The sequence below is a fragment of the Ovis canadensis genome, chromosome 5, assembly GCF_042477335.2.
Source record: "Ovis canadensis isolate MfBH-ARS-UI-01 breed Bighorn chromosome 5, ARS-UI_OviCan_v2, whole genome shotgun sequence".
Taxonomy (NCBI): domain Eukaryota; kingdom Metazoa; phylum Chordata; class Mammalia; order Artiodactyla; family Bovidae; genus Ovis; species Ovis canadensis.
This window is the reverse complement of record NC_091249.1, coordinates 75,780,906-75,925,084: the sequence shown is the minus strand read 5'-3', so window position 1 is coordinate 75,925,084 and position 144,179 is coordinate 75,780,906. Positions and strand designations below refer to the sequence as shown.

Sequence of the window (144,179 nt, the reverse complement as noted above, 5' to 3'; positions counted from 1 at the left end):
GCAAGTCAGAAGGTTGGAGTGGGCCAAGTCACATCCCCTGCAGAGAAAACCAATCAATCTCATGTCGACCCACCTGTTCTCCACAAGAGCAGCTGATCAGCCACAGCTGATAAGAAGGAGGTAATTTAAAGGTCAAATGAAGGCTGGATGTCTGTCTGCCTTCTTTCATGACAAATGTGTCTGAGACATGAGTACAGAGAGATGGTGATATTTTAAGATGAGTAGCTTATCAGGAACACTGAATTCACCCAGGCCGTGGCAGTCCCATTTTATCAAATGCAGTGTCCAGGGGTTTCAAAAGGCAGAGCAATGAAATGAAAGCAGTGGAGCCCCAGAGGGCAGGGGAAACCCAGGACACAAAATCCTGGCATCAGCTGCTGGTCTTTGGACCTTGTTGCTTGGGCTCTTTGAATCTCAATTTGCTCGTCTTTTTTTTCTTGGTCATTTCCCTTTTTTTATTGAAGTCTAGTTGATTTACAATGCTGTGCTAGTTTCAGGTGTACAGCAAACTGTCATTTACATATATATGTATATATATTTATTCTCCTATATATATTCATATATATTGTTTTTCAGATTATTTTCCCTTATAGGTTATTATAAAGTTTTGAGTACAGTTCCCTGTGCTGTACAGTAGGTCCTTGTTGGCTCACTGTTTTTTATAGAGTAGTTTGTGCATGTTAATCCCAAACTCCCAATTTATCCTTCCCCCCTTCCCCTCACCTTACTCATCTTTAAAATGAGGTCACTGTTTGAGCTATCATCATAATAATACTATGACAAGAACACATAACTGCCCCCCTGGATTTCTAATCCCATGCTGTAAAGTGCTGGAGTTGCAAGAACCCTTAGAAAGCAACTAGGAGAGAGGGTTACTGGTGGACCCCACTCTCAAAAGGACTCTTGTGTGGAACTCCAAAACACAAAACTGATCAAATCCCTACTTCTGCTCTGGTCGTCACAGCATTGAGGGGCACAGAACGATCACCAGCACCTCTTTGAAACCTGAGTGCACCAAGAAACAGTCCAAAGACCATCCATTTAGGAGCCCATTTTACGAATAAGGAAACTGAAGCCCAGAGGAGTGAAGAAACTCAAAGTGAGTTTAGGGCAGAATCCAGACTAGAGTTCAGGACTCACAGGTTCTAGTTGAGGGCATCTACTACTACACAGTAGAATGCTCAGTCTGTGCCTCTGTGTAACTATTCATGCCTGACATAAAATAGACAGTGCCCTAGAAAGTAGCATCTCTTACCTTGGTTTCTACCAAAGCCAGTCTTCACACCCGTTAATAGCAGCAGCTAACATTTACTGAGCACTTACTCTCTATCAGGCACGATGCTAAGCATTTTCCTGCGCATCATGATCTCATTTAATACTCCCAATGAGCCTGTAAGGCAACTATTATTTTATTCCCATTTTAGACATGAGGAAACTGGCAGTTGGTTGAGTAACTTACTCAAAGCCATACAGCCAGCAAGGAGGCGAGCCAGAGTCAGACCCTCAGGGCCTATACCTAGGGGCATATACGCAGTCACTGGGGTCCTCAGCAAGCTTGAGTTGAGGAAGACCTTTAAGCTGGAGTGTACTGACTAGACTGCTTCTGAACTAGAACCCCAATGTCTTGGCATTTATAGATAGCCTTGGCCTTCCCACCTCAGTGCAATTCTTTTTGAAGAAAGGGACCCTCAGCCACCTGTTTTTTTGTTGTTGTTGTTTTGTTTTTTCTTTTTTTTTTTCTGTTTCTTTCTTTTCAGTTTGAAAGGCCCCTGCTCTAAAATGGAAAATCGGCCCCTTGGCTTCTTTTCTCCCCAGGCTCCTCACCTTGTGTCTGAGATGGGTGAGCCAGTGAAAGGGCCCACCTTCACCCAGAAATGAAGTGGACAGCCTTTTATGTGGCCACCAGGTGAGGCTCTCGGCAAACTCGTGTCCTCCGCTGACCTGACAGGTCTCCCACGATCCCTGAGGTCACCAGCAAGTTCAGTCAGGGCTCCTCAGAGCCAAAGGCCACAGTGGTTACCGCAGCTTCCCTCCCCTCCCCCGTTCCACCTGTGGCACTCTCGTCTGCAGTTCGGACAAGGTAGATGAGACAGCTGCACCCTTGGAGTGCACACAACATCTCTGGAGTCTCCCTAGGTCATCATCAAGCCCAAACCCCAACCTCAGCTTTGAAAGAAACTACTTTCCACCAACCAATTTCTGCAACTTTCATTTGTCCCTGATCTTTTCTGCCTTGACCCCCAAAATGCCAGCTCTGTACAAGGCTGCTGAGACAAAGGCTATATATAAATGCCAGGGCCTTGGCGTTCCTATTTCAGAAGCAGTCGATACACTCCTGCTTAAAGGTCTCCCTCAATTCCTTAAGCTGGCTGGGGACCTGAGTGACTGGCTCTGACTAGAAAGGGCCATAAAGGAAATGAGAGTTAGATACCCTCTTCCCTGAAACACAAGTTAGGAGGAATAACTGGGATGGCAGAGCCCACTGCCAGCTCAGTCAGTACTTCCCCAACCCCAAAGGAACCCAGGTGTCAGCTGAATCATTCTACAACCACATAACAAAATACAGTTCCAAGAAGGATAGTACAGGGTGATACTAAATGGCAGGGGAAAATGTTCATGACTGTCAAATGGAAAATCCTCTTCCGAGAAAATAGAACATTTTATTTTTATGCTTTCAAAACATATATATTTGTTCATGTACAGATAGAATATATACTTAAAATTAAAATAAAATGTTATTGTATGAACTGTTTTCTATCATGGTCTTTTATTTTTTTTTTCTTTCTTTCTTTCTTTTTTTTTTTTTTAGTTTTTTTATTTTTTAAATTTTAAAATCTTTAATTCTTACATGCATTCCCAAACATGAACCCCCCTCCCACCTCCCTCCCCATAACATCTTTCTGGGTCATACTTAAAGTAGAATAAACATCTTTCTGTACATATGTGTGCATAAACAGCATTAGAGTACTAGCGATTTTGTTTTTTCTTATGCCCATACTTTTGGCAAACAGTTATTGATTTTGCAGTCATATTTGACTTCTCCTTTGGGGAACATCTATCCCGCCCACCCTATTGTGGCAGAACAATCATAGTATTCCCATTCCTGCCTCCATCACTGCCACTCACCCCAGAGACTGGCACATGACTCAGGCTACCAAACAAAGTTGTCTATCCCTCTGCACAGAGTGGATGGTTCCAGGAGTGCCCTGGCCCAGTCTGAGCCTCTAAGACTTAATATCTGAATGTTGTCAGAGAGAGAGCCTTGCTCTTTTGCTGGAATTTTGAGCTTAAAACATCATAATAAGCTGAGAATTGTTGGGAAATTTATTATGCTGCTTCCATTACATAGAGGAAATCATGCCTTAGAATGAAGGCAAGACAGTGTGGAAAACAGAGCCAAAAAAAAAAAAAAATGGAGAAAAAGCCCAAATGATTGAGATTCTGGATCCAGTCACACCTGAAGCTGAAGTGATTCTGAAATTTTCATGCGATCCAACAGATCTCCCCTTTAAACTCATTGAATTGGATTTCTACAACAGACCTAACACATGCGTTTTCTAAACAACTTCATGCATGTGTGTATTACTTTTTGTGAACAATGGTAAACAACCTCATTCTTGAAGCTATCAGTGTGTTCCTCAAAGCTCATTTCTCTCACTTTATAGCACCAATTTTCTACTCCATATTCCCACATATTTTTAATCAGTTCATTTTTCATATGTCAATTCAATTTAAAAATAGAGAACTAAATAAACGTATCTCCAAAGAAGACATCCAAATGTCCAACAAGTACATGAAAAGTTTTTCAACATCGCTAATCATCAGAGAAATACAAATTAAAACCACAATGAGATAGCACCTCAGATCTGTTACAGTGGCTATCATCAAGAAGATAAAAGATAAGTTTGGGCAAGGATGTGGAAAAAAGTGAATTCTCGTGAGTTGTTACAGGGAATATAAGTTGATGCAGCACTATGGAAAGCAATATGGAGGTGCCTCAAAATATTAAAAATAAATCTACCATGTAATCTAGCAATTCCACTTCTGGATACATACCCAAAGGAAATGACAACAGAATATTAAGAGATCTTAAGCTTTCCCACATCTACTGCAGCTTTATTACAACAGCCAAGACATGGAAACAAGCTATGTGTCTGTCAAAGGTTGCATGAGTAACGAAGATGTGGGGTGTGCACATGTCAATATGCGGCTTATTATGATATTTTTAGCTTGAAGTTTCAGAGGAAGGGCAAGGTTCTCTCTCTCTGACAACATTCAGATATTAAGTCTTAGAGGCTCAGACTGGGCCAGGGCTCTGCTGGAACCACACACATATTTATATGTATATACACACACCCACACACACTGGGATATTATTCAGTCAGAAGAAAGGCAGACGTCTGTCATTTGCAACAACATGGATGAGCCTTGCAGACGTTATGTTCATTGAGGTAAGTCAGACAAAAAGACAAATACTGTATGATATCATATACATGTGAAATTTTTTAAAGCCAAACTCATAAAAACAGAGAGTGAAATGGTGAATACCATTGGCTGGAGGGTGGGGGAGTTGGGGAGATGCTGTTTAAGGGTATAAACTTGCAAATAGTCATTTAAAAGTTCTAGAGATTTAATGCACAGTATAGCAAACATATCCAGCAATACTATATTATAATCAAACTTGCTAAAAGACTAGATCCTAATTATTCCAGCCACTAAAAGCAAATGATCATTAAGTGATGAGATAAAGGTACAAACTATCACTGCAATGGCAATCATATTACAACATATAAATGTCCCAAGTCAAAGTCTTGTACACCTTACATTTTCACAATTTTATATGTCTAATGTGTTTCAATTTTTAAAAGCTTCCCAAATAGAAGGTGAACTTCCTTGAAAAAAAGAGCTATGTCTTCCTGACCCCATGAGGCCTAGTACCCCAAACATTTTTCAGAGTAGGAACTCAGAAAACTCTGCCTTGCTACTCTCCATCAGCAGCTGTAGACATGCATTAAGTTTAGATTTCAACTTGGGGGATAAACTGCCTTACAGCCTCCTCATTCTCATTATGTTCATAAGAGCCCTGCATGGGATTTAAGTCCATGGTCGTATATTAACATAGAAGAATCAAACCCAGAATCACTGAATGTTAGAATGCAAAGAAACTTTAGCCATCAGAGGTTTTCAAACCACCTCTACAAAGGCCTAGGACTGTGTATGGATGTAAACGGGCAGGAGTTTCAAAGTCTGATGAGAGAAGCAGGTAGTTAGGTTGAATGTGCTAACCCCACATCCCTGTTTCTACTAGAAAAACCCCCATTTAATCTATTTAAAAACTGAGAGTGCAAAAACACTCTTGTCCTTTAAAAACAATTAGATTGCAGATCCAATCGATGCTCTTATTCTACACAAGGGCAAGGGAGGAGAAGAGCTTGCCCAGGATCCCTCGGGGATCACTGACAGAACTGGGTTAGAACTTGGTCTCCCAATATCCAGGTCAGTATGTGCTCCACACTACTGTCTGCTTCTCCAGATCCCTTTGAGTCTCCCATCACCCAAGGCTTTTGAGAGCCCATGACAGGGACTCTCCAAGGTCCATGACCCTCATACACCAAAATCACCTATGTGTGTGTACACACATGGGCACACACACCCAGTCGCTCAGTCATGTCCAACTCTTTGAACCCCATGGACTTTTGCCCACCAGGCTCCTCCTTCTGTGGAATTTTCCAGGCAAGAATACTGGAGTGGGTTGTCATTTCCTACTTCAGGCGATTCTTCCAACCCAGGGATCAAACCCATGTCTCCTGCATTCTTTGCAGGTGGATTCTTTACTACTGTGCCACCTAGGAAGTCCCCAAAATCATCTCAGAGTTTATTAAAAACCCTAAAGGCTGACTACTTAAATGTACGGTCAGGTGCGGGGTTCCAGGATGGGGTTTTTAACAAGCATGCACTAAGTTCAGGTAGCACAACTCTAGAGTCCATCCAGAAATGGAGGCTCCTGCCAATCTTCTCTGGAAATCCTATCCATCCCTACCAGTTCCCTGCCTGGCTAACCCCCGCCTCCTGGGGAGTGGTAATTGAAGATCACGTGTTGAGAATAATCCTAGAAAATCCTCTGTCATCATGTTCAAGTCCCAACAGCTCAGAGTAATTAGATCTAGACAGGGGAGAGGCAGAAAGGAATAGTATATTAATGCAATTGGAAGTTTCTGAGGCTCATGCAATGAGGGGGACCAGGATCAGCAAAGGAAAGCACAGCCATAAATCCCAAGTGAAGGGCAGCATGAGGGAGCCACAGTAAACCTGGAATATTCCAAGCTCATTTCAGCCTCTGTCACCCTTGCTGTCTGTCCCCAGTCTGGTGTCCCATCAAACAAGGACATGCATACATGGTGGCAAACATGGTCCTTCGCAATGTTAAGCAGTGATGGATTTAAGAGCTCCCCTCTCCTCAACTGGCTACGTTTCAGCAACCTGGTTTCTAATAAGAACTAAGAACACTTCTTCCTTCTCCAGATCTATTAACTCAGAAACCCCAGAGTGGAACCCTCAGTTCAGTTCAGTCACTCAGTCATGACTGACTCTTTGTGACCCCACAGACTGCAGCACACCAGGCTTCCCTGTCCATCACCAACTCCCGGAGCTTACCCAAACTCATGTCCATTGCGTCAGTGATGCCATCCAACTATTTCATTCTCTGTCATCCCCTTCTCCTCCTCCCTTCAATCTTTCCCAGCATCGGGGTCTTTTCCAGTGAATCAGTTCTTTTTATCAGGTGGCCAAAGTATTGGAGTTTCAGCTTCAACATCAGTTCTTCCAATGAATATTCAGGACTGATTTCCTTTAGGATAGACTGGTTGGATCTCCTTGCAGTCCAAGAGACTCTCAAGAGTCTTCTCTAACACCACAGTTCAAAAGCATCAGTTCTTTGGTGCTCAGCTTTCTTTATAGTCCAACTCTCATATCCATACATGACTACTAGAAAAACCATAGCTTGGACTAGATGGACCCTAAGATCTGTGTTTTTATAAAGATCCCCAGTGATTTTTATGTAGCCAGCCCAACTCCAAACTGCTGGGAACCCCCATACAGGTCCACATTTGAAAGCTGCTGGATACTATTTTAAAAAAAATAGGGTAGAAAATGTATTAAAATACAGGGTCTGAAAGGATGAAAGAATTAGAAAGTTGCCATCTTTTAACTACTAATGAGAAGATGATCTAGACAAGATCATCAGTATATGAAACCTACTAGGTGAAAAGTTGTCATGGTGGGAACCAAGCTGACATCATGGAGCTTAGGACAACTTGACATTACATGCCTGGGATGTGGTAGAAAAGAAAGAACCCATTCACCATACCTGCCTATAAGGTCATCTAGCCTAAAATATTGAGTCTGAATATAATCACATTCTAGACCTAATACCACTTTATAAGAAATACTAGGGCTAAAAGAACAACTTAAATAACACTTGGAAGAAGCAATCAACTAAGTTTTTTATACATGATCATCAACAAAAGAACCCAGTTTCTCAAACAGGCCAAGGTGATATCAACAATCAACTATTCAAGGGCAGCTATGAAACAGTCTGGGAAATTTAAATGTGACTGGCTATAGGTGATATTAAGGGGTTATTATAATTATTACTAACCATAACATTTTAAGTCATTATCAGTTAAGCTAGTTGGAAGAATTTATAGCTAAAATGACATGATTCTGGCATTTACTTTATTTATTTATTTATTTATTTTTGGCATTTACTTTAAAATGCTCCAGCTTTTCAAAAAAGTAGAGTGATAGTCCGAACAAGATTAGCAAAATGTCAATAACTGCTAAAACTGGGTGTTAAGTTTGTCTATCATCCTTTACTACATGTACTTTTAAACATCTCCAATTAAATATATATATATATTAATTCTAGGCACAGTTACTCATCTCTAGTAGGAAATGAGTCCTAGTAGGAAAAGGTAAGCGGGTAGATAAGAATGAAAAAATAAACAGGCAAATAAAAATATAATTTAATAAAGCATGAGGGGCTGCTCACTATTGCCTCATATAAATAATGAAAACGACTCTTTAGACACTCATTCATTTTTGCTTCGAACCTTATTTCAGGCCTGATATTTAGATTCTGTAAGGTGAAAAGTAACTTGGAGTTGGGGCGGGGGCAGAGAAGGGGTGAAGTTAGCATCTAGCATAGCGACCAAATTCCGAAATTAAGGCAAAATATAAAGTACAGAATAATAATTAAGAAAAGTTAACTACGGGTTTCCTTCATGATCTAGTGGATAAGAACCTGTCTGCCAATGCAGGGGACACGGGTTTGATCCATGGTCCAGGAAGATCCCACAAGCCCTGGAACAACTAAGCCTGTGCACCACAACTACTGAAGTCCACGAGCCCTAGAGTCCTTTATTGCTCTGCAACAAGAGAAGCTACTACAATGAGAAACCCAATACACCGCAACCAGAGAGCAGCCCCTGCACAACTAGAGAAAGCCCACACACAGCAACGAAGATCCAGCATGGTCAAAATAAATAAATCTTTAAAAAAATAGTTAGTTAGATTGAGCTGTTACTCTAGGAACTTAGTATTATCTTATTAAATCTCAAAACACCTTTAAAGGTAGCTACCATCACCCCAATTTATAAAGAAATGGAATCTCAATAAAGTCAGGTAATTCACCTGAAGTCATGCAGGATATGGGGTTGTGGTGGGGGGAAGCTGGGCCATCACAGGGCAAAGGGAGAAAACATGCTTGGGAAGATGGAATCAATTCTTGCCTGTTCCTCACAAAAACAAGTTTAATGATGGAGAAGTCAATGTTCTTGCTCTGAACAATGGGGCAGCCTGAAGGCCCAAGGGGCAAATAGAGGGTTTTATTAGTACTACCAGTTTTCTTTCTTCTCTGGAAGAGGAAGGAAGCCTGACACATTTAGGAAAGTGGCAACTTCTGCAGAGGCTCAACCCCTGAGACTATTTCCTCTGTGATTTGCCTGCCCCTCAAAATCTTTTCCCACCAGAAGAGTCATGACTTTGGGGATTGAGACCTTGGAATCAAAGAGACATGGGGCTTGACCTTAGCCCCCTCACTTAGCAGCTGGTGACCCAGGAGGGAGTATGGTTCTTTCTAGGTCCATGAGTGAAGTGGGATGACAATTGTCCCTCACTCACAGGGTGATAACAAGGTTTTCACATCATATGTTTGACTCCATGCAGGTGATGAATGAGTATCAGTTGGGATGATGAAATTTCACATTCCACTGACATTTTTCCTTCTTCCAGACCTCTTGAGCTCACTGGCCAGTGAACTAAAACCATAAGACACCAACACCTGGCATACAGCAGGCAGTCAAAAAACATTCATGTCTCTCCCACAGACTTATAACATTATTGACTTGTGAACATGCTCCTCAACCAGCACACAAGTACGGAAGGTCAGACTGGTCTTTCAATTCTGTATCCCCCATTGCATGCAGCAGAGCTTTAGGGATTCAACAAATGCTTCCTGAAAAACCTAAATGAACAGCAAAGGGTTGGCTGTGTCTATAGGACAGAGTCACCAGGGCCCTGGGCACTTCTATAGCACAACCTCCAGTCGAGTCCATTCCTACAAGAAATACTGCAAAACCTCACCAGTCCAGTGGGGGTGGTTCAAGCCCCAGGTGACCAGAAGCAATTTCTCCCGACTCTGCAACACCCACCTCCTCTCTCCGCTCTGCCAGGTCAGGGGGTGGACACGTCCCTTCCGGTGATTTGCGATGCCTCTGCTGGGATGGAGGGAACGCAGCAGCGGTGACAGTGCCTAGCGGGGACGCATGCAGCAGGCTGTCCTGCTGGAGAGATGCAGCCTGGCCACAGAGCCGAGCACAAGCTCCCCCAGGCAGGGTGTGCTGCCGCGCTGACCACAGCAATTCATCATGCTTAAAAACCTGCCCACAGGAGGGGCCCTGCACAGAGGCTGGGGAGTTGAAGCCAAAGGTTCTCAGGGAAATTCAGGGCTGGGATCATTTTTTGGTTTTTTGTTTTTCTCTTTTTCACCAAGCCTAAAAGGGTGGTGAGAAGCATCCAATCTGCAGGATCCTGGGAGGAGCGCTCATTGCGGACTAAACAATCAAAACAATGTATGAAAACTCGACCTCACCCATGAGACAAATTCCCTTTTTCCTGTAAAGAATTTCTTCCTGTCCTTCTGCTTTAGACACCATTTTCTGTGCCAAAAAGAGAGCTCAGTTTCGAGACCCAGGAGGTCTAGCCCAGCAACTGTGTGACCTTGAGCAAATCACTTCTGCCCTCTTGACCTCAGCTTCCTCATCTCTCAGAAGAAAGGGACAAGCCAGATCAGGGTTTACGAAGTTAAATGATTAAGCAGAAACAGTTTACATCTATATCTGTGTCTATATCTATACCTGTGTCTACTGTTGTTTAGTTGCTTAGTCCTGTCCAAATCTTTGTGACCTCATGGACTATGGCCCACCAAGGCCCTCTGTCCATGGAATTCTCCGGGCAAGAATACTGGAGTGGGCTGTCATTTCCTTCTCCAGGGGATCTTCCCAACCCAGGGATCGAACCTGCATCTACTACATTAACAGGCAGATTCTTTACTGCTGAGCCACCAGAGAAGCCTACACACACACACACACACACACACACACACACACACACACACACACAAATATATTTATTTAATGAGTGGGCAGATGGCAATGGTACGAAGCTGTTTACATTGCCACTTGACTAAAACCCTGGAAAGGTATAACAAAATAACGCAACAAAACAAAACTATCACAAGCACATTAATTAAGGAGCTACTGAGGACTACTTCACTTCTGTGGCATTCTCCTTCACTTTCTTTCAATGGTATCTACCCGCAAGAGCTTCCTTCTCCCAAAGAGTGAGTGGAGAGAGGTGAGAAGGAGGGGTGGGGACAGGAGGGAGAGGCGTGGGGGGATGGAGAGGGAGAAAAAGGAATCTCCTCCTTTCAATCATTTCTCAATATCCCCACAAGTGAGAAAACTGAAACTCAAGGGGTTACATAATTTAGCCTTAAGGATCTCTGTGCAGAGCAGAGACAGGATTTAAACCCGGGCCTGACTAAATGAGAAGACCCTGCGCTCTTCTTTCTCCCCCTTACCCCCAAAATGGGGTCAGTGAGAGCCTGGTTCTGACTGAGCCAAGCAAAAAAGCACCCACCACACACACATGTGGGATTCAGGGGAGAGAAAAGAAAATACATTCAGCAACTAAGCATTTCAGAGGTAGATGTCTTTCTAATGTACCTTACTCTCTCCAGTACCATTGGTTTCTAGCACTTGCCTGCATTCTTCCCTTTGCCTAGAAATTCCCTGCCTCTGACCAGGCTCTAAGGACCAGTTAAAGATTTCCTCCTCCAGGAAGTCTTGCTGATTCATCCCTCTCTGCCAGCCCTTGAAGTTTTCCCTCTACACAGTTGACAGCCCACATTACTGGTAATAAAAATATGAATATAAGGCACAGCAGTAGTAGTTTTTATTGAATTCTAACTCTATGTCAAGCTCTGTTCTCAGTGAGTAATAGACGTACAGTTTAATCCTTACAACAACCCTGTGAGGTGAGTACTTTCACCCTCTTCCTCCAGCAGTAAAGTTAGGTAATTTGTCACAGGTCACAAGTTCAGAAGCCACATGGACCACATGGACAGGATTCAGACCCAGGCAAGTCCAGCCGTGGGTCATCCCTTACCATCCCCTTGCACTGCCTCATGGTCCCAAGCTTCTTTACAAACAGCCTCCTCATTTTTTCATCTCATGTCAGGCTCATAGCAAACTTCAATTATAAAAAGAGAGGAATCTTAAAAGAAAGCAAAAAACAAACCTGTTCAGCTAGGAAACTTGCCAAAGGAACATACTGGGTACATGATCATTCTGAGAATCCAGGTCCCATGGACCCCCACCCTCACGACTGGACTTGTAATTAAGTCTTGCAACCAACACTGAAATGCCTCCCAGAGGTGGCATGGCTGGGACCAAAGATCCAGAGTTATGAGACACTATCAGGGACCACGGTTGTGTGACCATGAAATCATGGACAATTTTCAAGATCCTGGGAAGAGGAGGCCACAGGTCCTGGGCAGCAAATGCTGAAATTCTGTGCCCTCTGGTAGAAGGCGTGAGGCTGCTGTGCTTAACCCAAGCCTGCATACTCCATGTATCCAATGGAGGATGGAGATTCAGTATGTGTGAGTTTCTCTTTTTCAGGAACTCTATGATCTGTGAAAGTCAGTAGTGTCATCCCCTTCTTAGAGAAAATGAAACTAAGGCTCAGAGAGAGGAAGGTCTGGACCAAGACTGCAGAATCAATCAGCACAAAGAATGAAACCCAGGGTTTTTCTCCCTTTATTCTCTCTCGACCAGATATGACCCCAGCAGCACCCAGCAGGCCCAGAAAGGGGACCATCACTCACTGGAGAGGCGGCAGGGAAAACCCAGCTATCTGGCTTCTGCCTGGGCATGTCTTCAGCCTCTGTAGTCAACCACACCACATGCAAGAAGGGTAGGGTGCTACCATCTGCACAGAGCCTTAATGAGAGGTCTGGGGTGTCTTGATCGAGCTGTTAGCTGGTTCCAGCAAATGAGCACCTTTAGCCTAATTTAATACAGGCCTTTAGCCCCCGCACAGACTAAAGAAATCACCCAGAACTCCTCTCATCTGCTCTGTAACAAACAGCTTCCTTGGCCAGGGAAATATTTTTTTTAAATCCTGGCAGCAGGAAAAGAATGGAATAAATCCTGTAGGGTTTATGGGTTTGAAAGGAAAACAATCCTGTTTTGGTCTGTCTCCATATAAAACAAGATTTCTTAATGCTCAATCTCCTGGGGTCTCCTTGCTGTGGAAGCAAGGGATGGTAACCCGACTGCAAGGGTCTGGGTTGAGATGTCCATGGGCAATAAGGAAGTCACTGAGGAAAGCAGAGGAGAAAGACAATTCTTAAGTCAGTTAAAGCCCACTAACAATTAATGTCCTTTGTCAACGGAATGGGTGAGCTCCACAGGACAAGGAGTCAAAGGGGATGCTGAATGAATCTGTTGGGGACCCTGTAGCAGATCCTTTGGGGTAGAAGTAAGTAGAGGCCTTCAAGGCCCTTCCAAATCTTGGGTTCCATTCCCATGATTCTTGGAGGGCATCAGTTCAAATCGCATAGATTTCAGAATCAGGACAACGCAGTTCAGTACTCGCTCTGTTATTTAGAGGCTGTATGAACTTGGGGCAAGTGTTCCTGACCTGTGAATCATGGCTGACCTTCCTCTACCTCTTTGGGTTATCAGTGGGGTTGACAATGGCAGGGAGTGGGGGGCTGTACCCTGCGAGTACACAGGTCCTCAGCAAATATTAATTCCCTCCTTGCCTCTAAGGGAGTGCAAGGAATTCCAAGATCCCCTGATCCTAAGACTCATAACATTTCTTAAAGTCTGATTACAAACAAAATAGGACAAGCAAAACACTGATATGGAAACCTTCTTTCCTCTCTCTCAAGAGCACAAAGGCAATCTCCTCAACCTTTGAGATGATGCCCATGTTGATTTTTATTTCCAAACTTGCAATTTGGCACCCTTCTCTAAGCTTTTTTTTCCCCCTTTTCCTTCAAGTGACAGGCTGAGCTGTTACATTAGCCAAAAAAAAAAAAACAGGCTGAAGTCTGCACCCTTCCTTCCAGAAGATAAATTATGTTGGTTTTTGCAGTGAGTGAATTGGGGCAGGAGAGAGATTTCACTAGAATAAAATGTTCTGGCTGAAGAGGTGACTTGAAGTGGATCTGCTTTGTTTGCAGAGGTTTCCAGGCCCCTTGATGCCCAGGGTTGCCACTCACTTCCAGGCCATCCAGTGTGGGGCCGGGGCGGGGGGCGGGGGGTGGGTTCGGTGCCAGAAGACGTGGAGCACAGATGGCCCTGGGTGGAAGGGTCCCAGCCATTGCTAAGCTTGCCTTTCTCCTCTCCCTTCTCTTGGGGACAAAGCTATAAATGGAGATAGGAAGGAATAAACCATCCTGTTTCTTCTCAGAAGAGAAACAGCTTTTAGCAGGATTGTCTGAGATATCACACCCGAGAAGAGAGAAGGTTTCCTTTCACTGACTCAGCATTTTCCAATCAGTGCAACACCCGCTTCGTGCGGTACAGGAGATGATTTTGGGTAAGACGCGGACACAACATTAAATCACATTGAGTCACTTCATGAAAAAGTTATTTCCTTTCCAACTCTCCTTAAAACCTTCTCATTACAGAGAAGAAAAGTCTCCGTTTGGTACCAGTGTGTCTTTCTAACACTCTATTGCCACTTCTTAATCATCCTTTTCAGCAAAAAAGCAGGCCCTGGCCGAGGTCCCTTAGGCAACAATATCTGCAAGAATGTAATTACTTTTTCTATTTTTGTTATATTTACTTTCACATCGCCTACTTCTTAAAGCGAGTGGTAATGGCTTCCCATTTATCGTAGTATATAAAGATCCTTTTAAAATAAATAAACGTATGCTTTTCAAAGGGAACTGATTTTTTTTAAACATTAAGTAAATAATATAGCTGGTTCCCCGATATGGCAGCAATCATAAAGCTATGGTACAAAACACTAAAACTGAAGAAATACTGGATTGGTGGGAAAGAAATACATGATATGCAACTTTTTTCCTCATTTCTTAAATTAAATAATATATCTTGTTGCCTTGTTATTTCCAGCTGAAATGAAAACTGAGGCTCTTTAACTTCCTTTTTCCTTTGTTTTCCCAAGGCTTCCCTAGCAACAGAGGAATCTGCAGCTGAAAAGAAATATGACTGCATCATCTTCCTTTCCCTTAGATTCTAGGTGAATGCTTTGAGCAACATAAATGCTCACTATACTCATTTACTTATTCATCTATTTGATTAACATTTGCAGATGCCCACTCCTTTGAGTCCTTCGCCTGATACAGCAAAGAAGAAAGCCAGGTCCCTGCCTTCCTCAGGCTTCTAGGCTTGTTGGGGAGGTTGACTCTAACAACACAGGCAATTGCGATGCGATGTTACAAGGACTGGAGTGGGCGAAGCGCATGATGCTTGGAGCACCAAGAGGGGCTCGGAAGGAGCTTGCTGGGCAAGGGTAGCTGCACAGTTGACCTTGAATTGCATGGGTCCATTAATATGCAGATTTTTTTAATAGTAAATACTACCTGTCTGTTTGTGTGCTCAGTCATGTCTGACTCTTTCAAGACCCCACAGACTGACCTCCAGGCTCCTCTGTCCATGGATTTCTCTGGGCAAGAATACTAGGGTGGGTTGCCATTTCCTTCTCCTGGGGATCTTCTAGACCCAGAGATCAAACCCATGTCTCCTGTACTGCAGGCAGATTCTTTACCACTGAGAAGCCCAGGGAGCAAAGTAGAGGGAGAATATTTCCATATCCTTTTAATTCATTCAATAAAGAAATACTGATAGAGATTTTATTATGTGACTTCCAGGCACACTGGAAGATAGTGGATTAGACTTTGTTCTCCAAGGACTACAACACTACACAATCCAGGACTGGTTGAATCCACCAGTATGGAAAAGTATGGAACAGAGGAAACTGGTAGATGATGAGCTGTATATAATTTACACAGATTTTCAAACTGTGCAGAGTCAGCTCCCCTAACCTTCATGTTCAAGGATTAAATGTATATTGTTACTGTTAAGCCTATCAGCTCTAGAGTAATCAGACACAGCTCCCAGTACCATCTCTCTCTTGCTAAGAGACAGTGGGCAAGTAACTTCAACCTCAGTCCCAGTCTATTAAGTAGGGATAATCATGTTATCTTTTCTTAATAATATGGAGAGTATTAAATGAGACAATGACTATAAAATCCTTTAGCATGCACCCAGCACATAGTAAATGCTCAATAAAGGCCAAATAATTTCTTACAGCATCTTTCATCCAAATACTATCTCTTACATACATACACACACACACACACACACACACACACACACATACACACACAATTTCATGCAAATATCCCTGCCTGAGCAAATTTTATGTGAAAAGGCAAAGAGAAGTTAAGAATGTTCTCAATGAACAATGTGGAGATTCTTTAAAAAAATTGCAAATAGAACTGCCTTATGACCCAACAATCCCAGTGCTGAGCATACACACCGAGGAAACCAGAATTGAAAGAGACACATGTACCCCAATGTTCATCGCAGCACTGTTTATAATAGCCAGGACATGGAAACAACCTAGATGTCCATCAGCAGATGAATGGATAAGAAAGCTGTGGTACATATACACAATGGAGTATTACTCAGCCATTAAAAAGAATACTTTTGAATCCATTTTAATGAGGTGGATGAAACTGGAGCCAATTATACAGAGTGAAGTAAGCCAGAAAGAAAAACACCAATATAGTATACTAACACATATATATGGAATTTAGAAAGATGGTAATGATAACCCTGTATGCGAGACAGCAAAAGAGATACAGGTGTATAGAACAGTCTTTTGGACTCTGTGGGAGAAGGAGAGGGTGGGAAGATTTGGGAGAATGGCATTTAAACATGTATGCTATCATGTAAGAAACGAATCGCCAGTCTAGGTTCAATACAGGATACAGGATGCTTGGGGCTGGTGCACTGGGATGACCCAGAGAGATGATATGGGAAGAGAAGTGGGAGGGGGGTTCAGGATTGGAAACTCATGTACACCCGTGGCAGATTTATGTCAATGTATGGCAAAACCAATACAGTATTATAAAGTAAAATAAAAATAAATAAATAAATAATGAAGAAGGAAAAAAAAAAAAGAATGTTCTCAATGACTTCCCTGGCAGTGGCGTGGATCTGACCCCTGGTTGGAGAACTAAGATCCTGCCTGCTACATGGCATAGTTGGGGAAAAAAAGAAAGTGTTATTAGAGCACACGGCAGATCTAGGACAATACTAAGGAAAAATATTTTCTTGCTTCAGATCTGATAATATTTCCTTAGGCACAATTTGGTCTGGAGGAAGAATCCTGAGTTTGTAGTAGAGTTGATTACCAAGGTCAAGATGAAGAAATTCAAAAGAAAGAGGAAAGAGAGTACTTCTCAGTTACCAGTGAGAGAGGGGTGGAAAAAAAAGCACCTGAAATCATGGTAAATAACCAGATAATAAATGTTAGAAGCAGAAAAATAAGATCGAATACTCCCTCCTTAGCTTAGAAAGACTTCCAGATTCCATTCGAAAGCATGAGGAACTGGAATGGGTATTGATGAATGCACAATGTCTGTGATGAAAGCTAGAACTATTGAGGGAAATCAAAATATCTCATTTTTATAATGCTTTCATGCTTATGAAGCAGATTCACATGCTTCCAGTCCTCACAATGGTCCTAAGAGGTAGGTAGTATCATTAGCTCCATTCGTAATAAATGGAGACCTGAAGGGAGGAGAATGGGCTTGGTGTGCCCAAGGTCACCTGGGGGCTAAGTAAAAGTGCCAGGGGCCCACGCCAGGCCTCCTGAGTCTAGGGGTTTGTGAACTTTTTCTACAAAGGGCCAGACAGTAAACACTTCAGGCATGTGGGCTGTGCCATCTTTGTCACAAATTCTCAACTCTGCCCTTGTGGCATGAAAGCAGCCATCAGTTCAGTTCAGTTCAGTTGCTCAGTCATGTCCCACTCTATGCGACCCCATGCATCGCAGCACGCCAGGCCTCCCTGTCCATCACCAACTCCCGGAGTTCACTCAAACTCATGTCCATCAAGTCAGTGATGCCATCCAGCCTCTGTCGTCCCCTTCTCCTCCTGCCCTCAAACCCTCCCAGCATCAGGGTTTTTTCCAATGAGTCAACTATTCACATGAAACTCAGAGTATTAGAGTTTCAGCTTCAGCATCAGTCCTTCCAATGAACACCCAGGGCTGATCTCCTTTAGGATGGACTGGTTGGATCTAAGCAGCCATAGACCTACATAAATAAATGGAAGTAGCTGTATTTACAAAAGAACTTATATTTGAATTTCATATAATTTTCATGTGTCACAAAATATTATTCTTTCAACTGTTTTCAACCTTGTTAAAAAATGTAAGAGTTGTTCCCAGCCGGCAGGCCACACAAAACCAGGCAGTGGAGCAGATCTGACTTACAGAAGGCATCTTGCCAGCTCCTACCTAGGAGACCTCAGAGATGAATGAGACATAACCTCTGCCCTCCAGACCTGAGAGAAGAGGATGCATAATCAATTATCCTCCTACAGAATTCATTTCAGTTAAATTTTGGTCACTGTGTATAACTTCCACAACACTTGCCTCAGCTGCAGAAAATTTCTATTATTTAATCCTTTTTGTTCATCAACTCATTTTCCTTACTTCCATAAGCTTATTTTTTAATATTATAACATTTTTATAAACAGAAAACCCATATTACTAGCCAAAATCAGAAGATGAACCGAAATAAAAACCATGTAATTAAATGAGTGCTATTAAATTCTAGCTACCTACAACCACTCTGGGCCTGAGGCCTGCTCTGTCCCCTGCTGTTATTTCAAAATGAGAAACTGGTGAGTGGCAAAAAAGGATAAAGTCGTAGCAGCACCAACAGGAGACCTTCTCAGAAATACTGAGGTGGAAACAATTGCCTTACCACATACTTCATTTCCACATCTTTGTCCATGTAAAACCATATTCCCAGACACCAGGCCCACGAAGCCCAAAGTCTGGAAACTGCTCTAACACAAGCCAAGTGCCCTAGGTTCATACAAGCAAGAGAGAACCATGCAGACGGAGTGCAGGAGAAACTATAGCGAGGACGTGGTCTTTTTCAGCAGGACTTTGAATGATGTCTAACATTTCATTAGCCATCAAATTCAGAAAGAATACTTTTGACCCACTGAAAAAAAAAGAGTAAAGAAAGATGGAACAAAAGAGATATGACTTCTAAGCTATGAAGGGCCTGGAATAGCATGCCTCAGGCTGTGGATACCAGCCTTCTTGTTATCTCTGTGTTCCCCAAATCAATGGATACTCGAGGCTGTATGTTTAGGCTCTTCTCTGAGAGGGAGATAAGGAGATTGGACCAGGGTTTCTAGAGAAGACCCATAGGATCAGAGAGAAAATGAGGACTGATGGCTCTTGACTTTTGTACCACTGAAGACCCATTTCTCATTTACCTTTGTGCATTCCTGGCTTCAAAATGTTTCAATGACTTAAGTCCTGAATGATTTAAGTCTCAGTGATTGTCCTTCTGTTTGCTTAACCAATGACATACATTCTTGCTAGTTACCATGACAGATCAGTATTGACCATACTGAGTTGCTCTAGTTCCAGCCAAAGTGAAGGGAAGTAACTGGGGTGGTCTCATTTGGGTAACTCTGTCTGGCTTCAAATTAAGTGCTCTCAATGCTCAATCCTGCTGCCCTGTACTGAGACCACACATACCAATGGAGGGCCGGTTCTCCAAGGCCACCAAATGTATTATACTGCACAGAACTGGCCCAGGACTGGAATAGCACTGATGGTAATTTTTAAAGAGGAAGAAAGAAGAGGGTATCATATGCTCAATTGCTTGCTCTCACTTCCATTTGGAAACCCACACATAAATATGGGAACTGTTCTCCTTTACAGACTGCAATGTAATCACAGAGAAGCAAATGCAGTTTGTGGGAGCTGTCTCCCACCTGCAGTGCTCCCAGAGTGTTCGATAACTCGATAACCTCACAATTGGTTGGTGGAATAACACTGTAAGGTGGTGTGGCTGCAATGCAGCTGCAGAAAACACCCAGCGAGGCCTCTCCTGGGAGCCCCATGGAAGCAGCAGGACTGGCCCTCAGCAGAATCATCAGAGAGACCTGGCCCATCCTTTGCCCCCTTAGTTATCATCACCATGCAGTGCATACGGGGCTTTGAGGCTTGCAGACAGTTCACTTTATCTCACTGCATGCGCACATTCCCCAGCGCGAGAAGGGGGACAAGACAGCTGAGACCCTGTGTCTTACATGAGATGACTCCAAACTTCTACTCCCTAAAATGACCTCTCCTGACCCAGCCCACATACCTGACATTCACAGCTTCCTTTCCAGCATGGAAGATGGTCTCCAAAAAATAAAAAATGGTTCAAATTCATTGTGGCCTTCCCACGCTCTAGCAGATACTTTCTGTGTGCAAGCGCCCACATTTTCAAGTCTGTGTTAATTTCTAACTCAACTTGGCCCAGCTTGCCTTAGCCCTCATTAAGCTGCTCTTGAACATTTGTGCAGTTTGGCCTTCACTTTACTCTTACCCTTTATTCCTCACTGCTCTCCTCCATTCCCTCTGCGGAGACCCACAGGCCATCTCCCAAGGGAGTTCTGCCCCTACTCCTGGCCCCAGGTAAGCTTACTCTCTCGCACACCCTCTTCTCGTTGGTCTACCATTCACCTATCTCCAAAGTCTGAATTCCACCTCCTCCAGGAGCTCAGACAGGAAAGAATCTGCCTGCATTGAGGGAGACTCAGGTTTGATCCCTGGATTGGGACGATTTCCCTGGAGAAGGAAATAGCAACCCACTCCAGTATTCTTGCCTGGAGAATTCCACGGACAGAGAAGCCTGACAGGCTACAGTCCACAGGGTTGCAAAGAGTCGGACACAACTATCAGTGGCTATCACTTTCACTTTCCAGAAGCCAACAAGTCCCTCTGGAGTGTGCTCACAGCTGTGGTGCTGCCCTCTTCATGGACCTTATCCTCCCTTCCCATGTTCCTGGAGTCTACCTCCCAACTGATGAATCCTTTGGGGGAGGGACTGTGCCATCTTAGCCACTACATTCCCAGGACAAGCTCCAGCACCTCTCCCAGGAGAAATGCTGTGTGACTGAAGAATTCGCTCCTCAGATTAGAGGGTGAACACAGGTTTGGGAGGCACAGACCACCTTGACTCTAGTAGTGTGTCATCTTTAGGTGTCATCTTTAGATTACACTTGACCATGAATGATGAACTCTCCAAACTTTAGCTGTAAGAGGCCCAGAATACACTCCTCAGGGGTTGTTGGAGGATTAATTGACATAAGGCACACCAAACTCTTAGCATATTCCTGGAGCAAGAAAAGCATTTAGTAGGTGATACCCATTGATATCATGGGCCTCCCTGGTGGCTCAGTGGTAAAGAACACACCTACCAATGCAGGAGACAGGAGTTCGATTCAGGAGCTGGTTCAGGAAGATCCCCTGGAGAAGGAAATGGCAACCTACCCCAGTATTCTCACCGGGAAATCCAATGGAAAAAGGAGCCTGGCAGGCAACAGTCCATGGAATTACAGAGTCAGACACAACTGAGCAATTGAACACACATGAATGAACCCACAGACGTAGACCTAGAACCTCAACTTTATGCCAGGTCCTGAAACAGGCACTGGAGATTCTGCAGTTGTTCAAATAGTGTCTGCTTCATATCTGAATTATTTTATGTAAGTCTTATCTACCCAGTTAATGGTGCTACCATTTATTTACCATTTACTATAGCAATAAAATAACACATGCCTTGTGCTGAACAGTTTATATTAGTTATCTCCTATAATCTTCACAAGGTTACCCTATAAACTGGACACATTTACTAGACTGGGAAACAAGGCTAGAAAGATTTAACTAACTTGCCTAAGGTCACACAGCTAGTAAGGGACCACACATGATCACACATTATCTGACTCTAAGGACTGATCTTATAACCTCAACATCAAGCTCTCTCCTCATCTGTAAGAACTTGTTGTTGACTTTTTCCCATTCTCACAGTGACCTCTGTTACACAGGGGTTAACACTTTAGGTTACCATCAACTTAAATGTGTATCTATAAAACCCTTAGGGGTAGGACAGATCAGATCAGATCAGTCGCTCAGTCGTGTCCGACTCTTTGCGACCCCATGAATTGCAGCACACCAGGCCTCCCTGTCCATCACCAGCTCCTGGAGTTCACTCAGACTCACATCCATCGAGTCAGTGATGCCATCCAGCCATCTCATCCTCTGTTGTCTCCTTCTCCTCCTGCCCCCAATCCCTCCCAGCATCAGAGTCTTTTCCAATGAGTCAACTCTGCGCATGAGGTGGCCAAAGTATTGGAGTTTCAGCTTCAGCATCATTCCTTCCAAAGAAATCCCAGGGCTGATCTCCTTTAGAGTGGACTGGTTGGATCTCCTTGCAGTCCAAGGGACTCTCAAGAGTCTTCTCCAACACCACAGTTCAAAAGCATCAGGTACCAGTAAATAGGTTTCAGAGAGAGAAAAGGAGTGGGGGAGTGAGGGGTAGGCAGGAGAACTTGTTTTCAGGTCAACTCTTCTTCACCAACCATCTGGCATTCAATGTGTGGACCGAATGAGTGACTAGAAAGAGGAAGCCCAAGGAAGCACTGGATTGGAGACCCTGAGTGGTTAAAAGAAACCTAACAACTCAAGGGATGGGGAAAGTGGGCAAAACAAAAAATGGAGCAGAGGAGAACCAGAGCAGAGCCTCACATAAGTGAGAACAGCTGCTTTGAACCTTTCTTGCCCAATCACCCTCTTGTTTTACAAAAGGCAAACCTCCTGGCCTCAGGTCTGTCATTACTAAAACAGGGTATTGAGAGTCCACCCTGCCAGGCTTGGTGGATCATAGGGAGACCCCACGAAGATTCCTCAAAGTGCTTTGAAAAAAGTTAAAGAAGGTATATTTTGAGGGTGATTTTTAAAAATTTCTTTTTTGGAGGGCTATAACTGTGATGTGATGTGTTATGATGAAAAATGCACCACCTAGATGGTTTAGGTGGTGCATTTTGATAGCTCTGTTGGTAAAGAGTCTGACTGCATTGCAGGAGACCCCAGTTCAATTCCTGGGTTGGGAAGATCCGCCTAGAGAAGGATTAGGCTACCCACTCCAGTATTCTTGGGCTTCCCTTGTGGCTCAGTGGGTAAATAATCCACCTGCAATGTGGGAGACCTGGGTTCAATCCCTAGGTTGGGAAGATCCCCTGGAGAAGGGAAAGGCTACCCACTCCAGTATTCTGGCCTGGAGAATTCCATGGACTGTATAGTCCATGGGGTTGCAAAGAGTCAGACACAACTGAGCGACTTTCACTTTCAAATGGTTTAGGAAGCGGTGTTTGCATCCTGTTTTGCTTCTTGGGGCTGTTTCACTAGTTTGAGTAAACTCCTTCACTTCCTGGAGTCTATTTGTTCCTGCTTATAAACCAAGGATAAGAACTTCGATGTCTTGGGTTGGCCTGAGTGATAAACATGAAGATGTACACATTAGCCCATTGTACGGATGGGTCATCATATGAGTCTGGGGTTTCTACAACTGTGTTCTGTTCATTTGTTAAATTCAGTATATAAATAATAAATCCTCCCTTATAGCCCTCCTAATAGAAGACAGCATGATTCACCTTAAATGATCCAAGTTTTGGGGGTACTAGCTGCAGGGGCTGAGCTACTGTGACCTTTTTCCTGTATATTTAAAACAGAAACTAAAGCTCTACTTCATTCCTCTCCTTTAAAATGGAGATATCATGTAGATAAAACATTTACTAAGCACCTATGTATGTAATCATTTCTTATCAAAGAGCTTATATTAAAAAAATTATATAAGAGAGTCTTTGAGTCAATTTTTTCCACATTTGTTAAATCTCAAGAGGGCTTCCCTGGTGGCTTAGACAGTAAAGAATCTGCCTATAATGCAGGAGATCCAGGTTCGAGCCCTGAGTCGGGAAGATGCCCTAGAGAAGGAAATGGCAACCGATTTCAGTATTCTTGCCTGGAGAATCCCATGGACAGAGGAACCTGTCAGGCTACAGTCCATGGGATTGAAAAGAGTTGGACATGACTTAGCAACTAAATTATTAAATCTCAAATCTCTCAGGACAGAGAATGAGTCTGGGAGCAACCTTGCTCTCAACCAAAGGATTGGCTGGAAACTGGAGACCTCCTCTTGCCCTGTTCTAAATGGCCAAAGGACAAGAACGGATTTTCTGATCCCAGAGTACATGTTTTGTTGATGCACTAATAACCCAAGCACTGGAAATTCAGGTCAGGGATTTGGGGGAAAACTGAAGAAACTGCCAACAGCCTTTTGGGAATCCAATGTTAGACATGAAGCTTTTAAAACAAAAAAACGACCCCTTGCTTCTGAAAATCAGAAGAAAACTGCCTTTAATGAGCGGCAGCAACCAGGATCCCAGGAGAGTAGAGAAATGATATTGTGTTTTTATCTGGCACTGTTGGCTTTGGAAAATGGCTGGAGGCCTCAAAGGCTCATATCTCCAATCTCAAAGTCAGCTGTCAGCTAACTGCTCAAAGGCAAACACTCCAGGGTCTCTGAGAGCCCTGCCTGGGCCTGTGAGATGTTACCAAGAGGAAGGATGGACACAGCCCCCAGGAAGCGCAGATCACACTCACAGGCTAGGCATCATGGTGGAAGGGGAAGAGTGGTGGTAATAGCAATTATAATAATAATCCAGCGCATTCTCTGTGCCAGGATATGTTTCTTTTTTCTGTGCATGACTACACAATCTCCCAATGCGGTGGGTATTGTTACCATCACCATTTTACAGATCAGGAAACCAAGGTTCAGAGATATTAAGTAGCTTTGCCAAGGTCACACATTAGCAAGTAGCAAAGCCAGGATTTAGACGCTGAAGCCCACTTTCTTAGTCATTGTGACCACCATCTATGTGGGTATCAACTGAGTAAGATTTACCTTTTGAGTACGAGTTTTTCTCCCTAGAGCATTCCACGACCAGCCACACTGAAAATCTCTTGAACCTAGAAGCCTAACCCCTCCTAAGATGCTAGAATGTCCTCTGCACTCATCATCACCCCAAATCTGCTGTCATGCCTTCAATTACACATATTAACTACCTTCAAGGCAGATCCACCACCTTTTAAGAGCTTTGGTTACAGCAAATCCTACATTGAGTTGAAACATGTTCCCCTGAAATGTCTACCCACTGGGCTAATTTCTGCCTTTTTGGGTGGCAAGAACAAGTTCAACACTTCTTCCACCTAACAGTCCTCTAGGTACTGAGGAAACAATTCTGGTCCCTTGGAATACACCTTACAGGAGTGGTCGCCTCCTGCCACGCCTTTAAAAAATTAAGCATTTATTTACTTGTTCACACTCTTAGTAAACATTCCCTGAATACCCAGCATAGATCAAACACTCTGCTATCTATGTGCTGAGGGAACAAGGGAGCTTAAATTCTCAGAAAGAAGATAAAACTATACATAGATCATTATGTACAAGGTAGAAAATGATGAAAGCATAGGAATACCTGGAGGGGTGCCACACAGGTTCCGACAAGAGATCTTTTCCAGCTAGGTCGTGTGTGAAGACAGCCTAGAAGAAAACCATCAGAGCCTGGTCTGGAAGAATAAGAAATATTACTGACCATCTGCTGTTCCAAAGACCTGGGTGGTCAGAGGGTCCTGGTGTGGTAAGGAAAGGAGAGTACTGGTCTTGGAATGGATCTGCTGTCCTGAAGTGCGCTCTCTCTCTCTCTCTCTCTCTCTCTCTCTCTCTCTCTCTCTCTCTCTGAACCTTATTTTCCTCTTCTGTAAATTGGAAGTTGTAACACTTAACCCTGACTATCCCCACATTGCCATAAGGATCAGGTGTCAGGGTTTTGAAATAAGATGATAACAAGGGTAAAGTGCCCTGGGTGTGCAAGGAACTGATAAACCCTATTTTCCTGTTTGAGGATTCCTCTGACTCTTCTACAGTTTGGTGAGAGCTGGAGGAATCGGAAGTTACGTGCTTTGGTGAGAATGCCACTGAAGGGAGCAAAAGAAGAAGGAAGAAAACTGAAAGGATGGAGTTGGCCTAAGCATGACATGACAACCAAATCACGGCCTCACTTCCTCGGCACCATCTCATTACAGAGTAATCCTATAAGGCGCGATCAAAGAAAGGATCAGCAGCTCAAACATATTATCAGCCACCTAAGCCTTCAGAGGAGAAGGCCTACGGAGAGATTAAGACACTTAGGACCTGTCTGAGAGGTTTCCCTGCAGTTAGAGTTTCACTAATTGACATCCAAGCATCAGCAGCCATTCCATCTGACGCATTATTACCACCACATGAGAAAGAAGTGCCCACCCTCACACAGAGTCATGGTCCGAAAGCAGAGAGCAGAGGGAGGTACATGAGATTTTCTTCAAGGCACACAAGACATGCTTCTGCCTCTAGTCAGGCTACAAGGATGCACCCTTGGGTTAGGTGCAAGTTGCATGTCCACATGGCCAATCAACCATCAACAGGCATTTATGGAGAACTACATGAATCAGGGCTCTTTCCAGCGTAGAGGGAAGAGAAATGCAGCTGAAACTGGCTTAAGCACAAAATAAATGGATTGGTCCATTTAACTAAAGGGGACAGAGGAGATCACGGTTTGAGGCTAGCTCAATGCAGGTGCTCAAACAGTATTATCAGGAATCCAGCTTCTCTCCAACTCTCTGTTCTGATTGCCTCAGTATTGGCTTCACCTTTTTTGTTTCCTTTGAATAGGAGTGGCGGGGGTGGGAAGGGGAGTGGGCTCTCCAATTTACATCCTCAAGGCATTAGGTCTAACGCATTATGATTGGATAGATTTGAATCATATGTTTATTCCTGAGCAAGTCACTGTTCAGGGACTGGAGTAGATTGATTATACAATCCTGTATCAGGCTCTCCCACTCTTGGATCTTGGGATAACTCCACCCAAACCACCTGGAGTGACAGTGGGTGAAGTGACGGGGTATTCCTCAAGCAAAATTCAGGTACTGATACCAGAAAAGTGAATAGATACTGCGGGGCAAAAACAACGGACACCTATTATCAAAACTCCTCCTGGCACAAATCCACACAACACAGCCACGTTTTTGTTATCAAGGAAACTATTATCTAGTTGAGGGGAAGTTGTCACATGTAAAATTAATAGAAAACCTAATTGATTATAACAAATAACCTGAAGTGTACAATACAGAGCATCAGTCTAAAAAGTGATGGTGGGAGTTTAAAGTGCAGGCTTGGAACCAAACCCCAGTACGACCAATTACCTGCTGTAACTGAACACTTGATCTCTCTGTGCCTTAAACACTATCCCTCTGTAACATGGGGGCAATAATAGAGTATCCTCCACAATGTTATTGTGATAACTTTATGAGAGAGTTTATCAGGAGGACGAGCAGAGCGCATGTTATATAGTAAAGAAATCTTGTAGGATTTCATTCATTCATTTAATGCTTACGATGTGCCAACAGCTACCTATAGGCACTGGCAATATAGGAGAGAAGAAAGTTCCTATTATTGTGGTGCTTACATTCTAACATGAAAAGGTAAATATGTAAATAAGCAAAAAAAAATTAGATGAGGCTAAGTACTAGGAAGAAACAAAAGAGTGATAATGATGGGGGAGAGGGACTTCAGAAAGGATGGTCAAGGAAGGCTTTAGTGAGAAGGTAACATTTTAACTAAGATATGAATGAGGGAAAAACAAAGCATAGGAAGATCTGAGTTCAAAGACTAGTGGAAAAACATCCATAGCTTGGTGAGATAAGGGGAGAGTGGCGGGAAACGTGGTCAGAGAGGGAGATCGGGCTGACCATGGTAAGTCCGTGGTGAAGAATTGTATTTTATTCTAAGAGCAAATGGAATTCAGTGTGAAGATTTAATATTTTAAAGATTACTCCACTGCTGTGTAAAGAATGAACTATGAGTTGGATGTAAAAGTAGAAATAGGAGCTAGAAAAGAAAAACTGCTTGAGGGAAGAGAAGAGGCAGAAAAGTAACAAAGGCTAATCCCTGAGGAAAGCATTAGGTGAGACAGACAGAAAGATGGGCCCAAAAGTGAGCGCGTTAAAGAAGCCAGACACGTAATGCAGAGTGGCTGTGGGACACTGTCAGGGGCTCCCTATTGCCTCCTGGCTATGAAGAAGTAATTTGTATCTGACAAACCCTCCTACTGAGAACAACTATGAAAACTGGATCAAAAATAAAATCAGGAGTTGGAAGGCATTGGGAAACCAGGCAACTGTGCCTTGAAGGGCCAGAGGAAAGGAAACATATTGAAGTGGGTCCTAAATTAGTACTTTCTCCACTCATTGTATTTTCTGATACTCGCTGCAGGACAAAAGAGGCAAAACAAAACAGGGGCCTAGCAGTTCCACAGGGCTGAAGGGACAAACAAAAAAATTAGTTACAGGCAGCCAGAAACTACAGTTACAGAAGAGCCAATATCCTAGAAAAAGGAACCCAGAAAAGGGAGCTGCATGTTTTGCAAGCAGTTTCTGTTGTGGTTTTCCAGTCGCTGAGTCATGTCCAATCCTATGCAACCCCCCGGACTGCAGCACACCAGGCTCCCCTGTCCTTCACCATCTCCCGGAGTTCACTCAAACTCATGTCCATTGGGTCGGTGATGCCATCCAACTATCTCATCCTCTGTCACCCTCTTCTCCTCCTAACATCAATCTTTCCCTGCATCAGGGTCTTTTCCAATGAGTTGCCTCTTTGCATCAGGTAGCCAAAGTACTGGAGCTTCAGTTTCAGCCTCAGTCCTTCCAATGAGTATATAGGGTTGATTTCCTTTAGGATTGGGTTTCTCCATACATTTGCCAAGTTCTCAGATGCACATGTATATGTTGAGAGTCTGAGGAACCAAGCAAATCTAACTGATAACCTCCTCTAGGAGGTGAAGCTCATTTTCCAGTCCTTGAGTAAGAGCTGGACTTAAGGACAGAGTTACTTCCAAAGAACAGAAGATAAGAACAGACAAATAGTGACTGCAGTGCAAGAACCTGCTAGACACTACCTTACCCAAATGATCAAGGTTGATATCCACAGTGATAAATCATGGTGATATCATGTACCTGGTGATATCACATGACAAGAAGGGCACTTCACCACTCTGATATTCTTCCAAAAACTCATTACTTCAGTCTAATCATGAGAATAAACTAAAATCATTCAAACTCAAATTGAGTGACATTCTCCAAAATACCTGACCAGGACTCTTCAAAACTGCTAAGGTCATGAAACACAAAGGCTGAGAATCTGTCACAATTCTGAAGAGATTAAAGAGATGTGATGACTAAATATGATGTGGTATCCTGCACTGGACCCTAAGACAGTAAACAGACGATCAGGGAAAAAAATGAACTGGAAAAATCTGAATAAATGCTATAGTTTAGTTATTAATAATGTACCAATATTTATTCCTTAGTCCTGACAAATGTACCGTGATATGTAAAGTATTAACATTAGGGAAAACTGAGTGAAGGGCATATGGGAATTTTCCATAAATTGAAACATAAAACAAAAAGAATGATAGTGATGGGAGATACCATAGGGAAGATGGTCAGGGAAAGCTTCATTACAAAATAAAATTAAAAGACTGGTTTTGAAGAAGCACCTGCAAAGAGGTTTAAGAAAAGTGAAGCAATGATTTTTAGCAGTCCCATAGATCTGGGGAAACAAAAGTTGGAATTTAGGGCCCATCAAAGGGAAGGTACTGGTTTTCAGCTGAGACCCTGTAGGCTATACCCAAGGATAAAGGGAATCAGAACAGATGCCCCTCACAAAGCCTGAAACACAGCTTCAGATCACCTCAACCCACAGCTGGATCAAGGTGAGCTGTCCAAACTCTGTCAGCCACAAGGAAATTCAATCCTTTCTAGAAGACAACATGATTCAAAGCCACTATAATTTTTCATAGACAATTTAAGGTGTTCACTTCAAAAATACCAGACATGGCAGTATACAGGCCCAAATGACCTAAATTCAATTTTAAAAATACCAGGCAACAGAAATAAAGTAATAGATAACCCAGATTTCAGAATTATCAGACAGGAACTGTAAAATAATTATGATTAATATCTTCCAGAAAATAGGTGAAAAGATGGAGAATTTCTTCAGAGAAGTGGAATCTATTTTTTGAAAAGAAAAAAGAAGTAAGTGTAAATGCCAACCTAAATATTAAAACAATTGAAATTAATTCAATAAATAAGTGCAAAACAAGATTAAACACAGCAATGAGAAGATTAATCAAGAGAGTAGAAAACATCCAGACTGATGTAGAGAGAGGAGAAAGAAGAATATAAAAATGTGGAAATAAGCATGAGCAACATAAGGCATATAATGAAAAGATCTAACATGTGAAACTGGGATTCTAGATGGACAAGAGAAAGTAAAGAAGCAATAATTAGAGAAATACTGACTATTGATGAAATACATCAAGACACAAATATAAAAGACTTTGAGCTTCAAGCAGTATACTCAAAAAGAAAATCTAAAGAGATGGGGGAGGAAAGGGAAGCCTCCTACACTCTTGGTGGGAATGTAAATTGGTACAGCCACTGTGGAGAATAGTAAGGATATTCTTTAAAAAACTAAAAATAGAGTTTCCATATGATTTCACAATTGCAATCCAGGGCATATATCCAGAGAAAACTGTAATTCGAAAAGATCCATGCACCGCAGTGTTCACTGCAGCACTGTTTACAATAGCCAGGACATGGAAGCAGCCTAGACGTCCGCTGACTGATGAATGGATAAAGATGTGGTACACACATACAATGGAATATAACTCAGCCATAAAAAAGGAATGCAATAATGCTATTTATAGCAACATGGATGGACCTAGAGATTATCATCCTAAGTGAAGAAAGTCAGAAAAAGAAAGACAAACCCATACAATATCACTAATATGTGGACTTTAAAATATGACATATATGAACTTATTTATGAGTCAGAAACAGACTTACAGACACAGAAAACAAGCTTATGGTCATCAAGGGGGTAAGAGGAGAAAGGAATAAATTAGGAGTTTGGAATTAACAGACACAAACTGCTATATATAAAACAGATAACAAGGTCCTATGGTATAGCTCAGGGAACTATAGTCACTAGCTCATAATAAACTGTAATGGAAAAGAATAGATATAATATGTCTAAATCACTTTGCTGTACACCAAAAACTAACCCAATATTCTAAATCAACTACACTTAAATTTAAAAAAGAAAGAAAGAAACCAATTGTAGGGAGCCACTGTGATGCAAGGCAGAAAGAATGAAATGATACCATTGAACAACACACTTCCAAATACCTTAAGGATTGAATATTTTAACTAGAAAATATTTTGAACTGAATAATATTGAAAATATAACAATTTGTGGGAAGCATCTAAAGTAGAAATCAGGAGAGAGTGCAAAGTTATGTATATGTATGTATATTAAATACATTGCATACATATATTATTAGAAAATAAGAAAAGTTAAAACTCAATTATATAAGCATCCATTTCAAGAAGCCAGAAAAACAAGCAAATTAACCCCCTACCAAAAAAATGAATAAGTTGAGAGGGAGAAAAAAAGAACAGAAAACAAATTTATAATATAGAAAAAAATTAAAGTTGGCTATTTGAAGGGGCTAATAAAATTGCTAATACCCTAGAAAGAGGAATCAAGAAAAAAGAAAGTACAAACTACCAATATAACAAAGACATCACTACAAACTCTATAGACTAAAAAGATAAGAAGATGACAGAATTTTATTCAATTAAATGTGAAATTTTACCTAAAATGGACAAATGCCCAAGGAAAAACACAACTTATTAAAACAGATACAAGGATAAATATCAGTCTTAACAGTCCTACACCTATCAAATAAATTGAATCCGTAAATTAAAACTTTCTACTAAGAAACCACAAGAAGTGTTTAGAAAACACTTCTAAACATTCAAAAAAGAAATAACACCAATCTTACGCAGACATTCTAAAGAAAAGAGGAAACATTCACAACTTGTTGATGAAGCCACCACCATCTATACCAAAACATGAAGAAGACATTTTTAAAAAGGAAAGTTTCAGGTCAGTTTCACTTATGAACAAAGATGATTTTAATTAGACAAAAACAAGCAAATTAGAAGCAATAGAAATTAGAATAATATTAATATATTCCCTTTGGTAGATAATGCCTGGGAGGGGATATTAGGCAGGCAGGTTATGTTCTCTGTCATGATATGGATAGCTTACTTTTTTTCCTCAATATCTTTTTTTTTAATTTATTTTTAATTTGGAGGATAACTGCTTTACAATTTTGTATTGGTTTCTGCATTATATCAGCATAAATTAGCCATAGGTATCCATATATCCCAGAGAAGGCAATGGCACCCCACCCCATTACTCTTGCCTGGAAAATCCCATGGACAGAGGAGCCTAGTAGGCTGCAGTCCATGGGGTCGCTAAGAGTCGGACACGACTGAGTGGCTTCACTTTCACTTTTCACTTTCATGCATTGGAGAAGGAAATGGCAACCCACTCCAGTGTTCTTGCCTGGACAATCCCAGGCTGCTCTCTCAACTCGTCCCACCCTCTCCCTCCCCCACTGGGTCCACAAGTCTGTTCTCTATGTCTGTGTCTCTGCTGCTGCCCTGCACACAGGCTCAACTGTGCCATTTTTCTAGATTCCATATATATGCATTAATATAGGATATTTGCTTTTCTCTTGATAGCTTCCATTTTGTTAATTGTTTGTGCACCACACACACACACACATGTATATATCTGTTTTCCCCATTTTAAACAGTTTTTAAAGATGCAGTACACTAGTCTCTTTTCATCTCCTCCTCCCTTCAGGCAACACTGTGTAGGCTCTTCTTGTTTTACTGTTTGCCATAGTTTCTAGCACTGAGAAGGTACTTAAATACTTGTTGAAAACTGAAAGAACAAACCTTTGGTGAAACACGTGAAACCACAGCACTGTGTCACATGTGCAGCCAGTGTTCAAACTGTATGTCCTTTTAAAATGAATGAATGAATCACTGGGCAACAACTCAGAAAAAAAGGTGTCTCCTCTGCTGAACCTTGTGGACGCCAAAAGTCCTTGTGGAGGCAGTAGAAAATGAGAGACCCAGTAAGAGGAACAGCCTGAATAAACATGAAATCAGAGTCAAGGGCAGACTGAGAAGAACGTAGAGGAAAAAGAGACAGAGATGGCTTGAGGGACAGAAGAAAATGAAGCACGAGGGGTAATAAAAAAGTATCACATGGGTGTCAAGCTGCTAGAGCCCAGGGTGGAAGTACAGACCTGGCCATGAAAGACAATCCAAGAGTCTCCAGGCAGAAAGTCAGGTCTGATCAACATGATATGAAGCTTTTGTCCTCTCTCACCCAACCTTCTCTGAGGGAAGGCATTGGGAGCCATGACTTGAGAGGCAGGAGTTTTGAGGTCTAGATTCAACTTTGTGGTGGAACATTAAGCCAGTCACACCACTTTCCTGACCCTGGGTGACCAGGCTATAAAGTGGAAGGAAAGCTCGCTCAGTATTTTATGCATCTGCCTCCTGTGAGACCTGTATGCAGGTCAAGAAGCAATAGTTAGAACCAGACATGGAACAATGGACTGGTTCCAAAGTTAGGAAAGGAGTATGTCAAGGTTGTATGTTGTCACCTTGCTCATTTAACTTGTATGAAGAATACATCTTGCAAAATGCTGGGCTGGATGAAGCGCAAACTGGAATCAAGATTGCCGGGAGAAATATCAATAACCTCAGATATGCAGATGACACCACCCTTATGGCAAAAAGTAAAGAGGAGCTAAAGAGCCTCTTATGAAGGTGAAAGAGGAGAGTGAAAAAGCTGACTTAAAACTCAACATTCAAAAAACTAAGATCATGGCATCTGGTCCCATCAATTCGTACCAATAGACAGGAAAACAATGGAAAGTAATAAGACTTTATTTTCTTAGGCTCCAAAATCACTGTCAATGGTGACTGAAGCCATGAAATTAAAAGACACTTGCTTCTTAGAAGAAAAGCTATGACTGACCTAGACAGCATATTAAAAAGCAGAGACATTACTTTGCTGACAAAGGTCTGTATAGTCAAAGATATAGTTTTTCCATTAGTCATGTATGGATGTGAGAATTGAACCACAAAGAAGGCTGAGCATCAAAGAATTGATGCTTTTGAACTGTGGTGTTGGAGAAGACTCTTGAGAGTCCCTTGGACAGCAAGGAGATCAAACCAGTTAATCCTATAGGAAATCAACCCTGAATATTCATTGGAAGAACTGATGGCTGAAGCTGAAGCTCCAACACTTTGGCCACCTGATGTGAAGAGCCAACTCATTAGAAAAGACCCTGATGCTGGGAAAGATTGAAGGCAGGAGGAGAAAGGAACAACAGAGCATGAGATGGTTGGATGGCATCGTTGACTCAATGGACATGAGTTTGAGCAAGCTCTGGGAGGTGGTGAAGGACAGGGAAGCCTGGCATGGGGTCACAAAGATTTGGACACAACTGAGCAACCACAACCACTGAGACTTCCTAAGTAGCTCTGAGTTCCCTTCTTTAAAGCACAAAGAACATAGGACTTTCCTGGTGGTCCAGTTGCTAAGACTCCACACTCCCAATTCAGGGGGTCCAGGTTTGATCCCTGGTCAGGGAACTAGATCCTATCTGCTGCAGCTAAGACCAGGCACAGCCAAATAAATAAAAGATCTTTTAAACCACAAAGAACAGACCATTGCTTTGTTACTAAAAATGTTTAAAAGTAGCAAGTGTATTCTCTAGGTTGGGTTAGGAAATGCTGGCAGCAAGCTGGAAGCTCCTTGGAGGAAAGATTCTCCCATAGTCCCATTTTCAGACCCAAATTCATCGTAACACTTCACCACAATTAGGCAAGCTGTTTAGTTGCTCCAAATATCCATCTCTCTTTACAAAGTATCACCAGAGCCTGTCAAAGCAGCACTGAAGTCTCCAGCACTCTCCTCTGTGAATGTCATTCTGGACAGAGGATTGCCATTGTGTTAATTACATTAGCTGGCTCAGGACAACATAATCTCACCTGATTAACACTGTTCCTTCCTCTTCTTTTCCTCCCTTCGGGTCCTCTGCCTGAACCTTTTTGTTCTTCTTTCATTCACTCCCTCATTTATCCTTGGAAGAAATAGTTACTGAGCATTTCCTATATGCCAGGCACTGTGCCAAGTGCTAGGTATATATCAGTAACAAGCCTGGTAAAGCTCTTCCCTTATAGATTTCCTTAATCTTCATCTTAGTTGGAATTAAAAAAAAAAAAAAACCAATGGAAAGATCCTTTAGCCAAAATTAGGGTACCTGTATTCTTATCCCAACTCTGCTAATTTTCCTCTTCAATATATAAAAGAGTGGAATAGGAACAGTTTCTAAGAATCTCACATAGATTTTTTTTCAGTAGCTCCTAACTAGGGTGCAGCTTTCATTTTGCCTCTCTCCTCCCTGCACATTTATTCTAAACACAGCAGCCAAACTAACCTTGTTAAAATGTTGTCAGATATTGTTACTGCTTTGCTCAAAACCTTCCAGTGGGTCTCACTCAAAATACAACTCAAAGTTCTTACTATGCCTTGGAGGTAGAATACAATCTAGTCCCTAACTACTTTCTAAACTCTTTTCAGGCACCCTCTCCTTCACTCACTCCACCCAGGCACACTGGCCTCCTTGGTGTTTCTTGCACACTCTAAGCATACTCCCCACTCCGGGCCTTTGAATTTGCCTTTCTGATGCCTGGAAAGCTCTTTCTCCCCTCCCTGGAGTTCACAGGGCTCATTTCCTCACGTTCTTCAGTCAGTTTTTCAAAGCTCTCCTTTTCAGAAGGCATTCCCTGGTCTGCCATGCCACAGTTTCCGTCCTCCAATGCTGCTGCTTAGTCGCTCAAGCTGTGTTCAGCTTTCTGCAGCCACGTTTACTGTAGCCAGCCAGGCTTCTCTGTCCATGGAATTTCCAAGGCAAGAATATTGGAGTGGGTTGCCATTTCCTTCTCCAGAGGATCTTGGTGATCCAGGGATCGAATCCACGTCTCCTACATTGCAGGCAGCTTCTTTACCTCTATTGCCACCTGGGAAACCTGATCTACCCACCCTATGTAAAAGACCATCTCAGCATCGGTCTCTGACCCTTTACCCTGCTTTTTTCTTTTTAATCCTTATTATTGCCTAATACATCATATTTACTTGTTTATCTGCTGTCTCCATCTGCTAGAAGATATTCTCCAATGGAAGAGGGATATCTACCTGTTTTATTCTCTGCCGCACACCCAGTGCCTAGAGCAGTGCCTGACATGAAGTAAATGTTCAGTAAGTGTTTGTTGAGTTAATGAAAGAATGTGTCTCCTCTAGTAATAAAATAAGGTCTCAGCGCATGTCATAATTTAGTATTTAGAAGGGTTCAAATCTGGCTACTGGGGCCTATAAGGGGTCAATCAAGTACTGGACTTAGGCTACAAAGGATGTTCACCAATAGCAAAAGACCATCAACTGAAGCCAATCCATCATTCCATTAAGGGTTCTGTTTCAGAGTATGGAGTCTAATCACCCTAAGATTAGACTTGAATGCCATTGCTTCTATGCAGCTTCTTGTGGGGAGAAGAGTGGGCATGACTGTCTTTGTTTGACTTAGGCCAGAGAGGTTTGGTCATTTATCCAATGTCATCCAGGCTTTTTAAAGCTGAGAGAAAATAAGAACAAAAATCCCTGACCATGGAGGTCACGGTTTTTATTTTCAAAAGTGACATACACAAGACAGGAAGATCTGGCTATACTCTTTAAGGCATAAGAAATATGTGAGGTATGAAGTAAAAATGAGAAACTTTTACCACTGTAAATCTGAAATGACCATGTGTCCCAGAGGTACAAAGTACTAGTTATCTTATGTATTATTACATCCCCAATGCTTGGCACATACTCAGGTTATGTGTGCTAGTTAAATCAAAGTAGAAGCCTCACATTAAACAGAAGCCTACTAGAAAATGGGCAATAATTACTCTCATCTCCTGCAGAGGCCACAGTCTTAGAGCCATTCACACCCATAAACAGCAACACCACATACACACACACACACACACACACACACACACACACAGAGTATCTCTTAAAGGAAAAGAAAAACTAGCTGTACACACGGCATCCCTACCTGCCTATAGCTTCCTAGCCAGGTCAGGAGCAAAAACAAAGTTGCCAGCTCACAGTTTACTTCAGTACCTCCACGGGCACAGCAATGACACAGATAGATGCAAACATATATGCCTATGTGGACAGAAACCTATTCACAAACCCAAATGTACAAATACACATATACATTTCACATTCACTTCAGAATTAGGCAGGTGTGATAGACCAGTTTATATTCACAGAAATATGTGTGCTTGTCTTTTCCAAGCAAACTCAAGGTGGGCACATAAAGAAGTATAGAAACACATTTACCAAGATAATATTTATTTCAAGGTATGACTGTAAGAAGTAAATGAGATTATGTGAAGTGCACAACAGTGCCTGGTGCATTGAAGGCATACTAATCAAGGTTACTGATAGATAGATAGATAGGAGTAGATAGACAACAGACTGACAATATAAATTTGTATCAGACTCATGTGAATATTCATCTTCAAAGCAAAATTTCCTACTCAGTCACTAGTCAGAATTTCATGGAAGTTCTAAACAACTCATCACTGTTCTGGTGTGGGGGAGCCAAAAGAAAAGGAAGTAATGAGGGGTGTGTGTAACAGCATGAAAAGTAGGGGGCATATTCCTGCTGATAGGAGACCAGTGGACAAAGTTTTCCAGACTTCTTTGCTCAGAGAAAGCCTGAGCTTGGAGAGAAATAAGCTGTTAAGAACTATTCCTGGGAGAATTTTGGAGGCAGCCTCCAAAAACTCAAAAGAAGGAATTCCTAAAGCTACTAGGTAAGAGGGAGGGGTTACCTCCTTTCAGTAGGCTGGGAGAGAGAGAGACCCCAGTGTCCCAACCAGTTCAAATCAGCCAGAAAATCCTGCAGAGGCTATTAATCCACTAAAGTCCGATAGCTTGGAGAAAATCTGATTAACTCCACCTCCCCAGCTGGGCTCTAGAGTGAAATGTATAGCTGGTTTCTGAGATTCAAATAAGCTGGGAAAACAGAGAAGCAGGAGGAAGAAAAAAACAGAGAATGGGAGCAGTAAGTACTGGATACCTGTATGTACAACTTGGCACTGCTGCTATTTTGTAGCAAGCCACAGCTCTCTGAGGCTCTGTTTCCCAAGCTTATGAATGTAAATAAAACAGTCTCCTGCCCAGTAGAAAGAGGACATATCTTGCAGTGAGGCCAGGACTGCTCCCTCTCGACTGTGTAAACCGCTCAAGGAATTTCTTCTGTCTTTTCCTGCTGCAGTGGTCCTGGGGAGAGAGGGGGTGGGGAATCTTCCTTTATGGATCAGACTTCTTTCTGAAACCTCTCCTCCCTTCTTTTTTTTTTTTTTTTCTAGAGCCAAACCATACTACTTCAGAGCTCTAAAGAAACTCAGAGATCAAGTTCAATTCTTCCCTTTCAAGATGATAAACTGAGCCCGAAGTCACGTCTGAACTGGGACCCGTGGTGTTTGCTTCACTAACGTACAACTACATTCTTTAAAAATAAAGGCAATATTTTGAAAGACCTCGAGAGGTTAACTCCATAACCTCCCCCTCTCCACCACCAACCTGCAATGGAGAGGGGAGACACGGATCTCATTCAGCACTCTAAGCGTTAAACTCAACCCAGAATCTAACACACGATTGGCCAAACACTGGGAAAGGATCTGGTTTTCGCAGCCACGGGCCAATGAGCGCTTCGAGTGGGAGGGTTTGAAGATACTAAGGAGTTTTTCCCCCCTTTTTTTCTCTCCACCCCCTCCCGTCAGCCATCGCCCGCCACCCCCCTACCACCAATCCCCCACGCCGCCAGTTTGTTAAATTAATGCAGTAAGAAAGTCTGAAGACCTGAAGGAGTCCTGGCCTGAGGAAGATGAGCGAGCTCAGAAAGCCGAGATGCATCTGAAGCCTTGGGCTCCTGAGCCCCGCGGGGTCGCCATGGACCCCGGCAGCCCCTGAAACTTGCCCTGAGCTCTCTCACGTCTGCAGCCCCAAGCAATGGGACACCTCTTCTGCAGCGATCATAACTTATTCGGCGGGGACCAGAGAACAGGGATCGCAAGGCGACAGCGGACGGGTACGCAGGCAGGGTAACGAGATTCCGGGACTCGGTGGTGATGCACCAGCCTGGCACATTCTCCGGGATTTAACTGAAGGCAACACCGTCAATCGCTTCCCCTCGCCCCTAACCCCCTCAGGACAGCCCAGGGGCATAAAGCCCTGACCTCCCTACCCAGGATGCTAACCCAATCTAACGGTCCGAGGCCAGCGCTCTGATCTCCACAGATTTTTTTTTCCTTTCACGGGCTGGCCGCTTAAACAGAAAAACAGGGGTAAAAAAGAAAATATACCCACCCCAAACGTGCCTCCCCAGCGCCGCAGGGAGCCAACAGACACGCTGGAGTTTAACAAACAGCAATACTCTTCGCGCTCCTGAAAAGCAGGGCTGGACGCTCTCCGTGGTGCTGAAACGCTTAAAGGCTGCCTCTGTCCGTGGTACCTAGATCCCCGTTGCTCCGATTTCCCCTGGGGCTCTCCCTCCGCGTCCCTGTTCCCCACCTCCCCTTAGGATTTGGATTATTTTTTTCAGCAGCGCTCGCAGGTTTTGTAAGTGCCAATTTGAAACATTTTTGCCCCCATAACTCGTGGACTACAAAGCACAAGGACCTGAAAAATGTACAGCTTCAATACTCTTCGACTCTACCTTTGGGAGACCATTGTATTCTTCAGGTATGCAATTTTTTACTGACCACATCGCTCTGATGGAAATGGGGGAAAGGAGCATGGAGGCTGACTCTGTCCGTGATCCCCTCATTCGGGGGGAGGAGGGTGCTGTATACCGCTGCAATCGGGTCCTTCCATCCCCCGCTCCCTCACCCCCCCCCCCACCCCCCCACCGCCCGCAGGGTGTCTGGCTTGTGCGTGGAGGTCTGAGACAGTGTCCGCCCTGGCAGCTGTTTGCCTGTTTCTTGCGATTTGTTTGTCCTTCTGCCTTCTACACTCCCTGCCCCATCACTCTCCCCCAAACCCCCTGCATATTGACTCTCACACGGCTGAGGACTTTAAGGGGAAGCTTTAGGAGTTTCTCAGTTTAATTAGGACTGCATTCTCTCTAACCGCAGTGCCGAAAACCTCAGCTCTCCCGTCTGGGAGCCAAGTGACAACTAGCGGTGACGGGGAAGGTTGCACTCGAACCCACTGGACACAGAACATATTATTTTCTCTCCTTTTTTGTTGTTGTTTTCTTTTTCTGCGGTGTGGGGGTGGGGGTTGTTGCTGAGGCTCAGTGATTGGAAACAATAGCGTTATGACCTCAGGTTGTAAAGCGCTGAACATGGGTGCAGAGGGGAATCTACTCAGGAACAGACTCCGGAACACATTTCTCTTTTGAAACTTTGACTCCCTCCTATCTCCCATTCATCTTTCCAAACTCTGCTTGCTAGCTGCAGATCCTGAACTGATGGACAAGTCTCATTTGTTTTGTTTTTTTTAATTTCTGTCTATCTCCAACTCAGAAATGAGTTCTCCCAGCCACCATCTCCTAGGTTAAAATTTTCTGCCCATAGGCTTAGCATTCTTATATTAGCACAAGTGAAAAGTGAAAAATCACCTCTTCAGGAAGCATTGAAATGTACAGTCTTTTCGTAAGTGGGTGAATCATGCCATCTTCAGAGATGGTTATGATAAATTCCATTTACATGAATTGAAAAAAATTAGTCTTCTCCCATGACCTGCAGGGATCATTAATCTTCTTCATTTTAGATGTCTGCCTCTCATGTTTTACCATCACATTGGATTAACAGTCACTTGAAAAATCCACTCTAGGTTATTTTTAAAAATAAGTAAACCAACACATATTAGTCTCTCCCATCATAAATCTTCAGCAAATATTTCTTGTTGGATTTTTTTCATTTTTACATTATAGTGAACTCTGCATATGAATTGTTGGTTTGATTAATCCAGTGTTTGGTTTATTAAATGAATGACACCTCTCTCCAGATTGTAAGGGTCTACACGTGAGCCTCTCTCCATGTATTTCTCTTGGGATGAAGAAAAGACCTCTCTCTTTCTCTGAGATAACCAACGCTAAAGCTTCTAATCTCCAGTTCAAATAATTACTTGATAGGCCATGGTCCTGCCCATAGCTCAGAATACAAATACTCAAGGAATCAAATTTTAAAAGTGCAACAATCCAGGGCCTTGCGAAATGTAGCTACTTTATGGGCTAAAGGGCAGGAAGTATGCTCTGAACAATACCAAATTCTTTCTCTTCTACATACGTAGTAGAAGTGGAAAATGCTGTGGAGGTGGAATACTTGGTAACATTTGTATGCAAATTGATTCTGTTTGGCTTTCTGAGACTGAACTGAACCAGAGAGATTAAAGAGCAAATTAATAGGACCAAGCACATCCTCCCTTCCAACTCCTTTTTTTCTTGCTGAACAGTATGTAATGCTTGATTTTTCTTCTCCCAGACATTGTCTTTCACAATAGGGAGACAGTCTGAAAGGTTGGCACTGTAATCATTTAGATAAGGTTAGGAATCCACTGTGTTAATTTTTAAAATTATGGGTGGTGGCTTATTAGGACGCATAACTCCACATCTCCATCCCCTACCTGCGACAAGGCAGACATGAGCTACAATGAATATGGGATATAATGCCATGTGTTTATAAGGAAAGAAGAGTCATGACTATGGAGAGCTGGGAAGGGAACAGTGCTGTTGCACTTTCAAAATACAGAAATGGCTACATTATTTGGGGAATAAAGGTTGTTTTAGAACATGAAACATAAAATAGGAAATATAAGAATTGAACTAGGGAAATACCCTCAGCAATTTTTCAGAGAGATGAGAAAAATAAAAGGGTCACAAGGAGAGAAAGTACTGGCTATGTCTAACTGGCATTTTCATTACTAACTCTCTCATTGTTTAAAGTTTAGGTGAAAATACAGAAGCACTAAAATCTAGGGGCTCAAGAGAATGTATGTAGAGGTAATTGGAGACTTGTTCCCTAGCAGATTCCATGTGAATAACCCTTTCTGCCCCAGGGGACAGGTACCATGTTGCAATGAGCCAATCCAATCATCTCAGGCACCCAGGTAGTCCTTAGATTAAATGAAGGCCAGCTGCTCACCTTGGTGGGGAAATCTGGGGTCTAGGAAAGGAAAGACTCTTGATGACAGAAGTGCTGCTGCAACCACACATAACCAGCAAAATGACAACAGTGACAGCAAAATAAACAAAGCAACACTCAGAGTGAGTGAGGGAGAAGTCTCACAGTGCCGACAAAGGGAATGAATGGAGGCCTTAGGAAAAACTGAGCGGAAAGAGATAAGAGGGTACAGGGGGACACACAGCACTGCAGTCCTTAACAACTGTGTCCCTGTAAGTAAAATAAAGGGAGTTGCCTGAAGTTCTTGTCCTGATATTTCAAAAAACCCTGCAGTTCTAAAATTCTATGAGTGATATTCAAGTATTCAATAAACTAAATGCTGTCTCTTTGTTTTTAGTTGGGGATGGGGCTTTATATCCAAACTGGTCAAAAGCAATAAGCAAAGATATGTTTTTGTTTTTGTTTTTAATGGGAGCATATTCCTTTCAAACCTCTTTTTAAGTAGAAGGAAGCTTGATTTGATTCCCAGAGCCCTTACACTGGCTTATGGCTGGGAAAGGGCCCAGAGTGAGCCCCATATTTTCTCACCTTCTGAGTAACTCAAATAGATCCATCGTATATAATCATGTTTCTCGATCTTGGCACTACTGACATTTTGAACATTTTGGAAAATTCTGTGATGTGAGGGCTGAACTATGCATTATAAGATATTTAAAAGTATCTTTGGCATCAATAACCTTCTCTCCCTTAGTCATGACAATCAAAAATGTCTCCAGAAGTCTGGGATGGGAGGAGGGCACAAAATTGCCCACAGTTGGGAACCACTGGTATAGAATGACCAAATATTTAACCTAAGACTCTGATGAACCAATTGTAATGAGGAGGAAAGTCTTTTCTTTAAGAAAATGCCCCCTGGAACACAAAAGGCACAAGAGTGAAGCAAACAAAGACCTAGTTTGTGCTTGAGACCGGAATAAAGGCAGAGGAGATAAACCAAGTCTAACCCACGGGTGGTTTTCCCAAAAGATGATCAGCTTTCCTTTATTATCACTTCTGTCTGCCAACCCGTAGGTGTTTCCTTGCACAGGGTTTTGTACTGAATATGGTACTCACTAGCTAAGAAAGGTCATCGAAACCTTGAAGGAAAGCTGTCTCTACCTCACTAGGGTCAAAAGGAGCATGGAAAACAGATTGCTTCATATCTCAGTCCTGAAAAACCACCCAGCTGGAAGGTAAATGAGCTTTCTTCTGAGGTAGTTCTTCAGGCTTCCCATTTTCCAAGCTTGCCAAGAGGAGCAAATGACAACCTGGATCTTTTCCTCCTAAGAGCATAGCTGTATTCCTCCTCAAATCTTACCTGCTGCATTTTGGGCACTGCGGAAAGTGTCGAGGAGCTACTGGAGTGGGCCAAGGACTTTTTCCCAAGGAAAGATGCCCCTTGGGCCACTTTGCATTAGGGCCAATCAAAATGTCAGTCTACCTTCTTTGGGGGCTCAGGAAGCTTGAGAAAGAGAAAATGTCATGTTTTTCCTTCCTGAGGGACGTTTTGGACAAGAACGCCAACCTGGTACATGGAGTCATGAATCAGCACATAACTTCTGCATACTTACTGGGAATGACCTATCAGGGGACATGGAGGGAATTTATTTTTGAGACCAACTTGTGAAAGAGGCTGCAACCATGCAGTGCCGTGGAAAGAGCAGTTAGGCTACGATTTGAGAGCCTTCCTTGGAGAGTTTGGCTCTTCTCTTATCCTGATGAATCTCTTTCCTTCATAGGGACTCAGTTCTCTTACCAATCCACTCAAACAATTAACTCCGACACCTCTAATATCCCTCCCAACTCACATAAGGTCTTCATAAAAGACAGAGGTCCATTCCCACAAAGGCTCGAGCTGAATTTACCTCAGTGACAATACTGCCTTCTTTCCTACACCAGGCATTTATTTATCTTGTGTTGACGTGCCCAGTCCAAAACTAGGCACTCTGCAGGGGAGACAGAGCTAATAGATGCCACAGTCCCTGTCCTTGCAGAAAGGGGAGACACTGCTCCTTTTAAAGCTCCATTAAATACCTTTTTCCTTCGTCAGAGGGCCCGCAGAGCTCCCCTCCAGACAGTCTGTGCACGCGGCCTGCGACAGCATCACATTTATGTGGGCGTCATTAACTTTATTTCCTTCATCAGCTGGCAGAAGCCAGAATGATTTTTAAGATGGATGGCACTGTCTCCTGCCTGGCCATCTTGACACTATTCTGCAGGTTCTCTGCTCCTTTAGGCAAAGTGGCCTTGGCCTCAAGGGTAGAAGACCCAGGACCCAGAATTTAGCTAGTGGCATGCCCTTGAGAGGGTTTCCTCACCTTTCCAGCCTCACTTTCCCCAGCTATAAAATAAAGAGAATTGACAAATCACTGTCTCTAAAATTAATTTTCCCTGTGCCAGTCAAGGATTATCACCTCCCAATCTCCTTCACAATAGAACAGTTTTGGTCGCAGGGTATTTCAATTATTATAAGAATTATATTCACATTCAAAGATCTAAGAGAATTAAGGACCATAATAAATAATCTCACTCCCTGGAAATTATCCCAATCTGGACATGATCATTGACAGATTCCATAAATATGTCAGTTTCCCCAGAAAATGCTTTGGATGATGAGAAAATACGATGTCTGATCACTATCCTCAGAGATCTGCAGAGAGGCCTGAGAAAGAGACCAAAGGTGTCTATACTTTCGTCAGTGATTCTGTTTAGGTTTTTCTCTCCCCTATAAAGCTAAGTTTTTAAAAATTTGTTTACCAAACCCCATCCATTATTAATTTGTTTCCCCCATCTTTATTAACCAAAGATAAACTGCCAGAAATACTGAACATCATGTGATAAGCAATGCCACCACAATGAGTTAACCTAAGAAAATACAAAAGAAAAGGTGTGATGCTTTCTTGTTAGTCTATAGAGCCTTGTCAGAAGTAAATATGCAATTTGATAATCTCTGAAACGTTTAAAATGGATTCTGAGTCCTCATTACTATTTCATAAACCCTCTAGGTACTCAGGGACTCCATTTGGGAAATATTAGATTTGAATTATTCTATATGGCTCCAAGAAAAGAACTGGAATTAATAGATAAATATATTTTTAATGCACACACACAAATTCTGTTTTAACGTAATTCAGAACCTTCTGACAGATCGTTCAACTGTGTACTGGCTGCCTCAGTTGTAGTGAGGGTCCCTGTCAGTGGAGGTATGCAAGCAGAGACTGGAAATCCACCTCCCAGGAGGGATGCGGAAGGAATTCGAGCTACTTTTGTGAATTGGGATTTGTAATTTGCTGCAGAAAAGTAAATGAAATACAGGTCAGAGACAAATCTTTCCCCCGCTCCTGATCTCCAAATTATGATCTGATCTCTGTAAATTTTCCGAGTCATGCCATGAATACACATCCACTCATGCCTTTTCCTTCTCTGAAATGGCTTGGATAATAAATTGAGCGATGAATACACACATATACACACAAACTCATATGCGACCAAGGAAATCACCTTGATTATGTAAGATTCTGGCTTTAAGAAACGAGAAGGACCTCAGAAATAAGACAGTGTCAGAGCCAGAAAGACCACCAGAAAATTCACTGGTTCACGGACCAGTCCTCGGGCACAGATGGTGTTCACAGGACTGAATGGATGAAGGCCTCGCAGCCCTGAACTCCAGCTGTCTCTCCTGAACCAACTCCCTGTTCAGCCTCACACAACTGAAAACACCATCAGGCCAGCCAGGAAATTCATTCAGAAAGCACATTAGAGGGGAACAATGCCCTGAGATGCTGGGGAGAGGGGCTGATATGCACAGTGCCTATGCTTTGTAGTGCAAGCCCTTATGAGGGGTGCTAAGGCCCTGATGCTTTTGAAACTCCTTATAAAGGATCCCTTTGTGGTTTTCTGAAGTTGATATTGTCCGAATCCCCCGAGGCTAATTCAGTGCAATTAGATTACCACTCTCTGCTTTTGAATTCGGCTGTTTTTCAGTGTCTGTTGCTAAATGAGTTTACCGTCTTAACGAGGAGCTGCTGACAGTCATTATCCCAGCCATGAAATGGGCAGCGTTCTCTCTTGCCTCGTATACTGGGCAACCCCAGGCCCCTAGAGAATAAGCCTCTGCTCCCTGGCTCTCGAGGTCCAGTCTCCATCTCCCACCCATTCACGCCGAGAGAATCATATTTTGCTAGAATCATGGGGACTTGGGGCAGTTCTGTAATTCAACAGCTCTCACATCTAGCTATGAGGGGCTTGTCAGGCTTACAGCTTCCCACCATCATACTAGACTCACTAAAACAGCATCTCTGAGGATGGGGACCCAGAAACCTCTAAAGGTAACAGGAGTCACTAAGTCAGAGCTTCTCAAACTTCAATGTGTGTGGATCCCCTGAGGATCTCATTAAGATGCTGATTCAGACTCAGGAGATCTGGGGTGAAGCCTGAGAGTCTGCATTTCTAGCAGCCCCCAGATGATGCTTCTGCTTCTGTGGACCACAGGTTTGAATAACAAGGCTCTAAACCATTCTGACCAGGGACTCGACATAGACCAATCCGTTTATCTTGCAGATCGGGAGAGAACAAATGACTTCCTCAAGAGTGAATGTCAGCCCACCCAAGGCCCTACACAAATGTGCTCATCCCCCAAACTTATTCCTCAACTACCCGTTGTGCCCTGGACTCTGCTCCTGTGCTTTCCTTCCTTTGACCCTTTCACATGCTGTGATCCCTCATAAACATAAACATGCCCCTTAAGAAGGGTTCCTCAAGAAACTATTTGCATCTCCAAACTAGGGGGATAATCCTAGTACACCAAAAATTCTCATTCACACAGCTGGGAAGTACAATTGTGTGATGGGTGGATGAAGAGAAGGGGCACCTGAGGAACTGGCTTTGAATGCTGGCACCAAGGGGCCCTGGACCACAGCAGTGAGTCTATAGGGATTGATGGGAGAGGCAGATCAAAGGTGATCAGGAGGAGGGAATCTGTGCTTTCTTTCTCCAAGGATGATCGCACTGACAAGTCTTCCTGTGGACATTGTACTATTAACTCTGCATAACTGGAGGCTTCTTTAGGACTCCCCAGATGTTCAGAGACTGCAGTCCCTTCTGTCATCTGTCTGATCTCAGAGCAATGTCCTTCCTTTCTTCCCATCTAGCCCTTTAACCTGTCATCCTTTCCAAAAAGCATATTAGTATCTTACACATCTAATAGAGTGACTGTCAAGATCTTCAGCCTTTGAGAGCTGCGTGTTTACTGCTCTGCGCTCAGTTCTGCTACACTCCCCAGCTCCAGAGGAATGCGGCAAGGCTGCTGCAACCCTGGCTGCCAGAAGACTTGCGGGGTTCTCTTACAAGAGCACTTCACAGCCTATAGAGTGTTTCACACCTGCATTCCCATATGAGCTTTCCAACCACCTTAAAAAAATAGATATAAGGCAGTGGCTACTATCCCCATTTTAGAGTCAAGAAAACCGAGACTTGGAAAAGTGACTTCCCTAAGACACACAGTTAATCTCAGGGCTACGTCAGATTCAAATACAAACTTCCTTCCTCCTAGCTCACCACACTGCCTCTTTCTTCTTAAAGTTGGTGTGTATATATATATATATATATATATATATATATATATATATATATATATATATATATATATATCCCTAACCTACAGCTGGAATATCTGCATCCTTAACATGTAGGTACGCTGCCCTCCCTAATAGGTACCCCTCTTTATATATTCCTCTCAAGGTTGCAGCCCCCGTGAACTGATATGGCTATCAGACTAATAGCCTCCACCCTCTACCAGAGGGCCATAGGGGTTATGAGCTGGGAATTTCCCATCAGGGTTTTGATTTGACAGAGTTATTGTCTTCAGATTCTCAGCCAGATAGGTATTTCTTTCTCTCTTCTTAACCTTTTTAAATTGTATGATATATATATGTTCTCTTTTTTAAAAATGCTAATACTAGACTTAAACCTAAAATCCCCTTTGATGATGATCTCCAGGTCCCTCCCAGCTTTTATTTCTTCAAGAGGTAACCTACTTGATAACTTTTATTCATATATGTATATATATACACACATATATATAAATATACACACACAAAGGGATAGTATATATAGTTCAATAGTTATACATACATATGTTTAAATATATATTGAAATCTATTGAACTATATATACTATCTATTGAACTGTATATACCATTCATTGAAATATATATGCTATCATTTCATGGAATCAAATTGCCCATATGATTCTGCAACTTACTCTGTTCACATATCAGCATGTCTTGGAAAGCTTTATCTGTTGAGGCAAACATCTCCACCTCATTCTTTTAGCTACTGCAGGACATATGTTATGGATATCCCACTGTTTTCCAGCCACTTCCGTGTTGATGTACATTTCTACTTTTTTCCAGTTTTTCCACTGAAATCAGTGCTGCAATAATCACAGTGAACCTACATCTTTGTGAATGAACACAGGCCATTTTTCCAGGCAGATAACAAGAACAGAAACGGAATTGCTGAGGCACAGAGCTAGCACATCGTTTACGTTAACAGATACTGCAGGCGGGCATCCCTTCCTTCCTTCCCTTACGATGCTCCATCTCAGCCTTGACTGCAACCACTCAATACCAATCGTTACTATTTATCAAGTGTTTATTGAATACTAGATGCTGTGCTAACAACATCATGAGCCTCATGTCACAAATCCTTAGACACAAGTATTATTATATTCCCGTATTACAGGTGACAAAACTGAGGCATAAATAGGTTATATAGTTTACCCAAGGTAAGGCAACTCATAAGAAGCAGAGCTAGGATTCAAAGATAAGTCTGACTGCAGAAAACACTCTCTTAACCATTATACTGCTACTGTTATTCCAAGAATGAACCTGGGAGGAAAAGTGGGGAGGAGACTGAACTGGAAGAGGAAGATGGAGGCAAAACAGAGATGAGTTTGCTTCTTCAAATAATCAAAAGCTCACCTCCTGCAGGTGGTTCTAGATATAAAGTTAACATACATCCATAAATGGATGTGAGTGCTTAATCTCCACCCTTCACAGGGGAGGAATATTACACTACCTTCCACCCTGGGCAGAAAGCATGTGGTTAGAGCTCTGTCTTAGGGTAGAGATGGATCCCTGCAGTACAGCCATTCTTTGTCCCCTAATCACTCCACTGAAAGAGCTATCAGGGATGATAGGAGAGAACGACTGAGCAGGGAGGCAAGGAAAAAAGGCAGCATAATCTCAGGCTCATCTTTTTCTTTTTTAATTGCCGGTCCCTGGAATTCAGACCAAAGACCTTTTCAAGCCTCATGCTCTAACCTCCAAACACACAGGATTGGGGATACCCAGTTTCCCCTCACCTTCTGTATAAAAGGTTGGAGAGGCAGCCCAGTCTCCAGCATCGGAGACCTCACCACAAACTCGGGACCTGCTGCTCCCAAAGCAGACCCCAAGGGCTTCTCACAACACCTCTAGGCCAGGAAAACATACCCAGATGAGGGCAGGGAGCAGAACGGGGAGAGGCAGCAAGGGCCGGGCCAGCTCTCCTTTACAAGCAGGAGCATCACTCTAGACAAGGCCCGTGGGAAACCCAAACATTGTGTCTCAGACACCTATTCCCAGCAGCCATCTGAGTGACGCCAGAGACAATTCTGAATGTGTCACTAGCAGGCATGTTGCCAGCAGGAGAAAAAAACACAATAGAAATAAAGTCTTCTCATGTCAACCTCCTAATGTTAACTTTTGAAATAAACTTGCTGTTTCATCTGTTTACATTCTAAACATTATACATGTTTGCCATAAAATATTTAAACCACAAAGGGAGATATATTTAAAGCTAAAAGACACAGAAGTCCTACTCCCTAAGGTAAATCACTTAACAATTCAATATTCATCTTTCCAGATAATCTTAATAACATGATAATGACAAGAAGCCTTTCTAAAATTTGAATATGTATTAACTCATGCAATCTTCAGAACAATCCTGTAAGGATATACTATTATTCATCCCATTGTATAGATGAAGTTACAGATGAGGAAACAGAGAAGTTTAGTAATTTTCCTAGGGCTGCCCAGCTTAGAAATGGCAGTGCCAGACTGAAATCCAAGCACTGCGACTTCAGAGTCTTTAACTGCTGTGCTACAATCCTGAGCTGTTTCTGTTTTACAAAAATAGGGTTATACTAAATGCTATGCACTGCAGCTTCCCTTTTCTCACCCAGCAATACCTTGTCAGTACACATACAGATGGATCTCATTCATCTGTGCGTTTATGCTGCCCTTTGCTGAGAACACCAGGCTCTAGTAGGACCCCACTCTCAGCTTGCCACAAAACAGCCACCACTTCCATTTCCAGCTCCTTCACTTCACATGAACCAAATTCTACTTCAACCGAATTTCTCGGTCTGTTACATGGCCATTGTTCTCATCTCTGTAGTTTTCTCCCATTGGTCCCTAATATACCTTAAATCTAGAAAGATCCCTCCCTCATTTTTGCCCTGAAAGGCACACCCACCAATTCTGGATTCAAGTTCATTTGATTTTTGAAACCTGTCTCTGTCACTTCCTAGCTGTATTATCTTGGCAGTTTGCTCAACCCTTCTGAGCCTCAAGTTCCTCATCATAAAAAATGGAGAAAACTTTGCCAATAGACAAATGCAGTCACCTTTAAGCACTTTTTCTGAGCAGAGCACAAGCCCTTAGTGAATCCCCTCTCCACTTGTCTCAGATCCTATCCACACCTCACGAGCCACCACTAACAACACCTCCTCCATGAAGCAACCCCAGACTGCCACCATCCCTACCCAGAACTGGGCATGGATTCTCCTTCCTAAATCTCCTCGGAAATGTAGGCATTATCTTCAGCATTCAGTTTGCACACTGTAGCCTTACAAACATTTGGGTGCCCTTCTACTTGTTCAGTTGGACTATAAGCCCTTCAAAGACTAGGGACTTAATGGGTTTCTTGGTTCATGTGAAAGGCCAACATGAAGAAAAGGTGCTCACCAGAGTTTTCAGCTTGCTCCATTCCCCTCATCGATAGTATTAACCCAGTGACTCATGTATGTCAGATATTCAGGTCTTGTTGAATTGAATTGTTTTGTCCCCATATACCTGCTCCCTTCCTTCTCTTATTGGCTCTGCTGAAGCCCAGGACCAGGAGGCTTCCAACCAGTCAATGCAATGCACTGCTATGTCTCACAGTGACACATTTTTTGCTCCAAGAAATGAGTCACAGTGAGAGTGAGCTAGACATACAGCTCAACCCTGGCTCAAGAGCTGTTGCAGAGAGTTGTTTAGCCTTATCCTTGCTGTCTAGGATGTCCAAACTCTGGGCCTCTCAACACATCTGTACCATTGCACATATGGCTGCTTCCCACAGTGGCCTGGGTCCGCAGAGAGACCCCTTTCCATAAGACAAGGCAAACTTTTGAAAATGGCCTTCAGTTGTGCAGGAAACACAGACCTCACTGGAGCCAGTTTTTGTGATGTGACCTAAAACATCTAGTAGAAGAGGAAAACTCTTGACAGAAGCCAAGAAAAGATTGCATCATGCCCAAAGAGAAGGGTCTTGGAGGAGTTCACTGAAAATGCCCTGGAATATGAAAAGCTACACCTCCTGACAAAGAGGGTGACAAGGTTCAGTAAAAGAGTCAACCTCCACACCACCTCGATTGGACAGCCTAGAGATTAGAGCAAAATTTTCCTCCCTCTGAAAGCCCTGCTGTGACTTTGTAACTGAGTCTCAGTTTCTCTATCCCTAAAATAAGATTGGACTTCATAAACATCCCAGGTCTTTCCATCTGTCATTGCATAATTCTTAAGTTAAGTTGACTCCCGCCATTAAAAACTCTGGCTTGGCATCAGTCAAACATGTTTTGGAATCCTTGTTAAACCACTTATGATGGTATGAAAAAAAAGAAAGTGAAGTCGCTCAGTCATGACTGACTCTTTGCAACCCAATGGACTGTAGCCTACCAGGCTCCTCCATCCATGGGATTTTCCAGGCAAGAATACTGGGGTGGGTTGCCATTTCCTCCTCCAGGGGATCTTCCCGACACAGGGATTGAACCCAGGTCTCCCGCATTGTAGGCAGACGCTTTACTATCTGAGCCACCAGGAAAGTCCAAATGTGATGGTATACCACTCTATGACTTGGAGCAAGATTGTTTTTAAGATGTCTAAGCCTCAGTTTTCCTCATCTGTAAAATGGCAATGATAATTATCCTTCCCTGCCAAATCACCCTAAGAATTCAACAGGAAAAGACATGTAGAGTGGTAGCAATGCAGGTGCAAAGCATTGTGGGATCATAAAGAAGAATCTGACTAACTGCCTGGGGGCTTCCTTGGTGGTTTACTTGGTAAAGAATCTGCCTGCAATGCAGGAGACCCAGGTTCAATCCCTGGGTCAGGGATTGAAGCTCCCCTGGAGAAGGAAATGGCAACCCACTCCAGTATTCTTGCCTGGAAAATCCCGTGGACAAGGAGCCTGGCAGGCTATGGTCCATGGGATCACAAAGAGCTGGACATGACTGAGCAACTAATACACACACAACTCTGGCTAGGGCTGGGAGGGGGGCAGGCGTGGTGCCGTACAAAGTTGAAGACAATTTAAATAGGAATCAAGGCACTTAAACTGGGCCATAAAGAATGACTAATTCACCAGGTGACAAAGAGGGCCAAGAGAGGATGATACAGGCAGAGGAGAAGGGCTTATAGAAAGGGGAAACTGGAAGATGGGGAGTTCAGGAACACTGGATGGGCCAGCTATCTCCCACGACCTAAGACTCAGCCCAGTCCTGCTCTGCCCTGTTCTCTCCCTATGGGTCTTCCATCATTCAGAAGCAAGGCTGAGCAGGGATTTCTTCATCATCTAAAAAATATTTATTGACTTCCTACCATAAACCAGTAATCTTTCTACATTTGGGGGACAGATACGGTGATGAGCAGAAGAGATGTGGTCTTTGCTCTCACACAGCTTAACTTCTAGAGGTGAGACAAACAAAGAAACAACCCAGGAAATCAAAGAATTTCAGGTCATGATCAGTGCTCCAAACCCAGTCAAACAGGAGAATGGGACAGAGGAGGGTTCACTGGAGTCCACCAGAGGGCACCTACACTTTCACATGCTCTCTCCCTTAAAGCTTACATCACAGGGAAGTGGGAAAGGGCTGTTTCCTTTTACCGATGAGGAAACTGAAACCCTGAGAGGAGGAGTGATTCATCTACAGTCTCAGTCAGTAAATGCCAAAGGCAGATGACCTCACTTCATGCAAAAAAGTCAAAAATACTGAGAAAAAATAATTAAATCGGGGGGAAAGCAAGAAGCAAAACAGTATGTATAGTAGGATCCCATTTTTATTTTTTTTAATGTTTCATTGTTCTCACATGGGAAAAAAGTCTAGAGAAATGGACCCAAAACTGTTTATAGTTGTTATTATCTATTGAGAATGAGACTATTGGGTGCTTTTATTTCTTACATTAAATATTTTAGTAATGCTTGGATGTTTTACAACAATATTTATTACTTTTGAAAGCTGGAAAGTATTAAAAAAAAGAAAGAAAGAAAGAGGATATCAGAAAGCATGGACAGAAAAATAAACCTGGAGCTCACCTTAATAAACAGACAGCCTCTACCAGGTGGGGGAAAAAGACATTTGGAGAAAGGTGAACATGGGCCCAGTTGCTTGGTATCTTCCAAGTAAAATCGAGCCTAGGGGCTGAGACAGTTTGGGGTTTCTGAAGGAATTTTTTCAAGCAAATGGAAGATTTTCCTACTGAAGTCATTGTGCTGGAAGCAAAATGTCATTGGAAAATGGAAGCCAGAGTTACATTAGAGATTTGGGTTTTTACAACAAGTGATGGTTGGAATATATTTTCATCAGAGTGACTAGAGCCCTGCACAATTCTGTATGTAATATCATAGCATCCTCTAGGTCATTAAAAAAAACCACCACTTAGGGAAAGAATTTTCTGACCCCATTCCTTCAATTCCCAGGGGGAAACTGAGGCCAGAGGGAAAAGTCAACCCTGAATCAATGTCCAGCCCAGACAAAGACCAAGACCTCTAACTGTCTTCACATTGGGATGATTTTCCCTAAAATTTCATGATTGTCCCACTGATAGTATGTAACATAGATTTCAGTGGTTCAGGATAATTTTGTTATACTTATCATGAATTTTATTTTCCTAGGTACTAGAATTATCAATTTCATTATCATCAGTCAGTCAGTTCAGTCGCTCAGTCGTGTCCGACTCTTTGCGACCCCACGAATCACAGCACACCAGGCCTCCCTGTCCATCACATCTCCCAGAGTTCACTCAAACTCACTGCCATCGAGTCAGTGATGCCATCCAGCCATCTCATCCTCTGTCGTCCCCTTCTCCTCCTGCCCCCAATCCCTCTCAGCATAAGAATCTTTTCCAATGAGTCAATTCTTCGCATTATAATACTGAGAGTTTATTTTAAACAACAAAAAAAATCAAATTAAAAAGCAATTAAATCACAGTATATGAATTGGACAAAACCTGTCAGATGATATGCAACTGATTTGGGCTTGGGGAGTACTGTACCCTATCATTCTATCTTGGACAGTGCTATTGTTTTAACTGGAAATTGCCAGTAAGACTTGTGAGATTGGGTAGGTTCTGAGCAAGGCTTAACTTGAAGTCCCAAACAGCTTCTCAGAGTGAATCATAGACATGAGCTGCTATCTGAATTCAAATGGTTGGGGAAAGATGGCACATTTGGGTAAAAAGCAAGCAATTTGGCCTGGCAGAACACAGCGGGGATGAGATCACCAACGAGTGTCTATTGAAGCTACTTTCATAGGTTTCCATCCCCTTCTTATGTAAGAATGACATCTGTGACTCCCAACCCTGTGTCTGACAGACAGGAATTCCTCTAAATAATACCTATAGTTAATAATTTTATACAAAGCATGCATTAAGAACCTACAATATGCCAGGAACTGCTCTAAACATTCCACATACATTAACTAATATTTACAGCAGTCCTCTGAAGTAAGTACTAGTTTCATACCCCTTTTGTGGATGAGGAAACTGAGACAGGGAATCTTCCCAATCTGGATGCCTGTAGGCCAGCCACCTTGCCAATCCAATACAAAGTCTTCATAAGACATCTTACAAACCTCTCCAAAAATGTGGTGGGGCAGGGGGGAAGAAACAGAGCCTCTGAGGCAGAAAACTGAGAGGCCTTCTCCAAACTCTGCCTTTGCCAGTGAGGAAAGGAGGTGAGGAGGAGCTGACAACACCCTTCCCCTCAGATCTGCTGCTCTGATTTCCCTTCCATCTATCACCATGGGGTTTATGAAGAGATGGGAAAAAAAAAAGTAAGGAATAGTACTGGGCAAGGAATAAAAGGGGGGGACAAGAAGGGAGAGAAAAAGAGAGAGAAAAGAAAGAAGAAAGAGCACTTATCTTGGGTCCACTCTGGGTGGGTTTGGCCAAGAACTCACATGGGAGTCTCTTTCCCTCCCTGGACCACAGTATTCTAAACTGTAAAATGGATGGAGGGACTGTACTAGATGACTTTTAATGTCTCTCTCAGCTCTATCATTCTAGGATTTAGAAACAAATGAAGGGAGAGGAAAACCTAGAAGCCCAGGAGGGGAGAGGAATGTTGGTGGGAAGAAGCAAATGCTAAGGAGGAATAATGAAAGGAGGAGGAAACAAGAGGAGGAGAAAGGAAGGCATTTCCCAAAGCAGGTGACATCTGCTTATTTCACTGAAAAAGGAGAAGGAAGAACTTTCACATCAAGAATTACAATAAAAGCTTTATTCTCAGGCAGCCAAGTCATGTCTCCCACCAGTGAGTCATGGCTGATGTTGTTGGGAGCCATAGCTGATGTTGGTGAGAGGCATGGCTGGTGTTAGTGAGGGGCATGGCTGATACTGGTGAGGGCCATGGCTGATGTTGTTGGGGGCCATAGCTGATGTGGGTGAGAGGCACAGCTGATGTTGGTGAAATGTATGGTTGATGTTGGTGAGAGGTATGGCTGGTGTTAGTGAGGGGCATGGCCGGTGTTGGTGAGGGGCATGGCCGGTGTTGGTGAGGGGCATGGTTGGTGTTGGGGACCATGGCTGATGTGGGTAGGGGGCATGGCTGATGTTGGTGAGAGGCATGGACAAGGCTGGTGAAGGGCATCACTGATGTCTGAAAAACAGGGGCCTAAAAGGAGCCCTGAAAGGAGGGAGGATTGGCTTGCTCTCTGTGTCTAAGAAGGACAGCCCTTCCTTGGCAATGAGCAACAATGATCAGTATACTCCCAGGTTCTAGAAGTCTTAGGGAAATGACTAGAGAATACGTCCAAGGGAGCCACAGCTGCAACATTACCACACAGTGCCTATGAGGATGCAATCCTGAGAACCACTGAACAGAGAAAATCCCAGGCCAGAAAGAAATCTTCTTAGATCATTTTTTCCAATCTCCTGCCTCTAAGCATCTCTTCCCTAACTGCCCTGTGCCAAAGGACTCAGCACCGAATGACATTCAGTCCTATTCTTTCATCTTTTCATAGCTGTCTGAGCCAACCCACGCACTGAGGTCCTTGAAGACAAAGAGAGTGCCTCCAACTGATTGGATATATGCTTAATCTACATGGCACATGCTGGGCACACAGTGGGCCCTTCACACCCATCTGATAATTGATCAACAGGGTAAATGGTTCTAGTCTCTCTCTCAATAACATCTATATTGTTGCTTAAGATTACAATCTAAACATACTTCGTTTCATTCAGTCCACTATCTACCCCTGTTCCAAAGTCCAATCTGTCATTTGCTTGAGGGGACACCTAGGTACCTGCCTCTGCAGAAGTGAGCTAGAGTACCTACTCTGCAGGTGACATCTCCAAATCTGGAAATGACCTCCAGGAAGAAACGAACAGATAGGCTCACTCTATAAAAAGAGAAGCACAGGTGCAGATAAATTTTTTAAAAACCATAGATAATTGTTCACATTCACATATAATGAACAGATTCCTGGCTAAGCAATTTATCTGAATGTTTTACTCTTCCAACAAACCTTAAATTAGAATTAAGTTTTCCTAGTTTCCAGATGAAGAAACTGAGGGTCAGAGAAGATAAGCAACTTTCAAGGCCATACAATAAGTAGTAAACTCATGACTCTGGCCTATTCCCTGACTGATTTATCCTTACAGTATGAAACTAAGAGTTCAGCCTGTGTGTGAACACTTCCAGAGGCAAGAAACTCACCATCTCCTTGGGTAGTCTCTTCCATTACCTGATAGCTCAAATGGTTAAAATATTCTTTCCTCACATTGGGCAGCCACTTCCCACTCTGAAAGTCCCATCTGCCTTCCCTAGTCACTTGGAACAAGTCAGTAGCCTACAGAAGGTACCTAAACTGTGGAACCAGAAGGATCAGGTTCTATTCCTACCCTACCACCTACTAGCCATGTAACTTTCAACCAAGTCACTTCTGCCATCTGTGCCTTGGTTGCTTTATCTGGGTGACAGGAACACAAATATAACCTCATGTAGTGCTTCAGAGAAGAAGGCATAAACAATGTCTGCAGAGGGCTTGGTTCAGTGCCTGGCAAACAGTAAATATCCAAGAATATTATTTTACTAAGTTGAGTCTCTCTTTCCCATGACAGCCCTTCAGAGATTTGTTAAAAAATGATCTCTCTGTCTAAGTTTTCTCTGAGCCAAACACCCACAGAGTCTTTAATTATTCCTTACAGGTCAATTCCAAGTTTGTTTACCAGCCCAGTTGTTCCTTTCTGGACCTGCTCCAACCTGTTAATGTCCCTCTTAAGATGCAGGACCTGTGATGGAAAATAATAAATTAGCCAAGATGTGAAGTATGGTCCACATCCAGTATTTCTTGCCATATCAGCTTCTTTTAGCCTTTAGGTTTTTCTGAAGTTCTTCAGAATTGTCAGGTGTAATCTAGACTAGCATAAGATTTTAATGAAGAATATTTGAGTCTTACCAACGAAGATTTTTATTTTTATTTGTAGTAATGGCTAAGATACTAAGCAGTTTTTATCTAGCACGACATCAACACCTGATTTTCTCCTTTAATTACAACCACCCTAGGAGCACTATTATTAACGCTATTGTACTGGCAAAAAATTTAAAAAACAGATTTGAAGAGGTTAAGTAACTTGCCCAAGATCACACAGCTACATGGTAGAACCAGATTTGAGTTCGCCATGATATCCTACTTCCCATTGCAAGTGTTTATGGTATACTCAGAAAACGAAGATCATGGCATCTGGTCCCATCACGTCATGGCATATAGATGGGGAAACAGTGGAAATAGTGTCAGACTTCATTTTGGGGGGGCTCCAAAATCACTGCAGATGGTGACTGTAACCATGAAATTAAAAAACGCTTACTCCTTGGAAGAAAAGTTATGACCAACCTAGATAGCATATTCAAAAGCAGGGACATTACTTTGCCAACAAAGGTCCATCTAGTCAAGGCTATGGTTTTTCCACTGGTCATGTATGGATGTGAGAGTTGGACTGTGAAGAAGACTGAGCGCCAAAGAATTGATGCTTTTGAACTGTGGTGTTGGAGAAGACTCTTGAGAGTCCCTTGGACTGCAAGGAGATCCAACCAGTCCACTCTGAAGGAGATCAGCCCTGGGATTTCTTTGGAAGGAATGATGCTGAAGCTGAAACTCCAATACTTTGGCCACCTCATGCGCAGAGTTGACTCATTGGAAAAGACTCTGATGCTGGGAGGGATTGGGGGCAGGAGGAGAAGGAGACAACAGAGGATGAGATGGCTGGATGGCATCACTGACTCGATGGACGTGAGTCTGAGTGAACTCTGGGAGCTGGTGATGGACAGGGAGGCCTGGCGTGCTGCGATTCATGGAGTCGCAAAGAGTCGGACACAACTGAACAACTGAACTGATTATATACAAATATTTTCAGGGATAAAAATGGAATGTGACATAGGCAAAAGACATAAGCAGGGCAGTTTAATAGCAAATGAAATGTATTGCACCAAACTATGCTGAACTGCCAAACCACACTGTCACAGAGATCTCTCCTTCTCCCCTCCAGCACATCCCAGTGCCTAGGGCTTCTTGGGTAATATGCATTAAAACAGAAAAAGGAAAAAGAAGTGGTCACCTCTCTTCTTCAGCTTCCACTTACTCACCATTGCCTTCAGCGCTGGCCACTAGCAGACTTCCCCTTATGAGGAATTCATCTTCAGTGAGGAGCCAAGCTGCTGATCCTGAAGGAGGGAGGGGTCCCTTGACACTGCTAGAGCCTTTCTGCCTTAGAAACATTCATACCCTTTGACTCAGCAATTTTGTTTCCAGGCCATGAACACAGGTTTGTGAGCAGGGGGGCTTTTCACAGCATAAATTATAATAGTTCAAAATTGGAAATAATATAAATGGCCATCAGAGAGGGACAGCTAAATGAATGCTGATATAGTCACACACTGGCTCATGCAGTCACTCACAATTATCTTTCTAAAGGTTTAATAACAAGAAGAAATTAAATTCTCATTTAGAACCTTCAGTAAAAAAGCAGGAAACAAAACTGATTATAATCTGTAGAGGAAAAAAAAAAACCTAGAGGAAATTTACTAATATGTTAACAGTACGTATCTAGATAATAGGATTTCCAGGTCGTTTTTTTTTTTTTTTCCTTTAAACCCTGTTGTATTTTTCTAATATGCATGCATTGCTTTTATCATCAGAGGAGAATGTTATTTTTTAAAGGATGGAAAGAATCTGGTCTGAGGGCTGCCAGCCAGCTTGCGAAGAACAGTTTTTGCCACTGGACAGTTTCCATCTGTGCAGCAGCAATTACTACTCCGTTACCATCAGATCATCTTAATCCTATTGATTGAAATGCCAAAGTAATTCTATTAATTTACTACTTAAGAGATAAATTACTAAGAACAGAGCAGAAGAATTACCAGAGACTGCTGCAGTATTCCTCTAGGTGTGAATGTGGGTGGTCCTTGTAGATTCAAGTGTAAAATGCACAGAAGCCTCTAGAAGTTCATATATTCATTCCTTATCGTACAGCCTAGAGCAACCAATGAAAATTGAAATCAATAAAAACTGTCTTGAACATTTACGATGTTCCGGGTACCAAAGTAAGCACTGAAGAAGAACTATTTGCTCTTTGTCACAACTCTGTGAGTGGCAACGATACCCATTTTACAGATGCAGAAACAAAAACGATAAGTAACTTGTCCGAGGCCGCACAGCTGGTAAACAGAAGAGCATGAATTTGACAGCAGAATTTGTGTGCTTAATCCTGGACCAGCTTCTGTTTCAATCCAGAAATGAATGAGCTCTTGTTAGTGCAGTATCTTACTTCACCCAGAAAGATTTCTTTTTTTTTTTTTTTTTTTTTTGGCCACACTGTGCAGCATGAGGGATCTCAGTTCTCTGCCCAGGGATCAAACCCAAGCCCCCTGCAGTGGAAGCCTGGATTCTTAGCTACTGGACCACTAGCAGTGATTTATAAGTTATGACAGGAAGGATCTATACTCTATGGATGAGGAAAGTGATGCTTCAGTATAACAAAGGATGCATTCATGATCACAGAAGAAAGAACAGAAGTGAGTAGTAGTCAAACTTAGGACTTCTGACCCTACACCCAGTTTGTTCCATTTGCCTCAGAGCCATGCAACAAGAAGCAAAGAACAGTGGAATTTGGATCCCTATTTGGTCCTCCTATGGAGCAGAGGGAGGTGACCCTGCCAGAGGACCCTGAAGGTATAGGGTGAAAAGGGAGGAAACCCTCAAAAAGAAAAGACAGTCTCAGCAATGACCCTTGCCACCCTTTCCCCACTAGCCCTTCTTCCTCCTAAAACCAGGAAGGGACACTAGCCATCTAGCATCATTGTCCATCAACCTTGCTTTCAGCTCATTGAGTCCCTTAGGCTTCACTGACACGTCTTCTGAATACTCCTCAGTAAATATTACTTGCAGAAGCTGGTACTAATCTGCAGAGGAGCAGGAACTTAAAACAATGCATATTCAAGTTGAGTGAGCTATATTAGCACATTTGAACAGCTGCTCCAAAACATATGGCAAAATTCCACCTCAATTAGAGTCACATATCAACTCAGCCACCAAATTACCTTGATTACGTCATTTAACCTTTCCAAGTCTCCATTTCCTCAAGTGAAAACTAGAGAAGAAAATGGTACCCACTTCACCGAGTGGTTGAGTGGATTAAAAAGCATGTATGGGAAACTTCTTAACAAGGTGGGTAGCAATTAGAAAATGTTTGATCATTGGTAGCCATTGCGATTCTTGTTAGTTAATCTCTTAGTCAATTTCCTTGCCTATAAATGGAGATGACATTCCTTCTGACATTGCAGTCACAATATACAATCATTCATTTATATAAGGTGCTCAAAAAATGTCTTTTTTTTTTTTTTAACACACAAGATGTCCCAGTTCCGTAATTCTATGACTCTTCTACCCACTTCTTCCCCAAGACGTTAGAACCTGTTAAGTAAGACAAAGAAGTTCCACTCCACTAAGCATAGCTGCAGCTCTCTGTCTTAGAGGATTCAGGGGAATCAAGGAGGGCTATTTAGAGCCTTATTAGAGATTGGGAGCATCAATAAAACTCCGTATTTACATACAAATACCCACTTCAACTAAATCCTCTCAACTCAGTTAAGCATGCTCTTTCTGAAGACCATTCACTCGGTTTGTTACTGGCAGATGCAGATTTGAATCCAAGTTGCTTTTTCTACAGTTTAAGGTCATTTCTTCCCCAGTGCCCACTGAAGACTGTTTACTATTTTCTCAACACCCTCCTTTGAATCATAGTCTCTTGGATGCCTGAAGACCACACACGTCTAAGATTCACTCTTAGGTAAACCTCTGTTTTCTCTGGAACAAACAGATCCATTTTGCCAATACATTTCCTAGGGGTTCATTGCAACTTGGCTTATTTTCCACACTCGGTCTGAACCAGCACAGATCTTGGAGGGGAAAGTAATGTGGTTTTCTAATAGGGTCAGACATCCAAGCGCTAATTTGTCTTCACACAGGTTTCCCTCGATTAATTTGGGAGTTCTTTGAATACAAGAGCTATGGCATACCTATTATTAAGATATTTAAAAGAGAAGTCTCTGGATTTTGTTGTTCAGTAGCTCAGTCATGTCCAACTATTTGGGACCCCATGGACTGCAGCATGCCAGGCCTCCCTGTCCTTCACCAACTCCCAGAGATTGCTCAAATTCATGTCCATTGAGTCAGTGATGCCATCCAATCATCTCAGCCTCTGTCATTCCCCTCTCCTCCTGCCTTCTATCTTTCCCAGCATCAGGGTCTTTGTCAGTGAGTTAGCTCTTTGCATCAGGTGGCCAAAGCATTGGAGCTTCAGCATCAGTCCTTCCAATGAATATTCAGGACTGATTTCCTTTAGGCTGGATCTCCTTGCTGTCCAAGGGACTCACACTAGCTTTCTCCAACACTAATTCAAAAGCACCAATTCTTCAGTGCTCAGCCTTCTTTACGGTCCAACTCTCACATCCATACATGACTACTGGAAAAACCATAGATTTGACTGGACAGATCTTTGTTGGCAAAGTAATGTCTCTGCTTTTTAATATACTGTCTAGATTTGTCATAGCTTTTCTTCCAAGGAGCAAGTGTCTTTTAATTTCATGACTGAAGTTACTATCCGCAGTGATTTTGGAGCCCAAGAAAATAAATTTTGTCATGATTTCCACTGTTTCCCCATCCATATGCCATGAAGTAATGGGACTGGATGCCATGATCTTAGTTTTTTGAAAGTTGAGTTTTAAGCCAACTTTTTCACTCTCCTCTTTCACTTTCTTCAAGAGGCTCTTTACTTCCTCTTCACTTTCTGCCAATAAGGGTGGTATTATCTGCATATCTGAGGTTATTGGTATTTCTTCCAGTAATCTTGATTCCAGCTTGTGATTCATCTAGCTCAGCATTTCTCATGATATACTCTGCATATAAGTTAAATAAACAGGGTGACAACATACAGCCTTGACGTACTCCTTTCCCAATTTGGAACCAGTCTGTTTCATGTTTGGCTCTAACTGTTGCTTCTTGACCTGCATAGAGGTTTCTCAGGAGGAAGGTCAGGTGGTCTGGTATTCCCATCTCTTTAAGACACAACAAACTCTGGGGTTAGGTGTACCTAAATAGGGCTTCCCAGGTGCTGCTAGTGGTAAAAAAAAAAAAAAAAAAACCTGTCTGCCAATGCAGGAGACAAGAGATAAGGATTAGATCTCTAGGTTGGAAAGATCCTTTGGAGGAGGGCATGTCAACCCCCGCCAGTATTCTTGCCTGGAGAATCCCATGGACAGAAGAGCCTGGCAGGCTGTGGTCCAAAGTATGGCAAAGAATCAAACCCGACTGCAATGACTTAGCACAAATAACTTATTTAACCTCTATAAATCTCAGTTTCCTCATAAGTAAAGTGGGGGTAATTAATCCAACCCAAAGGATTATTACTGAACTGACTGACTGAAAGGATAAGATTCAGGATTCACTACTATAAATAAAGCTCTTTGTGTAAGGCCTGGTCCTTTATAACCACTCAATAAGGGCTGTTATATTTTTATTATTTATATTCTGCTCAGTCACCCAGTACAACCTTGGACATACAGTAGGCACTTCATAATTATTTTAGATAAATAAGAAAATAAGTGAAGTAATAAACTAATGCCATCTCAAATGAGATGATAATGATCTCAAAGCACTTAGAGAATGCAAAAAGTTGACTAAGAAAGGAATTTATTCCTACAGCATCTTTAAGCATCATGACCTTTTACCACTCAAACCTAAAGTTGATAAAGGAAGGTGGTATTTCAAAGATGGGTGAACTGAGACAGAGAAAAATAAAATGAAAGACAAGTTGACTACAGAGAAATTCTGAGTAACAATTTAATAAATAGTCAAGAAGGATTTATTCACTCCCTTCCTGTCTGTTGGGTCTGGCCAAATAGTCAAGCAGAAGATGCCCCAGACCCTGGTCACGTTAGGGCTCTGCCATCTGAGATGCTGAGAGGAGATCTTAACCTTTCAGTTGATCCTCAGTGTCATCAGCTGTACATGGAGATGCTGTCATGCAGGTGGCAGGAAGATCAAATGAACTGGAAGTGCCAAGTCTACCGAAAGTGTTATTTGTGTGAAAGTGATCATCATATTCTTCTCAACCCATAATTTCCAATTCTCAGAGCTCCATGAATTCTCACTCACAGTTCCAAAGAGTCATACAAACATTTCTGTTATAAACCAGAGCAGCACCTCAGAGGGACTCTGGAAATCTCTATCCCTTGGGATAGTCAGGAAAATAGTGTGGGCTTCAGAGACCAACTGAGTACTGACTGTAAGTGGGGTCTGCCACTTATAAGCTATATGACCTCTGCTAAATTTCAGAAAGTGCAAGCATCAGTTTCCCCATCTAAAAAATGGAGGTAATGCTGTCATCATCATAGGATTGAAAGTACCCAGCACATAGTAAGTACTCAGTGAATGGTAGCTATTACTATCATTAGCTAATAACACATCTTTCTGTTTTTATCATATTACTATTTCTCAATATTCATACTCCCAGACCTTTGCCACATCAAATGACCATTCCCTGCTGATCAATGCAGTCTTTTTTTCCCGAAACTTTTTGTCTAGAATCCCTGAGCTGCATTCTCTACAAAGACATACTTTTCCAGTGGGATTTATCTGATTAAAAAGAAAACTGCATTGAAGGTAATGAGAGCCATTTGCTCTCCTGTCCAACTCGTGGGATGCATGCTAATTACACAGGGCCTGCTAAGAGCTTTGACTCAAGGAGAGTAACCCCCATAGGCCTGTTCAGCAATCAAGCCTCTGAAGAATAGCCCCTCACCCGAATTCCTAACATTGTGACTCATCTAGGGGGTTACTTGAAGCTAACAGGCTTAAGCCAAGAATTCTCTGTGGAACCAGACCACTGAATGACACTAAAGATCAGAGGCACAGGAAAACTTCCTTAAGTGAGATACACAGGGACAGTCAGGGTAAAGTGAGACAGTGGTTGTGGAATTATAGTCAATGACCTAGGAGGGGGAAATGAAAGGCATAGGTTTGACCTAGGACATTGATCTCAGTCATTCTATAGGATGGCTATACATACTCCTGAAAGAAAAAGGGATGGCTTCTCCTTTTATTTTCCTGCCTTGGATTTTCCCAGAGGACATCAGATATTTTCCCCCAGAGACCGACTAAAGATATCAGGGCCAGAATTCAGGGCTTTTTGACTCCAGTCAAATCACATCATTGATGCTAAGTACCTGCACAGCTACATTCTGCTTCCTCTGAAGTACCAGGTGTATACAAGCCATTTAACAAATACCTCTTGAGCCCTGACCAGGTGCCAGGCTTTGTACTTCATGAAAACCATATGGAAGAAGTTTGTCAAAGTCATGTTTTTGGGGTCTTGTCTACATAACAACTGTCCCAATTTGGGGAAAAGGAAGGTTGGAGACATGGTGTTGAGCTTGAGCCAGAAAACACCAAGGACTGCCATGATTCTGGTCCTGAAACAAGCACATGAGGTAAGAAGAAGGGGGGTGAGAAGAAAGAAAACATTGGCACGGTTTAAGCAAATGCAGTGTGGTATGCCAGAGTTAGACAATCAAGCCACAAGCTCCTTAAGCCTTAATTTTCTTACTTTAAAATGGGGGCAGACATCCCTGCCTCTCAGGTTGTTTAAAGGATAAATTGTGACAAAATATTTAATGTTAGGGGATTTTTTGCCACCAAACAAGAAAAACTAAAATGAAGCTTTCTGAAAATGAAATGAGATGCTGTGAGAAGCAGACATCCGTCTTTAGGTGACCACGCTTGATTATCTACAGGAAACGCTACCTTTGATCAACTGGGTTTGAGGACCTAGGATGCTCTAGGAGGACGAGGACTGGGGTAAAGCAAGTGAGGGCACAAACTTTAAGGAGGCGCTAACTTTCAGGGCTCTGCACGTGCAGGGTTGGTACCTACACAGCCCTCAGAGTAAGCGCCTCTTTGAATTTTGCCAGGCGCCTCATTCTTCTCACCCTACGTCATGAGGATACTTAAATAAAAGCAACAGAAGAATTAGTGGAGGGAAAGCTATCTCGAAGAACAGACTGGAAACAATGATAAGGAATGTGAGACATCTCGAGAGAATCAGACTTCCCTAAGGGCAGGGGAAGAACCAGATGGAATCTCAAGGTTCTGTTCAGCTCCAAGGATCCAAGGTTTTTCTCTCTTTTTTTTTTTAAATCTTTGGCTGCACCCCTGAAGCACATGAGACCTTAGTTTCCTGACCAGTGATAGAACCCCCATCCCTTGCATTGGAAGGCAGAGTCTCAACCACTGGACCACTGGGCACGCCCCCAAGATTTCATCTCACTGCAGACAAGAACCCTGTTCAAACACTTGCGCTTCTTATCCAGATAATGGTTCCTTATAAGAGGCAGATCTAACTGTAGAAGGTAAGACAGGAAAGGGAAGGGATTCTTGCTCCATAAGACCTGGAGAAGCGGGCTCAGGGCATGCCAGCTGCGCCATTCTGCTCCCTAAGGGGTGCTTAGCAAATCATGAAGTGAAACTAATAAAATGTCAGGCACTCCAGGCCAACCTAAGCCCCTTACTGCAATCAAATAAAATTGGAATTGCACAGCTGGCCAAAGCAAGCCAGCTGTTGACCTGAGGGTGCAACCCAGGCAAAGCTGACAGTGACCCGCAAGGCTCATACTGTGCAACAACCCGCAGCCCCTGGTGTCAGAGTCACAGACAGGAAACCGGCTCAGCCCGCAAGGTCAGAGAGTGCCAGCCTTACTCAGCCTCATCCCTTCCTAGGACCTAGGATACCTACCCCTCACACCATCCCTCCATTCCTTTCTAAGGACAGCCCCACAGGCAGAAGAAAGCTTTCTCCCCAAAACTATACAACACGGACATCGACAAATGTCAGGTCTTCCCAAAGGTGTACAGAGGCAAAAGTTCACAAAATTCAGAAAAATTCTGATTTCTGTTCCCATCTGCCTCCAAATACTGCCTTCCTCCTCTGAACCACCAGAGCACTCCAATTATGCTCCTTAGGCTGAGGGCAACCTCTTATAGTTGCTTATGTGTACCTACTCTAGTCTATCTGCTGAACTGTAAACAATAAGAGGGCAAAAGCTATTCATCGACGAATGATCATTGGAAATTCCCTGGCAGTCCAGTAGTTAGGGCTCTGTGCTTTCATGGCTGAGGGCTGGGTTCAATCCCTGGTCAGGGAACTAAAATCCCACAAGCTGTGCGGTGTGGACAAGAGAAAAAAAGAAAAGATCATTGATTGCTACTACCTGTCAGACACTGTAGACAAACACAAACTCAGTCCACACAAAAGGCTTCTTCTGTAGACAGCAATACATTTATCCTCCTCTCCTCCACAGTACCTTATTCATGTAGTAGGTGCTTAATAAATTAGAAGGATCAGAGGACTGTAGGGCAAGAGGACAAGCCCCCACTCAGCAATCTAGTCCCTTGACAGAGACTGATAATCCACCCTGTTCCCCTTTCCTGCTGGGTCAGGATCCAGACCCATCTTCCAAGCAGCTACTCCAAGTAAAGTGTTTACCATGCCTGATCTAATCCAAAACTTCCATTTCCCAGATGAAGAAACTGGGGACCATCTAAGAAAAAGAATTAGACCAAGAGAAATTTAGACACAGAGCCAAAACTATATCTCAGTTTCCCAGCCCCACCTTCATATTTCTCCCTCTATTCCACAATGATTTTTATAATTGTGTACGAAGGAAAGGGAAAAAGTAGAAACAGTGTCAGATTTCATTTTCTTGGGCTCCAAAATCAATGCAGGTGGTGACTGCAGCCACAAAATAAAAAGATGCTTACTCCTTGGAAGAACAGCTATGACAAACCTAGACAGTGTATTGAAAAGTGGAGACATCACTTTGTTGACAAAGGTCCATATAGTCAAAACTACAGTTTTTCCAGTAGTCATGTATGGATGTGAGAGTTGGACCATAAAGAAGGTTGAGTGCCGAAGAATTGATGCTTTTGAACTGTGGAGATGGAGAAGACTCTTGAGAGTCCCTTGGACAGCAAGGAGATCAAACTAGTCAATCCTAAAGGAAATCAACCCTGAATATCCATTGGAAGGATGAAGTTGACGCTCCAATACTTTGGACACCTGATGTGAAGAGCTGACTCATTGGAAAAGACCCTGATGCTGGGAAAGATTGAGAGGGCAAGAGGAGAAGGGGACGACAGAGAATGAGATGGTTGGATGGTATCACTGACTCAATGGACATGAGTTTGAGCAAACTCTGGGAGACAGTGAAAAACAGGAAGTCTGGCGTGCTGCAATTCATGGGGTTGCGAAAAGTCGGACATGACTTAGTGACTGAACAAAAGCAACAACATGAATTAAATGCTTGTGGAAACATGGACAGACCTTCCGTCAACACCTGACTAGTTGACTTGGCACTTTCTACAAGGAATAAACACCAGTTCATTAGATTACCTCCCTGCCAAGGCAAAGGGGATGTCCTGCCCCAAGTCAGAGGACACATCTGCCTGGAAACCAAGTTGGACACCCACCATTTGGAGGGGTCTTTTGGAGAGTGCATTTCCCAAGCTTGGCCAGGCTACAATTCAACTTAACCAGCCAATAGCTGAGAAATCAAGATAGATTATTTGTACTAATAAGGCACTGAGGAGGGACAATCTTCCTTAACTTCCAGACCCACCACAAGGACACAGAACAGGGGGTACAAGCCTGGCTACTTCCAACCTTGAAGACTCAGTGCTCCATTCTCAATTCTTCATCCTTTCTCTTTTTCTCCCACTCTCTCTCTCTCCCCGCTTCATTTCCCTCCTTCACTCCCGCACGTGCTCACTAAACTTCTCTTTAATTCTCCAAGTGCTCTCTCACCTCTATACTTTACACATACTGTTCCTTCGACCCAAAACACTCTCCTGCTCTGTTTCTTCCAGGTCAATTCCATACTCAACCTTCATGTTTTACTGTACAAAACACTATCTCCACAAAGCCTCTTGGAAGCCACCTCCTCCCACCAGGTGCAGTTGGGTACACATCCTCTGTGCTCACTGACTTCCTTGTTTATAGCACTGGCCACGCCTCAGACACCTCCACTTTCCTCTTCCTCTCTCTCCCACCCCCACTTCTCTTCTCACTCTGCGTCTCCAGCTTCCTCCTCCGGCTCCCTGCATCCCTCCCTTGGCTGTCCTCAGCCTCTGAATCATTCTTCTTCCCCTCAATTTGCCCTTCCTCCCTTTTCCCCCAATCCCTGACCTCCTGATTTTCCTGCCCATGATGAACTCAGGACATGGACTCTGTTGGCGTCAAGATGGAGGGACCCTCCCACTGCTACCCCCACCCACCGTGGTCCTTGCGCATGTGGTACCCTGAAGGGTCTAATTGAAACAGTTTCTCCCCAGGCTAACTGCCAAGCCCAACTCATTTGAAATTCAGACTGACAACTGCACATTGATTCCCTATTTCCAATTGATGCTGCAACTAGGGAATGAGAATCTGAGCATTGATCTGGCCAGGCTTCCAACAAATCCCGGAGAAATGAGCTGTTCCACTGAAGAAAAATGAGGGGACTGAATGGGAAGGCAGCAAGACAAACACACTCATACTCCCCTGAGGGGTCCAGATAAATTCAGGTCCCAAGACCAGATGTGTAAAGAAGAAAAGTTTAAAAAGAGGGAATATTATAGATTACTAAAATGATGGTTTAGAACCAGAAGGACTCTTAGAGATTATTCTAATCCCCTCATTTTATAGCTTGGGAAACTGAAAGCTCACAAGGGAAGAGATTCGTCAAAGGTCAGAAAGCCCCCTCTTTACTCCGTCACCCTCCCTCCAATGCCGCTGTAGAACAGACTCCTGGACTTTTGCTTAATCTCTGTCATTAGGAGTCATAACTGAGGTTCTTTAAGTACCAAAGCCTCCTAATGCAACAAATGCCCTGAGAGGCACTCGACAGTTCAAGGCTCGGTCCAGTTACTGCAGCCATCGCCATAAGCCTTCGCAACGAGGGACAGAACCCTTGGTCCCAGGAGACCTTACGGACATTCTGAAAATGACTATTAATCAAATCTGTCTAAATCAAGCCTGATTCACCACATTACATCTCAATAATCCCTGAAACAATTTGCATCATTTACAAATACTTTCATAGGGTCAGCAAATCCTAACAATCAAGTATTTCATTTCTCGGACTCACTCTCAGCCTCTGCGTCCAGTCCCTCACTGTCTATAAGCAAAGGCTTAAGCTCACCAGAGGCAGTGGCTGCAAACGTGCATGAAGGGCCCCTGGATACCTATTTTCTCCGCACAGAGGCGCAAAGCACAGATCTACTTAAGGGGGCCCTAGAAATAATTCTGCGCAAAATATGCTGTCTAAATGTAGCCAGAAATGTACAATGATCATCAAGTGAAAAGGCATGGCTATTTGACATTCAAATGGAAGGTTTATCAGAAAAAGAATTAGAGAAATTTTGGACGAGGGCAGTAAGGAATGGGAGACGATTTTAGGCGGTTCAAAACATAATAATAATGTACAGTCATCATTTCAGTCATTTGCATTATCCCAGGAAGAAAGTCTCCATTGGGTGTTACCGTGTCTCTAACAGCTTTCCAGCACTTGCTGATCTTCTTTTGGAACTGAAGTCAGGCCTCGGGTTTGGGATGTCAGCCAGCAACAGAATTTAACTAGGAGTTTAAACTCTTCTCTTTCTGTTTCCATTGTATTCACTGCTATGGTTGTCCTCTGTTACGGCAAGTAATACTGGTTTTTCATTTGTGAAGAGTGAAATATAAAGTTACTTTTCTTTTTAAAGAAGTAAGATAATTCCAGGAGAACTTTTTTCCCTAAATAACAAATATTTAAAACATTTTTAAATAAGTAGAAATATTTCAACATCTGACATTACTGTGACAAAACTACGAATTTTCAAGATGATTAAAAATATACACAGAAAACAAGATAAGACCTTTAAAACGTACATGTCAATGCAATGAAAACTTTAAAGTGACTAATAGTAGAAATGATTTAAAAAAAAAAAAAACTCGGAAAAAATTGGCAATGTTCCAAGAAACCATGATACATGGGAGGGACTAAAGAATCTCAAAATTTCCAAGAATTCTACTGTGAGTCACCTGACAAAACAGAGAATCATTTGCTAAGTCACACTACTTCTTCCCCAGTTTCAAGTGTGGTAAATTCAGAGTATGTACAGGGATTGCCAGGGGTCAGACACAGGTTTGGATTTTCTTGGCTGTAACAATACAACAGAGCTTCAAAACAAGTAGTAAAACTACCTACTATCATGATTTATATTCTTCGTAGTTTACAAAAGTTTTTCCTATACATCGTAGCATTTGGAAGAAGCAGGGCTTGAAAATGTGAGTTCTAATCTTTTCCCTTATTCAAGTACTGTGTGTTGTGAGGCCAGTTAATTTCTCAGAGTCTCGATTCCCACCAGTTCAGTTCACCATACAAGGATTGTTGGCAAGTCAATGGCCAGGTGACCAGACTAAGCGCCTTGCTGCAGACATGTGAGCTAGGATAATCAGAAGATGCTTCAACTTGGGGAGGATTCAGATATTAAATGGCATATTTTGCTAACAGCAAATGGTAGGGAATATTTGGGGGCAAATTCATTTTCTCACTGTACTGCCTAATAGGAAGAGAAGTCTTATGCTATAGTAACTGCTAGGAGAGAGGCCCACGTTCCCAAACCTTATTATCTGAGGGGGGGGCGGGGGCTGAGAGAGAATAGGAGCTTATGAAAGCTTCATAACTGCCACTCCTGGAGCGGTTCCAGAAGTGAATCATAGCAGCGATGAAGTCATAAATCACTGGTTACATGCCCGTGGTCCCCTTTGCCACACCAGAGTCACACAGAAGCCATGGGTCTGGTGCTGAATGGAGAAAAGGCTGGGACTGTGGTAAAGTATGGCCACGGAAGGTGTTTGGCAGGACTTCCAAGTCATGCAGGGGCTACAGTACAGCTGAAGGCAGCAGAGAGACCAGGAGAAACTCCAGACTGACTGTCAGCTTCCACATGCACAGACACACAGACACACAGACACAGACACACAGACACACACACAGACACACACACAGACACACACAGACACACACAGAGACACACACAGAGACACACACACACAGACACACATACACACAGACACACACACACACACACACACGGTAATGGAAAAGCAAGACCGTAGATGGAGTGCCGGCTATGAACCAAGAACCACCTTTGACGTTTCTTACCTGGGCTACCTCAGTGACTCCTTGTGCAGCACTTCTTTTGATGTATCAGGCAACTGCAGTTCAGAGAAGTTAGGTCATGTTCCCATGGTCACACAGCCAGTAAATGACTGAGACAGGATTGATTCCAAATCATCTGTTCTTTTCACTCTTTATGAACCATTCTCTATTACATGTGACAGTACATTTCAGTAACACACACATATAATATATATACCACACACGTATAGCCACAAAGGCATTTGACATTTTCACACCCTGTACCCCATGTCTACATACATGCCATGAAAGTGAAAGTTAAGTCACTCAGTCGTGTCCGACTCTGCGACCCCGTGGACTATAGCCCACCAGGCTCCTCTATCCATGGGATTCTCCAGGCAAGAATACTGGAGTGGGTTGCTATATGTACACACAAAAACACCCATACTAAATATCACTCTTAACAACACATTTTGACAGGAACACAGGTCTTCATGTTTTTGCATATCCAAATCTATGTAACACAGTTCAGTTCAGTTGCTCAGTCGTGTCTGACTCTTTGCGACTCCATAGACTGCAGCATGCCAGGCCTCCCTGTCCATCACCAACTCCCAGAATTTACTCAAACTTGTGTCCATTGAGTCAGTGATGCCATCCAACCATCTCACCCTCTGTCGTTCCCTTCTCCTCCCTCCTTCAATCTTTCCCAGCATCAGGGTCTTTCCCAGAGAGTCGGTTCTTCACACCAGGTGGCCAAAGTATTGGAGTTTCAGCTTCAACATCAGTCCTTCCAATGAATATACAGGACTGATCTCCTTTAGGGTGGACTGGTTTGATCTCCTTGCAGTTCAAGGGACTCTCAAGAGTCTTCTCCAACACTACAGTTCAAAAGCATCAATTCTTCGGTGCTCAGCCTTCTTCACAGTCCAACTCTCACATCCATACATGACCATTGGAAAACCATAGCCTTGACTAGATGGACTTTGTTGGCAAAGTAATGTCTCTGCTTTTCAATGTGCTATCTAGGTTGATCATAACTTTCCTTCCAAGGAGTAAGCATCTTTTAATTTCATGGCTACAGTCACTATCTGCAGTGATTTTGGAGCCCGAAAAGATAAAGTCTGACACTGTTTCCACTGTTTCCCCATCTATTTCCCATGAAGTGATGGGACCAGATGCCATGATCTTCGTTTTCTAAAAGTTGAGCTTTAAGCCAACTTTTTCACTCTCCTCTTTCACTTTCATCAAGAGGCTTTTGAGTTCCTCTTCACTTTCTGCCATAAGGGTGGTGTCATCTGTATATCTGAGGTTATTCATATTTCTCCTGGCAATCTTGATCCCATCTTGTGCTTCTTCCAGCCCAGCGTTTCTCATGATGTACTCTGCATATAAGTTAAATAAGCAGGGTGACAATATACAGCTTTGACATACTCCTTTTCCTATTTGGAACCAGTCTGTTGTTCCATGTCCAGTTCTAACTGTTGCTTCCTGACCTGCATATAGGTTTCTCAAGAGGCAGGTCAAGTGGTCTGGTATTCCCATCTCTTGAAGAATTTTCCACAGTTTATTGTGATCCACATAGTCAAAGGCTTTGGCATAGTCAATAAGGCAGAAATAGATGTTTTTCTGGAACTCTCTTGCTTTTTCCATGATCCAGCGGATGTTGGCAATTTGATCTCTGGTTCCTCTGCCTTTTCTAAAACCAGCTTGAACATCAGGGAGTTCATGGTTCACGTATTATTGAAGCCTGGCTTGGAGAATTTTGAGCATTGCTTTAGTAGCATGTCAGATGAGTGCAATTGTGCGGTAGTTTGAACATTCTTTGGCATTGCCTTTCTTTGGGATTGGAATGAAAACTGACCTTTTCCAGTCCTGTGGCCACTGCTGGGTTTTCCAAATTTGCTGACATATTGAGTACAGCACTTTCACAGCATCATCTTTCAGGATTTGAAATAGCTCAACTGGAATTCCATCACCTCTGTTAGCTTTGTTCATAGCGATGCTTTCTAAGGCCCACTTAATTTCACATTACAGGCTGTCTGTCTCTAGGTGAGTGATCACACTATTGTGGTTATCTGGGTCATGAAGATCTTTTTTGTATAGTTCTTCTGTGTATTCTTGCCACCTCTTCTTAATATTTTTTCTTCTGTTAGGTCCATAGCATTTCTATCCTTTATTGAGCCCATCTATGCATGAAAAGTTCCCTTGGTATCTCTAATTTTCTTGAAGAGATCTCCAGTCTTTCCTGTTCTATTGTTTTCCTCTATTTCTTTGCATTGATCACTGAGGAAGGCTTTCTCATCTCTCCTTGCTATTCTTTGGAACTCTGCATTCAAATGGATATATCTTTCCTTTTCTCCTTTGCTTTTCGCCTCTCTTCTTTTCACAGCTATTTGTAAGTCCTCCCCAGACAGCCATTTTGCTTTTTTGCATTTCTTTTCCATGGGGATGGTTGATCCCTGTCTCCTGTACAGTGTCACGAACCTCTGTCCATAGTTCATCAGGCACTCTGTCTATCAGATCTAGTCCCTTAAATCTATTTCTCACTTCCACTGTATAATCATAAGGGATTTGACTTAGAACATACTTGAATGGTCTAGTGGTTTTCCCTACTTTCTTCAATTTAAATCTGAATTTGGTAATAAGGAGTTCATGATCTGAGCCACAGTCAGCTCCTGGTCTTGTTTTTGCCGATTGTATAGAGCTTCTCCATCTTTGGCTGCAAAGAATATAATCAATCTGATTTCAGTGTTGACCATCTGGTGATGTCCATGTGTAGAGTCTTCTCTTGTGTTGTTGGAAGAGAGTGTTTGTTATGACCAGTGCATTTTCTTGCCAAAACTCTATTAGTCTTTGCCCTGCTTCATTCCGTATTCCAAGGCCAAATTTGCCTGTTACTCCAGGTGTTTCTCAACTTCCTACTTTTGCATTCCAGTCCCCTATAATGAACAGGACATCTTTTGGGGGTGTTAGTTCTAAAAGGTCTTGTACATCTTCATAGAAATGTTCAAGTTCAGCTTCTTCAGTGTTACTGGTTGGGGCATTGACTTGGATTACTGTGACATTGAATGGTTTGTCTTGGAAACGAACAGGGATCATTCTGTCATTTTTGAGACTGCATCCAAGTACTGCATTTCGAACTCTTTTGTTGACCATGATGGCTACTCCATTGCTTCTAAGGGATTCCTGCCCGCAGTAGTAAATATAATGGTCATCTGAGTTAAATTGACCCATTCCAGTCCATTTTAGTTCGCTGATTCCTAGAATGTCGACATTCACTCATGCCATCTCCTGCCATCTTGCATCTCCTACTCAGCCATAAAAAGGAAAGCATCTGAATCTGTTCTAATGAGGTAGAAGAAGCTAGAGCCTATTAAATGGAAAGAAGTAAGTCAGAAAGAGAAATGTAAATATCGTATACTGACCCATATATATGGAATCTAAAGAGATGGCACTGATGAATTTATTTTCAGGGCAGCAATGGAGAATCAGACATAGAGAACAGACTTATGTACATGGCAGGGGGAGAGGAAGGAGAAGGGGAGATGTATGGAGAGAGTAACATGGAAATTTACAATACTATATATAAAATAGATAGACAATGGGAATTTGCTGTGTAATTCAGGGAACTCAAACAGGGGCTCTGTGACAGGCTGAATAGTGGGATGGGGAGGGAGATGGGAGGGAAGTCCGGGAGGGAGGGCACATGGGTGTACCTATGGCTGATTCTTGCTGATGTATGACAGAAAACCACAAAATTCTGTAAAACAATTATTTCTTCAATTAAGAAATTTTTTAAAAAGAGCCCTTTAGGATATGAATAAGGAATCTTCAGATTACTAAGCATGAGTGCAACCATCCTAGAAAATTTTCTGAAACTTCAAAGGAATACCTGATTATTTTCACTAGTTTTCATTAGTGAGTATAATAGTCTACTTATTTTAAAATTGCTAATCCATACATGAATATTTCTGAATACTTCCTACTAACCAAGATATGTGACTAATTAATTAAAATATTATTTCATGCATTCAGCAATTATTGAGCACCAAGTATGTGTGAGACACACCATGGTAGACACAGTAGAAGATTAAATAAGCAAACAATCAAGGCAACCCACCACAACTGCTAGTCTCGGAACACAAACACAAGTAACTCCCAACAAGACAGCACCGTCATGACACCTGCATGACTGGAAAGGCCCCAGTGAGTGAGGGGACGTGGCAGGAGAAGGGACACAGAGACAAGACAGTCCTGAAGCATCTGGTCCTAGAGAACGGGAAGACGTTGGTGCCACCAGGGCAACTTTGGGAAGGAAGCTGCAGCATCTGGTTTGGAATGAACTTGAGGCATGGCTTGGCAGGCCATCCAGATGGACATGCGCCCAGGTGTCTGCAAATGAAGAAAGGGGGCCTGTGGGAAAAGACAGGGTGGAGACAGGGCTATGGGGGCCGTCCATTAGAGGGGGTCACTTAGACAGCGACAACTCTGACACCAGAAAAGGACAGAAGAGGCAGCGCAAGTCCTTGGGGAACACCACGTCCTACTTGGCCAGGTAACAGAAGCTCTCATTTTTTTGCGACACACACATGCATCTCTACACATGCACCTCCTCCAGCATACAAACCCCAGAGCACACACAGTGGGGCAGCACCAGCTTCCAGCTATCTCCTGGATATAATCATTTCAGGTCAGGGAAGCTCAGTCACCCAAAGCAACAGAAATAATTGATAGTCAACCCTTCAGCTTCCAATCCTGACTGTTCTAGAAATGTGCATGCCTCAGAGTGTATGGCAGGGGAAGAGCCCCTGTTCTTAGACCTCGGTCATTTGTACTATGTACTATGGTACAAAGCAACACCTAAAACGACTTTGTTGTGGGGGCAGGGTGACAGAAACCATGTGAAGCATCCCCAATTCGATTTCAAATCCCCCAATTCTGGCTACATCCAGGCAAATGACCACTGATTTACATGGAACCTACATCTCCTTCACTAGCTGTGTCTGTTTTTTGAAAGTATTTTGAAACTTTTTTGAGAGTGTTTTTGAGAAAGCATTTTTGAAAGTGTTTGAGAGAGTCCCATAAGTATAAGCATCTAAGTTTGTCAAAGGTTCTGAGAAGACCCAAGGTAAAGACGCCTGGTTCCATTTGTGTTCCCAAATGCATTTGACTTGGGCATGTTCTTTAAAAAAAAATTAGTAGCTCATTCTGAAGAAAAACTCTGGGGAAAGACTGGACTGTCATCGTTTAATCACTCCAGTCGTGCCTGCCTCTTTTACAGCCCCGTGGACTGCAACCTGCCAGGCTCCTCTGTCCATGGGATTTCCCAGGCAAGAATACTGGAGTGGGTGGCCATTTCCTCCTCCAGGGGATATTCCTAACCCAGGGACCAAACCCATGTCTCCTGCATTGGCAGGAGGATTCTCTACCACCGAGCAGCTAGGGAAGCCCAAAAAGGCTGGACTACTTGATCTCTAAGATTTTTTTATGGCTGCACTGAACCTCTGGAAGTACAGGCACCCAAAACACAGGGCCAGGCCTCATTGGGAAGTTAACCCTTCAGTCTCCTCTCCCAGGGAAACCAGCAGTCAAGGGTGATTGCCCAAAATCTTAGAGATGCAGCCTCAAAAGAATCAGCAGTTTCTTAGCATCAATCAGACACTCTCTGCTGCCTGCCAGGATCCTACACAGGCTGATACCTGGGCTGGGTAAACAAGGTAGCCTGGGCCTTACCTCATTAAGGACCCATATTATCTACTTCTCCAATGGTTCTTAGAGCTGGGCTGAGCAAGGCTGGGATCTGATCTCAGTGTGAGAAAAGCCCTCATTAACCATCTGCCTCCTCTCTCCTTTCTTAGTCTTGCTGCTTCCAAGGAGGCTGAAGCTGCTCGGTCTGCTTCCAAGCCCATGTCGCCGTCTGATTTCCTGGATAAACTCATGGGGAGGACCTCTGGATATGACGCCAGGATCAGGCCCAATTTCAAAGGTAGATAAACTTGCCTTTCAGAGCCCCAGGTATCTGCTTTCCCAGATTGTGGCAGCAAGCCCACTGAATTGTATGCAGATGGTAAATAACCGGTATGAATTCCATGACTCTTTCCTCTACCCTCAAGACAGATACTATTAGCCAATTCCCCAAGGCCAAACAAAGCCTCGGAAAGTACAACTCAACAGGATCTCTGGTTGCCTGTGTCAGTATGGGAACTAAACCCACTTGCTAGCTTTACTAATGGACAAGCAATGAACGAAGAATGTAGAGAAATGGGTTCAGGTTTTGCTTCGGGTACAAACTTACCCTCTGAGCTTAGATAAGCCTCTTCCTTTCTCTGGGTTTCAGTCTCCTGGCCTGGGCAGGGATGGAGTGGGCTATCTCTGTGGTTTTTATACTGTGCCTCATGGAGTCCTGGGACTTCTTCCCTGTGTCCCAAAAGAGAGAAACAGAGGACAAGATGAGCGAGTCCCCCGCCTTGCTTCTCCCCCAAGCAGCTGTACTTTTATTTGTCTTAGATGAGAAGCTTCTAACTACAGTTCACCCACTGAAAGCTTCCCCTGGAATAACAAATAATTTTGGAACTCTCTCGCCTAATAAGGGCCACAATTTCGAATGCCTAGTAAGATAATAGGGAGTGCTAGAGATATGGAAAAATAGCGGTGCAGGCCCCTGGAAAGCAGGCAGCCTTTCCATCCCCCTAGTTCCTGGTCACCCAACAGGACTGTGGGTCTTGTGCTGCCAGACCGTCCAAAAGTCCAAGGAAAGCCACAAATCAAGATTTATGAGAAACTTCCTGAAACCTAACACATGTAAATACAAACAAAACATGTTTGGGAGCCAGATATGCCCTATGGGTAGCCCATTTATTAACCACAAATGAAGTGATCTGAGAAGCTTCTTCTGGCTCACAGTCCTCTGAGCTCTTATGTCTCACAAGAGGGGCCAGTTCCTGTCATCCACTGATGCCTCAGGAAACTGTAACCATCTCGAACTTCTGGGCAGGTTTCTGCATGTGCAGACTTGAGGACCTCCTTGGGAGCCTGTGCACCCTGACCTTCCTCCCAGCACCCCTGCAAAAATCTTATTTCAAAGACCCACAGCCAACCCCCTGATCAATCCTTGATGCCGGATGCCCTTCCTTGCTGTTCCATTGGCTCAACTCCAAGACCAAACAAGAGATGTGACAGCTGCTAACAGCTTCCTAGTATCGGCTCCCTCAACCCCCCACCCTCCAAGTCCACTTCTCAGAGTGCTCTGCAAATGGAAAACAGGCTGGGAGGTGCACTGAGGCTTGTTTGGGGGCCCAGTTCCCACACCTATTGATTTCAAGGTGCTCTTGCTCCCCAGCACCTCTCTCCTGAGGCCATTTTCTTCCAGGATTGTTAGCACCACCTTTCTTCCCTCAAAGACAGTGAGTCAGCACACAAGCCCTTCACCAGATTCACAGTGTCAAACACCCAGAAGAGCCCAGCAGGTACGACGCACAACTGAAGTAGGATGAGGGTAAGCAGAACCAGAAAGCACAGGCTCCGCGAAGGGCAGCCAGGTCTCCCTTCCGGCCAGGTAGGAATGCAGGCCCTGGGTGGCGTGCCTTCCCAGGTGAGACTTAAATCGGCGGGGGTTATGTGAAATCTTCCAAGTTGGCAGCTAAACCATATCATTGGGAAACACCACTGGCCAAATCAAACACAGTCAGAGAAAACTGACCACCAGTTTGCATCTGCAGCTTCGCAGTTTTCAGGAATTCCGTCCCCGGAGCCCCCTCATGGGCTCCTTTAGAACTCCAGGCTGAGTAGAAGTGCCTTGGTCTTGTCCATCTGTTGAGCATGGGGGCATCCAAGTTTCATGCGCTAGTTATCCTTTCTGCATATCACTGTACTTGGCACATAGAAGGCCCACAGTAAACCCATCATAAATGAACACATGAGCAAATGACCCTAAAAATATGCTAGAACAATTAAATGACTTACCCAAGTCATGCTGCCAAGACTAGGGACTTTAACCCAGCTAGCTGCTCTGACTCAATTCTGTCTGCTAGTGATTTATTTAGTTGCTTACTCCCTGATTTATTTATTTATTTACTTACTTACATAACAGTGAACATAACCACTGATTCAGGGCCCTTCCCTTCCCCACCCTGAAAATATTATTCCAAACACTCCAAAACATATAGGACAAGACAATCCCTTGGGCCTTTCCCAACCCTGCACTATCTCTACCCCCTATAATCTCCTCTGACTTGGGCTCTGAGCAAAGCGCATCTTCTTGGAAACCCACCCCAGGTGAAGAGGAGCAAGATCTCTACTCTTCCTTGTGGTGAGGGCTGAAACATTGATTGCAGGGTACCTCCTGCTTCTGAGCCCCATGACCCCTTTCACATGTCCCCAAAGCCCCCCACAAACTACAGAGCTCCTGTAAAGTCCAGGCAGAGTAGGTCCCTATGACCCCCAAGACGACAGGAAGGGGCCTGCCTTGTTTCAGGACCCCACAGAGTGATGAATCACTCAACAGTTTCGCCTGAAGATATGGGTGGTGGGGAGAGAGGGCTCTGCAGAACTCAGTGACAGTGAACATCCTAACACTGAAGTAGAGAGCTCGAAAACTGGATTCTAACCCTCCTGCTACTTACCTGATGTCTGTGACCCAGAGTAAATCACTTGACACTTCTGGGCCTCTGTTCCTGCATCTGTGACATGATCCAGGAGAACCAGGCCCTGCCAGCTTTGATATTCTGTATCTTCACTAAGACTCTGTATCACAATGGCTCCCAGGATCGAGGGCATGGCCCAATGCAAACATACACACAAGACCAAAATTAAACTTTAATATTTAATGAAATATATACATTACACTGCTTCCAAAGGCAGCCAGATTGTAATTTTCTTGAGGATAATTTAATTTCAGATTTATTTCAATGAACCACACCTCCCCATGAGGTCCTTTCGGCTGGCGCCCTCTCGCACACATAAATCAGGATCTAATTTATATGGGAGTCACAGCACCAGACACTGGCAGGGCCTGGGTGGGAACTCTGCGCACGTCATTTCAAGGCACAGGCAGTAACTCTTTGGGGCATCTTAATGGTATGAGGCTAGATGAAAAGAGAAACCTGGATCTGAGTCTAAATGAGGGGGGAGGGAAAAAAAACCCTAATGGGCCTTTGTTCTGGTGAAAGTGACCAAGAAGGCAGATTTCTGCTCAGTATAAGGAAAAAATTTTCAGCAGACAGAGCTATTCAACTATGGAAAGTGCTGCTCGAGACGAAATGAGTTCCCCACTGCTAGAGGTGATCAAGTGCTCAGCCCTGAATGAGTAGCTGCTGCTGCTGCTAAGTCATTTCAGTCGTGTCCGACTCTGTGCAGCCCCATAGATGGCAGCCCACCAGGCTCCCCCATCCCTGGGATTCTCCAGGCAAGAATACTGGAGTGGGTTGCCATTTTCTTCTCCAGTGCATGAAAGTGAAAAGTGAAAGTGAAGTCGCTCAGTTGTGTCCGACTCTTCGCGACCCCACCAACTGCAGCCCACCAGGCTCCTTCGTCCATGGGATTTTCCAGGCAAGAGTACCGGAGTGGAGTGCCATCGCCTTCTCCATGAATGAGTAGCAGTGGTTCCTAAACCCAGCTCTGCATGAAGATCATTCAGACCACTCATTAAACAATAAACTCTGGGCCAATCCCTACAGATTTCGGTTAACTGGGTCTGGGGTTGGGCTGAGGAATCTGTAGTTTAACAAGTTCCCCAGGTGATTCTACATCTGTACCTCAGTTTGAGAAACAGTTGGTTAAGTGATCTTTCAGAAACACTCCAGCCCTGCAATCCTATACAGTAACCTTGTAATTCAACTGAGGAGCTTCCTTAAGGGAATTCCAAACCCATGGAGGGGAGAATGACTGCCCAGATCAAGATCTACTCTCCCAAGTTGATGGGGAAATCACATCCCAGAAAAGGGAAGGGGCATGCCTTGGAGAAAAGAGCCAGTGAGAGTTTGGGGCTGTGTCTCAAACACAGGGATCCTGGCAAGCCCTTGGAAGGAAAGCCTGGATCCTCACAGCAGGATTGAGTCCCTTTCTATACCCCCAGGATTTCTGAAAAGAAAAGAATCTTGGCTGAGTTTGGGTGAAATGCTTGGGCTAATTTTTCAAGATGAACAGAGAGGACTGGCTATAAGAAAACTTGGATTCAAGTCCTGGCTCCACCACTTGCTGGGTACAGAAGCCCAGGTAAGCTACTAAAGTTCTCTGTGCTCTACGATGAAGCTGGGAATCTCATCGCTAGAGGGACCTAGCAACGATAATTTTGCCCTGCCTACCTCAGGACCTCATGGGGATCAACTAGAAAGTGGACCTGGAAAAAATTCACAAATGGCATGTTGCCATTTTCAAGTGAAAGATTATAACCTATTATCCAAGTCTGAACCCCCTGCAAAATCAGCTCAAGGTCATCATCACCTTCACAAGGGCTTCCCTAATGCCCCTCTCTTCATAACCTCTCTCACTCCTGGACTCTTACTGTTTATATAACTTTTACCCACAGCCTCACATTCTTTCCTGGTTATTTTATGCTGGCCCTCTTGCCAGCATGAGTGGAAACCTGGTGCTTAAAATCCTGGATCTTGCCACATTATGATCTTGAGCATGCCCCTTCCTTTCTCTGAACCTCTCTCCAAAAGTATAATCATTAAAACCACTAGCTTCAGAATTAGACCAATCTGAACTCAGGCTTGACCATTTACTGGCTGTGTGGCTGTGGACAAATAGTCTCTCTGAGACTGCTTCCACGTCTGTAAAATAATGGGAATAACCGTGTCTTCTCATGGAGCTACTAAGAGGATAGAATGAGATAACATTAGAAACACTCTCAGTGCAACAGAAAACCCTGCTCAGTTAATGGTAACTAACTGTACAAAATGAAGAGACTGGGCTTCAGTTGGACAGAGGTCCTGCTAGCAAAGAGATTCCGAAGGGCAAATAATCCTCCTTTTCTTCCCTACCGTTGCAGTAGGATTCAAAAAGCTTGCTTGGAAAGTATTTACCAAAGACTTATGGACTTCCCTTGAGGTTCCCTCTGGATTCCTCAGCTGGTAATTCCCATCAACGCCCTTTCAGACAATCATTCTTGGTTCAGAAGTTCAAGGCAAGGAACTTGCTGTTTCTTGCAATTCCCAAGATGGCCTCCAAACGTTGTAGCTGTAAATACATTTCGGCCACAAATTAGAAGGCAGCCGGTGGGGTTTGGGGAAGGCATTTCAACCATATGGCAGGATGATGAATCATCCCGTGTTAATGAAAGTACATCTCAGCCGCTGGTGTTCTGTACCTGGTGCTCATCTGGGGGCCTGCGAATCTGGTATAATGATGTGGCTACGAGTCCCTGCTGCCTAAGAGTAGGGTGGAGGACAAGTAAGGGTCTCCTCCACCAGAGGGGATCTATCCCTAAATTCAGCATTTCATGAATGGGTCTCGTCCGGGGGATTTTTTTCATGGGCATGGAGCTAAGCAGGAATCTCTTTTAATTGGCAGGTCCCCCAGTGAATGTCAGCTGCAACATTTTCATCAACAGCTTCGGTTCCATTGCTGAGACAACTATGGTGAGTGAGTCAAAACACAGGCTGCTACTTGCTGCCTGGAAGATATCTCCCTCTGAAATATTTACCCTCTGTACTGGTCTTGCTCAAGGAGGTGGGAAATCTGGTGTTGGGCTTCATGGGATTTGGACATTTTTTACTTCTTGTTCAATGTTTTGAGTGAAGACATATATCTGAAAATAGCCAAGGAGCTAGGGGGCTAGCACATGCTAAACACTCAGGATTACAAAAGCAAAGTTCTATCAAGAGGTGAAAGTTTTAGATTAAAAGAAAATATAAAGACCTGCTTATAAGTTTAAAATTCAGCTTCAGAATAGCAAAAGATGGGTTATACAAGTTGAGATGGGTATACTTGGTTGATTCTATGTTTGTATATATTTAAAAATTGCCACAGTGAAAATTTTAAAATAAATCTGCTATAGTAGAAAAATTCTAGAAGGAAAAATAACCAAAATGTTAATAGCAATTATCCCTGAATCATAGTCTTACGGAGGATTTCATATTCTTCAGTATTTTTATATTTATCTAATTTCTATAAGGAGTAAATCTTATGTTAATAATTATAAATAAATGTAATGCTACTTTAAAATATTTTTCTCAATTCTTGAAAACAAAAAATCAATTGTACTTGTTTTGAAGGGCTCAATAAAGCTTGTGAGAAAATAATTAAAGTGGCCTCAAATCAACTCTTTGAGTAGAGTGAGAAGCAGTCAGTCAATCACCAAGTCCTATAGATGTTACTGCCTTCAAATCCTCTAAACCATCCACCCCTGGATGCCCACCTGCCCCTAGTCTAGCTCAGGCTGCCACAGTGCCTTGCTCACATTATTGCAAAGTGTCCCCAGCTTGCATCTTGTCCCCTCCAATCTATTCCTCCTCACACTGTGGTCTTTCTAAGATACGTACCTAACCACACCGGTCCCCTGCTTTAACACCTCCCCCAGAGCCCCCTCACCTTCAGCATCATGCTTGCAAGGCCCCTCTGATTCTGGTTGGCTGCATCTCTTCCCTCTCACTTCCCATTCTGGATGAGTGGAATTGCTCAGCCTTCTCCACCTGGGAGGTGCTTGCTTTCTGGTTTCCAGCCTTCTCTTGATGCTGCAGAGGCCTCCGCCCAGGGCCCCCACTCCAGCTTCCTTGCCATTGCCAACCCTCAGATTCCCTTAACTTTCTGCTTAGGATGACCTCCACAGGAAGCCGTCACACTCTACCACGCGTGTACACGTGTGTAAGTTCATATGCGCGTTTGACCTAACGCTAGGATGGGTTCCTTCTACCCATTCTCACGACGTGTGCTACAATCCCCATTGAATGCCCTGGCTGTGCATTCTCACACTCTCACAGTCTGCCCACGTGTCCCTCCTCTCACTGTAATGTAGTTCAGTTCTCTAGGGGCCAGAATCTTGTCTCATTTCCTGTGGTAACCTCAGCACCTGGCACAGTGATTTAATAACAGGCACTCAGTAATTTTTTTTAAATAAGTAAGCCAAATCTGATATATTGTCTGTTGATTCAAACCATTATTTGGTCTAAAATATTTATGCCAATTAGATCTAACTTTTTAGTCCCAGATTGGCAAAAATTGCTGAGTTCCATATGTCATGGGTCAAATGGTCCAAAATCTATCCTTTTGCAGAGAGGTCTGTATTAATATGGTCAAATCAAGCAATCAAAGTCCCTAAAACTAACAAGCCTTTAATCTCAATGTGGAGATTGTCCCGTCTATCGACTAAAACAAGCATGGCTGCTTTTCACTGGACCTCCAGGTCCAAAAGCCAAGTCGTTCCACCCTGTGAATGGATGCTTTCTCAGAGCTCCTAGTGAACCCCTCTGCTGTTCTTCTCCCTCCAGACCAGACATGCACAGACATCTGCATCATTCATAGTGCGTGTGGCAAATGAAACTTCTACTCTTCTTCCAAAATGGTAAAGAGTTATCCAACCAAGTAACGGTTTACATATGACCCCGTTACATAAGCAACTTGATTGAGACAGGTGTACGTATCTGCACTCCAACCCCATCCCTGCTTTGCTATAACAATAGCACAGAAATCTATTTCTTTATGACAGATTACTAATGGAGTAGTGGTTTGCCCTTGTTTTGCATGGTGGTTAAAAGCTGAGGCTCTGAAGGAAACCTGGATTCACTCACTTTATGTAAGAGGCTGATTTGCTTTGTTACCTTTAAGCCTCAACTTCGTTGTCTGTAAAATCCCAGGGGTGATTAATATCATACTACTTCACCAAGTTAATTTCTTTTGCCTTCTGAAGTTATTATGGATGGAAATTATAAGCAGGAAAGCGTTTCTCAGAGTAAATGCTTTGTAAGTGCTCTTACTGTTTCCAGTGATGATGATGAGAATGATGGGGGCTCTGAACACTAAAGCCCCAAAGTCACCCCAGATTAGTTGTGTGATCCTGAGCAATTCCTTGAGTTCTCCGAGCCTTAGTTTTCCCTTCTCCAGTATATGCTGTCTACCTCCTCAGACTTTATTCCTGCTACATATGCTTTCTACAGAAACAGTATAGCAATCAGGACATAGTCTTTCGTGCCCAGACGAAATCTGAGACTCAGCTCTGTGGATATGCACAAGGTAGCCTAAGCCAGCCTCCTCCTCCGCAGAGCAGGGGACCAAGAGCATCCACCTGGGGCTGTTGTGAGGACTGGGAGATAAGGCATGGAAGTGCTGAGCACAGGGTTGGAAACAAAGTACACACACAATGGATGGTAGTTATTATTTTCAGATGCCACTTGTAATTTTGAACAGCTTTCACATTTGTTCTCTCACTTCATTCCTTCACCAAATACTTGCTCTGGAAACCACTCTATAAAGCAGACTTGGCAGACACAATGCTCCCTAGGGTACGGCTGAGGAAACGGAGATTTGGAGAAACGCCCATCCCAGAACTATTTAGTGACCGAGCAGGAATTAGGGTCCAATTCTCATAACTGCCAGGAAACCATCCCCAAGAAAAAGACATGTAAAAAGGCAAAATGGTTGAAGAGCACAGACATGGGAAATTGAGGGACCCCAGGACCACAAACACACTTAAGCAACAACCTAAGTGTTATCCAAAGTGGAAACCCAACCTCAAATCATGCCAGGCTCAGCATGGCTCAGGAGACAATAGTACTGAAAATGGAGGTAACCAACGAGGGGAAGAGCCCAGAGAGATGGCTGCCTGGGGCAGAGATAAATAATGTTTAGCAGCACATGAAGGACTGGCAATGAGGTACTTCTCTGGGAATGGGCCACAGCTGACACAATTTTCTCTTTATTAACTAAAGTTAATCCAAAGTAGAGTTGTAATTTTCTGGCTTCCACATTTAGTAATACTGTGATTTTTTTTTTCCTACGGGGTTCTTAATTATCAATATGTGTTTAATTTACATTGCAGATAATTCAGAAGAAAACCTAAAATCTCAGAGGTAGAAAAACTGCTAAGAAACTAAGCCAGTCTTTATTTTACCGAAAGGGAGTCCAGTGTCTAGAGTGGTGACATCAACTGAGCAAGGTCACACAGCATACACTGGGTGCGACAGAAACCCAGGTCCAGGCCTCCTTGCAATGGCCAAGAGCTCCTCTCCCCTGCAGCTTCTTTCTGCCCAAGATCCCACCAACCAAACCCTCTGGATCACTTTCCCATTCAAGCCTATTTCCTTGTCACTCAGAATACACTTAGCAAACAAGATTGCATCCAAAAGCAAGACTATGCAGACTTGTATTAAAAGGGCAACAACCACACATTAAATGCTACTGTGTGTCAGGCATTATGCAGAGCACTTCCATGTGTATCATCTTATTTGCACCTCCCAACAACCCCCACATGGCAGGACGTGTTATCTCCATTTTTGTTGTTTAGTTGCTAAGTCATGTCCAACTCTGTGATCTCATAGTCTGTAGCACACCAGGCTACTCTGTCCTCCACTATCTCCTGGAGTTTGCACAAATTCATGTCCATTGAGTTGGTGATGCTATCTAACCATCTGATATTCTGCTGCTCCCTTTTCCTCCCGCCCTCAATCTTTCCCAGCATTACGGTCTTTTCCAATGGGTCAGCTCGTCACATCAGGTGGCCAAAGTATTGGCGCTTTGGCATCAATCCTTTCAATATTCAGGGTTGATTTCCTTAGGATTGACTGGTTTGATCTTCTTGCAGTCCAAGGGACTCTCCAGAGTCTTCTCCAGCACCACAACTCAAAAGCATCAATTCTTCGGCACTCAGCCTTCTTTATGATTCAACTGTCACATCCATATATCAGTACTGGAAAAATTATAGCTTTGACTATATGGACCTTTGTTGACAAAGTGATGTCTCTGCTTTGTATCACGCTGTCTAGGTTTGCCATAGTTTTCTTTCCAAGGAGCAGGTATCTTTTAATTTAATGACTGCAGTCAACCATCTGCAGTGACTCTGGAGCCCAACAAAATAAAATCTGTCACTGCTTCTACTTTTTCCCCTTCTATTTGCCATGAAGTGATGGCACCAGATGCTATGATCCTAGTTTTTTTAATTTTGAGTTTTAAGCCAGCTTTTTAACTCTCCTCTTTCACCTTCATCAAGATGCTCTTTAGTTCCTCTTCACTTCATGCCATTAGAGCAGTATCATCTGCATATCTGAAAATGTTAGTCGCTCAGTTGTGCCTGACTCTTTGCGACCCCACGGACTGTAGCCTGCCAGGGAAGAATACTGGAGTGGGTAGCCATTTCCTTCTCCAGGGGATCTTCCCAACCCAGGGATCAAACCCAGGTCTCCTGCATTGCAGGTAGATTCTTCACCATTTGAGCCACTAGGGAAGCCCATATCTGCATATCTGAGGTTGTTGATATTTCTCCCACCAGTCTTGATTCCAGCTTGGGATTCATCCAGCCTGGCATTTCACACAATGTACTCGGCACAGAAGTTAAATAAGCAAGGTGACAATATACAGCCTTTCCCAATTTTGAACCAGTCTGTTGTTCCATGTCTGGTTCTACAGATTTCTCAGGGGGCAGATAAGGTTGTCTGGTATTCCCATCTTTCTAAGAATTTTTCACAGTTTGTTGTGATCCACACAATCAAAGGCTTTAGTGTAATCAATAAAGCAGAAGTAGATGTTTTTCTGGAATTCCCTTGTTTTCTCTACGATCTGACAAATGTTGGAAATTTGATCTTTGGTTCCTCTGCCTTTTCTAAATCCACTTGTACATCTGGAAGTTCTCAGTTCATGTATTGCTGAAGACTAGCTGGAAGGGTTTTGAGCATAACGTTGCTAGCATGTGAAATGAGTGCAATTGTGCAGTAGTTTGAACATTCTTTGACATTGCCTTTCTTTGGGATTAGAATGAAAATTGACCTTTTCCAGTCCTGTAGCCACTGCTGAGTTTTACAGATAAGAAAACTTAGGCTCACAAAGGTTAGGTCCCTTGCATAAGGATACACAGCTAATCAGGGATAGAAGTAGGAATTGAAATCAGGTATCACCCTAAACCCCATGTTCTCCTGAGCCAAATATAAACTCTTATTGGGATTATCCAGCCCTTGCTTGTTTTTTGTGTGTGTGGTTTTTTTTGTTGTTGTTTTTTTTTTTGTTTTTTTTATCATAAGGAAGTCAGAGCTGAAAGGGAACTTCACTGAACAGACATGCCTAGGCCCCCACACTTCTAGCCCAGGGCTCAGCCTCACCAACCACATAATGAGCTGGTTGTGTATCCTGGGTCCATGGTAATATGGTCACAGTCCCAGTGTCAGAAACTTTCCAGGCTGTGCCTGTTCTCTAAGAGTAGCAGGAGTGCAGAGCAGCTCTATAACCAGCTGGAGTCCCCAGGCCTGACTGTCTGCTTCCCAGGGCCCAGCTTTGTTCACCAGAGCTGAGAGTAGGCAGGCAGCCAACAAAGCAACAGGGGTCTCCATCCATTCCTGATGGGGGGAGCGCAGAGGCTGGCTGACCTTCATTCGACATTTGGAGTGATTCTGAGTCTGTACAAAAAGACGAAAGTAGAAGTTGGGACAGGAAAGTAGGAAAGGGAAGGGGAGGGGAGGTGCTGGTCTACAGCAGTACCTCCAGCACTCTATCAGACAAAAATGTGGACCTAGGACCTCAACAGGACCAGCCAGCTTGTCTGACCACACATGCTTATGGGGGTGCATCAGTGTGTGCTCTGTGGCATCTATATATTATTGGAGGATCTGCATGCATGTGTATATTGTGGGACCATATGTTTGCGCAAATGCACACATAGGCCTGTGTACCTGTGCACACTAGTTTGAATATATTTAGATAGGTAGTGTTAGTCCGTCAGTCATGTCCAACTCTTTTCAACACCGTGAACTGTAGACCGCCAGGTTCCTCTGTCAATAGAATTCTCCAGGCAAGAATACTGGAGTGGGTTGCCATTTCTTTCTCCAGGGGATCTTCCTGACCCAGGGATTGAACCCAGGGCTCCTGCATTACAGGCAGATTCTTTACTGTCTGAGCCACCAAGAAAGCCCATATACACAGGTAACCTCAGAGAGAAAAGTATCTGATCACATATGGATATGAACATAAGTAGGTATACTTTTATGGTTATAATCACACATGTGAATGTGTGTAATGGGGATGTGCATGTACATGTAAGAATATGTGAAAGTGGTTAAGAGTGAAAACACATGAAGGGTATTATTTTCAGTTATGTAACTGTGTGTGGATATTTGTGAATATTGGTGCATACATTTAAGGATGTATCAGCATTTGGGCCATCACTCAAATATGAATTCTGTGTGCATGCATGTGTGAATGTATGTACATACAAAAAGATGTGAATAAATGAACGAGTATTTAAATGTGTATCAGCATGTGGGTATGAGTATGACCATACAGTGTGCGGGTGTACATGTGAGTGTGCACACGTGGGGACACACAGACAGCTGGAACTCATGAGGAACTCAATGTCAGCAGATGTGAGAGAGAGACGAAATGTGCGTGTGTGGCTACTGACATCCTTTGGGCACGAATCCTGGCATTTCCATGATAAGCACGTGTGCTCCAGCCTCTCTTGCCGAGGGTTGGGCTAGCCTGGCATAGAGACAGGCACACTGCGGCCAGGACCCCTGGCAATAGGTGACAACCTAGCCAACTAGAGCCCACATGCCTGGCCTTATTTGTAGATATTAGGGGAGAATTGGACAGAGCCCTGAACCAGGAAACAAGAGACCAGGGTTTGCGCTCTAGCTGTGCCACTAATACCACTGAGACTCACTTCTCCCTTGGCCCCTGGCTCTAGGAATGCAGTGTAGGAATACACAAGAAACGGGTATGAGAGTCCTTTATGAATGCTGCAGAAATGTAACAGATTATTAACTACTAAAATAATCAGCCACAGTCACCAATACATAAGCCTAAGGGTTTTTTTCTCCCTTCTGTTCCCTATTTATTCATTAATTGTTTCCACCCCCATTTTTAAGGTCCTATACTGAATGTACTGAAGGCAGCATTACATAGGCTCAAGGGATATAGGCTAGGCTTTCCTGTACCAACAAACACCACCCAAAACCCTAGAGTCTTAAAACCACAAAGACTGATATATCCCTCTTCTAAAGTCTGCCACAAATCTGGGGGACCCTCCAGGACTACTGTCCCCCACGTCATGGCTGAGCCTTGCATTTCCACATTGACACATGGTTTCATACTTGCTGTGCAAAGAAGGCATTAAATGGTAGCACACTGGCAAGTTAATGCTTTCCACCCAGCAGTGACATCTACCACCTTTGCTCACATTCCACTAACCAAGGAAAGCCTCGTGGCCCTATCTGAAAAAGACTGTAATCCTCCCATACGGAAAGAGACACCAGACATTTGTGACTAGTAGGGCCCTGCTTTTAAGGAGTCTCCTAGAGAAAGGAAACCAGAGACAAGACCACAGTGTGATGCGTGAGATTACAGAGGTGTGCACAGGACAATGCTGGAACACAGAGAATGGCCACAACCAGCAGCAAAGTTAGGGCATGCTCACTGAACATGCACGATATGCCAGGCACTGTGCAAATGCTGTGGTGTGGTTTTGAGCAGCTTTTTTTTTGGAATAGAAGTCTGATCATGGTTCTCTCCATGTTAAAACCTTCCAGGAGAGAATGGCTTAGTGGAATAACCCAAAGAGAAGGGGCTTAAAAACCGGTGTGTGTGTTCAACAGAGTTAAAAGAGGAGACATGTCAACTAAGAAAAGAGAACTGTATTCAGTGGATTTGGCAATGGGATGTGGGAGGAGGGAAGCCTGTATGAAGGTAGGGAATGCAATTCAGGGACATGAAGAAAGCAAAAGACAAAAATATGAGAAGACACTGGGAAGATAATTCTTTCACAAAGCTTGCTGTGGAAAAAGGTGAGGCGGTGGTGGTGGTGGTCATTTATGGAGCATTTTTCTAAAACTCAGGCATCGGTGGTTAGCAAATTATGGAGATTATTTCATATAACCTAACAATTCCATTTTATAGATGACGAAACTGAAGCTCAGAGAGGCTTAATTCACCCAAGCTTTTCCAGCCAATAAAAATCCTCACTAGTTATGGGATAAGAGGAGAGGCTACAGTGCCAAAGGGAGGCAGGGTCATGGGAAGACGACCTTGCCCTGGTCTTCTTCACTCAGATTTGGATAACAAGTAGGATTTGTGCAATTCTAACAGAATGGGTATCTCAAAAGGTCTTGGCCATCCATCCTTGTGGATATTTGGAAATGAGAGCTCAAGATGTATGGAAACAGCTTCCATGTAAGGAGATTAAATGTCCTTATGTCTAACCATAAAAGTTAACACATTGTTTAGGAAGCAGTCACTTCTCAATGCCAGCCTACTTCTGGGATCGATTGACTAAATTGAATCAACTGATTGGATTGAATTGGGATCAGCTGACTAAATGAATTGATTTTGAATCATACAAGATGAAACTTAAGTCCATCTACTTCTTTCCAACTCTGCTGCTGTCAACTCTAGTTCAACTTGGCACCATCTCTCTCCTGCTTGACTAAAATGGCCTCTTAACTGGCCTCCCTGCCTCCTTTCCTCCCATCCTCACCACTTCCCATAGCGCCAAGAGGGAGCCTTTTAAACCCTAAATCAGATCACAGCACTCTGCTTCAAATTCTACAATAGCTTCTTAATCCTCTTACTACGTTATGCTCCTTCTGTCCAGAAAAATATTTGCATGAATGACTCTCATTCTTTCAGATCTCAGCTTTCTTTTCAGAGGTCCTTCCCAACTCCCTATCTAAAAATGTCCCCCATTCCAGTCACTGTCACTTCATGTTCTATTATCTTCAGTTATATCTAAAAAGTAACAGTTTGCTTGCTAGTTTGTGATTTTGTTTGCTTTCTTAGTGAGAGTGGGGACCCTGTCCCTCTCAATCATCCCTATATTTCCAGTACCCAACACGTTGCCTGAACCAGAGGAGCTCAGTCAATATTTGGGGAGAGAATTAACCTTGAAGGTTCTCCAGTTGAACCCCCATCTGTTGTCAGAATCTCTGCCACAAACATTGTGGTTTCGGCTTGCACACGTCCAGTGATGGGAACCCCTGCGCCTCCCAAGGCAGCCTGTTTCATCTTGGGACACCTCTTACATCTTCATTTGCCCAGGGCTTTCATTCTGATGCTGGGGCCACAGAGAGCCAATCTATGCACCTGCAGCACTTTGAAAACCTGAGGTCAGTCCGCCCACTCCCTCCCCACACCCGGCTCCCTCGGCCATTCTCCCCAGTTCTCGGTCTCTCTGCCTCCAGGGTGCTCTCCCAGTACAGCCAGCAGGTCAATTTCTATCTTGAGCCAAAAGGCCAAGAAATGAACCCAGGCCCCGAGGAGTGCTCAGAGTGGAGTGCACTGGGACGATGCCCCTCCATACTCTGGCTTAGTGGGCCTCAAAGCATTGTTTTTAACAGCAGCTACATACCACAGTTCATTTTTAAGCTGAATCTTTTTTTCCCCACATCTATTTTTTTTTAAGTATATAACAGTTTACAATGTTGTGTTAGTTTCTTCTGTATACCATGCATACATGTATTCCCTCCCTCTTGAGTCTCCCTCTCACCCGCCACCCATTCCACCCCTGCAGGTCATCACGAAACACGGCTGTGTACACAGCAGCCTCCCATTCGCTGTCCGTTTCACACATGGTAGTGTATATATGTCAATGCTACTCTCTCGATTTGTCCCACCCTCTCCTTTCCCTGCCATGTTTGCAAGTCCGTTCTGTACATCTGAGTCTCTGTTCCTGCCCTGCAAATATGTTCATTAGTACTATCTTTCTAAATTCCATATATATGTGTTAATAAGCAATATGAGTTTTTCTCTTTCTGACTGACTTCACTCTGTGTGACAGACTCTAGGTTCATCCAGATCACTACAAATGACCAAATTCCATTCCTTTTTATGGCTGAGTAGTAGTCCACTGTGTATGTGTAACACATCTTTATCCATTCATCTGTCAGTGGACATTTAGCTTTCTTCCATGTTCTGCCTATTGTAAATAGTGCTGTGATGAACATTGAAGAGAACCATATGGTGCAGTGGTAAAGAATCCACCTACAATGCAGGAGACCTGGGTTCTATTCCTGGGTCAGAAAGATCCCCTGGAGGAGGAAATGGCAACTTACTCCAGTATTCTTGTCTGGAGAATCCCGTGGACAGAGGAGCCTTGCGGGCCACAGTTCATGGGGTCGCAAAGAGTCAGCCATGATTGAGTGAGCTCGCCTCTCTTAGTCTCCTGCATTGGCAGGAGAGTTCTTTACCACTAGCGCCACCTGGGAAGCCCACCTATAGCCTACCTCATTCTTAACACTCTACCCACCCTCAAATTTAGAAACATTACAATGGTTTATTATTATTACATTCAACACATTACAAAATGATTTCAATCAATATTTCCAGACTTGCAGCCTACCTATAAAATTCCACTGTCTGGACATAACATCTTTCCATGCTATTTAACCACTCTTCTCTAAGCTTATGACGCTTTCACTGCTACAAACAAGTGTCACTGTGAATAATCCTGGACATGACTCGCTGCATGTTTCCTTAGGATATATCACTGAAGTGGAATTACTTTATCAAAGGACCTGCACTATTGTGACAAATATTATTGCCCAGATCACTTCCAAAGAAGCTTCAATAATTGACTGTCCCCACAACAGTGTTTTTATCCTTTCCAACTCAAGATATTACCAAGCTTTTAAATTTTACCAAATGAAATTTAATGGTATTTCATTGTCATTCTTAGTTTTCACTCTAGATTCTTAGTGAATTTGAGTATCTTTGCTTTTTTGTTTGCCTGTTTTTACATAGCGGGCAATTTGAATAAGGAAGGGCTTCCCAGTTGGCTCAGTGGTAAAGAATCCACCTGCCAATGCAGGAGACATAGGAGACACAGGTTTGATCCCTGGGTTGGGAAGATCAGTCCCTGGAGAAGTGAATGGCAACCATTCCAGTATTCTTGCCTGAAGGATCCCATGGACAGAGGAGCCTAGTGGGCTACAGTCCATCGGGTCACAAAGAGTTGGACATGACTGAGCAACTGAGCACGTATGCACAATTTGAATAATATCATAAGTTCCCTCTTTTATACGTCCCTCCATAACCCATTTGGAGTTTAGTCTGCTGTAAAGTAGCTGATGATGGTTTAACTCTATTTTTCTCCGATTAGATAATTTTCCGGCATTATTCTTAGTAGCCATTATTTCTCCACTGGTTAGAAATGCTGTCATTAAATGCCATTTCCTCCTCCAGGGGATCTTCCTGACCCAGGGATCAAACCCTCACCTCCTGCGTCTCCTGAGCTGCAGGTGGATTCTTTACCCACTGAGCCAACTGGGAAGCCTAGATACATGGTGGGCTACAGAAACAGCTGAGTGTATAAATAGCCTCAGTTTATTGTCCTGTCACTCTGCATCCTGTGTCCAGGAGAAAAAAATCCTGTGTTGTTCCTCCTTTATAAGGTTTTATTGTCATTTCTAGTCTATTCTCTTTTTCTATGAACTGTAGAATCAGTTTGTTGATCCTATGAAAATAGCCTCAGAGTTTAATTGGGATTGCAATGAATGTATAGATTCATTTGCAGAGAGCTGATATCTTAACAATACTGTATGAATGTGGTATGTCTCTCCATTTATAGAGATATTCCGTCATGCCTCTCAGTAAGGTTTTAGAATCATTTTGTCACATATATATATGTATAACTTCTATATATATACACACAAGTCACATGTTTGTCAGGTTAGTTCTGAATATTGTGTGAGGTTGGTTAGCATTGTGGATAAGATCCTCGTTTGTTGCTTTTTCCATCATACTTTCAGTCTGTCTACACAGCTAAGGCTAGGTCACTTACACTCTGGAGTTGAGGAAATCCAAGAAAAAGTCTAGTAAATGTCATCCAGTTAGACATAGCTCAACACTCCACAAAACCTTGGTAAACTGATGACTGAGAGGAAGCCAAGAAGAGAGGCCTCACATTTGTCTTAGAGTCTGTTCAAGGCAGAAAACAGATTATGGCTAGCCTTGGTACGGTCTGCTGGATGGCTCTCTCCAAGACTCCACCAAGGGAGGCATCACAGTCTTGAATTTACAGCAGCACAGGTTTGGTGCTCCATCAGGTCAGATTCAGGAAGGCTGGTTAATGACAACCAAACCCATGAAAGACTGAAGTGGGTAAATAAGACCACCAAGTGATTTTAATTTATGATGGGACTTCCCATTGCAAAACAGCATGCACGTGTCCTCCATGAAAGCACTCTCTTACCCCTCTCCCAGTACCAAGAGAGCATATGAAAAGTTGCTTTTGACATACCGAACTGGAGGAAAAGAAGGTTTTGAGGAAATTTCATCTGGGCCAGAGACAGGTCTAAGATGCCATCCTTGTCTCACTGCATAGAAACCCTCTTTTCAGGGACTTCCCTGGTGGTCCAGTGGTTAAGAACCTGCCTTTCAATGCAGGGGACATGGGTTTGATCCCTGGTTAGGGAACTGAGATCCCACATGCCTTGGGGCAACTAAGCCTGCACACCACAGCTACTGAGGCCGCACGCCACAGCTACTGAGTCCGCACGCCACAGCTAGAGAGAAGCCGTGCACTATGACAAAATACTCCGCATTCTGCGACTAACACCTGACACAGCCAAATAAATAAATAAGTATTTCTTAAAAAAAAAAAATTTTTAGTGATGAAAAAATTGGAGCTCCCCCAAGCAGGGTGACCCCACCCTCCAGATGATGCTAATTTACTAATCACCAAATCCCTGATCCTCAAACTGTCCTTACTTGTACCACTGAATGAATGTCTTCAATATGTTTATATAATAGTTCTCTAAACAAGACATAATACAATAAATTAGGGTTCCATTGATTAAATTACAAGCAGGGGCCTGTTATAAATCACTGAGATTACACACGGGTCCTTGTGATGGTGCTGAGCCTAGCCGAAGTTCTCTGCTGCATGTTCATCTCTGCTGTTTAACTCTCAGAGGTCAACCTTATTTCCTCTATTTCCAAGTTTTCTAGTGGTTCAGCTCACTTTCATGCCCTGTACTGCCAAAATTGGGCTTCCCTGGTGGCACAGTGGTAAAGACTCTGCCTGTCAATGCAGGAGACACAGGTTCGATCTCTGGGTCAGGAAAATTCCCTGCAGAAGGAAATGGCAACCCACTACAGTATTCTTGCCTGGGCAATGCCATGAACAAAGGAGCCTGGCATGCTGGAGTCCATGGGGTCACAAAGAGTCGGACAAGACTCAGCGACGAAACAACAACTGCAATATTGTCCTCCTTCCTCTTTTCAAGTGAATAGTCACCCTTCAGTCTGCATCCTCTGGCAACCAGTTACGAATCCACCTCAGCCTGTATTACAATCCAAAGTTCTCCACCTGATACTGACCGTGAGGATACGTATGAGTGAACCTGTCACAGGGGCTCAGGGGGGTCCCAGTACACTGTCTACTACGCTTCTTTCACCTCCCTATCTAGGAACTCGGTTTCCAAAAGAAAGAAAATAGAGAGACACCATGTAATTGTCAAGAGAATATGGAATTGGGAGCCAGACATTCCTGGATTCATATTCCTGCTCTAGCACCTACGAGCCATGGGACTCTGGGCTTAACCTCTGTTTAACCTCTCTGAATTTCAGTTTCCTCCCCTGTGAAATGAGTATAATAATATTCAGTGTTCTAGGCTGATAAAAAGTTTAGAAACACAATGCATATAAAGTTCTAGCAAATGTTAGACACCCAATACAAGTAGCTGCTATTAGCATTTTTATGTAATTATTAAACTCATGCTGGGCTTTAGTGATCCCCTAAAGACAGACAAAGAGGCTCCGCTCCACTGGTCCAAACCACCTACAGCTCCTCACAACAAATGCAGTCCTGATTGTGTGTTATCCAAATGAGAATTTTCCAGGCAGGGTAGTGACTTAGGAGAGGGAGGAGTAGGCACGTGGAGTCCAAGAGGCAGTGTCAGGTATAGGGACTCTGCCAGCTGTGAACTTGAGTTTAGAGCAAGACCAAGGGTCAAATCCAAGGGGCAAACCAGGAATAAGGCAGGAGTGCCCACCTGCTGGACCTGGGGCAGAAGCGTTTAGACCTTTGCCCTTTTTCAATACTTTCTGCTACCTGGGGGTCTCTACAAACCCACAGGTATACAACAACAGCCAGAGGCAGTTGCTGATGGCACTGAGGTATCACAAAACTGTGGCTCAGTACAAAACTGGGAGATCCTGGGTGGTATAATCTAGTGGCTAAATGCTTGGGCTCTGGCATTAACATCGTGGGTTCAAATTTCAGCTTTGCCACTTACTAGCTGTGTGACGTCAGGAAAAGCACTTTAACCTCTATGTGCCTTCATTTGTTGTTTAGTCCCTCAGTCTTGTCCGACTCTTTTGCGACCCCAAGGACTATAGCCTGCCAGGCTCCTTTGTCCATGAGATTTCCCAGGCAAGAATACTGGAGTGGGTTGCCATTTTCTTCTCCAGGGAATCTTCCCAACCAGAGACCGAACTCACATCTCCTGCATTGGCAGGCAGATTCTTTACCACTGAGCCTCCAGAGAAGCCTGTCACTAACTTTAGACAAAGCATTAAGAATTCTCAGGCTCAATTTATCCATAAAACAGTGTCCCTGTGAGAATCTGGGGAGAGGGTTCATTCAAGCACTTGGCACTGTGCCTGGCACTCAGTCGGGACTCAGTAAACTCTGCACGTCCTGGTGAGTCAGCTCCACACTCTCACAGCACTGTGAAGAGACTGGGGCTGACCCTCCTCACATTTGGGGGCAACGTCTATAACTCCAGTTCCACAGTGCATCTCGGAGGTCTGGAAAGCTTGAATAGCAGCAGCAGCTCATGAATGAGGCCTGGACCCTTTTCTCTCAATGCCCCTGTTCCCCAGCTCTTAACAGACAGGTCCAGCTCTCAGGCACCTTATCCCAAACCCGGTCAGAGCTGTCTCAGAGTTTTTCTAAGAGAGCAGAGCCTGCCTGATGGCCGATTCACCTTGGTTCTCCTCCTCCTGCCCTCAAAGTTCTACAAGTGGTTAGGAAAAGCAACGGAGTAGGGCAAAATTTCTGTATTAAAGCCCCACACTGGATTGCTGTGTGGCCCAGGAAAAGTCTCTTTGCCTCTCTGGGCAGTCTGTAAAGTGAAGGAGTTGAGACAGAAGTCTACCTGTAATATTTGAGGAAGGAGATGGGAACGATGACAGACGGCAATGATTCTCTCCTGTGTCCCACTCTCGACCCCTGCTATCTTAGTTTGGCTCCTCCCCCTCTTTCACGGCACTGTCACAGCGGCCTCAGAGCAGGTCTCCCTGGACCCATTTCCTCTCACTTCAACACTGCACGGTCATGCCTGCCGCACTGATCTTTCTGAAGTCACACTGTGCTATTGCTTCGCGGCTTAAAACTTCAGTAGCACCCAACCGGCTGCAAAATAAGATCCAAATACTTTGGTCTGGTAGTTAAGGATGCCTACAGTCTCAAATCAATCCGTTCTACAGCCTCAACACCGCAGAGTGATTGAGAGAATGTGCTTTATATAATCAGACAGACCAGATTTCACCCTCACTATTTGCTACATGAATTTGGACTAAATACTTAATCTTGCTGAGCCTTCATCTATAAAATTAAGGTGGAAATACATATAATCATAGGATTGTTTTAAAGATAAAAATGAGGTGCAATTTGTGGCATGCTTAGCAAAATACCTGGTACATAGTAGGTCCTCAATAAGGGAGACGTTTCATTACTTCTGCAGCTGATGGTTGAGCTAAACTGAACTGTGTGAATGCCCCTGCCTACACACCTTTGCTCATGCTATTCCTTCCACGTGAAATTCCTCTGACGCTCCAACTCTGCAAACCATAATCCTATATACACCAAGACCGCAGCCCTCGGTCCCTCACATCCAGCCATGCTTCGTGTCTGTACTCCTCACCCCTGTCCTTCTTCCTCACACATTACTGGCCTCCTTTCCAGCAGAAATCAAGTATTGCTCTTATTTCAGAACAATATCAGATCTAGAGATGCTAACTTCAGGAGGATGGAACAACCTGATAGGGGCCATTTCAAATGCTACCTTCTCCCCAAAAATCACTTCCAGATTCACCTGGAAGTAATCTTAACAACCTAAAAACAATAACTAACAGCTGCTTATCTAATAGCAGCAATATCTAATAGAACCTTTTCTGACCGTTATCACATTCAGTTTTGTACATTAGATTTGTGTCCATTCCTTTCCTGGCTGGCTAGGTAATCTGAGCTCCATGAGGGTAGAAGCCTGAGCCTCTACACTCATTGTTTTCCTACTGGGCCTCATAAGTGTTTACTGGGTTGCATCTCATTTAGAGAAGAGACATTCCTTTGAGAGCAGGAAGACATAAGAATCTGGTTCTCCATTCTCCTCATGGGTAGTGTCTCTGGGTTCTGATTGCAGTGGGCACATACCTTGCCCTCCATGTCCCCTTCCCACCAACACTCTCACCAGGCTTTTAGCACTTTCCCACTAAAGCAACTCATGCTTCCTATTTCACCACAATTTACAGTTTTAGAGGAGGTTAGAGTAAGACACCACTGAGCAACTTCACTTTCACTTTTCCCTTTCATGCATCAGAGAAGGAAATGGCAACCCACTCCAGTGTTCTTGCCTGGAGAATCCCAGGGACAGGGGAGCCTGGTGGGCTGCTATCTCTGGGGTCGCACAGAGTCGGACACGACTGAAGCGACTTAGCAGCAGCAGCAGCAACTGGGAGAGGTTAGAGTGCGAAACTAGACATAACAGCGGTGGGGAGAGGGGCGGCACACAGGAAGCCTTCAATAAATGTTTGTTGAATGAAAGAACAGATGAATGAATGCTCTACCTCGGTCTCAGAAATAAGGCCATCAGGGACTCTCAGAGGCAAGACTGGAGGGTGGATGCTAGAGCCTGCTGAGCCAGAGCTCTGGCAGGCCCGCCCCCTGGGACTTAGAAGATGGGCCACCTTGAGGGTCTGAGGACTAGAAGCCAACTACAGGAGGTAGGACCTGAGATTCTCGGGTAGAGAACCCCAGTGCTGCTCCTCCTGCCCATGAACCTGAACGTGGATGCCCAGCAGGTTGAATACCAACCAACGTGAGTGTACGGCCAAGTAAGTGAGACAGCATTTAGCTCTCAGTCGATTACAACAATTACATTGATTCCTTCTGAATGGCATTTCCCACTGCTGTTTACCAACCAGGGACGAGAAAATCAATCCATGCAGAGGGGAGGAGCCAGGCCACTGGGAGGAGGAGACAAGTTGCCTGTGGGTGTCAGACACAGTCTCCGCATCTCTTACCCTCACTATTTATGAAGCATTTCATAATAAAACCCTACAGGTTTTATTTTGTTTTTCTTCTTTTAGGTAATGTATGTTTCTATTTTTTATAGTCAACATGCATTACTTCTGTAATAAGAAAACTAAAGTATTTTAAATATCAGTAATAAAATGCAACTATAATAATGTCCTTCCCTACTTAGAATTCTCTGAAGACTCCACTCACTGCGTGCCTCCTCCCACTCCTGCCCTGATTCATTCACTTGCTATTCTTTCAAAGGCACATGCTCTTGCTTTGCTTCCAGGCCATCACAGGGGCAGTTCCAACTGCCCTAAATGCTTTTCCTTTTCAACTCTGCCATATTTGGTCCCACTTTAAATATCACATCTTCCTGGCACCTTCCCTGACCCCCACATCCAAATCTAGATGGAGAGCCTGAACTCTGTATCTCCCAGTGACCTGTTTTAAGCCTCAGCAGAGCCCTGTCTCCATGTGGTGTAAGCACCACCCAGTAGGCTCTGGGACACCATAAACGTCTTTCTTGTTCTCAATGGATTTTCTGGTTCTTAGAACAGTGCCTGGCACTTAGACTCTCAGTTAAATATCACCGGAAAAAAATAAAATTAATAATCATTACCTATGAGATTTGGAAGGGTTCTTAGAGACCATCTAGGAGCTCCCCTGGTGGCTCAGAGGGTAAAGAATCTGCCTACAATGCAGGAGACCTGGGTTCGTTCCTTGGATCAGGAAGATCCCCTGGAGGAGGAAATAGCAACCCAGTCCTGTATTCTTGCCTGAAGAATTCCATAGACAGAGGAGCCTGGTGGGCTACAGTCCATGGGGTCACAAAGACTCAGACACGACTGAGTGACCTTCACTCACTCAGAGACCATCTAGCCTAACTTCTTTTGTGAGTGGCTGCATCACCCAGCTTGAGAGATCTTAGTTTCTCAACCAGGGATTGAACCCAGGCCACAGTAGTGAGAGTGTGGAATCAAAACCACTGGACTTCCAGGAAATCCCCTCCTAACTCCTTCTTTTAACAGTGGGGCCCAGAGAAGTAAATCCAGATTCTAATCCCAGGTCTTCTGTGAACTGTTGTGTGACCTTAGAAAAGAGTCTCAGTCTCTCCAGCCATAAAATGGGGAAAGCTCTTCATACTCCAACTTTTTCTGGCTGTGTTCCTCCTCGTCCCCCGCCAGGCGCACAGACTGGGTGGGTAGGCAGGAGGGTACAAGAGAACTCCAAGGTCAGGTCCATTGTCTCTAATTGTTTCCCATCAAGTTAAGGAGATAAGACACAGGGAGGAAGTGCTAAATTAAACATTCCTGGTGATTTGGTTTTATCAGAAGATCAGAAAAGGAAGCAGTCAGGAAAGACTGTGGGCATTAAGGCCCCTACCGGAGATAAGGCTTAGGCTGAGCAGGCTGTAGGGATGAGAGAAAACGGTCCCCAGCAAAGAACTGGCCATCCACTGCCAGGGGACATAATCAACAAGTTCTCACTAGGAGGTTGGGCTGATGTGGATTCAGACTCCAGCTCTGCCACTTACTGGGCTTCCCCGGTGACTGAGGCAGTAAAAAGAAATCTGCCTGCAATGCAGGAGATGTGGGTTTTATCCCTGGGTTGGGAAGATCCCCTGGAGAAGGGCATAGCTATCCACTCCAGTATTCTTGCATGGAGAATCCCGTGGACATTGGAGCCTGGAGTGCTATAGTCCATGGGGTTGCAGAGTCGGACATGACTGAGCAACTAACGCTTTCACTTTCACACTTTCTGCTGCTTGCTAGCTCTGGGCCTTGAACAAGCCTCTCAACCTTTCCAAACCTCGGTTTCCTTAAGTTCACTGTGAGAATATGAACGTCTAGCTTGCAGGGGTTTTGTAAGGATTAAATGTATGTGACGGTATCTAGAACAGTGCCTGGTGCCTAACAGGCCATTTTAAATGCCACTTTATTTTCCTTCTTCCTGACACATAAACCGTTTGACATGTCACTGGCAAGAACATCAGAAGTGCAGCTGGGGTTTGGGGACCTGAAGGCTTTTTCTGTCCAACCATTCATAGTCTGTTTACTCTGACATGAATTGCCCCGTGCTTCATCTCTCTCTCTCTCTCTCTGACACACACACACACACACACACACACACACACAAACACACTCTTCATGTAAAATCCACAGGACAAAAAGAGGCCATTTCTAATCCCTAATCAGACGGAACCAGATTGGGAGCTATCTATTACCGTCAGTAGGAAAAACAAAGCATCAACTTCCAGTCTGGTCTGAAGTTTTCCCTGCACCCTGGGACTTATAAGATATGAAGTTATGAGACCAAATGCCATTTTCTATGGGCCTGGAGGGAGAGGCTGCAATTAAATTATAGAACAATCCTATAAAATACCTTGGAACATTTTATGAAGCTGTTGATATTTCTATAGGAGAACAGAATAAAGCATGAGCTGAGGGGGGAAGTGGCGGGGTGAAGGTGAGGGCGGGAAGAAGGGCTGTTTGTTTCAGTTTGTTCGTGCTAATGACAGACCAAGAGTGATGAGGATTTAGAGGCAGCCCCCCAAAAGAAGGCAGAGCACAGCCTCCCTTATCCTGCACCTTCAGAGAAAAAGCAATAGCAGGTGCTTACGAGTAGAGATTATTACTTGAAGGAGAACATTTAACGTTGGACTTGAACTGAGGTTATAATATTCTAGGAAACTATAAACCCTCTTGGGAATCCAACAGAGAGAGCTAGACTTTTCTTCATAGGACAACACAAATACACCCCAATTTCTACTTGCGGTGAAATATTCATGGGCTGCAAGTCAACAATGATTCTCTAACAAAATTTAAAACTTTTCTTAATGGAAATATTTCTTAACTTCATTACCCAATTTCCCACCATGGAGACCTGCCCATGCCATGAATTGCTTCTCAGGATGTGAATACAAACTAAACGGATTCTTTAAGTTCCTCTAGGATCCAACGAACAAATCCTCAGATAGTAGTCAAGGCACCCAGGCTCCAAAATGGGCTCTGCTTTGCCTTTTCAGAGAGACACTGGCCAGTCTCAATTATTTTTTGATTTCAGTTTCCCCATCCGGAGAAAAATAAAGATGGAGAAGCGGGTAGTTTTTAACTAGGACAGCAGTTTCTAACCTACATTCTGTAGAAGACAAGTAGCGTGTACAAAATAAGAGTTCTGTGGCCAAAACGAACCAGGGAAATAGTGAATAATCTAGTCCCTTCTTGGAGATACACACAACTCCTTAGTATATTAAGGTCTCTGAGAAGTCCTCCAATAAAGAAATCTGATATATTTGGTTTAATCAAACATTTCCCTACTTGGTTTGATCGTAATCTTTTTCAGTGGAGTAACTACACTACAGTCCCATCAGAGAGCATTTTACTTAGCACTGGGTTTAAAACTCAGTAAGGAGTGTCATCTATTAATCCGCCCCAAACAAACAAATCAACACATGTTACAAAAGGTACTAGAAGGTGGCTACTAAAACAGAGTGGTATGAATTCTAAGACCAGCAGAACACTATAAAATTCCTCCACCCAACCTTCCTTCACTTCTTGGGAACTGGGCGAAATAGTGTGACTGCTCTGGCGTTAGCTTTTAGTCTTTCTGTTCTTTCAATCTGTCTAGAATAGTGACTCTCAAAGCTTAGTGGTCAAGAGAATTACTGCACTGATGGGGTTAATAATCAAAGGAGGACTGTATTGTGATGTATTATTTCTCTTATCAAAACACCTAAATTATATCAGTTCAGAGTTGAATGTAGTTAATAGGGCATGCAGAGAATTTTCAGGGATAATTATGACTCCCCTGATTTTTGCCTGATGCATAGACTTGACACCTCACCCCTCACTCTGATAACATCCTCCAGAATGGGCTTTGGGGAACACTGACCGGAAGCACCCAGGCCCTCCAAGTGACAATCCAGGGCCTAACTCTGAGTTCACCTCTTTGTCTCCTGGCTGTAGGACTACAGGGTCAACATCTTCCTGCGGCAGCAGTGGAACGACCCCCGGCTGGCCTACAACGAATACCCTGATGACTCGTTGGACTTGGACCCATCCATGTTGGACTCCATCTGGAAACCTGACCTGTTCTTTGCCAATGAGAAGGGGGCCCACTTCCACGAGATCACCACAGACAACAAACTGCTGAGGATCTCCCGGAACGGGAATGTCCTCTACAGCATCAGGTGAGTCCTGTCAGGCTCATCACCCCCTGAATCCTCAGAACACACCTTCTGGGAGGAGACCCTAAGAGGAGGGCCAAGCAGAGGTGAACCTGACAACCCAGTGCCTTTGCAGAACAGGCAGAGCCTGCTCTGCCACTTACAATCAGCAAGAAAGAATCAAACACCATGGGAGCTTCTGGAAGTCCGTGGCTCATTATAATCAGGGAGAATAAGGAAGCAGCCTAGAGACAGAGGGTTAAAACTAGGCCCCCACACTTCCCCAGCATTTCAATAAAACAAGATGGGAAAAGAGTATTCGAAGTCAATGCCCACCCCAGGAATGTTTGGTTACTCAAGATAAATAAGTTCCAGAGAGCTGCTGTATATCAGTGTGCCTGTAGACAGAAATACTGGACGGTACACTAAAACATGTAATAAGAGGGTAGATCTCATGTTACACTTTTTTACCATAATTTTTAAAAAAAATAGTAGGACCAAAGGCATGAAGTCTGAAAAATCACAGCAACTTCAACACAAATGGCCTGCTGGGTGGACAGTGCTGCTCACAGGTATAAACCAGGGATGCTCCGTCCTGATTAGAAAACCTTTCTACCCTCTATTCCTTGTATTGACTTTAAGAACCTGGGACCCTCTTTCCTAGGAGGGATCCTGCAGACACTACTTGGGGTCAAACCTTCAGAATTTTCTGCCACACTCTGCAACCCCCATCCCACCTAATTCCCAGTCTCCTCCTGCAAGGCATGGAGAGAAGAACCAATGTCCATGTAATATTCTTACTATGCATTATTCCCTGAGAATTTACCCACTAGGCTGGGACTTACCACGTATGATTTCTAATCCTCCCAACAACTCTATGAAGCAGGTTTTTTTATGCCTATTTTGCAGATTAGACAAGTGAGGATCTGAAAGTTTAAGCAACTTGCCCGAGTTTCCACAGCTATTTAGTAGTAGAATCTAGATTCTACTATGTTAGTATGGATCTAATGCCCACTCTGAGCCTAGAAGAACATTCAACAGGCACTCAAATATTGGATGAACATATTTCTATTTCAAAGAGCTTAAGGGGCACTGGTCCTAAATGCCTCCCTGTCTCCACCAGTTCCTCAGGGGAATGTATCTTTTTAATTCTATTAGGAGATGAGCTTTAAGTGTCCAGGCCCATAGGAGAGGCCGTAACGGCCCTAATCCCCAAGTGTGACTTGACTCAGACAGGGTAGGAGGGGGACTCAAGGACCTCAGGAGGGAGAGGAGGCACCGCAGGAGGGCAGACTGGGAGGAATCAGGGGCCCTCATGGCCTTGCTCACTTGCTGCCCACCCCACCCCATGCACATCCAGACTGGAAGAGCGACAGGCTCAGGATGGCCACCAAGGCCCTGCTGGCTGGGGATTTGCTGCAGCCAGGCTAGTTTCACATCTCCAGGAAGCTAAGCCCCAGTGCAGCATGACAGAAGGACAAATCAGCAGAAAGTGATGTTCCAAGGTCATTCAACTTCAGGAAATTAACCCAGTGTGACAGTTGCCCCACTTTAGAGCTTTTATCTGCAGAAATTCAACGGCGTGCCCTTTCCCTTCCCCCTCCTCCTCCCACTCCCTCTTTTTCCTCTTCTTTCCCTCCCTTGCTTCTGCTTTGTACTTAAAGGGCCCACATCCACAGCCATGGGTAAAAGCTGGAGGAGGCATTCACCCAGGGCTGTGTGCCTCACCATGTGGGGCCAAGGTGCTGGCAGCTAAGCCCCACATGACCACCAGTTAGGGGTCTTTGTGCATTGAAGTTGGCTTTTCAGGAGAGCAGTGCTAGAAAGCCTGTCAGCAAATACATGAGTTCAAAATCCAGAGGCCAGGAGCGACAGTTTTGAGTCCTGGCTGAACCATCAGCTTCCTGTGAACTGACATGCACCCCTCCCTAGCCTCCTCTGCACCCTGGTTTTCTCACCTGTCAAATGCGGGAGTTGGCCTGTCAACGGAAGTCTCTTTGGCTTCCACTGGTCTTTCTTCTCCATTCCCTGAAGCAGGGGCTTGGGAGTTGGCAGAGCCCTTCAAGCTGAAGCCTTGCATCTCAGCTGAGCTGCAGACCTAGGATTCAGCTAAGGGGACTCCCTCTGCTTGAGACTGCAGCTTCTGCCAGGGTTGAACAACCCAAAATCAACAGCTAGCCCAAAAGCCTGGGGCAACCACTGCTTCCCAGCTGAGCCCAACAGGAGCCCGCAGATGGGAATCAGCTGTGTTTGGACACTGAGCAGGCAAGGGGCCTCTTGGAAACCACCTTTGGTGAGTGTGTGAAGGGAGGAGCCAAGAACCACCTACACACCTGCTCCAGATGCACCTGGGGATGCCTAAGGCCTGGTAGTGCTCAGTTTAAAAGTCAGGCTCTATCCATACCCAAGAGCTCTGCAAAAGAGTAAGGATGCGGGCCTCCAGGCCTCAGGCAACTTGCTAAAGGCAGGTTTCTAGAAGCCAGACAGACACCAAAGAAGCCCAGAAGTTCCAGAGACTCTGTGTAACTGGAGGCAACCTCCTTTCTCTCTCTGATACGGAAACGTGCATATATTAGTAAATGCCTAATTCCCTGACCTCCTTGCCCTCTCCTAGATAACTAATTCGCTGGTAGTAACTAGCATGGAGGCACAACTTCCCTGGTCTGTGGATCCAGCATCATTCAACTCCTTTCTCTTCCCAGAATCACCCTGACACTGGCCTGCCCCATGGACTTGAAGAACTTCCCCATGGATGTCCAGACGTGCATTATGCAACTGGAAAGCTGTGAGTCCCTTGCATGAGGCCTCTATTTTTAAAAAAATCAGATCCTCCTTTACCCATGGGACCAGCAGAAATTCCCACACATCTGCTCCTAACCCCTGGACCCCAGGAGATTACTGTGCTGTGTGCTGTGTTTAGTTGCTCAGTCGTGTCCAGCTCTTTGCAACCCCATGGACTGCAGCGCACCAGGCCCCTCTGTCCATGGAGACTCTCCAGGCAAGAATACCGGAGTGGGTTGCCATCCTATAACAGTCCAAAATACCAGATGAGGGCCTTTGCTCTTAGAAAGTGCATTAGAAATGTAACTTCCCTTACACTGTCTGACTCGGGTCCCGCTCTAGAGCATTCTCCAAAGAGGCACTATTCCATGTTCTCTGTGAACATGCTCACCAGGAATAGAGAAGTCATAGCTTAAATAAGTCAGAGTCCTTAAACCCCCAGAGTTGCTCACTCCAGCAGGGGAGAGAGATGTCTGTCCACACAAATATTCTAGCACAGAGCAGCAAGTGGTAAGTGTATGGTTAGATGTACAAAATGCTGTGGCCTCAAGGCAGAAAGGGCACTTCCTTCTGATTGGGAAGGAGACAGGATACAGAGAAGGCTTTATGGAGGAGTTCACAGGTGAACCAAGATTTTAACCAATTGGGTAGCTCACTTACTTGATTGGAAACAGAGAAACCAATCTGATGAATTTAAAGACTGGAATTAAGTGGAAGGGCATAGCGGTTCAAACTCCTCACAGATTTGGAGGAGAAGCTAAAGTACAAGAACCAGGGCAGAGCATTTAGGCAACAGGAACTAACAGACCATTCCCTGGAGCGCCACCTCCGAGGAGAGTCAGCACCAGCCAGCTCCCAACCTGCTGTCACTTTACTCAAGAGTCAAGGTTCTGGGGCAGAAAGTCTGATTGGCCTAAACGAGTCACCATCTCAGACCTTGTCCCCCAACTGACAGCCCCACCATGACAGCAATCCATACAGGTATTCCTCAGGGGTTGGGGGGAGGGGGATGTGCTTGCAAGGATGGTGTACAGGCAAAAAATAGCAGAGGTCAGCTGAGCTTGACAACAGAACTGAGAGCTGGGATGCTAAGGTGGGATGCTGGGACAAGCAAGAAAGGTAACAGGGTTGTGAAGTAAACACAAGCAATTAAACCAGCTTTAACCACCCATGGGAGGAGGAGAAATAAAGCAATGTAGTCTCATGAGTTCCACTGAGCGTCTGATGCCTCTTCACCTCTAACCCTAATCACCCCTGACATGCTTCAGATAAGGGCTTCCAGGTGGTGACTTCTCCTTCTTCTGATCCCATCCCAGTTGGATACACCATGAATGACCTCATCTTTGAGTGGCAGGAGCAGGGGGCTGTGCAGGTGGCAGACGGACTAACTCTACCCCAGTTTATCCTGAAAGAGGAGAAGGACTTGAGATATTGCACCAAGCATTACAACACAGGTAGGCGCAAGGGCCCCCTCCTCGGGCCCCATCCTGCTGCAGCCAGGGCCAGAGGCCCCTGCAAACCTTCATGCCATCACTGTTTCAGTGGGTCTTATGAGGCACCCATGGTGGGTCTAGTTCTGCATTTATTACCCAGGGGTTAAGGGAATGTCCCTTGAAACCAAAAGTGGCTCCCGCAGTTTCCTCCTGAAGTCCTGGGGCAAGTAACTTTGAGCTTGGACCACGGCTCACAACAAGGGGAACTGGGAGATCCAGTCTTTCTTCCAGGTAGCAGTGTGCTCAGCTCAGGGTAGAACCTAAGGCAGAAGGGAGAGCTGGCAAGGGGAGGACATCTAGCAGTGTCACAGAGCAGCTGGCATCACTCAGAGGGCAAGAGCAGGCGATGTTCCCACTAGGCCTCGGGAGGGAGCTGCAAGCCAGCACTGAGGATTAGTAAGCAGTAAAGTTGGAAAGGGTCCCCTAGAGTGTGAGCTACGACCTCCCATGCTTAGCCCAGGCTTTGCTGGAAGAATGAACACAGGAATGAACTGGGGCAGGACCAAGACTGGCTTCGCCTGCCCTGTTTCAGGCAGGGAAGGAGCTTATGGAACACTGCAGACAAAAGGCAGCCAGTCAGTACGCCAGCTGTGCATGGGGGGCGGGGGGCCTGCTGTGCAAACGCGGCCCAGTGAAGTGGAGGCACACGACAGGCTGTGACAGGAGCCAAGGAGACGGGGAGGTGAGGGTGCGTCCTGATGCAAGTGGAAGGCCCAGAAAAAGAGCAGGCAGCCTGGGTTCTGCTCTGTTTAGGACAGGTGTCCCTTTCCAGTGACCTTGGAGATAGACATCCTAGAAACTTCAAAAATACTCTCTTCATCCCTGGGAAGCTGAGACAGAGAGAGAGAACAGGCCAGTCATCCCTCAGTCCCCAAAGGAACTGGGCTCCAGGCCCCTCAAATTACCAATATCAGGGGATGCTCAAGGCCACAGTCAGCCCTCCTCACTGGAGGATGCAAGCCCCATGGGTCTGGAGAGCCAATGGGTCCCAAGGTATCAAATAATCACAGCGGACTCTCATACACCACAGCATTTTTCTCATTCATCATCTCAGTGGCCCTTCATTACCCACATTTAAGTAAGAGCTGAGTTCCAGGCTAGTTCTGTGGATTCAATGAGAAAAGACTGGCAAGGCCCTGACCACATGGAAGCTGCAGTCCAGGGAACTGTACAAAATTCCCCTGGCAACTGTGTGTCAGTGGACTGGAGCCAAGACCCCACCAGGGGACGGCCCAGCACAATTCAAGGGACACAGACTGGGAGATGAGCTGTCCACAGCCTGGTGCAGAGGACAGAGAAAGAGAGAGAAAGGTTGACTTGCCTAGTCAGTGTACTACGCCTTAAAGGATCCGATGCTCACGTGAACAGAGCTGAAGGGACATGGGGAAAAAAGAAGCGCTCTGCCTGGGGGAGACGTCACCATTAAACTGCCATACAGGAGAGGCAGAATCCCTTGGCAGGTTGTGGGGTGGAAGAAGGGCATTCCAGGCAGAGGGATTATCAGGCTGAAAAACTCAGAAGTGTGAAAGTACAGAGGATATTCAAGGCAAGGGCTGGAGTGTAGGGGTCATGGGTGAGGTGAAGAAAGAAGGGAAATGGGGTGGAGACAGGCTGCACTGTGAAGGGCAGACTACAGAGGCTGAACTTCCCCCTGTAGGTATCACATAGTCACATGATGAGGCTGATGATGAATGATATTCTGAGCCCTAATGGTTTGTGAGGGCTATGCTAAGTTCGTTACTCACTTTACCATCTCATTTACCATTGCAGTAAACACGAGTAGCCATGTGAGGTTGGTGCTATTATTACTTACTATCATCATCATCATCCCCGATTTGCCATAGATGAGGAAACTGAGACACAGAAAGATTCGAACGCTCATCCAAGGTCACGGCTAGTGTGGGGCTGGACCAGGATTCCAGCCGAGGCTGTTCTGGCCTCAGAGCCTTGTTCCTATCCGCTAGGCCACTTTGCCTTCCCATGCTAATTTCCCGCAGGCAAGTTCACCTGCATCGAGGCCCGGTTCCACCTGGAGCGACAGATGGGCTACTACCTGATCCAGATGTACATCCCCAGCCTGCTCATTGTCATCCTCTCGTGGATCTCCTTCTGGATCAACATGGATGCTGCCCCTGCCCGCGTGGGCCTGGGCATCACCACTGTGCTCACCATGACCACCCAGAGCTCCGGCTCTCGAGCATCCCTGCCCAAGGTAAGTCCCACCACCCAAGAGCACAGAACACCCGGATGGACATGGAGGACACGTGTCTCCCTTCCCTGCCCGAGATCAGGCATGCACAAGGAATTAGGCACTATTTCTTGATCCTCTAAACTCAGCAGGATCCAGCATTCAGATCTACATAAACCTTTCCTCCAGAACATTTCCTATATAGAACATCATGGTGTTGAGGAATGCTATTAACACTCAACTCCACTCAGTCCAGCCGCTTCACAGCAGTGCTAAGGGCAATATTCCACCCCTTTCACCATCAATGGCACTGTGCATTTGGGGTCTTCAAGACCACACCATATACAAAGATTCATAGGACTCAGAGACTCAACAAAGTGTTGAACTCAAAGCTAAGATTCCTTAGAGTGATTAGGATACACATTATCCTTAATCCATAGATTAAGGATGCATAGCTAGATGATAAGAGAAAAAGACACAGGCAGAGTCTAGAGGGATCCGTGTGCAAGCATCCTCACTCTCTCCATCCCATGAGGGACCACACAGAGCTCACTCTCACCCCAGCAACAAAAATACAGCTATATGTGTGACAAGTTTCTGCCCAGAGAAAGAGAGAAATTGTTCTGAGATTCATTTAAGATTCAATATCAAAGGTTTTTATTAGGTGCTGGTTACACAAGTACCCTCTGCCCATCACATCCCCAAATCCCAGACTCCAAAGAGGAAAGCAGGTGTTCAGCTTAAACCACACTGTTTATACCAGTGGTCAAAACATGGTGGGGCACATTTATCAGTTAGGGAAAGTGGGAATATGCCCAAAATCCAAGTTCTAGATGTCAACCAAGGGCCAACCTTGCCAGCAGGTCCTTTATAAGACAGCTGTCCGGTGCCTGCTCTGTGATACTCTTTTCTGCAGTACCTCAGTCTGATTCTGACATTTCTATTGTTAAACACCACCTTCTGCCACATTCACGATTAACTCTTGAACCATGTTCTGCTCTGTTCACTATTAACACTCAGCACATTTCACTCCACACACTGCTAATGCCAGATACACATTCTGCTCCACGCACTCCGTGCTAGACCCAGCTTTCTGTTCCATTCTTCTCACACCAGACACAGCATCCCACTGCATTCATACCGACGCCAGATCCTAATCCTCCTCCAGTCAACTTGACGATGAATGCAGCACTGTTCCTTTCACTGTTAACACTAGACCTCACATTCTGTTCAATTCACATTTAACACTAGACAGAATGTTCTGCTTCATTTACTATTAATGCCAGATGCCACACACTCCTCCACTCACCCACACTTGAGGTAACAACACTCGGCTCCATTCACTATGAGCGCCCGATGCCTCAATCTGCTTTACTCTCCTGTATCAAGCGCTAGGTGCTGTTTTCCACTACGTTCGCCACAGTCGTTGGAGCCACTTTCCACATTCCTCAACACCAGACCCAACATGTGCATGTTAAGTTGCTCAGTCGTGTCCAGCTCTTTGTGACCCCATGGACTGTAGCCTCCCAGGCTTCACTGTCCATGGGATTCTCCAGGGAAGAATACGGGAGTGGATTGCTGTTTCCTTTTCCAGAGGATCTTCCTGAACCAGGGACTGAACTCTGGTCTCCTGCATTGAAGGCAGATTCTTTACTATTTGAGCTATAGGGAAGACCCAACATGGTGCTCTGCTATTAATGCCAGACACCAGCCATACTCTGCCCCCATCAGCCTTATGCTAAATGCAACATTCTGCACCATGTGCAAGGAATACGGCACTTCACATTCTGTTCTGATGCAGAAAAGTTGAAAGAATAAGCAACGAATACCTAGTAGCCTTCACCTCAACTCCAGTTATCATTTTCCACATTGTCTATCTCTCTCTAGGTAAGCAGGTAGATAGACGCAATTTTTACTGAATCATTTGAAGGTTACAGACAGCATGACAATTCACCTCTAAATAAGGACTAATGATTACATATTACCACAACTAAAAAATTAACATTAATACAATAATATCACTGAATTAGAAATAATTCCATAATTTCATCAAAATTTAAAGAACCTTTACATTTGCCCAATGGTCCAAAAACTGTCATCAGTAGACATGGTGAGGGATCCCACGTTGCATACAGTTTACTCTTAATCTAGAAGAGTCTCCCCACTGTATTTTTGTTTTTCATGACACTGACTATTCCGTTTTTAATGTGAGACATGACATTCTACTTCAGTCGTCACCTATGCTAGACACTACTCTCTCCTCTATCCATCCTCACAAGAAAACTCAACAATGTGCCCTTTGTACCATTAAAACTAGACTTTGCATTCTGCTATGTTTACTATAAAAGCTTGAAACCGAACTCTCTGTTTACTGTTACCAGCTGACAGCACATTCTGCTCTGTTCATTTGCAACAGCAGGAGGAATATCTTGCTTCCTGCTCCTTATGTTAGGCTCAACATGCTGCTCCTCTCTCTATGAATAGTCTACGCCACAGTCCCCTTCACTTATAACTGACTCTAGACTCAACAGTCTGTTCTACCCATTGTTAACACTGGCCTTGAGAGTGGGCTCCATTGCTAATAACACTCAACCTGACATTCTTGCCTCTTTCAAAGCATAAAATTCAGTGGCATTTAGTATATTTACAAAGTTGTATACCCTCGGCAGTGTCTAATTCCAGAACATTTTCATCACCCCACAGAAAATCCCCATATTCACCAACAGTCATTCCGTGTTCTCCCCTCCTCCCAGCCTCTGGCGACCACTCATATACTTTCCACCTCTATGAATTTGCCTATCCTGGATGTTTCACCTAAGAGGAATCACACAATATGTGCACTCCTATGACTGGCTTCTTTCACTTAGCATAATATTTTCAAGGCTTACATATGTTGTAGAATGTATCCCTACTTCATTTCTTTTTATGGCTGTGTAATATTCTGTTGCATGTATAGATCACAATTCGTTTATCTGCTTCTCAGTTGATGGACATTTGGGTTATTTCCATGTCTGCCTGTTTTAAATAATGCTGCTGTGAACAAGCATTTCCTGTGTATAAGTTTTTGTGTGGACATATATTTTTAACTCTTAAAGATATATTATTATATGGTACATTATAGTCCTTATATCAATATATACTATATATTATATATAAATTATAGGTATATTATATACTCAACTTTTTGAGGAATGCCAAATTATTTTCCAAAGTGGCTATACCACTTTATAATACTGCCAAGATTCCAATTTCTCCACATCCTCATTAATGTTTGTTATTTTGCCTCTTTGATTATAAATATCTCAATAGATGTGAAGTGCTATCTCATCATAGTTTTGATTTGAATTTTCCTAATAACTAATAATATTTAGCATCTTTTCATGTGCTTATTGACCATTTTTATATCTTCTATGGAGAATCTATTCAAATCTTTTACCCATTTTTTAATTGGGGCATTTCTCTTTTTATTGTTGTAATAGATCTTTGTGTATTATCTATTTTAAACTCTTAAGAACATGAACAAGAATAAAATAGATTGAAATATTTGCATATATTTTCTCCCATTCTACAGGTTTTCCCTTGATTGAAAATGTTCCTTATGCACAAACGTTTCTAACTTTGAGGAAATTAATTTAAATTTTCTATTGTAGTTTGTACTTTTGGTATCATACTTAAGAAACCAGTGCCTAATCCAAAATCATAAAGATTTACATGGACATTTTTTCTAAGAATTTCATGCACTGTGCTTAGTTGCTCAGTCATGTCCAGCTCTTTGCAACCCCATGGACTGCAGCCTGCCAGGAAGCTCCTCTGTCCATGGACTTCTCCAGGCGAGAATACTGGAGTGGGATGCCATGCCCTCCTCCAGGGATTTCTTCCCAACCCAGGGATCGAACCCAGGTCTCCCAAATTCCAGGCAGGTTCTTTACCATCTGAGAGTTACATAGTTTAGCTCTAAATATAGGGTTTCAATCTATTTTGTTTAGCTTTGCATATGAAATGAGGGAGGGATATCATTCTTTTGTATGTGGATATCCAGTTATCCCAGCACTGTTTGTTAAAAAGATTATTCTTTCCATCCATTGAATTCATATCCTTCTCAAAAGTCAATTGGCCATAGGCTTTGACTAAGTAAACCCCAAAATATGGGTTTACTTCTGGACTCTCAATTCTATCCCATTGATAGACACACACACACACACACACACACACACACACACACACACACACAAATTTATCTTTATGTCAGCATCACACTCTTGAGTATCATAGCTTTATAGTAAGTTTGGAAGTTGAGGAGTGTGAGTCCTCCACCTTTGTTCTTTTTAAAGATAGTTTTGCCCATTCTGGCTCCTAAGCATTTCCATATGAACATGAATATAAATTTTAAGATCAGCTTGTCAATTTCTACAGCAACAATAAAAACAAATTTTAGTTTTAAATGCATTGAGTCTGTATAGGAACTTGGGGAGTATTGACATCTTAACAACATTAGGTCTTCCAATCCATGAACACAGAATATCTTCCCATTCATTTAGATCATCTTTAATTTCATCCCACTGCTTTCTAGACCCCATGGTTTCTAATGAGAAATCAGCTGTTAATCTTACTGAGTATACCTTGTACATGATGAATTATTCCTCTTTCTGCTCTTAAGATTCTTGGTGGTTTTTTGTTTTGTTTTGTTTTGTTTTTTGGCTTCAGACAGTTTGATTATGGTGTGTCTAGGTATAGCTCTGTTTGCGTTTATCTTGCTTGGGGTACATTTAGCTTCTTTGATGTGTACATTAGTGTTTTTCATCACATTTGGGGAAATATTGGCCATTATTTGTTCAGATATTCTTTCTGCCTTTTTCTGTCTCTCTCTTCTTCAGAAATACCCATCAGACACAGGTTAGTGCCCTTGATGACTCCCCACACGCTCCTGAGGCTCTGTTCATTGTTCTTCATTCTGTTCCAGAGACAGGATAACCTCAAGTTCACTGATTCTTTCTTCTGTCATTCTCTCCAGTGAAAGCTCCAGTTTAATTATTTTACTTCTTAACTCTATAATTTCTATTTGGTTCTTTTTTCGTAGCTTTTCATGCTCTACTTAGTGAGACTTTGTTCCCATACTTTTCTTTAGCTGGGTAGCCAAGGTTTTTTTGGTTCGTTGAACATATTAAAAATATAACTGATTTAGTCTTTGTGTATTAAGCCCAATATCTGGGCACAACTCTTTTTGACTGAGTTTTCTCCTTTGTATGGGCCCGACTTAATCAATCCAGGCTTCTATAACAAAGTACCATAAACTGGGTGGCCTACAAACAGTGTAAGTTTGCCTCACAGTTCTGGAGGCTGGAAATCTGAGACCAGGGTGCCAGGGCAGTCTGGTTCTGGTGAGGGTCCCCTTCCAGTTACAAACTGCTGGCTTACTGTTGTATCCTCACATGGCAGAAAGAGAGTAAGCTAGCTCTCTGGACGCTTTCTATAAAGGCACTACTTCCATTCATGAAGGCTCCACTCTCATGACCTAATTACTTCCCAGTGATCTCATCTCCAAATACCATCATATTGGGATGAGATTTCAACATATGACTTTTGGGAGGACATAAACATTCAGTACATTGCATTCACCATACTTTATTATTTCTCTGTATATCTTAAATGTTTTTGATAAAAATTATACATTTACACTGAGTGACTGAACTGAACTGATACATTTACATGGAGAAGGCAATGGCAACCCACTCCAGTACTCTTGCCTGGATAATCCCACGGACAGAGAAGCCTGGTAGGCTGCAGTCTGTGGGGTCACAAAGAGTCAGACACAACTGAGCGACTTCACTTTCACTTTTCACTTTCATGCATTGGAGAGGAAAATGGCAACCCACTCCAGTGTTCCTGCCTGGAGAATCCCAGGTGGAACCTGGTGGGCTGCCGTCTATGGGGTCGTACAGAGTCAGACATGACTGAAGTGACTTAGCAGCAGCAGCAGCAGCAGCATACATTTACATAATATAATGTGGCATATCACTGAGCCAAGCAGTTTAAAACTTTGCTGTAGCCTTTACTTTCTGCTTATTCAGAGTTGACAGCTAAGAGCCTTCTCAAGTCACTCTGGACATGCACTTGGCCTAAAAATGCACATTGGTTCCCAGGAATATATCATAGCTTTATGGACAGTTCATTCCCCAAATTTTCCTTTTATTCTTTCTGATCAACCAATTGTTTGCCTCAACTGTTACCAACTGCCTGAGGCTGATGTAATGTTCAGCACTTGCCAATGATTGTTTTCAACAAATGCCCTCAAGGATAAAGCTGCTCACATTGTGACAGCTCCAAGTCAGGTCAAATAAAGACAGCCTTGTGAGTGGTCTCTTTCAGAGAACCATAAAACGAGTCACCTAACAATTCCCTGAGAACATAGCTTTAAAGAAGCTCCTACTCTCTTCTGCCCCATCCAGTGGCTATCAGGATACTGGTGTTCACTGCGCCTGCAGGCTGTTGCTTTACAAGACTAGCACAGAGCCACACATGAGATGATGGGAATAGGGCAACTTAAAACATCACAAAGGAAATAAAAACATACATCCACAGAAAAACTGAAGTTCATAGCAGCATTATTCCTAATAAGAGCCAAAAGGTAGAAGCAATCCAGATGTCCTTAACTGATGAATGGATCAATGATATGTGTTATATCCACACAGAGTACTATTATTTGGCCATAAAAAATAAACTATTGACATATACTATGATATAGATGAATATTGAAAACATTATGCTAAGTAAAAGACCACATATTATATGATTCCTTTCACATAAAATGTCCATGACTGGAGGAAGAGAATTGGGGGCATAAGGAAATAACAGATAAAAGGTAGTAGGTTCCTTTTTGAGGCAATGAAAATGTTCTGAAATTGACTATGATGATGATCGTATATAACTGTGAAGATATAAAATCATTGATTTCTATACTTTAAATGTGTATGATACATGAATTGTATCTCAATAAAGCTGGGTTATTTTTAATGCCATGAAGCCTGCTGTTCTTACTGGGATTCAACTGATTTTCCCAAATAAATGTTTACAGGATTGCTGTTAGACTTTGATTCATTAACAGAGTTTGGAGAAAAGTTGGTTCTGACCGTTTTTTGTAGAGTCCTCGCTGCTTTTTTGCAGGGGGAGAGTTTTTGAAGATCCTGCTCTGCCATTCTCAGTGACATCCTCCACTTACTTTTACCATTAGGTAAAAATTCTCCGATCACCTTCAGTCTGAACACCACATTCTATTCCATCAATGACAGAATGATGGACACACCGTCCCCCTTCTCTTTAGGGCTCTTCTAGGCACCATGCTCTTTTTTTCTCAATATTCTGTCCAGTCTTCTTGATGAATTTCTCATCTGTTTCCTTCTGTACCCTCCATCCTAATATTCCAGCTGAGAGGAAACAACAAAAGATGATGGGGAAGGGGGTTTCTAAAGAGCAGAAAACATTCCGCCATACTCAACATGTCACCCTGTTCTCTCCTCATCTGTGTTCTTCCCCCCACCTCCACCCCAGGTATCATATGTGAAAGCCATCGACATCTGGATGGCCGTGTGCCTGCTCTTCGTGTTCTCAGCCCTGCTTGAGTACGCCGCCGTCAACTTTGTGTCTCGGCAGCACAAAGAGCTGCTCCGATTCAGGAGGAAGCGAAGACATCACAAGGTAGGGCTTTGGCTCAATGCTGGTGGTAAACAGAAGAGTTCTGGGCAACCTTGTCTTATGATACTTGTTTTCCTGTATCATTCTTCTCAGTGGATAAAGCATGCACAAAATACGGATCAAAGTCCTACAAGTCCTAGTTTCTCCTCCCATAAATAAAGCCCTGATTGGGTTTCTGGGCGCTCATTCTTCTAACACTAATTATCAGGTTACACTTGAAGACAGAATTGATGGAGCAAACACTGATGGAGCCAAGATAGAAACTAGCTATAAACTCAAAGCATGGAAGGCTGCAGGATGTTTGCTGGTGTTTTCTAACAGAGTGGGCTGCACTGTTTCAATGGGCCTGATTCCAGAAGCGATTGGTATCACAGAACACGAGATCTTAGAGTAGAATGTCCGGTTTCTGGGCCTTTGTTTCCTACTTTCAAGAAGAGGCAAGCTGCAAGGTCTTCCCCTGGAGTGAATTCTCTTCCCTTATGAGAGACAGAATAAAAAAATACTTTGAAATTAAATATTAAAGTAGGCATTTAAAATATGCAAATAATACCAAGTTTATCTTGTCATTGCTGCTGCTGCTTCTAAGTCACTTCAGTCACATCCGACTCTGTGCAACCCCGTAGACAGCAGCCCACCAGGCTTCTCTGTCCCTGGGATTCTCCAGGCAAGAATACTGGACTGGGTTGCCATTTCCTTCTCCGTATCTTGTCATTAGGGTTATGAAAAGAAAATAGTACATTACTATACTTGAAAAGTTTGAGTCCTAATGAAGAAAGGCAGTTAAAAAAAAAAAAAAAGGAAACAAAATACTTGGCAGGAACTTCCTTGGCAGTCCAGTGGCTAAGACTCCATACTTCTATTGCAGGGGGCTGGGGTTCAATACCCAGTCAGGGAACTAAAATCCCATATGCTTAAGATTCTGCAAGCCATGTTGTGAAGCAAAAAACAAAACAAAACACACATACCTGGCAGACCGCATCTGAAAAGTCACCAACCTCTGTTACCTCTGTGGGAGCCAAGTGGCTCCATACCCAAGTCTGTGACCACTCCCCCAGGAGACCTTTCTCCTAGGGATCGGAGGACGTGCTTTTCTCTCCAGTCTCATCTCCACGTCACTTTTCCCCTTGCTCTCTGAGCACCATCCACACTGGCTTTTTTCATAGTTCCTCAAACACACACACAGGACTTCAAGTGTCTTGATCTCTCCACCCAGGTTGCTCTTCCAGTGGACTGGTTGCTCTTTCAGTGCACATTGCTTGGTATGAACCTGCTCATTTTCTAGTTCTCAGCTACGGCATCTTTCCCTGATACCCTAGTCAAGGTGCAGGCCCTGTACTGAGGTGCTGATGCCAGGCTGTTAAGTGTGATCATGCAGGTTGTATCCAAGGGCCCCCAGCCAAGGAAGCTCTCTTCTCTTAGGTCCTGCCCTGGCGTGGACTGTATCAGAGGGAGGAAGTGATCCCAATTCAGACACCCAGAGCAGGGGGGTACCACTCATCTGATATGCACAAAGACACTTTATGTCAGCCAAGACAGTACTCAGTTTCTTTCCTTCTAGACACGAGTTATAATTGCACATTCAATCAGGAGTTTGTTTCATGCACACCATCCATTGAATGGTAAGTTCCATCAGGTCAGAGACCACATCTACTCTTGCTCAGTACTACTGATACAGCCCTGGTGTTTACCACAAGGCCTGATAGATAGTGAACGTGGAATAGAAATTTGCTGAACAAATGGACAAAGGGATTAAAAAAAAAAAAAACTAATGGAATAAAAAAAGGAGATGCTGAAGACTGAGAGGCTGCCTGGGAGCTTTTCCAGCTATAGATGAGGGCAGCCAAGAACTCAAACACTGGCCACATCACACACCTAGGCCCCACCTGCTTTACACTGACCTACTGAGAGCAGCTGTCTACCCAGCCGCAAGTGCTGGGACAAAGGACTCTGCCCTTGAGTTTTCTTTGCTATGTGATTTTCAGCTAGCCTCTTCTAGGGACCAGCATCCGCATCTGTAAAATGGGCACAGTTGGGGACTGGTGACAGATGAAATCAGATCCCAACATAGCTTTAAGTTATGTTCCTGCCACACAAGTACCAGGAATTAAAACGATTCCAAAGGCACACATTTCCCTCAGTATGTTTCTTAAACATCAGCAATCTGATTCAATTAACTTCTAGCAGTTTACCGCAGGCGGCAGGCAGACGTTCCGAGACAGAGGCTGTCCACGAGAGTTAGGATAAAAGCTGCACTGGAAGAGGGAAGCAAACCTCTTGGGTGCAGCTGGCCCGACAGGACTTCTTGAAAGATCCTGGTTTTAGTCTTTCCATTACTGTTCATCAGATACCTAGCCTCTGATTCTTAACACAATCTAAGCAAGGAACTGACCAAACACAACTTTCTCCGGGATTTACTTCTATTTTCCCTTTTCCCCGACCAGGGGCTAGCAGCTTTCTGCATTTCCCTCTGCAAAAAGAATGTCAATAATTTATCACAGAGATGCTTACATGGGAAGACTATGTCCAAAATACTTGACTGGTACCAGGTCACTAGACTGTGCCCTGCATAGCTCCAACAGGCATTCTGTGCATGGACTAAAATGTGAATGGAGCCCCTTGCAGATATGTAACATTGGGGGACCTAGTGTTTGCAAAGGCTGCCTCCATCCTTGCCAAATGCCCACCAGTTTTACGTATTAGAGGAAACAAAAGCTTTGTCTCTGGGCAGGTAAAATGTGAATAAGGCCACCGTGCAGATTTGATCAGATTCCTCTGCTGGGTCCCTTCCTCATTCTCTCACAGCATGTTGGTTCTGGAAGAGCTCTCAGAGAGGGTCCCATCCACTCCTCCTGTGCACATGATGACAAAGAGGAGGGGAAAGTGACCAGGATCTTGGAGGCACTGATGGGAAAGACACAGAGGCCTTCCGAGACCCACGGCTGATCTCAAAAAACACTGACCACACACCACCAGGTGCTTATCTGTTTATCAGTGCCTCCATCCTGAAGCAGATAAAAATACTCCTGCATTTATTAGATCTTAAATAGGAACTAAGATTTACCCCAAGGCAGAGGCCAAAAACTAGTAGCTAGAAGGTCAGATTTGCCATGCAAATATCTTTAAGTTCACCAGCAGTATCTTAAAAATCTGGAATGAAGTGCCAACATTCAATGAAGTGTCCGTGATTACACTTCCAGCTTCACTCAAAACATCACAGCCTCTGGTCCCTCTGGATTCACATCCCACATGGTACAGGCTCACTGCAAATGCCTTTAGGTAAGGAACGCAGTCCACGGCCCCAGTTCACTTCATCACTGTCTCTCCTGCCTGGCCCCTGGTGTGCATCTGAATTAGTGTGACCTTGTGCCCACAGGCTCTGAACTTGGCACAGATGTCAGAAACTGAAGGCGCAGAATTAGGCTTACCATAAAAAACAGCTTCCTTTGGAATAAGGCCCTGTGGATGTGGCTTGCAGGCTGGCCATATATTAGCTTGGGCTGCAGAAACCTCCTTTTAGCAGACAGTTTGCAGAGAGGGTTTTAAGCCCTAGAGGGTGAGTGAAGAGGAACTAGCCACATGCCTGAGTTTCTCTGAGCCCATGATCTTGGCCGGGCTCCTGGACTCCCACCACCCTCCCATGTTACCTCATTTGCTGGGCAGAAACCATCTGGTCCTCAAATTCCCCAGCCAGCCTCATTAGTCAGATTATTAGGAAACCTCTGTGAGCCCGATTGGGCAGGCACACTACCAACCTCCCTGGCTTCGATCGGATTTCCCCTGTTCCAGTCCCGCGCAGCTCCAGATGCAATTGGGCATTCATTGGCTGCCATCTGCTGGCTCGAATAGGAATAGCAGGCTTTGTCCAGTTATCTCTAGGGAATTTCCTTTCTCCTGGATACAGTGTAAAATTGATCACCTTTTAACCAGATGAGGTCTCCACACATCCATCCCCTCCCCTCATGTTTAACTGATGAAGAAGGCAGAAAATAATTTGCCCAAAGCAACACAGAAAGTTAATTTTGAGTCTCCGCCTGCATAACTAGAGCCCAGCGAAAAAACATTTTCAAGCACACCCACCTTCCACCCGCCCCACCGTATTGCTACAGTGAGCGATAAATGAGATTGTCAGACCCAGCCCCACTCCCAGGTACAGGGTCCAGTCACTTGGCCAGCTTCCCCCAGTGCTCTCCTCAGTGCTGGCACAAACCCTCTATTGTTGTCCTTCCCACAGAAAAATACTGGTTGAGCACCCATCTGCCAGGTACTGGAGCCCACCTTCTTACCCTCACTTCCTGCAATGAGGGTGTTGGAGCATATTCACTCGTTTGTGAAAGATGTCTTGAGCATTCATATGTCAAATCCTCCAGGTGCTAGGAATACAACCATTTTAATTTAATTTAAAAAAAAAAAAAAAGGGAAGCTGGGACAGACTGGATATGCAAGTAAACCATTTGGTCAACAAACATTTGCAGAGTTTTGAGCTCCTTCTCAGGAAATATATTCATATGTCTAGTGTTGAGGGTGCAGTGAGCATGATGCGCTTTGCCTTTGCCTTCATAGAGCTTACACTCTAATGAGAGAGACAGACAGATGTTAATCAAGGAAAACAAGACGATAAGAGATTTAAAATAAAAAAGGAAAAGCCGAGAATCCTGATGTATGGATCACACATCAGGGACACTGAGCCTAAACTCAGGTTCAGGGAAGGCATCTGAGTAGGAATTAGTTTGGGAAAAGAAGGAGCTGGAAGCAGGGGTGGGGTTGGGAGAGACAGACTTAGCAGAGAGAATGACCTGAGCAGAGTGCAAGAGGAGTGTGGCACTTCCCAATAGATGGAAACACCACAGGGCACAGAAAGTCAAACGGAGCATCCACAGACGGGCAATCCAGGTCATCATGTAAAGCTTTTAATTATCCTCAAGTCAGTGGCAGCCTGTTAAGAAAGTTCTAAGCAAAGGATGATGGATAAGATCCATGTCATAACAACCCAGAGGGGTGGCAGGGCTGGGGGAGATGGAAGGCCGAAGGGAAACAAGGCTGGAGGTCATCACAAGCCCAGATGAAGGCCCAGGCTGGGGTGGCACAGGCAGAGCTGGACAGACACCAGGGCCCCCAGACTGCCCTGCACAAGAACAAGCAGAACACAGAGCAGCTGCCCACAAAGTGCTCACTCTCGAGTTGGCAGTGTGAGCCGATAAAGCCCCCCAGAGCCACACATGGAATCAGCAGCTCAGCGAGACTCTGAGGACCACGTCAGAGCTCACAAAGAAGGACCACAAAGCCAGGTGTGATGAGAGCAGGCAAGAATGTCTCCTCGATCCAGATGAGGAAAGGGGAAAGTGGAGCGGGTCAGGCAGCAGGTGCTTGGGTAGTGAGCATGCAGCCAGGAGGTGGGGACGCACGAGGGATGGCTGAGAATGTGCAACACAACAGGCAGGTGTGCGCAGCACAGGCAGGGGAGGCGGGGAGTCTGGAAAGGTAAGTTGGAGCCAAATGATGAAGGGCTTGAGAAACTCCAGATGAAAATCTTGATAAAAATCCAGAGCCTGTCTGGGGTCACACCTGCCAGGGATACAGGAACACGGAGGTAAGAGGCAGCTGTGGTCCCCGGGCTTGCAGCCCTTGCTCGCTCCTGATCCATTCACTCCCTCCCCAAACCCACACACAGAAGCCTGGGGGATGGGGTGGGGGAGAGGGCAAGGAGGCAACAGAGGCAAAGCAGGGGATCTTTCCAAATTGTCCTCTGGGTTTCTAACAAAACGGCATTCAGAGCATCTGCTCAGCTACAACTTCTGATGATTGAAAAGCATCTTAAAGGAGTGGAGTGAATCTTATCACCACTTAAGGGGAAAAAATGAAATGAAAAACCCTGAGAGTCACAGAAGGATGTCTTCTGAGGAAGTGACCTGCCCAGGGTCATACAGCCACAGGTGACTTGAGCCAAGGTCGTCGCGCAGCTCAGACTCCACACCACACACCTATCCCCTGGTTTGCATCTGTTTCGGCACTTGATGGCGCCCTCTATAAGGCATAACTCCCCAGCCAGCCACAGAGCCTTCAGGGGCCTAGAGTGGTGCCAGATGGGCACGGCCTGGCCCCCAGGGGAGTGCCTGCAGGGAGGGTGCCCAGCCCCTGTCTTATTTTAAGTAGAGCCCCATGTTGAATCTGTTCCAGGAGGATGAGGCTGGAGAGGGCCGCTTCAACTTCTCGGCCTACGGCATGGGCCCAGCCTGCCTTCAGGCCAAGGACGGCATCTCGGTCAAGGGCGCCAACAACAGCAACACAACCAACCCCGCTCCGGCGCCATCCAAGTCCCCGGAGGAGATGCGAAAACTCTTCATCCAGCGGGCCAAGAAGATCGACAAGATCTCCCGCATCGGCTTCCCCATGGCCTTCCTCATCTTCAACATGTTCTACTGGATCATCTACAAGATCGTCCGCAGGGAGGACGTCCACAACCAGTGACGGGTCTGGGCTGGGGGTCGCTGCGAGTGGGCAGAGTGGGAGGGCCGGAGGAGGAGGGGAAGCCAGGTGCGCGTGCGCCATCTCTCAACTGCGGCGATGCATGGCTCAGAACGTGGCACTATCTATTCAACCTCGGGTGGGGGCGGCAGCGGGAGGGAGGGCTTTTTCTAATATGGGAACTGAGGGGCGGGGAGGAAGGGGAGGGTTCGGGGTGGGGGCAGTGGCGGGGGAGTGGTAAAAACCACTTTCAAAAATTTGAGTCTGTGGGCTGTGCAGTTTTCCTGTTTGGAAAGAGAATACAGTCTGCCCCAGAGCAGCAGCGAAGCCATGTAATATATATGATATATATTCATGCTTAATATTAATGCCAAACCACAAGAAAAAAGACTTGTTTCTTAACCTATCAGCCTAGTAACTGCTTAAATTTTTAAAAGTCACAGAAGTGATGGACAATTTTTCCCAGAGTGGAAAACAGTCACAAATAAGCTTGCTCTGGTCTGTCCCATATCACACCCCCTCCCAACGCCATGCCTGTCTTCAAACTGGCCCAGGTGGACTCATGCTGAAAAGCCATTTTGCCTCTGCTTCAAGGGGGTCGTGCGGCCCAGGCATGGGTGGTGGAAATGGGGGAAGGTGGAGAGAAGAAGGGGAGTGACTAAAGAGATGGGACGATTCAGAGGTCCAAGGATGGAGAGTCATCTTCACGCCTCCAGGCTGGGGACCTCTCTCTCAGCCCTCTCATTTCTGTGCTTCTCCACCCACCCCACTTACCCTCCACCACCCAGAAATGGCCCCCATGTTTTTTCTCATTATATTGCTAATATGCAATCTTTTTACAGTTTAAAAAAAAAAGTAATAATCTCAAGAAACAATATGCAGATAGACTGAGTATAAACAGACGCACTTTTTCAGATGTCTATTTTTTTGGAGAGTGTCTTTGGAATTGCAAGCGGGGGTATGTTTGGGAAGGTGGGGTTGTAGGATGAAACAGATGTATTATATTGTGGCTCTACAGAGTGGAGTTGTACAAGGTAAAAGGGCAGTAGTAAGGCTGCTGCCGCTTAAATACATGGATACGGGTGGAAAGAAACAGTGATGTTTATAAAGTCTGTTGGTTATATTCTGACATTTCATATGCCACAAAAAACGTGGGGAGCTTGGCAGGGGGGTGGGGGGAAGATCCCATTATATTTTTGTAAATCTTGTTTTTCTTTTTGGTGCTTTGTTTAGCTTAAACATTTAGGAAAGTTAGACAAATTCTCTTTCCTTCTAACTCTGAAGTGCCAGAACTATCCCAAGATAGCTAAGGTACTCCGGGGGAAAAGAAGAGGGAGAGGGCAGTGGACCGCAGGAGCGGGAGAGCCTGCTCCAGGACACGGATGTTGACAGGTAGGAAGTCTGCAAGGTGGGCCGTGGGATTAGAAAGGAGCTGTGTCTGGCAGCTGTCACACCACTGCACCGGGGATGACGGCACTACTATTTGTGGCATCCTTCCTGCTGTGGCCTATAACCAGAATACTGGGATTACATTTCTTTCTTTGCACTTTTGTGGATCAGAGTGGTAGGCAGTTGACAATCAGTCTGTACTGTGACTTTGGGGTCACTTGTGTCTTTGGAGCATCCCTAACTTAGGGCAGGACAGAAGTGAGACACTGGAACCTAACCCCACCCTAAAGCACCTTCCCCAGGGGAAATGTCTCCCATTACCCATGGTGCAATAGCTAATTCCCACAGAGGCCCAAAGAAGTGGGTCGAGACAAGGACCCAGAAGTGATTCAGGTCAAGAAAATGCACTATGCAGCCAAAAAAGGATTTGGCTTTGTGGCTTTAATGAAAAAGTTGTTTGCAACCAAGTTCCAAGGTCAATAAATCATTGCCTTCCTTTCTCTTGGCCTGTGTAGAGCAGAAAACAAAGCTGTATTCTAGCTTTGGAGGGTGTGGGATGGATCCCGAAATCATTTTTTCTAAGAAGCACTGAGGGATGTCAGCCGAGTGAGTAGGAGTCTCTCATGTAAGACTGCTCATTTCCCCACCATTAACAGGTGTCTGGGAGAAGGCAGTGGCACCCCACTCCAGTACTCTTGCCTAGAAAATCCCATGGATGGAGGAGCCTGGTGGGCCACAGTCCATGGAGTCGCTAGGAGTCGGACACAACTGAAGCGACTTAGCAGCAGCAGCAGTAGCAACAGGTGTCTGAAGGGGGAAAAGTTAAATAGAGGGATGTGAACAATCACTACCAATTCAAGACTAGAATATCGGACTTTGGACTGCTATTAGCACCTTTCATGAGCACTACACTCACTTTATTTAAGGGAGGTGGTGGGGAAAAACTTAATTTCCAAGTGGCACATGGGTCTCTGGAGAGGCTATCAGTCCCTTTCACTAGCACTTCATTCACTTTATTTAAGGAGAAATCATTTTTAAATTTAAAAAAAACTAAAGAACCCCTTCTCTCTATTTTACTCATTGTTAGACTAAATTCAACATGTCTGAAATCTAGGTGAATCGGGCAACTAAGACAGTACCAATTATTCTAAGACATTCTGTTTCTGCTCAAATAGCAAAATCACACTGGTCTCCTTACATGATGAGGTGTCCAGAATCTCTTTGAGACGTGGAAATCACTGGGCCATCTGCCCAACCTCTGCTGGATCCTTGAACTTCACACAATATTGAATCTGTGTGCCCACTGGGTGCTGCCAGGCCTAGCTGACAGTATCCACCAGACAACAGAATCATTTCAAACACAGAGGAGACGAAATCTTTTCTCAGGCTATTCTAAACATGGTATCCCTTCACAGAAAATAAATGTGAGGTGATGCATGATAGCAATGAAAAGAAGAATGCGAATTTTAGTCTTGCCACTAATATGCTTGGGTGACCTTGGGTAAATCACTAAGCTTTGGTTTCTTAAACTATACAATGGGGAGAGTGTCACAGGTGATTTCTAACTCCCTCCTAGCACTGACTGTTCTATGTGTTTGAACTGGTCTGTAGGAATTTCATGCATCAGAAAGTTTAATATCATTTTGATTTCTGAACTCTCCAGGTAGCCATGAGCATACATATGCACATGTATATAGACACACAATTCTTGTTGCCTTTCATCTTTGGACAATTGGCAGATTTGTTTTTTCCTTTTGCTCTACTTTATCAAAGGTAAACAGTGGTGACGGACAAGGCAGCAATCATTATAATGTCAAAAATCCCATCATGAATTAGGAATGGAGCATGCTCAAGGAGAAGATATTATCATTAATGTATAATGTAGTAAAGATTTGGTAATTAATTATATGGATCTCATCATTATAGAAAATCAAAGTAGGTAATTTAGGCCATTTTTTTAAGATGGCTCCAATAAACAGGGCAATATTTTCTTAATTTCCTTTCAATTTGCTCACAAAGGACATCATGCCCTGGGACTATGCATGCCAAGTGCTAACGTCGGGGAGGAAACTGATTTAGTAAACAAGTGGTTTACTGGTTTTCAAACCCTTTACATGTATAGACCAGAACTGATGCGTGGAGGAGAATGGTTACTGGCATAGTGGGTGATTTCACCCACCTCCAAAACTGCAGCTATTCCTAGGAGTCAAATTTAGGAGATGTCAATTACGCAGATAATACTGACAACTTCTCACCTATTTGTTTACAATAGACCTCATTTGTTTCAAGAGCAGCCAAAATAAATAGCTCAGCTCTGCCCTCCTCTGGTCCCTTCAAGTATTCAGGAGCCCATTCTTGACAAATGCTATAGGGAGTGACCAAGGATAGACACAAATTGAAAGGAAAAAGTGTGTATGAGAGAGATACCTTGAACTTAACTCTATTTTTATTTTGTCTTCAAAAAAAAAAAAGGTAATTTGATCCAAATTACTTCTTCTTCTAAACTGTCATTAAATTTTTAAAAAAGGGACTCCTCTAGGAAGTTCACCAGTATCTTTCATAGGCTATTTTTTCAAACTGGGGAGAAAATAAATATGACAGGAGACAGTTCTTTTCATTAGAAATATGCACTTTTATGAGCATCATTAAAAAGAGATGAGATGGTGTTTTGTGAGGCTTCATATTAGATTGCAGAATAGATCAGTGGCCCAGCTAAGCCAGTACCATCAGTGGTAAGAGCCATGAAAATTAGATTTCTTAGTTAATTGCAACACTGAAATTGAAGGGCGCTGAGTTATCATCATGTCTGCAGTAACTGCCTCCTTAGGAGAAGTTGGCGAGCCACGGGTACAATCTTTGTATCAGCTTTGGGACTGGGCTGGAGATCTGAGCTGCGCAGATATCCCCCCATCTGGCTGGAAGCCCAGCCCAGGGACGATCAACACCACTCTGAAAGCTACCAGACTTATTCAATGAGCACCTTCTACACATTTAAAAGGCTGCCCTCCACGCCAGCTCTGACAAACCAGGCAAGAATCAGGTTTCCTCTGTGAGCTATGATTCTCAGATTGACTGCAAGGCTTGCACTTTGAGGGGCTGGTAAGCTCTGTTGAGAACGGATGAGTGGATCACTACCCCCTGATTAATAAAACCAACCAGACCAAAAATTCTAGAAGCAGGATATTCTTAAAATAGAATTGTTCTTCTTCCACTAAGACCTTTCTCTCAGAAACCAATTCCTGAAATTTGAATGAAGAACCCTCCTATTTCCCTACAGCTCTAGGAACCAGAAGCTTATCCTGACCAGAGGAAGGAGTAAAAGACATACTTTGTTTTGATTGAGCTGGGCTGTTCTTAACTACTTGTAACACTATAAGGAAAAGCATATGTTGCAAAGGCTTCAGTCTCAGAGTATCATGAAATCCCAATGGAAAGGAGGAACTTCTGTGGACAGGTTGAAATCCCTATAATAATTAGGAATTTAAAAAAAAAAAAGGCCAAATGCTGCCCTTCCCATCCTAGTCCATGGGGTAAGAGAATGAAAGCAACAACTACTTTCTGGCTGTCCCAGTTAAAGATCTCGGGATGTCCAGGAGGATGAGGGCAAGCTGCCAACATCTCCCCCATCCTTGAGGCATCTAGAATCTTGAGGGCCCAGACTAGATGATACCTCTACCAAGTTATTACCCTGTTGCTTCCTTAAGGATTTCTGAGGCTGTAAACAGCAATGGCAGGAGATAAGTTTGCTCATATATGGGTGCTATGTCATGCTGTTTTGATGGAGCCGTGTGGTTCTTTAAAGCAATAATTAAGGTGCTTTATCATTCTTTGAAACAATGAAATGAGTTCCGAAGTAGACATTATTGCCCAATAATTTCTAGGATCATTAAAGCTTCTTTAGCTAGGATCCAGACCATTACTTCTCCCTCTTCTCTCTCCATCCCACGTCTGCCTCATTCCACTGTCTCCCTCCACCTCCTCTTTTCATCAGTTTGCTCACCTTGTTTTTGAAACCCAACTCTGCCAGAAGATGTGGATGTATTCCTGAGGGGTGGGGAATGGGGTACTGGCATGGGGACTAGAAGGGATTAGTAGCTCCTGTCTCATTTGCTTTAAGGCTGTGATTTCTATTCTTCCTCTAGCTCTTGAGTTTTAGAGAATTCAATGCTCTGGAAAATGTTCATTGGAACACTGAGTCAGTAAGTCAGACTATAGAGAATGGCAAGCCAAAAATATACCCTTCAGAGAGCCCAATGACAAAAATTATATTCTACGTAAGGCTATTAACCAGCAATAGGGCAGAAGCAGGTCACTGACCTGGGGGGTGAAAGACACCGACTGGTGACAGGATTCCAAGCACGATGGGTCGACTGCCCTGCTTCCCACTGCCTCGCATTGCCTTGTTTTAGGCCTGCCTTTCTTCAGATTCAACTGTTTTCTCGTGCAACTCCAGAAACTCAGTGTTCTGTGTAAACACACCTGTCTCCTGAAGTGGACAGAGGTCAATGGGAAGTGGGTCCTCATTCTGGCACTACCTCAGGCTCACCAGGGAAATATAGGTAAGCTAGCTACTCCACCTTTCTTTGCCCAAACACCCCCTGTAAACAGGGCGTTGAAGGAGATTTATCAAAGCCAAATTCTGGATACTTTGATGGGCTGACCAAGAGTATACTGTGTGTTCTAAAAAGGTTCCGTTGCTTCCCCATTTCAGTGTCAGGCTTGGGACCCCACCCCAGCCCTTCAGTGGGCAGGTAGGGAGAAATTAAGAAAGTGGAGCGTCTTGGTCCTCAAGGAGATTACCATCTTAATTTTATGGCCATGAAAGTCTTAGATATTTCACAGTACGGATAAAATTAACTTCTCACCTGAGAATGCCATCCAACATAAGGACAACATTCCGCTCTTGTAGTTCAGCGTGTATGTCCTGTGAAGGCTGTACCCCACTTCCCAGGGCAGTTGTTTGAATTCTCTATGCCAGAGACTCTGGAAGAATCACAGAGAAATGCGTCAGAGCTGAACTTTTGAAATACCCCTGCGGAAATAACTGCAGCAATTCCAAGTTCCCCCTAGCTTGTCACCACACATCGTTTAATGGGCAAGACTTAGAAATATTTTCCTCTGTCCCTCTCTCTCTAGCTGCAGTTGCAGGCAGAAAATAAAAGGGGAGGGGAGATGCTTCATACCATTGGGAAGGTTCATCTAAATTCATACCACTGGCTAGGTTATACTAATAAAGAGAAGAACTATTATAGCAAGTTTGGTGCACTAGAGCCAGCTGTCTGCAAGCCCTCCCCTCCCCCAAACAAATCTCATCCTTGCAACAATGTTCCTGAAATCATTTCTGTAGCTCCACCAAACACTGCTTATAATCAGAAAACACTGCTCCTGCCTTTCCCACCAGGGATGTATTTATGCTTTATAGCAATAGAATCTCTTCAAAATGCTTATAGGATGACATGACAAATAATCTTCCCTCCCTTCATCTGGCCCTAAAATTAACGGGAATATTGCAGACTGAACTTTTTTCTGGTTCCAAATTTTTAAAAATTAATAGACTTTTAAATGATAATGCTTCCATTAGGAAACCAACTGCTTCCTATCCCAGCTCCCCATCAGCATATAACCACTTCCTCCTTTGTCCCCCAGGCATATTTTAAAAGACCTCTAGAATGGATAGATGTGTGACGAAACATATATAGTGAAACAGTAGTCATACAGTCACTGTAAAGTTCTATTTTCCCCTCAGTTTCCCTGTCTCTAAAACAGGAGTATTGAATTAGTTGAGCATGAAGTTTTCCTAGCTGTAAAGCTTGTTGATTTTTTTTAAGGCCACTTCTCCAGTTGTCTTTTAGTTGCAGAGAAAAAATAAGGACTTCCCCAGACTCTGTGATGGTCTTACTCTTCCTCTTCTCTCAACTTTCCTCTCTAAACCCACTCGTGATTTTCCTAGTACAGAGGAAAAGGCACAAGCTCCGAGTTAGAAGGCTGACAAGCAAGGAGGTGAGTGATCTTGAGCAAGACCATCACCCCTCTGACTCTCAACTTCTTTCTGTATCTGGGGATAATACCCACATCACAGACCCACTGTCTCAATAAAATGACATAATGTTAACTTCACCCCCTTGTTGTAAACTGTAGAGCATTTTCATCATTTCAGCCTCTCTGAAACTCCTTATTTCTTCCTGTTTGCCAGAAGAGGTCACCAAAAAGCTTTCTTTCACAACTGAGGCTGGTACCCAAACAGCCAAACCCACCCACTCTCCAGAGCAGCTGATTCATGCTGGGAAATTTCATGCCTAGCCCCAGGCATTCTCTCACTGGTTAATTACTCTGAGCTCACTTCAGAGGCTGCACACATTCCAAGAAACCTAAATTCTGATTCCACTTAACAAGCACTGCATCCCTTTTTCCATAGGCACCATTTGAGTACTACCTAAATAGAATAGAAGCACCGTATTTAGTAAACTCTGTGAATAGCGCTGTCACATGTAGACTATTAAAAGAGTACTGTATGTCAGTCTATAACTTAATTCCTACAATGGCCCTCATCTTATTTCTCCTTTTATAGATGAGGAAACTGAGGCTCAGAAAACTTATGTTACTAGTACGAGCCCAAGTCCCAGCCTTCCCAAGCTTGACATCTTTGCAGACAATGGGAGGCCAAGTTTTGAAACAGGCATGACATGTTTACCTCTTCCACTCACCTGTTTTTGACTTCAACAAATTATTTCACTGTGATCTTAGTTACCTGCTTGTAAAAACCTCTTATCTTCCCAAATTGTTGAGTATAAAGTCAAGCAATTGATGTGGTAGTTTGTCATTAAAAAACAGTATATCTAAGAGACAATAGTTTAACTCAAAATGTTATCTTCTGATAACACACACAGTTCCTTTAGCCTAGGTACATCCCAATATACATAAATTTAACCTCCTGTAACATTACATGCCAAGGCATACCATTTTGTACTAGACTGGAAATCAAGCATCGTGTAAATAAGAACCAACCAAAATAATCCTTGGCCTCCCTCTTGGTAATAAACAATATAAACCAGCCCACCTTTAAAGACTGAGAGCCTACTGATCCAGTGTTTGGTACATGAAGGATTTGGAAGTGATATGGGTCCATTTTCTGGCTATAGAACTGTGGAAGCGAGCAAAATCAGTTGACAGCAGGGCAGAGTGGGAATAAACAGCATTTGGAGGACAATGAGAACACCTTGTTTGTAGTCCTGTAGGAGGGGTCACTGTGACCTGGAATGGCTTGGATTTGGCTGGACTCATGGGTAAGAACTAGACCTTTTCTGGAAGTCTTTCCTAGGACCCTCTAAAACACTCAACCAAGAACCTACTACAAACAAGGCACAGGAACCAAAAGTAATTACAGAACTTAATTTATGAAGTGAAATGTGATATGGATATGAATAACCCAAAAGATATGGTAACAGATGAGGCAGAGAAATCAAGAGAGGTCTCTTGGAGGATGGCTATCTAGGCTCAGACTCTTAAGAAACTGCTATTTGCATAACAGTTTACTTTTTAAATCACCTTTCAAAGTGTTAAACCCAAGATCACCACTTCCTTTAAGTAGCTGTGGAGGTAAAGAGGGAGCAACTCTATATGAACGTAACCCACCGCCACTCCCAAAAATTTTTAATAAGCTAATACTTGTCTCCAAGCTACTACTTGTCTCCTTATGTTTCTGACTAAACAATCACCTAGGTAACTTGATGTGTACAAACTAGCCAGACCAGTTCATGGGAGTAGGCTTCTTACATTTCTGAGGGCCCCTCTGGCCTCATCCATGACTCTACAGTTGCACCCACAAGTCTGGCCTTTGGCATAACAGGACCATGAGCTATAAGCAGCAATGCCAGGCAAATCTTGGCTACTGCTCTGAAGGCCAGAGCCGTACTTCTGTGTAGCTCCGTCTGGATGCTGGTGAGCAAAAATGGCACTCTGAATGGACCCTATCTAGTGACCACAAGTCAGGTTCAGCAGGTCTCCAGGCAACTGTTGAGTGCTTGCCTTTGGGTGATTTTTCAAAATGTCTCAGCCTAGAGAAAGCAGCTTAGCCCTTCAAGGTTTGAGCTGGAAGCTCAAGGGGGAGGTTTCAAAAAAAGTGTTATAGTCAGGACTAGAGTTTACATATTGTTTCCAGTTTTCCTATCAGCTCTGTTTTTAACCTCCCTACACCTGTCTTCATCTACCGGCTATTTATTAAGTCTACTGTATCAAGGCAGTTTACCATGAAAGCAGGGTATCAGAGTATAACAGAGCTTCTTTCTTACAACATAGGAAGGGATAATAGAAGTACGGAAGTAATTACTAGTGTGGCACGCCGGAAATATGTGAGAGAAAGGAGGGTGCCAGGGACTGTGCAGAAAATAAATCATGGAATGTTTCATGGCTGACAGGCCATTTGAGAAGTAGTACCCTTAAAGAACATGCGAGATTTTGACAGATGGGAGAAGAGTATTCTGGCACAAGGAATATGAGTAAAAATAAGGAGGTAAATAACAAGGGGCACAATATAAGGCACTGTGATTATCCATTTGGCTGAAGTCTAACGAATGGTAGGCATGTTTGGAAAGACAGATTTGGAGTACATCAGGACTACCTTACAAGTAGGAAAAAAAGGGTATCCCCTCATGGTTTGTAAAGCAGTTCATTCTATCCCCTCGCCATTAGCTGATATTAATACTTCCAACCTAATTCAAACTTACCTGTACTTTCTTGCAGCAAACTCAACTTTATCTTAGCAGCAGATATAGTTAAGTACCCACTAGAAATTCACATCAAGGACATCAATTCAAGCCAAGTATTAAGCATTTAGTTTGTGATAGGTAGGCACTAGAAAGGACAATAAAGGTACATTCAGCTAGCTATTCTACAGTGATTCTGAGAAAGTTACTTTTAGAGTTTTGTCGAACATCAAGCCAAGCCAATCTTAGTACAAGGCAGGTATTTGTAAAGGAGAGACTGTGCTCCTAATATTATTACATTTTGTTGATCTGAAATATTAAACAGAGATGACCTAGAAGACAAGTACAGTTTAGCACACCCTTTTTTTCCTTCAGCTTTAACTAAAATAATTCTCCCAACCCAGAGAACATCTCTCCATTCAAAGCACAGAATCACAACTATAAAGGAAGAAGTGAATGGACGGGGAAAAAATCAAATATGAATAGGAAAAAAAAAAAAGACAAAAGTACTGGTTTTTAGTAAGTCATTGCCTATGGAAGTATATAAAAAGAAGTTTCTTTCCGAATGATTTACCTTTCTTCAGAAAGAATATTTTGGGGAAAGAGAAGGTTAGTATTACCTATCCTAGTAAATGAAAGACTGGCCCAAGTCTTTTTTAGAAGTGGTGCTTACATATCAAATAATCACTTTGCTAAACTCAGTTTTCCCACATTAGATATATTTCTATGTCATTGAAAGGTGTACCATGCTCAACATGTCATTTAGCCAGACTAGTAAGAGACAGGAAAAAAAAAAAAAATTGGACATTACCACAATGCATTTCAGAGCATTTTTAAAATCCAGACTATTTCATATTTTGATGGTTCAATCTTCCCATACTTGGTCCATTATATTTTCAGCACTAACAACAGTTAAAATGAGATGAGTAAATTAAATCCTAAATTGTTCATCTTTGCTACTTAGTATATTGGACACAGATAAAATACCTACCCAATGTGATTTCTGCACACATTAAACAAAAGTACAATGTTCTTAAAAAAAATTTTTTTTTTTCCAAGCAAGTTAAATAGCCAAGTTCTACTTTCAAGACAAACATACCGACTTCAGCAGCCTGCAAATAAGTTTGAAAAACAATGCAATACACATCTTCACTGTTGTAATTAGACTTGACATGTACAACATGAACCACAAAGTGTCTAAGACAAAACCCTTAATGATTTTATGCCTGGAGGTAAGGTTGCCAAAGTGTATCCCTGTCTCATTGTCTGGATCAGTCCAAACTCCGTTTATCTAGAATGATTCAAATCACTGCAAGCAATGTAAATAACTAGTGTCATTCTGAGTGAAGTGCACTTGGCAAGTACAGTGACTGCTCACTTTCTGAGTGTTCAGACATACTAAAGTGCTTCCAAACTACACATTATCTGTCCTCTCCCAGGACAAGCCATTTCCAGAGACCTCATTCTCAAACTTGACTGACCCAGGGAACATGGGACACGATGAATTACCTTGCAACCAAAGTTGTGAATGCCCTAAGGCCCTACTTGGAAACTGGCCCACACACAACTGGGGATGAACAGGACTATTTGATAGCCAATTCATAGCTAAGTCAACATTAATGAAAAAGCACTGTTAGATTAATATACAACATTCCAAAATGAGTGGTAACATTATCAAATAAATGCTCAGTCGCTGTACCTTATTTACATAATTCATCTTAGACTTTCTTTTGCGGGGGGCGGGGGGGACAAGATTAATTCACTGAGATGGGCCAATCTCAAGATTTCCCCTCAACCTTGCCAAAGTAAATGACTTCTGCATCACTGGAAGTCAGCTCCAAAAGACTTGCCCTTCAAGCTTTCCCCATTTAACTCATGTAGATATTTGCACAAAAGATCTGCCCTTTGTCTTAAAAGTTGCCTGACTTGATGTTTAGGCAGAAGAGCAAATCCCATGTATGATACTTCTGCAAGTAATTTTACATTTCCTTTTTTCCAAAAAGCTAACTGCCAACTTACATGTGTGATACAGTGGAGATAAAAGTTGATTACTAAGGGAACTTTCCTGGAGGGTGTCCAGTGATTGACTCTGTGCTTCCATTGCAGGTGGCATGGGCTTGATCCCTGGTCGGGAACTGAGTTTCTGTCTGCCTCGTGGCACCAAAAAAAAACCAAGTTATTAACTTTCAGTGACTCTAGGGGTTCTTACCTGAAACCTCACACTCTGGTCATTACACTTTATTCAAAAAGTTCTCTTTTAACTCCAAAGAATAGAAAGGCACTGTGTAGTTCTTTAGGTCATAATGCCAACACTGACTGTAGAGTCTGTTACAGGTAAGATAAATGCAAATTACAATTCTGACTGTAATTACCATACTTTTGGGGAGATGTAAAAATTATGCTGGATTGGGCAGTGTTAGCTAAGCTGGTAAGTGCTTCATCATCCATGATGGAAGAGGTTCAAAATAATTCATAGTTCCCTGTAAGAGACTGCAAGAGTCACAAGCCCACACAGCAGTAACTGACAACTAGCCAAAGTAGAAGACATTTCTCAGTAGCCTGGGGACATCTTAAACAATGAATGGGCCTGGAAAACTGGGTCAGGATTACTCACAAAGCTCCTCATCCTTTCCTGGAAGAAAATGTGATAGTATGTCTTTTATATGGAAATTTCTTTGTATATATGTATAAACTTGGTATGGCCTTAATGCTGCAGTTAAGGATTTGTTTGGCTACCACCTTAAGCAGCGTGTTAAGCAATTGCCTCCTTATTGTATATTTTTACTTCTCCCTAGGCTCTTAACCTTGAACAACCAATTCCCCTTTGTCCCTTATTCAACCCTGTCTTTTGCATGAAGTCATAAATGTTATGGCAGTTATTTTTTGGCTTGTAAAAAAAAAAAAAACTCTATTTCTGCAGTTTGAAGATGGAATGTAAACTTTCTGTGATACATGTATATATAAAAATATATTTATTGAACCATCCATATACACACATCCATGCTGATTCCAATGGAAAAAAATTAAAAGTTTTCTGAAATTTTCCCTGTGGTTAATTCATAGTTGTTACTACTTAACCAACTTGATATTAGAACTTCTGAAATCTCGCAATTACCCGAGAGAAACCTACGTATCATCTGGAAAACATCATTTCACTTAAGACAAGGCTTTATGCTGTTCGTTCAAGATGTATTTATTGATAGGTGCTATGGGATACAAAGATGACTGAAACACAGATCCTGCCCGTAAGGAGCTTACAGTCTAGCAGGGAAGACAGAACACATACATGGGATACATGGTCAGAGCTAGGTTTCAGTAAGATGAATCTAATATCGTGTAGAAAGTAGACTGGAAGAAAAGAAGAGGTAAAGAAAGCTGAGAGGCCACTGAAAGGAAGTGGGGAGGAAGGATGTGAAAGACTGCTGAGGTAGAAATGACAGGAATTAGCTGGAGACAGGATGTAAGGCGACAGGAAGCAGGTGACTAGCGTGACTGACTTGTAGCATGGGTGATGGCAAACTGAGAACGGAGTAGGCGTACGGTAACAAACGAAACTTGGCACATACAGCTCCTGCGCGTCAACACAAAATGCCCGGGATATACTGGGCACAATCAGAAAGAAAACAGCTAATTGCCCAGACCAGGGATGGAAGTACTCCAAAATGACCGGTGACTTCTCCCTCTTCTGCCCACCCCTCAAAATTTCACACCAATCCCCTCCGATATGAAATGCGTGATGCCTATAATTTATTGAATTATGCCCAATCCCTAGGCATGCCTCCCTCATAAGCATGAAAACAGGAATACATTATTCAACTGAGTGAATCGTCATTTAAGGGTGTTTTCATGTACCTCCAGGAGGAATGGATTAATCCTCCAGTCCTTGTCCTCCAGGAGGTTATGGTATGTTCTAGTTCTAGGTTGAAGGGGTAAGTTATAAGCTAAGAGAAAGGTATTAAATATTCTAGGAACATTTTAAAATGAAGATTGGGATAGAATTTCCAAAAGGAGGGACAAAGGGACAATGTGGAAGATAAGTAGATGAAAGTAAATTTGCTCCTTACTTCAAATTCTGGACAGACCAACCCCCACAGGGTAATGAAGTAACCTCTCTTAAGACATCTTTTCTCTTAGGGAGAAAAGAAAAAGCTCTTGATAGAGGTCTTGGGAAAAAAAGGTTTTGATGTTTAGAGATTGGAGGTGGCGGGAGGAGGGGTGGCAGGGAGAATGCAGATGCAAGTCTATCCTCAGGGAAGTAAAGGCACTTGAAGCCATGGAATCAGCAACACCTAGCCTGTCAGCAAACCATAACCATCCTTCCATGAAGAATAGGAAAAACCACTGGAAAGGCAGATTAGGACCCTGATTCAAACATGGTGCTGCCAGGCACTGAACAGGGGATATGCCTAAAACCAAATTGCTGCCCCTTAGGAGCTTACAGTTGTAACAATACAAGGTGGGGAAAGCACCACAATGTACAGAATGCAAAATGCTGACAGATTTAGGAGAGAATTACAGCTGAGTTTCAGCTATTAACACATTAGGATACCCAATAGCTTTCTGACAGCTAGTAGTAAACCCATCCCTGAGGGGAACACAAGTTAATGTCCTTATTGACAAAAGGCCCTGGAACGGGCATTAAAACAGTTGGAAGAAAACAGAAAACGTATGAAAACTGAGCTAATGAAGCAACTGGATAAACATACACAATGTGGCTCCTTCCCTTTTCTCCCCACATCCTACCTTTTGACAGCTTTGGCTTACTAAAGCAAACATAGGGCAGGATTGGCAATTCCTCAATGTGCTGGACTAGTCATCTGAGTCATCGACTTTTTGAAAATTGCAGGGGTAATACAAATCACCTTAGTCCTTTCCAGCACTGATACTTTAAGGAATCTAGGAGTCTCCTCCTGTTTCTTGTGATAACCATCAGTACGGCGGGGGTGGTGGGGGGGGAGCCGGGCACGGAATTTCTAGAAATAGTTTCTCACTTAAAATTATGATTTTCTTTTATGTAAACCATAAATTATTCATATTCCATCAGCTAAATTCCACCCCTATCCCACTCTTCTTGAAAACCAATGTAGATACCTATGCAAATTTATTTTTAACACAATGTATGTTCTACATAATCTACTTACATTGTATACTGAATCTTTAAAGGAAGTCCCTTCTTTGCTAATTCCTTATGTCTTCATTTAAAAGGGCCAAATCATTGTACACACACTCCTCATAAAAACATTTAAGAATCTAAACCAAACCCAAACAGGTGACAACAAAACTTAGGGAGAGTATCAGTAACCAAAGTGGTTAATTACAGCAATAGTTAAAACTATATCCATATTAAATGATATAATCATCCCTCTAATTACTACCAAAAATACAGGCAAACTTCCCACAGTGGGTTTCTGAAGCATAAACACTTGCTAAAGTACTTCAATAGTGAATTTTTGGGTAAGCATCACTTACTTAAAAAAAAAAAAAGAAAGTCCCTTAGGAATCTGTGACATTGGACACATTTCAAAGTAATAACCACGCAGTAGATTTCTCTAACTGACCAGGTCACATGGTTTATAGAAGTAACAAGAGAACTGATTTCCAATACTATATTCTTCTCACCCAGGGCTACCAGGTTTGAGTGGAAACTGAAGAGGAGAGACTTCGAAAGTCATGCAATCAAAAGACAGCAACTTTGATTATAAGCCAATACATAAGCATGATCAAAAGTAAAACTGGTTAAGGGTTGTAGGCCACCTTTAATCAACCTTTCACTCATTCAGGCCATTATTAAAGACTGCTTCATGAAAGCATGAGCAAAGCAATCTAATTTCAGCATCATCCAGAGTTAGATACACATCCACTAAAAATAATAAAAATAAGTTTTATCTCACATGTGCCACCATGTCTTTAATTCAGTCTAGTAAGTTCACAAGCCCATCTATGGTCCCCAGAACCTTGATATTACAGTAAACACAAATTCCAAAAGGTATTACCACCCTAAAACCAGAAGTCTTCGTTTAATGACCTAGTACAACATGACAAGTGACTTTAACCTACAACCCCATCCCACATAAAATATTGCTGTTTCTAACACATTCTTTAAGGTTTCTAAAACATCTGCAAAAGACTACCTCTAATTGTCCACTGCCAATCTATGGTACATTAGGCACTTAGCTAGAACTCCATATTCAAATAAATGTTGAAGTTGCTTCTTTTACAAGATTCAAAATTGTTAAACTAAAAGTTCAACAACTGTCTAATTTGTATACAGCTCCTACAGAGATTCTAAGTAGCACAAAAATAAAGCTTTAATATAAAAATTATTTTTAGAGATCAGTAGGTTTGACAAATGCAAACAACTTCCCTAAAATAAGCCACGAGACAAACAATGGACTACAAATTTAAATTCCATAGAAAGAAATTCCATTTATTCTGACAAACAGTATCTATAAAGTGCCACGTTCTCCACTAAATCACTAACTCTACCAGGGTTCTCAAATAAAGGGATGAAGAGAAGTATCAGAGGATGGCAGTTTATAAGCATAAAACACAACTAACCTGGATGATGCTAAAAATATTGTCTTTCACATCCAGATTAAATTGTACTAAATGTATTCTCAAACCCGATGAGAAAATAATCTAGTAATTCAATAGCACTGTGCCACAACAAAGTCTACAAATCAAAAGAAATCCTACAAAATTAATACTTAACTACTTTACCTTCAAGGAAATAGAAAATGGTAATGCTAGTCTTGACCTGAATGTTTTGCAGACTCAAGTCTCTACACTGTAGTTATCTCATGCCCTATTCCCTTAATGGTATTCAAATGTAAATATAGGTAGGCACTATGGTTCTAGAAAAAAAGCATCAAGTTTTGGAGGCCAATCTGCTCCTACTACATGGAGGCTCGTGATGTACTTTCTTCACCTACTACTTTGAGGGGGGAATAACACCTAAGTCACAGCGTATAGCTGTGAAATATTTAGTTGTCCAACCTAAAGTGCAATTCAGCTAACATGGTGGTAGTAACCTACTGATCCAAAACCAAACAATTATTCTTGCATTATCCATTTCACCACTTTGCAGCAATAACTCAAAATGTTGAGAACACAGGAAAACACAAAATGAACCTCAATATAAAAGCAAACAAAATTATTTTTGTACAGTCAAAGGTCTATTTATTTTCAACAGATCTTAAAAGACTGAAATCTACTGAACCAAACTAGTGTAACTTAGCTAAAATGTTCATGTGTGAAGGGTTTTAAGCTCAGGAGAAAAGAACTACCTGTTGGGCCATTCCAACAGACAAAAAATTATGTTGAATGTGATGAGGTGATACTGCCTACAGAAAATCTTGCCCTCACCTATTTTATTTTCACTAACTGTGAAATATGTGAATAGATGTGTACCTAGGGTAACATGTTTATTACATCAGCAATAAAGAGTGTTAACCATGATGCTGAATCCTACTTATAAAGTCCAATGCAAGTCAAATCACCATAATATCCCAATTATGGTAACTTGAAATTACTGAAGCAAACTTTTGTGAAATTATGCAGGAATTCCCTGCAATAAATTACAAGCAGCATATAGTATATTGCTACCTCTCCAAATTAACACACACACACACACACACACA

The 144,179-nt window shown here is 43.5% G+C and overlaps 1 protein-coding gene across 2 annotated transcripts; it reads left to right on the top strand.

The window, feature by feature from the left end:
* The first annotated feature begins 39,524 nt into the window (after positions 1-39,524).
* Positions 39,525-126,451, top strand: GLRA1 (glycine receptor alpha 1). 2 transcript variants are annotated; one of them, XM_069592468.1, is made up of 9 exons: positions 39,525-39,580; positions 78,155-78,282; positions 83,808-83,875; positions 105,636-105,859; positions 108,538-108,620; positions 109,933-110,070; positions 112,107-112,321; positions 119,843-119,989; positions 126,161-126,451. In XM_069592468.1, exons 1-9 carry the CDS (start codon positions 39,525-39,527, stop codon positions 126,449-126,451), a joined length of 1,350 nt encoding a protein of 449 aa, XP_069448569.1. The 2 variants fall into 2 exon arrangements, with proteins under 2 accessions (XP_069448569.1, XP_069448568.1); XM_069592467.1 differs by having other exon boundaries at positions 126,137-126,451.
* The last annotated feature ends 17,728 nt before the right edge of the window (positions 126,452-144,179 follow it).

What these genes read in the sequence shown, in the direction of transcription:
- GLRA1 (XM_069592467.1), top strand. Translation starts at nt 39,525, where the DNA reads ATGTACAGCTTCAATACTCTTCGACTCTACCTTTGGGAGACCATTGTA. An exon ending in GAGACCATTGTATTCTTCAG is followed by an intron (nt 39,581 to 78,154) that starts GTATGCAATTTT and finishes CTCCTTTCTTAG; the next exon opens with TCTTGCTGCTTCCAAGGAGG. An exon ending in CTCGAGCATCCCTGCCCAAG is followed by an intron (nt 112,322 to 119,842) that starts GTAAGTCCCACC and finishes CCTCCACCCCAG; the next exon opens with GTATCATATGTGAAAGCCAT.